This window comes from Tachypleus tridentatus, chromosome 7 (assembly GCF_004210375.1).
Source record: "Tachypleus tridentatus isolate NWPU-2018 chromosome 7, ASM421037v1, whole genome shotgun sequence".
NCBI lineage: Eukaryota > Metazoa > Arthropoda > Merostomata > Xiphosura > Limulidae > Tachypleus > Tachypleus tridentatus.
In genome coordinates this window covers 9556021-9697000 of record NC_134831.1, presented here as the reverse complement: position 1 = coordinate 9697000, position 140980 = coordinate 9556021, and the positions used below count along the sequence as shown (strand labels likewise).

General features: G+C 35.0%; 3 protein-coding genes and 1 long non-coding RNA gene across 15 annotated transcripts; 2 read left to right on the top strand and 2 right to left on the bottom strand.

Moving 5' to 3' along the window:
• Window positions 1-4522: 4522 nt before the first annotated feature.
• On the bottom strand, window positions 4523-47397 carry LOC143255070 (extended synaptotagmin-2-like). 3 transcript variants are annotated; one of them, XM_076510119.1, is made up of 22 exons: window positions 46554-46692; window positions 46137-46195; window positions 45705-45746; window positions 38272-38409; window positions 37878-37954; window positions 36473-36539; window positions 35778-35867; window positions 34453-34508; window positions 34074-34194; window positions 33397-33484; window positions 32827-32897; window positions 24180-24265; window positions 20295-20343; window positions 20072-20161; window positions 19583-19657; window positions 11601-11762; window positions 10537-10689; window positions 9856-10064; window positions 8856-8948; window positions 7878-8000; window positions 7012-7167; window positions 4523-5908 (listed from the first exon to the last, which is right to left on the bottom strand). In XM_076510119.1, exons 1-22 carry the CDS (start codon window positions 46555-46557, stop codon window positions 5866-5868), a joined length of 2052 nt encoding a protein of 683 aa, XP_076366234.1. In that variant the 5' UTR covers window positions 46558-46692; the 3' UTR covers window positions 4523-5865. The 3 variants fall into 3 exon arrangements, with proteins under 3 accessions (XP_076366234.1, XP_076366233.1, XP_076366236.1); XM_076510118.1 differs by lacking the exon at window positions 46137-46195 and having other exon boundaries at window positions 46554-47397; XM_076510121.1 differs by lacking the exons at window positions 37878-37954; window positions 38272-38409; window positions 45705-45746; window positions 46137-46195; window positions 46554-46692 and adding an exon at window positions 37328-37345.
• A 7677-nt stretch (window positions 47398-55074) lies between these two features.
• On the top strand, window positions 55075-116766 carry LOC143255071 (mothers against decapentaplegic homolog 4-like). Of its 10 annotated transcripts, none has more exons than XM_076510129.1 (13): window positions 55075-55225; window positions 63469-63783; window positions 65199-65373; window positions 83755-83796; window positions 89461-89649; window positions 90648-90809; window positions 91406-91513; window positions 97310-97414; window positions 100039-100101; window positions 105231-105414; window positions 113479-113647; window positions 114105-114225; window positions 116017-116766. In XM_076510129.1, the coding sequence occupies exons 2-13, from the start codon at window positions 63547-63549 to the stop codon at window positions 116238-116240; spliced, it is 1779 nt and encodes a 592-aa protein (XP_076366244.1). In that variant the 5' UTR covers window positions 55075-55225; window positions 63469-63546; the 3' UTR covers window positions 116241-116766. The 10 variants fall into 10 exon arrangements, with proteins under 10 accessions (XP_076366244.1, XP_076366241.1, XP_076366240.1 ...); XM_076510126.1 differs by having other exon boundaries at window positions 114105-114243; XM_076510125.1 differs by having other exon boundaries at window positions 89437-89649.
• A 1255-nt stretch (window positions 116767-118021) lies between these two features.
• Window positions 118022-118258, bottom strand: LOC143255073 (uncharacterized). The gene is made up of 2 exons (XR_013030434.1): window positions 118117-118258; window positions 118022-118075 (listed from the first exon to the last, which is right to left on the bottom strand). It is a non-coding gene; the product is annotated as an uncharacterized LOC143255073 (long non-coding RNA).
• An 8180-nt stretch (window positions 118259-126438) lies between these two features.
• Window positions 126439-132420, top strand: Srp19 (signal recognition particle 19). The gene is made up of 5 exons (XM_076510117.1): window positions 126439-126590; window positions 127394-127469; window positions 128226-128297; window positions 129726-129837; window positions 132153-132420. Exons 1-5 carry the CDS (start codon window positions 126541-126543, stop codon window positions 132287-132289), a joined length of 447 nt encoding a protein of 148 aa, XP_076366232.1. The 5' UTR covers window positions 126439-126540; the 3' UTR covers window positions 132290-132420.
• Window positions 132421-140980: the final 8560 nt, after the last annotated feature.

Sequence of the window (140980 nt, the reverse complement as noted above, 5' to 3'; positions counted from 1 at the left end):
ATTTATCAACTTACACAGTGCGTAAAAAGTACTTCTTTTTTATTAAATTACACTGTGTTTAAACTATATTTCTGATTTATTAACTTCCACTAAGTGTAAACAGTACTTCTTATTTATTAATTTACGCTGTGTTTACACAATACTTTTTATTTTTTAACTTACACTGTTTGTACACAATACTTTTTATTTATTATCTTCCACTGTGTTTAAGCAATACTTCTTATTGATTAACTTCCACTACGTGTAAACAATACCTTTTATTTTTTAACTTACACTGCACTTAAACAATACTTCATATTTATTAACTTATATTGTGCCTAAACGAAACTTCTTATTTGTTGATTTTTACTATGTGTAAACGGTACTTTTTAACTTGCACTGTTGTTTAAACAATATTTCGGATTTATTAACTTCCACTAAGTGTAAACAGTACTTCTTATTTATTAATTTATGCTGTGTTTATACAATACTTCTTATTTATTAACTTATGCTGTGTTTATACAATACTTATTTTTTAATTTTTACTATTTGTAAACAATACTTCTTATTTATTAACTTACACAGTGTGTACACAAAACTTCTTATCTTACACTGTGTTTAAACAATACTTGTTAATGATTAACTTCCACTATGTTCAAACAATACTTCTTACTTATTAACTTAGACTGTGTGTGAACAATACTTATTTATTAACTTTCACTATGTGTAAACCACACCTCTTATGTATTAACTTACGCTGTGTTTAAACAATGTTTCTTATTTATTAAGCTCCTCTGCATGTAAGCAATACTTCTTATTTATTAAATTTCACTATGTGTAAACCATACCTCTTATGTATTAACTCACGCTGTGTTTAAACAATGTTTCTTATTTATTAAGCTCCTCTGCATGAAAGCACTTCTTATTTATTAAATTTCACTGTGCTTAAACAATACTTCTTATTTATTAACTTTCACTGTGTTTAAACAGTAATTTTTATTTATTAACTTACACTGTGTTTAAACAATACTGATTATTTATTAACGAAAATAATTCTTAAATGATGTCTTTACCAATTAACATAGACTATCTCTTTGAAATAAAAGTTTTTATTTATTAACGTGGGTTTGTTTTTGGTTTTTGGAATTTCGCACAAAGCTACTCGAGAGCTATCTGTGCTAGCCGTCCCTAATTTAGCAGTGTAAGACTAGAGGGAAGGCAGCTAGTCATCACCACCCACCGCCAACTCTTGGGCTACTCTTTTACCAACGAATAGTGGGATTGACTGTCACGTAATAACGCCCCCACGGCTGGGAGGGCGAGCATGTTTAGCGCGACTCGAGCGCGAACCCGCGACCCTCAGATTACGAGTCGCACGCCTTACGCGCTTGGCCATGCCAGGCCCATTAACGTGGGCAGTGGTTAATATTTCTGCAGTAGATATGGTGGTGTATGGCGTGAACCAAATTCGTGCGAAAAAAAAGTCTACGCACATGAATGCGGTTCTTAGGTTTAATATATTATTTCAAAATTACAGACGACCAGATAAATTAACGTAACCTACGCAGATTTACTATGTAAAAATACGTTTACTAACGTACACAGTTTATAGATAATATTTTGTATTTTTTAAATTTATCACCTCTTTTATTTTATTTTTGAGTTGTTTTATTCTTTAAATTTTCATGTAAGTCAATTTATGTCGTTTTAAAATCTGATTATGTGCTCATTGGAATAAATACATGTGTGTATGTTCACGCAAATACACATTTAGTCAATAGCCTCTATATTATTCGTTTAAAATCTAACATTTAGAGAAATTGCTGGCAAGAGAGGATTTGATTCTCTCTAGTGCTCCACCATGTGCACTTCAATCAATAAGGGGTGTTAGAACTTGTTCTTCTAAAATCTAGAGCCATCAAAAGCCAAATCCCCAAAGCACTTCTATGATATTGATCAAGAGAGAACAGGCCTACCCAGCGTATACGTGGCGACATAACGTTGCTAACAGCTATTTCAACTACGTAGCTCAGCTACTTAAAATCTGTCACGGAAATTGAAGCGACACGAAAAAACATGTGAAAGTTCAGTTTGTCACGTGCCGTACTTTCACCAGTGCAACATAAGTACCAAATAAATCTAGCCTTATACTAGCATTTGATAAACCTAAACGTATTCAAGCAGCTAATACAATTACACGGACTAAAGTACCTTTTTTATAGACATAGGTATAATCAAGAAGTTAAGCCTGTAAAAAATAGCCAACTTACCTACTATTATGTATATTCAAATACTCACAGCAAAGAAGATTACTTACGTTTATATAATTTCTAGTACAGATGGCAGTATTCATGAAGTATATTTACATACTTTCAGTTGTGTGATGAAAACAGTTTACCACAGATATACAAATGTTGAATAACGAATGATTTACACAGAGTAAATTTTTGTTGACCAATGAGTTGTTTACACTACTAGTAAATAATCAATACACGGATACACTACTGTTATATCCGTGTTTTGATTAGTGGGACTTTGTGTACACTACCGTTATATCAGTTTTGATTTTTAGGATCTTTGTTTACACTACTGGTATGCGTGTGTTTTGTTTAGTGGGATCTTTGTTTACACTACTGGTATATCCATGTTTTCATTAGTGGGTGTTTGTTTACACTACTGGTATATCCATGCTTTCATTAGTGGGTGTTTGTTTACACTACTGGTATATCCATGCTTTCATTAGTGGGTGTTTGTTTACACTACTGGTATATCCATGCTTTCATTAGTGGGTGTTTGTTTACACTACAGGTATATCCATGCTTTCATTAGTGGGTGTTTGTTTACACTACTGGTATATCCAGGTTTTCATTAGTGGGTGTTTGTTTACACTACTGGTATATCCATGTTTTCATTAGTGGGATCTTTGTTTACACTACTGGTATGCGTGTGTTTTGTTTAGTGGGATCTTTGTTTACACTACTGGTATATCCATGTTTTCATTAGTGGGTGTTTGTTTACACTACTGGTATATCCATGCTTCATTAGTGGGTGTTTGTTTACACTACTGGTATATCCATGCTTCATTAGTGGGTGTTTGTTTACACTACTGGTATATCCATGCTTTCAGTAGTGGGTGTTTGTTTACACTACTGGTATATCCATGTTTTCATTAGTGGGTGTTTGTTTACACTACTGGTATATCCATGTTTTCATTAGTGGGATCTTTGTTTACACTACTGGTATATCCATGTTTTCATTAGTGGGTGTTTGTTTACACTACTGGTATATCCATGCTTTCATTAGTGGGTGTTTGTTTACACTACTGGTATATCCATGCTTTCATTAGTGGGTGTTTGTTTACACTACTGGTATATCCATGCTTTCAGTAGTGGGTGTTTGTTTGCACTACTGGTATATCCATGTTTTCATTAGTGGGTGTTTGTTTACACTACTGGTATATCCATGTTTTCATTAGTGGGTGTTTGTTTACACTACTGGTATATCCATGTTTTCATTAGTGGGTGTTTGTTTACACTACTGGTATATCCATGTTTTCATTAGTGGGTGTTTGTTTACACTATTATTATATCCATGTTTTCATTAGTGGGTGTTTGTTTACACTACTGGTATATCCATGTTTTCATTAGTGGGTGTTTGTTTACACTATTATTATATCAATGTTTTCATTAGTGGGATCTTTGTTTACTACTACACTGTCTTTAAAATATGGTTTGTATTTCATTAGTTTGTTCATTTTGAATATATTCAGATCACTTTTGTAATGTTGACGTGTTTGTGTTTTCTCTCAGTGGTACATTTTACCATTGGTGCAAGTACTGCGTTCGATTGTCATGTTTTCGTCTATGTAAATCAAGAACAAAAATAATAACAAAGAGTTGATAAATAATGACTAAAATTGAATTTCCTAAGGTTTGAAATATTCAATAGATTCTATTTCTAGTCATTCTCTCAGTATAATTCCAAAGGGATTCTATATATTAAACAACACAGTAATATAATAGTTTACATTAACGTAAACAATTTGTATGCATGGATAATACAAAAACGTATCTTAAATCTCGATTCGTATAGTGTAGATTTGATGTCTTCTAAGAAATAGATTTTATTCTATATATGCTTAGAAGTCTTTGATCAGTTCTGTATGGCTGTTACAACTGTTGTAATAAAAACAAAACAAAACAAATATTAGTTTCTGTCTTCACTTCCAAAAAGTTTACTCTAAGTTGGTACTGTTATGATTTTCTTCAAGCTAGTAGCAAGAAAGTGTTAGATTAAGCAGTGAGAGTCCTTGTAACGTGCAAGAGAAAACTGTACACAGACTGGTTGAATAAGCAATGATGGTCCTAGTCATGTACAACAGAAAATTGCACACACACACTTGTGTGAACAATGATAGTCCTTGTTATGTACTTGGAACAGATACTTGTTGAATTATAGAAACTACATTTTATTTTCGAAGAACACTACAAATTAATCTTTGAATAATAACCCATCTTCAGAAAAATAACTTTATGACAAAGTCTTGAAAGTTTCATAGATTATTTTATTTCAATAATATACAAGATAACTGTGACCGAGACAACTTTTGACTAGAAATAAATTCAGTCTACATATTTCAGTGAAAATTCTATAAGTAGTGCCATAACAAGCATGTTTCAACAGTTATGTAACCTATTCCTTCATATATAATATCACACAAAATATTTACAGCATGAACACAGTAGTAAAAAACATGTAATTATTTATTATTGATTCTTGAACTTTAAATATCACACAGCTGAATAAGAAGGTAATAGGACTTATTACTGAGTTTACTGTAGTGTACAGTATAGTCTGATTGTATTGAACTATGTGCATAGCACAGGACAGTGAGGGTTCTTTTACTACCCTCTAACACCATGTGTAGAACTTACACTAATTGTTCTTGAAGACACACTCGTGTATTTGGAGAGATTTGATCATACTTAAAATTTTTAATTAACAAGGAAAAAAACAAAAAACACATTTGTATATTTACTCCTGATAAGGTATAGAGGCAGCAAAACCATAATTAACTGAACAAAATAAACGTTAATATAAATTACATCATATTACTTTAACTTCTCATTGTTCCCACACTGTTAGCGACTATTTTCAGTGAAACAATCTTATTTAACAGGAAACAAGATATAAAACAAGGATAGAAACTACAACTAATGTAAACCAATAAATTCAGCACAAAAACAAACAACTTTCCAAAAAAATAATTTTTTAAATCAAAATTAAATGTAGCCTTCCATAGTACATTTTGACTAGAAAAATAAAAACACAAAGTTGTATAAGATTAAATGAACGTAATATTTTCTTTTACAACTTTTACTTACAACATATGTAACTTTAGTGCTCTCTAAAAACAAGTACAATAACAACATATCAGTCCACTAAGAACTGCTGACAAAGTGATGTCAGTCAGAGAGCACACTCTCAGGACTACATCCAACAGTTCTTAAACGTCGACTGTCTATTAACTACCAGTCAATGGACACTCTCAGGACTACGTCCAACAGTTCTTAAACGTCGACTGTCTATTAACTACCAGTCAATGGACACTCTCAGAACCATGCCTGACAGTTCTAAAACGTCGACTGTCTGTTAACTACCAGTCGATGAACACATATATATATATACGTTTATTTTACATGATACCTTGGAAACTACAACTATTCATACTACAGCTACCAGAGATATAATAATGGTTCTAGTTCCTTACAACAAGTCGTCATTTCAGCTATCTGGATCATATTGACATAAAAGGCACTGCACTGTCACTATAAGTAAAACAGAGCTATAACACATAAACAAAAGTGTTAAAGCTTTGATATATTTTTATTCTATACTAGTTTTCTCTTCCTCTGCTTCCAAATTATACCTGTAAAAAGTAAAACAGTAAGTATATACATTACTAGAAAACTAAACATACAAAGTAAAGGTTACAAAAAGCATTTATGTAGAACCACAAAAAAGTAATGTCCACTACAACTGAAACTATTTGTAAAGCAGCAGCACTTAAATAAAAAGTTTACACTATAGATAAACATCCAAATTAAATATCTATACAAAATTAGCAGATCTGCTACAAAAGCTAATTACTCCTAGTTCAAGGCCTTTGTAAGAGTATATTTTATCAAGACAGGTCAGCTATTCCCAGTAGATGTCCTTTCTCTTAATATTTATATTTTATCAAGACAGGCCAGCTACTGCTAGTACAAGTCCTCTGCATTTGTATTTATATTTTTACAAGACAGATCAGCTACTGCTGGTATAAGTCCTCTGCATTTGTATTTATATTTATACAAGATAGGTCAGCTACTACTAGTATAAGAAATCTTCCCAACAATCTTCCACTTACGATTTTATAACTTAAATTTTCTTGATGGCCATGATACTTACAGACTTAATAGTTGTTATGATGGTTCTTGTGTTGTATGTTTTACCTGTCCCTAGGGTGTATGTTATCTGGTACCTACAAACTCCTTTCTCCCATAACAATGGATGCTCCTTACATCCTAACAAACTACTACTGTCACAACAATGGATGATTTTTATGTTCTGACATGGCACATACTTTTAGTCCTGACTGTCAGTAAGGTTAAACTGTTTTGAATGTCCATGATGCTTCTATTTTTGACAGTGTTGATAAGGTCACGAATATATTCTGGATGCCCATGAGCCTTCTGGTCTTGATAATGTTAGTAGGTTTAAAGATGTATATTTACTGTGTTGTAATCATAAGGGCATAAATATCATACACTGACCTAAGAAATGACACAGAAAAGTGCTTCCACATGTGACACTTCTCTAAAGCAATATTTCAACATAGAGTGTGAAGTTAAATGTCACATTATGCAAGACATGGTTAAGTATTGATGTTGTCAAAACAATTTAATAAAACACTGAGTTACAATTGGTATACAAAAGTAAAGCACACTTTATTACAGAACTTGGGATACATAACAAAAAACATAACCATACCAGTCTGTGATGGCTTTATTCAAATTAAAGTGTAGTTCAATAGAATTTTGGCCTAGAACCCTTCCACGAGAAAACAGATGTCCTCCACCTCTAGTTTTCAGAGCTATTTTCAGTTTAAAGTTAGTGTGATCTGCAGCCATCATATCAAATTCAAGGCTAATAAAAAATAAACCAAAATCAATTAAACATTACTCACCTAAGAAAACTGTTATTTCTTACCTCAATCTATAAAAAAATCGTTAAGAAAGAACTTACTACGAGTTTCATGCAACTAAAACTGGAGACTTCAAATCTATGAAACTCTTGTAAATTACAAAAATACAAAATACATCAGAATTATTCTGCTACAAGTTAATAACCATAACCAACGATTCCAAGTCACTGTGATGCCCCATTATGGAAACAGGGCCGCTACATAATCACGTTACAAGCATAATTTCACTAATATCTCATGTTCCAGTGTCACCGATATCAAATATTATAAACAGTATCACTAGTATCTCATGTTACACAATTTTATCAATATTTCAATACTACCTAGTTTCTCTGATATTTCACATTAAAAATACAATTATATTGACATCTCTTGATATACAGCTTCACTGATATTGCATGCTACACAGATTCGCTGGTATTTCAGAAAGTGTAACTGAACATTTCAAGTATAATAACTTCACAATCTGCTTATGTTTTTCATTTAGACTTATAAAACATCTAAAGTCATTACCATCTGTTAACAAATATTTAAGTTTTTATTTCAAGTTTTAACAATAAAAATCTATTTTTCACATGTTACACATTTCAATTAATTTTCATCTTCTTTCTAAACTTTAAATTTTTACTTCCATACGTTTTCTCTTACTTACGTTTCATCAAAAACTAGACTAGTAGATCCTCTGAGAAAGTGAGTTTTCTGTTTTTGTTCTTGAAAAGATTCTGATTGAACGTAAACCTTCACATATAAATCTGCACCTTCACAGATCACACCACTAAAACAAGGACAGAGTTAACGTTGACATGTTTCTAATTTACAGATAACAGTTCCTTTACACTAACTAGTTCTTCTTATGATAGCTTCTGTATGGATAAATAGAATCTTCCTCTCAAGTTACTGTTCAAATTTGAGTACATACACTGATGTAACTAATCACTGATTATCAAACTATAATATTCTTATTACTCAAGGGGTTATCAGTGACAATAAACTTATCAACTCCTTCTACAACACCAAAAACTGCAGTCACCACGTGAAGTATTCAATAACCTTACATACAACCACTCAATACTTTACAATAATCTCTGTTAGACAATTTATACATTTCTTGAGTCTATAGCTGTTTGCACTTAGATGATAATGTTAAAAACCAGTCTTGCACATTAATCTAAAATGTGACTGTTTTTCTAAAATTATTTTCAAAACAATATTAAACAAGAAAACTAAACACTGGACAACAAAATAAAGAAACCATAGCACCAATTATCATGATGATACAAAATATTTGGAATTTTAAAAAGTTGAATGATGTACGAAAGCTCACATCATCACAAACTGTATTAACATGTGGAGAAGTGAAACTTTTTGTTAGAGCAGTTCAAATTTGAAGAATAAATTTTTATAAATAAGAACTTCCTTTATTCTACATAATGTACAATTTAGTAACTAACTATGGATGAGAGCCAGCTGACTTCACTTCTGATCATAAACAGTTCAGATTATGAAACTGACTGGTTTATTGGATTGTTTATCAATTTGTTCGTGTTGTGCGAGCTCTTAGAAATAAGTAACAAAACAACTAAGCTTTTATGAAACAAAAAAACAAAAACTGAACACCTGAAGTACTTACATAACTTTATGAACAACAACGATTAATTTATGGCGCTGTACACTATACCGCATTGTCAGCTGAGCAGACTGTTGAGTTGAGCTGCCTTGTTTACTATGAAAAATACAAAAAATAATAATAAAATCTTTATAAAATCACCTATACAGCATGGTGCTAATAATACACAAATACCAAAATAAACTAATAACAAGTTTTATAAGTGATCCATATAATCTTGTGTTAACAATCCATAAATATATGAAGTAACAACTAATTAAATAGTTTAGCATAGACAGTTCTCATGTAAGTTTTAAAAACGTACAAACAATTAGTATAATCTTTGGTTGCCAAGATTTTTTGATATTTTTTTACCACTGCAGTTTTTAGAAATGAGCTTACCTAAAATATTGTAACTCACACCACTTAACAACTAATGTATATGTTATTAGTTTGTTTGTTTTGGAATTTTGCACAAAGCTACTCGAGAGCTATCTGTGCTAGCCGTCCCTAATTTAGCAGTGTAAGACTAGAGGGAAGGCAGCTAGTCATCACCACCCACCACCAACTCTTGGGCTACTCTTTTACCAACGAATAGTGGGACTGACTGTCACATTATAATGCCCCCACGACTGAAAGGGCGAGCATGTTTGGCACGACCGGGATGCAAACCCGTGACCCTCAGATTACAAGTCGCACGCCTTAACAAGCTTAGCCATGCCGGGCCGTATATGTTATTAGAAAAACACACTCACCCCCTGAAATAACCTATACCATTCAGCTCACCATTTTGCTATTACTAGTGAATCTACAATGTCACATCTATTTTATTAACAAATTCTAACTACCAGTCTTCATATTATCACATGATGTGAAAGGTGTTTCAATTATTCCAAATATCTGTTAAATTTCTACTTCATTACAACTGATACACTACATCACTAAGAAACTTAAATTGTGGGTGTTTATACATTACTTTTAATGTGTCTATATTAGATTAGTTAGTTTCTATTTTTGTACTAACCTCTGAAAATCAAATTTGTTTCTTACAACCTCTGATGTACTGCTGGTTGTTGGATCACCAATGTTCATCCGTTTAGCTAATACAGATCCCACAGACTTTATTTTATCATCAGACACCTCTACAGCTTTCATGCCATCTACTGAATTAACATCCGTGTTGTTTATTGACACAGTACCTTCCTTGTTGAGTAGATCATTGTACTTAAGAAACTTTGAATGATAAGAAAAAAGAAATAAACCAAAGTTAAACAACTGATTCCCTATTAACAGATTTAACTTTATTTCTGACAAGCAGTGGACCTCTAGGTTATGAGGGAATATTATAAACAACACAAACAATTATTATTGAACATTTAGATTCAGTGGCTTTCATTATGATGAACATTAACAAACCAGAATTAACAAAAATATTGCAGTTCACCTTATGTATCGGATGCGTTTCTGATGAATATTGCAGTTCACCTAATTTTCATTGCTGTTCATGCAACATAACTATACCGAGTTCATTGTCACTGCACTACTGTTTATATAGCATAACCATACAAGATTTATCACTGCTGTTTATGTAGTGTAACTAATGTTGATCATGTGTTACAAAGCTACAGAGGACTTTATAAATAATATTAATCATATTTTATAAATCTATAGGAAAGGTCCTCTGTTAGATAAGACATTTACTCACCTTTAACTGCAGCATAAGGAATATCTTGGCTCCAGGTCCTGATCTCTGAAGTAAAAAGGGCTGATCTAATCGATGATCGGGTTCTTTTAATAGCTGTGAGACATGCAGAGAACAGTTTCCAAGACTTTTTTTTTTCGATTTTGCATCTCTGACCTATATAAAACACAACTTAATCACAAATGTAAACCAGTAATCACAAGACATAAAACAAAGATACTGTTTAAAAAGTAAATCTCAAAAAAGAATGTAGAAACACAATACTAAACTTCCTACATTCCCTGCATTATGCTGTGTATCACATTTCTTATGTAACTCAAAATAACACCAAAACATAATGAAAAATATTCTCCTACTCTGGTAAACGTCAGAGAATAATTTGGTCATAAATGATAAACTAATGAGCTTAGAGTATAGAAATGTTTAATATTCAAGCATAGAGGACGATTATACTACCAACACTATTAGGACATTAAATCCTGCAAAAGTTACTATAACATTTTACCAACAACAAATTTAGAACAGTGCATCCTCAAAAGGTTAGTACAGTGTTTTACAAACAGTGTTAGTATAAAGTTTGGCTGTAATAAAAATAGGTTCAAACATCACATTAATAACTCAACACAAGCTACATCAACTGCTACCGAAATATGGCATTAATCACAGTTTGGATTCTACTTTCAACCATTACTATCAACCATTATACAAATCTGAACATTAGTTACAGTCAGAATTCTATTTTCAATCCTTACTACCCACTGTTATCCAAACCTGGCATTAATAAGGATCTGCAATATATTTTTGACACCTAATACAAACAACATATAAGGGAATAAAACCAACCTCTCTTATAAAGCAGCTCCTCATTTCTGAAATTTTGAAGGTCTGATCATTCTTCCCTTTAAGTCACAAGTATCTTAATTCCAAATGCCCTTCTGATCTTGATACATTATGTACAGCAATACATCATGAGGTTCTTGTGTACATTTAAGATGGATGAGGCTGTGTCCAGCTGGATATATGCTACACCAATAACTCAGTTAATACAGTTTACTTAAATTGCATACCTCTATCTTAAGTTCATCTGTCTGTGGGTTTTGCAAGAGAAAGAAAAAGTTCTCCTCCCACACTGGATTATTGGTCTTGTGTCTGATAGAAGTACGTCCCAATTGAGCTGCAACTTTGAGGTCCACCTGAGGGCTTGATTCTCCAGCTGCACGGCTTACAACCTTGGTACAGACAGCAGCGATACAATAGAATACATCTTTAAGTTGTAAAGAAAATAAATACATATAACAGTCTTCATTTATATGCTAACATGTAAAAATAAATTTGTTAAATGAACCTAACAGTTCTCAAGCTAGTTGACTGTATACCATGATTTTTAAACTATGTTGTAAAACAACAGTTTAAACTTTATAGGGAATAATTAATAAAGATTAATATGTTTAAAAACTTGATTTCACAAAAAAATACCATGATAACCAATAGTTATAATTTTAGACTTCTAATCATTTTTCTTAATAGTAATTAAGTTTGTGAAACTATGAGGTTTTCATGACTTACAACTAGAGAAGCACCATTAGATGAGTTTCCTATTTTGACTACTGGCTATTACTATTACATTTCACTCAAATTTGGAAATTCCTTACAATACAGTTTTGGGCATCTGAGAATGACTAGATCCTACCATGTACAGGTTCCCTCAAGCTGACTGAAATGGTGATTTAAACAGTACTTCTGTTATCTTATCAATATATCCTTGTCTTACTAAGAGGACAAACAAAATATTAGTTTAATGAGACTTTCACAGAACTGTCTTTTTCTCTATGTTAGTATCTGAAGAAACTAGGTAAAAAAAAAATCAAAATGTTCACCATTCTAGTAATCAAGAGAAAACTATTTGGAAAAACAATAATTAAAAGTATATAACCTGTAAACAATTACTTATAAAATATGTAATATTATCTTGTTTAAATTAAAATACTTTACCTCCAATGTACTAATGACTGGTCAAAAGAAGAAAATAATAAAAAAAAAAAAAATCCAAAAGAAGCATCTACACTGGATGGCCACTTTCTGTAGTCTTTACAGCTTGGGTCTGACCTGAGCTGCAGATGCAAATTAAATGATCATATCACATGTCAGGTGATCCTTGCAGTACTGTGAGTGAGTGTAACAAGTACATGTGCAATCAATTTGAGAAATAAACAAAAGATATTTCAAGGTTCAAAAAGATATATGTTAGTAGATGCACATCTAGAAGATACCAAAGTAGCCAAGTAAGTTTCATTAGTAGGTAGCTCCAAGACACTGGCCATTAAAGTTTATTGACAGCAACAAGAGTAAAATGAAATATTTGATGCAAATAGAAGTGTGACTTTACCAACCTGTCATCAAACAACAGACATTAAGTGTAGGGCACTCCACACTCATCTACACCCATATCTTTCAAAGAATGTTACAACAAATTGATAGTGAAAGTAGGATATCATTGCATAATTCACTGGACACCTTTTTCAGAAGAAAAATAACTCTGAGTGGCCTTCACAGGGCAGAAAAAGAACTATTAAAGGGAAAACAACTATGAGTGGACCTAACAGGGCAGACACAGAACTAATAAAGGCCTTGCAAAGAGTGATGCAGTTCAGTGAATCATGCTTTACTTTTTTTTTCCACATCAAAGAAAACGTATTTGGAAAATGCCATAACAACACATTATTCTTATGTGGTCCCACCTGTCAAGGCTTCTGGTGATAGAGACATGGCTTGGAGCATGTTTTCTTGACATACCCTTTAGAAGACAGAATGAACATCACAAGTTCCTTTAATATAATTTCTCATCAAGGACATCCAGCAGTGCTTCTTGGGTACTCTGATAAGAATGGCTACTTCCACAATAACAATGTTTCAGTTCACCCAAATTATGCAGGTATGAGTTAAAGAATATGATTGAGACATTTGAAATTGCTCATGGCTGCCACAATCCCAAGATTTCAATCCCTCTGAAAATCTATGGGATGAACATGAAAAACATATCTCCCATCACAATCTTCTGCAAACTTCAAAACATGAATTGCATAAATAATAATGAATGAATGGGGTAAATCCATAAGGACACCTTGGAGCATCATGTATATTTTATACTAAATTATGTCCTGATGAAGCATGGTGACTGATCAAAACAAGCTATTACAAAACCCAAACAGAAGTATCCATTGACCACTGTAAGAGATATCTCAAAAGGATTTGTAGTTGAAAGAAAGAAGTTAAAGTATCCATCTCCAATTCTATTAGTGACTGATCAAACTTAAAAGCTGGGCAAATAATTCAGTTACCTATGAGCTTCTATTACATTAATTAGTGTCACCAAAGACATCTCTTTCAACACAAGCTCAATCAACTTGATTAACCATGTGACCTTTTTGTAGTTTTGATACTGTTAAACATCTAATAGAGCACACATATCTTTAGAACACTTATTAGTCTCACAATTAACATTATGAGTCTTTCACAAACAAAAATCAATTAGTTTTGGTGAAGCATTTTTAATAAACTAAAAAACACTTGTTCATGAATATATTAACTATTCTTATTAACATATGCAAAAGGTGATTTTCATGTTATGATTTAAGAATACTTTTCTTCATTTCAACTACATCCCAAGTACATTTCAAACTTTTTTTTTAGTAATACATTATATTTATCTCTTATTTTCTCTGTCCTAACTGTGTACAAGGTTGGACAATATGACTGACCTCATAACCACCAAACAAAATCAAAATAAACCCAAGTTACCTTTTTGCTTTCTAGAATGATTATAAATTGAAACATGAAACTAGAGATACTTAGAATAAACAAATGTAAACTTCTAACAGTATACATCTATTTATACTTCAATTTTATTGTTTTATTGCCCTATGAACTGTATCTACCTACTATTTGTTGATTGGTTGATAGATTTAGTGTTTTATGGCACAAAGCAGCTAGGCTATCTGTGCCAAACATCCAGTAAAAAGTTAAAATTAAAGTAAATTTAGTAAAATTCATAAAAGGAAATCAAGGTAAAACAAAACAAAGTTTAAAAAAAACATAAATAGCATAAAACCAATGTTTACATCTAGTCTACAACATCAAGAGAAAAACTACAGTAATACAAGTTGTAAAGGACTTTCTGTAGCATGAATGTAATTATCATAACTCACCAGGAAGACTAACAGGTAAAGTATAAAAATCACCCTCAGTTACCTGAAGTTGGCCTTTCCAGTCCTGGTTCTGAGTCATTTGATGTTACAGCCATTTTCAGAAAGTAAAGGAATAAAAGATTTAAAAGATGTGTAGCAAAATTTTAATAATAACTCACCAGGAATACTAACAGGTAGTTCAAACAGCTGTGTTAGTCACCTGAAGTTGGCCTTTCTAGTTCTTGTTTCGAGTTATTTCATGTTACAGCCATTTTCTAATTTCAAATCGAACAAGATGTACTTTGATTCTTAAAAGAGAATCACATTAAAAAAGGTCTAATGTATAAATTAAAAAAACTTAAATAGCATTATAAAGATTAATGGCCTTTAAAAAACTAAAAACTTCACCAAGATGGACAGTGTAACCATCACCAATAACACTGTCTAACATTATGGACAAACCTTGGAACAGAACATGTTTAACATGGTGCCATCATTGAGTCATAATGACGTTAAGAAAGTATGATGCGGCTTATTGTGATCCAAGTATTACACAGACTACACACTGGTGCATCAGTTCCAAGTAAAAGAAGATGATGAGTTGAAAAACTGTAACCAATGTGTAGTCTAGTTAGAACAGCTTCCTCTTTCCGATTCATATGGAAGCAAGACAGCCAAAGTCCAATATAGGGTTTTATTTGGAAAAGCTTGTTTTCACATTTCTCACTCCAAGTCCACTGACAAATGGCACGGAACCGAGCCTTGAATACAGGATCATAGTCCATGTATGGAAGAGGTACAATGGTGATAGTGTCAGAGCAGATAGATTCAGCAAGCTCATTCCCACAAATACTAGCATGGCTCGATATGCAGAAAAACTGGATAGAAGTAGACGTTAAAGAGAAATGGGCAAGTCCGTTTTGAATACCAGTGAGAACAGAGTGTGAACTAACGTGAAGCAATCCCAGGGCCAGAAGAGAAGTAATTGAGGCACTATAAATAGTGGAGTTTGAGTACTGCTTAACTTCTGTGTGATACAGGGCAACAGAAATGACATACAGTTCAGCAGTAAACACAGAAGCTGTAGAGGGGATTCTGAGTGCAACTACCAAACAACAACAAACCATGACAGAGCCCACACAGTCACATGGTTTTAAACCCTCTTTATAAATAGGAATGGAAGGATGATTTGAAAGATGTTCACAAAATAGTAGACAGTATTTTTTCCAGTCAGAAGTATCTGCTTTTCTCAGATGACTTAAAGATAGGTCATTTTTGAGGACTGTAAGAAGCCATGGTGGGATGGGCTGACCAGTGGATACACTAATGTTATCCAAGGAGAGACCTAATTCATCCAACTGCACCTGAATACAAAGGCCAAAAGGAGCAATGGCAGATCATCTGCTCTGAAAACGTATGGTCCACCGAGGAAGGAAAACACAACCCCATGTGTGATGATTTGGTATGGAACGAAGTTTTAAAGAATATAGTAGAGGCAGCTGCAAACGGCAGAGGTGCAAAGAGGGTTCAAGAGACTATGTATAAGCTCTGAACTGGGGAAGTACAAAAAGCCCAAGTGCAGAGCTGAAATACTTGATGATAAATGGAATCTAGCATCTTTAAGGCCAAGGGTCTGGCAGAGCCATAGACCAGTGATTCACAGTCGAGTTTCAATCGAATAAGAGCACGATATATCTTTAGCAAAGAACATTGATCCATTTCCCAAGTGGTGGAAGGGAGGACATGGAAGATGGGCAGTGCTCTTGTACATTTGACCAGTAGCTGCTTGATGTGTGGTATAAAGGTCAGCGTATGATCAAAGATAAGCCCAAAGAACATTGTCTCAGAGAACATAGGTAGCACAACTTCACCAATATGGAATTTAGGATCAGGGTGAATACCCTGTTGGTGGCAAAAGTGCATGCAAACGGTTTTAGAGAGAGAGAGAAGCTAAAGCCATTTGCTGTGGTCCACTTCAGTAAACGATTAAGGGCATTCTGTAGATGCTGCTCAATATACCTTATGTTTGATGACTGGCATGAGATGTGAAAGTCATCAACATAGAGCCTCTTTGCAACATCGAAAAAAACAGAAAAGTGTTGAAACCACATGAACTTGGAATCTCCTGTCCATTAAAAATATTTAATAAAAATGGGCAAGTGGCCACGTAACCTGCATAAATGAAGGTCTCACAAAATGCTATACCTCCATGTTGTATCATAAGCCTTCTCAATGTCAAAGAATATTGATACAAGATTTCTGAATGAAAGAGGAAGACATTTGTCCTAAAGGTTTGTCTGAAAAAGAATGTTGGATGAGAAAATTAGTTACAACAGGTATTACAGATGTTGAAGATTGCTTCTCCTAATCTTCAAGACATGGTTGTTTAACTATGGACTATTTTTTCACTATTTTATTTGGAGGATCCATAATAAAGAAAAAGGGAAATTTCAGTGCCCACTCACCCCACCCATCATGGAGCCCTTCGAGGGGATGCACTACAATGTCAAACAATGACACTGCAGCAATGCCAGGGTTTTTGTAAGCACTATACTCCAACACCAGCTTTAGATACAATGTCCACAACACCTGTTGAGAACATCCAACACTGGTACTTGGTTGACCCTAGCTCAAGTGAACTAACCGATTGACCCAAGGGGGGGAGCACCCCAAGGCTACCTATCTACAGGAATTCAAGGCCAAAGTGGTGTGTCAGGGTTGGACCCATGAACCACCAGGATCCTCTCCTCTTCTACACAGGTCACCACACACAGCACCTTTTACATTTTAGTTAGTTTTGTAACAATAAATAAAGAATAAACATGAAAAACAAGAAATAAATTACTCACTCAGGTCAAGGTCACTTACCCTACTTTTTTAAACTAATTATAGTGATGCACAAAATATCTTTTATATAAATAATGAACCATAAAACACAGGCTAATAACATCCAAAACAGATAGCTTCCCCTAACACACACACACACCCAAAATAAGACATCGGTGAAACTAAACACACAATTCAATGAGATGAAACTGTAATTTTAGCACAACATGCAATTTAATTAGTATAAATATATGTGTATCTATTGAAATAATTAAAATATAAAAAAGTAAATTTAAATTACTAAATAAGGATGATAAATTTGATGCAAATGTCAGTAGATGGTGTGATTGTAGTTGTATAAATAAGTTATATTTAACAAAATATTACACTCCTTAAAACAACAGACAAATGTATAAACATGTACAGAGTATGAAACTGTTTACCAATTTTATCTGTTCTGTTTTACTGATTTTAATATTGTGTTGCAAGTTACTGGTATTTTAATATTGTATAGCAAGTTATTAGTACTTTATTGTATTTTTCAAACTGTCTTATATTTAAAAATATGTAATAAATAATCTTTTTTTTTCAAATAATTGTGAGCTATTTTAAAACACATGTACCAAGGAATTTTAAAATAGTTATTTTTCCCATGGGAACAAAGCTCGTACTAACAGTGAAATTAACAATTCTCTGTTCAGTAAACAATGTTATACAATACATCACTTCATAGATACATACTTTGGTTTTCTATTGGTTATATATAATACAGAATTAACAATAAGAGAGAACTATTAACAAAAGCTTGATAAATTATAGTGGAACTCTATGGTATCCATACACTTATTTATAATTTTTTTATTATTTCAAATGTATATATGAATCAAAGAAATATTTCACTTTTTCCACATGCAAAGTCTGATAAGACTTAGCAATCTATGGCAATCAGCAAAATATAACAAAATCCATAACTAGAAGAGATAACTTGAATAGTACTTCATTATTTACTATTCTGTGTTTCAATAAATAAGTGTTTAAGATCTTATATGTAAATATTAATAATATGCAAAAACATACATGATGTATTATAACTAAAATGTGACAAAACACTAGAACACATCCAAGACAGGTCACTTTCTAAAGGTCAGTTTTATAATCTTGGATATAGAAGCATGTGTGTACATGCAGTGTCATTGTAACTGTTGTAATGAAAGGTCAGTATAATAAACATAGATAAATCTGTACTGTTATGACATTTGAGATATTTATACTAAACATCTGTTTACAAGATAACTGATAGTCATTTTAGAAAGAAAAAAAACATAATTTATATTTATTTCCTAATTTTTTTGTGGTGGTTAAAAGGTCAGTCAAATCGATTGAACCCATACCGAGGTTCGATAGGGAAAATAACACATCAAATATAAATTTTTTTTCTTAAAAAAACATTTGATAATTATCTGGAGATTATAAATTTTCTCACACATAAAATTACTTTTAATCTTAAAATGAAAATTACTCTGCATGTTTGATAGGTAACATGAGAAAACAAAAAAGGCATAAGAAAACAATACTTACAAACATTAAGACATAATAAAAAACGTGATATTTTGTGCACAAAAGTTTTGGAATGTTTACTGATTTGTCAAATTTAAAAGTAACAGCTTGAAAACTATAACAAGCACAAAATGATTATGGAGTTAGAACCAGAGACTGAGCCCATGCTCAGAAATTTAAGAGCATTTATCTCCCACTCCATTGGTGGATAGATCAAAATAAGTAATTATTACAAAAATAACAATGAACAGTATCTAATTCCCACTATATTATTGAATAAATTAAAAGAGGTAAATAATAAAATTTCAATAGAAATATCAAAGCTCAACACCGAGATAGAGACTGGTCCACCACAAATACTCAATATACTTTATCTTAGCCATCATGGGCTTGAACAGGAACAAAATAAATCGATTTTCTCTTATGATAAATCATCTTGACTGAAAGCTCAGTAAGCTGACCAAAGAAGTGCATGTACTTACAGGTAGATTAGTGGCAGAGTCCACAAACACCATCAACAATACAGATGAAACGTGTGGCTTATTCATCTTTATTACCTGTATATTAAAAACAAAGAGCAATATAAGACATCTCCATCGTAAACACATTTAGTAGAAGAACAATTAATCTAGACTATTCATCATCAGAAATGTATCCATCTTGAACATACTAGATATATACATACAAGTATATCACCCACGAGAAATAATGTACATTGTTTAAACTTTCTGTACATAAAGGGAACAACTCATAGCTTATTTGATCATTAAGCAAAAATAAATTGAAAAACACCAATTTCTTATGAAATGTGAGACCTACTTATTAATATTAAGATCAACTTACACGATTACCAGTTGAACAGTTTATTACTGATATTTAGGTCAACTTAGAGGATTACTACTTGGACACTTTATTACTAATGTAAAGCTCAACAGTGATGCAGCTAAATTCCAACATGCACAACAACTTACTGAAGTGATGTCTGAAAGGTCATCAGTAAATTTCAACCAAGTTATTTTCAAATGTATCTCTCCTCTTTTGGCTTCTTCCAAAATGTACCACTGTAAATGGAAACAAATGTCATTTGTTCATTCTGTTCACTACATATATTTAACACTCATAGTAAACAAACACATCATCCACTGTTACTTTTTTGTTTCATACATGCAAACTTGAGACACTGTGTGTACTTACTCCATCAACCTCTCCAGCTCTGATGATTGAAGAAATGTTTACAGAGATCCTTCAAAAGACAGAAAACATTTGATAACATTTAATCTGACATCAGTACCAATAACTCTGAAGTAACTAGAAACAAAAACATACTCAATAGTTAAAATAACAAATAACAACAAAAATAAAACCTACACAACTAAAAACTAAGTTGAAATAACTACAGACAAAACCAACACGTATGGATGTAAAGATAAAACTGACATAACCATTGTTACGTACAAAACCCCACTATGAACGTAAACAATAAAACTGACATAATTATTTATAAATACAAACTCAATATCTATGACTATAAACATTAAAACTGACATATCTATTCATGTGAACATAGTTCAGTTGAGACAGGTCTACAATGGATCCCCAATATCCTATCTGTCAAGGAACAACAATTAAATGGGCGTAAGATACAAACTGAGTGAGCATTACACAATCCACAGCCCCTCTGTTTAGCAAGTCTCAAACAGAGTAGGCAAAGTAACTGAAAGAAGTAAGATCTTGGAGAGGGGAGTGGGGGAAGAGCAGAACTAAAGGCAGATACATTCAGACAGAACCTGCAGAACCTCTGTGAAATATAGCCAAAAAGACATATGAACTAAACAAACTAATAAAACCTAGAAATCTGTAATCTATAAAATAAATAAAAATAACAAACAAAACATAGATATCATAGTGTCTACAAAGTACATAAAAATAACAACTTTGCTAAACTATGTTATTCAACCTAAAACATAAATGAATAAGCAATATGTAAAGTATGAAACCATGACAAGAACTTGAAAAATAACATATACCTAACCACAGAACTCTTAACTCCACATGAATCAAAGCTAGTTCTTTGCTAGTAGGCACTATTGACTCTGTATGAATGGGGACTTATAGCAGAAACATTACCTATTGTCACAAATTAAATGTTGAATACATAAGCACTTTAGAATTCAGAAAACAAAAATACTTCTTAAACAAACAGAAAAACTTGAAACTAATATAAATTTGTGATGAAATACAATACAAATTTTGTAATCACATGAAGGGTGATTAGAGTAGTAGAGGGAGCTAGCTGTACTAGTATAGAAGGCACAATATGACCAGTGGGGCGTTATGAGCAAAAGCCAATCTAGTTGCAATATGGCCTGCAAACAGTCCATTAAAGTAATAAAATGATACTGTTATCATTTTTAATGATATAAAAATATAAAACATAATAGAGCAAAAGCCAATCTAGGTGCAATACACATTTCTATTTGATGGTAAACGTCACATTACTTAGTGTTGCATCACCTCACTTATCAATCCCAGTGCCCTAAAGTAGTGTGTTTCTTCCCATGCATGTCCCTTGTTCCTCAGTGCGTATCAGTCAATGCTGCTGTTTACTTTATGTTCAAGTTCATAACTATTTGTAGTTATTATGTCAGGACAAGGGAAGAGAAAAGTTGACTCCAAATGCCTCAATTTTAAAAAACAATGGAGTGTGAACTACTTTGTTATTGAATCAAGTAACAAAGCATTATGCTTATTATGCAACGAAACTATCACAGTGCTAAAAGAATACAACATTCATACACATTACCAAACCAAGCACTCATTAATCTTTTCTCAGTTTACAAGAATGCTACATTCAGACAAATTCAAAATCTTGAAAAGCAACTTATCATCACAACAGTTTGTGGATAAGGAAGAAAGCCAAGAATGAAGCTGCAACAAGAGCAAGTTTCTGAATGGCACACCTGTTGCCAAGCGAGGAAAACCAGTTATTGATGGTGAACTAATTAAATTAAGTATAACTGAAGCAGCTGTATAAATGTGCTCAGAAAAAGCAGACTTATTTAAGACTATTAGCCTTTCAGCAATGTCAAGAATATTGGAAGCAATGTTGTGTCTCAGCTGAAAGACAAGGCCAAAGAATTCAAGTGCTTTTCCATTGTGCTTGACAAGTCAACAGATGCATCAGACACTTCACAGTTATTGTTGTTGTTTATTCATAGAATCAATATTAATTTTGAAGTGACTGAAGAATTAGTTTCTGTGCACAGTGTGCATGGAACAACAACAGGTGAGGACGTTTTCAAAGAGGTTAAAAAAATCACTAACTCAGTACAACTTGGAACGGAAATGGCTGAAATGTATTACAAAAGATGGTGGTAAAAATATATGTGGTGCAGGAAAAGGTTCATTTGGGCAAATTTACAAAACTACTGAAAGTGCAGGTAAGACCAAGCCTATGGTTCTTCACTCCATTATTAATCAGCAGGCACTGTGTGGAAAATAACTGGATCTGTTTGTGTCATGGAACTTGTAGTTTCAACAGTGGACTTCATTTGCTATCATGGACTCAACCATTGTCAATTCCAAGAGGTTTTGGGAGAAAATGGAAATAACATATCCCAACTTCCCCAACTGCACGACAGTTTGATGGCTAAGCTGGGGGAAGGTAATGTCACAATTTTTGAGATTAGAACTGAGATTGAAATTTTCCTAAATGAAAAGAACTGCCCTAAACCATTACTCACAAACAATGAATGGCTTTGGAGATCAGCTTTTTCTATAGAATTGACCATGTACATGAATGAATTCAGTCTTACATTACAAGGCAAAGCCATGCTTAACTGTGATATGTACACAGAGGTGAAAGCATTTTGGCCAAATATAATTCTTTTTGAATCCCAACTGATGAGGAGCTGCTTCACATACTTTCCATGTTGGGAAAAGTTCAAGCAAGAAGTAAGATCCCCATTCCCATGCAAGTTTCAACAAGATATCCTTTCTGACCTGAAACTACAGTTCAAGGAGCATTTGTCTTATCTTGATGCAAATGCAACAGAAATTAGGATATTCCAAAACTCGTTTGACTGTACTATTAATGAACTGTCACCTGAAGTTCAAATGGAAGTGACTGATCTACAATCCAACATGCTGAAGGACAAATACAGAGAAGAGAAACTGACAGAGTTCTATGAATACCTTCCAAGTGATCAATGTGTTAATTTAAAAAACATTCTTCACTGATTCCTTTCAGTTTTTGGCACTGCCTATTTCTGTGAAGACATTTTCAAAAGATGAAGTACGAGAAATCCAGTTACAGGTAAGCCTTATCTGATGAGATTTTGTAATCAATTTTGATGATAGAGTGCACTAACTTTGAAGCTGTAATTTTGTCACAAAAGCACCTCTCATTAATGATAAAAAAAAATTGTGCATCTTATTTTTAATGTGTGCCCTTATGAAAAATAAATAAGAAATGTTTTCTGAACATGTATATGTCCCTACTTAATTTTACCATGGCCCCTCTGACCCACAAAGCCTATAAAGATTTACCTCCCACCCCTTATCCAAAAAAGGTTTGAAGACCCCTGTATTATCTTAATAAATTTTATGCTACAATTTCCTTTTACCTCTTATATTCACATTTTTTAAACAAATCACACCTATGATTGCACTTATTTTCAATAATCCTAAACTAAATAATTAAATTACATTAACAATACAAATATATAAATTAATTAATCATCAGTTCTTTTACATCATCCATCTAAAATTAATGTACATCAGAAGAAACTCTATACCTATTTTATATACATGAGAACAAACTGTACACCAATGATACATCTCATACAAAAAATTTACAGAAACCTGTAAACTACTTTTAATCATAAACCAACCTTCTGAACTTATCCTGTAGTCTAATAAAACTATTTCTGCTGCCAAATTATTGACATTTACCTTTCAAAACATGTTCTTTGTTCTTGAACAGACAACAAAAAGTTAATAACTTTCACAACAAATTAAGCCTTTTTTCATATATATACACCAAAATAATTGCTTGAAACTCTATAAATAAAGCAAAACCTTCCAAGAAAATCATCTTTGGAATCCTTGTCTTCATCCATCACTTCGACATCTAACGTTAGTCCCTCAACTTGACTGACTACAGCCTAAACATAAAAATAAACATGTATGTTGTTATAACAATTCTCTTTAGTTTCTCAAGTAGGATATACAACAAAACACATGACTCATTGCTTGTGAAATAACAATCAGTCTTCATGTTATGCAACACGTTACTGTCAGTCTTAACGTTACACAACATGTTAAGCGACACGTTGGTTGGTTGGTTGGTTGGTTTGGTGTTTTATGGCACAAAGTAGCTAGGCTGTCTGCATCAAACATCTGGTAAAAAGTCAAAATTAAAGTAAATTTAGTAAAATTCATAAAAGGAAATTAAGGTAAAACAAAACAAGTTTTGAATTAAAAACATAAATAGCATTAAATCCAATTTTTATATCTAGTCTACAGCAGTAAGAGAAAAACTACAGTAATACAAGTTGTAAATGACTTTCTGTAACATAACTGTAATTATCATTTGCCAGGAAGGTCAACAGGTAAGTTTAAAAACCACTATTAGTCACCCAAAGTTAGCCTTTCTGGTACAGGTTCCGAGTTATTTGACGTCACAGCTGATTCCAGAAAGTCAAGTAATAAAAGTTTTAAAAGACTTGCAGCAAAATTTGAATAATAACTCACCAGGATGACTAACAGGTAGTTCAAACAGCAGTGTTAGTCACCTGAAGTTGGCCTTTTCAGTCCTCGTTTCGAGTTATTTGATGTTATAGCCATTTTCTGATTTCAAATCAAACGAGATGGACTATGATTCTTAAAAGGGAATCACATTAAAAAAGGTCTAATGCATAAATTAAAAACTTAAATAGCATTAAAAAGATGAATGGCCTTTAAAAAACTAAAAACATTACCAAGGTGGACAGTGTAACTATCACCAATAACACTGTCTAACATTATGGACAAACCTTGGGACAGAACATGTTTAAAATGGTGCTGTCGCTGAGAGTCGTAATGACAACAAGAAAGTAAAATATGGCTTATTGTGACCTGAGTGTTACACAGACAACACAGTAGTGCACCAGTTGCAGATAATAAAAGATGAGTTAAATAACTGTGACCAATGCATAGTATAGGTAGAACAACATCTGCTTTCCAATTCTTTTGGACACACAGAGAGATCCATCTGCACTCCCACTGTAGTAGTGGAATGAAACACAGAGGCATACATCTAAGATGAAGTGATGGACAGTAACTTTCGAGCCTCAGGGTAAGTAATGTTATGAATTATTTTCAAATGCTGCACCTCTTTTTCTCCCAACCATTTAGGGCAAGAACGAAAGTAGGACAGGTGAAAGCTATTACAATCGATGTAATGAGGGTCTGTTTCACACTCACAGGCATTGTGGTTATTGCCACCATAACAAGTACACATTAAGGAACCACGACATGATATCTTTGATTCTTTGAGTGACCAAACCGCTGAAACTAGAAACATCTGAGAGAGTTTGGAATGTCTGGCTGTACCTTACGATTGAGATAACCTGTTATGATGGTGGCAGGTGGATGTGGGGATGTAAATGTCAGTTTTGATTGATTTAGTGTTTTATGGCACAAACCAGCGAGGCTATCTGCGCCAAACATCCGGTTAAAATGTAAAAATAAAGTAAATGTAATAAAAGACATAAATGGAAATGAAGGTAAAACAAAAAAGTATAAAACCAATGTTGACACCTAGTCTACAATGTTAAGAGAGAAAGCAGAGTATAAGAAGTTGTAAGGTATTTACTCTAGCAAAAACGTAATGATCATAACCCGCCAGGAAGACTAACAGGTAAGTTCAAGAACCACCGTCAGTCACCTGAAGTTGGTCTTTCCAGTCCTGGTTCCGGGTTACGAGTCAATATGGCCAGTACTAAAAGGTAAAGTAGTAAAAGTGTGAAATGATATGCAGCAAAAGTATAATAACAACTCGCCAGAACGACTAACGAGTAGTTCAAACAGTAGCGTTAGTCACCTGAAGTTGGCCTTTCCAGTGCTGGTGTCGAGTTATTTAATGTTCTGGCCATTGTCCAATGTCAAATTGAAAGAGAGAGATTAAAACTGTAAAAAAGGAACCACAATTAAAAAGGTGTAATGAATAAATATGCAACACTTAAATGAGATTAAAAAGATTAATGGCCATTCAAAAATTAAAAACATTATCAAGGTGGACAGAGTCACCATCACCAATAACTCTGTCCAATGTTACAGACTGACCCTGGGAAAAAATATGTTTAATATATTGCCGTCGTTGAGAATTGTAACGATGGCAAGAAAGTAAAACGTGGCTGATAGTGATTTGAGTGTTACACATTGGTGCATCAGTTTGAGATAAAATAAAATGATGAGTTAAAAAACTGTGACCAATGCGTAGCCTAGTGAGAACAACTTCCTCCTTCCGAACTTTACGGAAGCTAGATGGCCAAAGTCCAATTTTGGGTTTGATTTGAAAAAGTTTGTTGTCACGTTGCTCACTCCAAGTGGACTGCCAGCTGGCACGGAGCCGAGCCTTGAAGACAACACCATAGTCCACGTACGGAATAGGCATAGGAGTGATGGTGCTGAAGCAGACATATTTAGCTGCCATGTCTGCAAGCTCGTTCCCGCGAATACCAACATGGCCTGGTATCCAGAAAAACTTGATTGAAGTAGCTGCTAATGAGAAATGGGCCAGTCAGTTTCGAATATCAGCGAGAATAGGATGTGAGCTAACGTGTAGCGATTCCAAGGCAAGTATAGAACTAAGCGAATCAGTATAAATAGTGCAGTTGGAGTACTGCTCAGCTGCAATATGATCCAGGGCAAGAGATATGGCATACAGTTCAGCAGTGAACACAAAAGCTGTAGAAGGGATTCTGCATGCAATTACTGATCCATAGCAAACCATAGCAGAGCCCACTGAATTACCTGATTTGGAACCATCTGTATAAATGGGAACTGAATGATTGTTTGAAAAATATTCATTGAATAAAAGATGGTACTTCCAATCTGGAGTATCTGCCTTTTTTAGGTGACTGAAAGAAAAGTCACATTTGGGGGCTGTAATAAGCCATGGTGGGATGGGCCGACCTGTGGAATCTGCAATGTTATCCAAGGACAGACCCAATTCATCCAATTGCCCCCAGATGCGAAGGCCAAACGGAGCAATGACAGATCGTCTGTTCTGAAAAAGTACTGTCCACCGAAAAAGGAAAACACATTCCCAGGTGGGATGTTTTGGTAAGGAACGAAGTTTCAAAGTATATTGTAAAGATAGCTGCAAATGGTGAAGGTGTAGAGAAGGTTCATGAGATTCAATGTATATGCTTTGAATTGGAGAGGTACGGAAAGCCCCAGTGCAGAGTCAAAGTCCTTGGTGATGAATGGGGTCCAGCATCTTTAAGGCCGAGGGTCTGGCAGAGCCATAGACCATTGATCCATAGTCGAGTTTAGATCGAATAAGAGCACGATATACCTTTAACATTGAACAGCGATCTGCCCCCCCAACTGGTAGAAGAGAGGACACGGAGGATGTTCAGTGCTCTTGTGCATTTGACCCGAAGCTGCTTTAAGTGTGGTATAAAGGTCAGTTTATGATCAAAAATAAGCCCCAAGAACTTGGTCTCCGGGACCACTGGCAGCAAAACTTCACTGATATGAAGTTCAGGATCAGGGTGAATACCCCGTTGATGGCAAAAGTGCATGCATATGGTTTTAGAGAGAGAGAAATTAAAGCCGTTCGCCAGAGTCCAGTTCTGTACACGATTGAGGGCAGTTTGTAGTTGCAGCTCAATATATCTCATGTATGACGACTGACATGAGATGTGAAAGTCGTCGACATACAGCCCATTCGCAACAGTGAGAGGGAGTTGTTCAGTGATGGCATTTATCTTTATACTGAAAAGTGTGACACTCAATACACAGCCTTGAGGGACTCCAAGTTCCTGTACAAAAGAACGGGAAAGTGTCGAACCCCCATGAACTTGGAATCTCCTATCCATTAAAAAATTTTTAATAAACATGGGTTGATGGCCACGTAATCCATATGTATGGAGGTCTCGCAAAACGCCATACCTCCATGTTGTGTCATAAGCCTTCTCTATGTCAAAGAATATTGATACAAGATGTTGGCGGTTGAGAAAGGCTTCTCTTATAGATGTTTCAAGACGAATTAGGTGGTCTGTGGTGGAGTGCTGTCGACGGAACCCACACTGGGTAGGCGAGAGGAAATTGTTTGATTCTAGGAACCAAACAAGACGAGCATTAACCATCCTTTCTATGGTCTTACAGAGACAGCTCGTCAAAGCAATTGGACGGTAGTTTGAAGGAATCTTGGGATCTTTCCCTGGCTTAGAGAAAGGTAAAATAATAGCCTGGCTCCAGGCATCAGGAAAAACATTCTCCTGTCAGATCCAGTTGAAGACAATGAGAAGGACATCAAGAGAAGCAGGAGATAGATGGTGCAGCATGTCATAATGAATATCATCAGGTCCAACAGACATACTGGCAGACCGATGAAGAGCCATTTTCAGTTCCACCAGGGTAAAGGGACAATTATAGTCGAAGAAACAGTTAGTGCAAAAGGAAAGAGGTGATTGCTCTGCTCGAGTCTTGATGGCCAGGAAGGTGGAGGAACAAGCAGAAGTGCTAGATACCCAGCAAAAGCTTTCACCTAGAGTGTCAGCAATGCTCCAGACATCAGTCACCTCCTGACCATCAGAGAGTAAGATCAAGAGGGGGACAGAATTGTAGTGCCCATTAACCTTTCGAATCCTGTCCCATATGATCTTGGAACTGGTGGTAAAAGATATGCTAGTTGTGAACTTAATCCAAGATTCCTTCTGGCTTTGACGTCTTACCCACCTAGCATGTGCACGGGCCCGTTGGAAAGCAACACGGTTTGAAAGTGTGGGATATCTACGAAAAGTATTCCAGGCCGTTTTTGAGCCTTCCGTGCTAAGTGGCAAGCAGGATTCCATCACGGATGAGGATATTGTGGAAAACGTGTCGAGGTTTTAGGAATACACTGAGCAGCTGCTTGTATAATACAGTCAGTTACCGCTGCTACATAGTCGTCTATTGATGGCTGATTTACGATGGCAGGATCAAGTGGACCAGTTTGCTTGATTTAGCTTCCACCGGGGCACGCGGGAAGGGTGGCATCGACCACGGCCAGTCTCTCTCAAAAGGATCAGAAAATGATCACTGCCTAGTGGATTACTATCAACCCTCCATGAAAAATGGGAGAATAATGAAGGGGAGCAAACCGAGAGATCAATAGCGGTAAAGGACTGACTAGGTGCATGAAAGTAAGTGGAAGAACCAGTATTGAAAAGAGAAAGATTGTGATCAGAGAGCATCCGCTGTACAGATCGACCCCTCCCATCAATAACAGCACTTCCCCAGAGGGGATGATGTCCATTAAAATCCCCAGGATAAGAAATGGAGATGGCAACTGTTCAACGAGAGCATCAAGGTCTGATTGATCATATGTCTCTCCAGAGGACAGGTACAGAGAACAAACAGTGATGGTATGACCCAAGGAAACACGGATGGCTACAGCCTCCAAGGGTGTGTTGAGTGACAAAGACAGGGTGGGCACGTGTTGATCAATCAACAGTGCCACCCCTCCATGTACTCGACCATCACACAACCTGTCATTTCTGTACAGAGAAAACTGCCGAAAGGAGACTGTATCAGCAGATTTGAGAAATGTTCCTTGTAAAGAAAGACAAACAGGATGGTAGGAAGCAATCAGCATTTTGATATCATCCAGATTAGAACGTAAACCTCGACAGTTTCATTGTATCAAGGTGGCCATTTTTAAGAACGGGTAGGTGAAGTGGCTGGGGAACCCTTCGATTTACGACCACGTATTTTTTCTTTACTGTCTTTAGTTGGAGGAGGTCTATCAACCTCCATGGATCCTGCTCTGGGTCGGGTGGGCAGGTTTTTGTTATTGGAAGGGGAATCCAGTGACTGAGGACGCGAACGAATAATTGTTTTGTCTCTTGTGGTGGGAGAAAAAGATGTATGAGAAGAAATGCCTGTATTTGAAACTGAAGAACGTGGATCTGAAGTGTGTTGGAAGGTATGGGAGGAACAGAGATGGGTGTGGAAGTCGATTCATCAACCTTTTTAACCACGGAGGTCAAAAGGCTTTTCATTTGTTTTGAAAACGATTCTCTTGGAGGCACAGAGAGATCTGTCTGCACTCCCACTGTAGTTGTGGAATGAAGTGCAGCAGCATATGTCCGAGATGGAGTTGTGGACAGCAATTTCCGAGCCTCAGGATAACTAATGTTATGTGTCATTTTCAAATGCTGCACCTCTTTTTCCTCCAACCATTTTGGGCAAGAATGAAAGTAAGAGGGGTGAGAACCATTGCAGTTTATGCAATGGTGGTTCATGTCACAGTCATAGGCATCGTGGTCCTTACTTCCACAACGAGCACATGTCAGGCAACCACGACAAGATGTCTTTGAGTGGCCGAATCTCTGACATTGGAAACATCGAAGAGGGTTTGGAATGTATGACCAAACCTTGCAAATGAGATAACCTGCCTTGATGGTGGCAGTTGCATGTGGTGAAGTAAATGTTAATACGTGGGTATTTGTTGGCAGTGTAACTCCATCTTTGCGAGTGGAGATGCGCCTCACTGCAGAAACTCCTTGAGTGGAGAGACCAGCGAGAATCTCTGACTCGGGAACGTTCTTCAAATCCCTTTCAACAATAACTCCTCATGAAGAATTCAAAGTAGCATGAGGTGTAACCTCAATAGGTATATCCCCAATTGCCTTTGAATTCAAGAGGAGTTCACTGTGTTGGGATGTGGATGTTTCAACCAATATGTCACCAGATCGAAGCTTCTTTACTGACTTTGGAGAGCCAGCAAGTCCCTCTAGTCCCTTCTGAATAAAAAAAAGGGGACATTTGCCCTAAAGGTTTTTCCAAAAGAGAATGTAATATAAGAAAATGAGGTACGTGAGTTACCGATGTTGAAGATTGCTGTTCAGAGTCTTCAAGACGTGGTCGCTTACCCATTGACTGTTTTTTCACAATTTTATTTAAATTTTTTGGAGGATCCATAGAAAAAAGGAAAAATTTTGGTACCCACTGACCCCACCCACCATGGAGCCCTACAAGGGGACGCACTACAAAGTCATGCAAGGACAATGCAGCAACGCCAGGGTTTCGTGAGCACTATACCCAGCATCAGGTACAATGTCCACAACACCCGTTGAGAACTTCCAACACTGGTACTTGGTGGACTCCAGCCAAAGTGGACCAGCCGATTGACCCAAGAGGGGCCACCCAAAGGCTGCCTGTCTACAGGAATTCAAGGCCAAAGTGGTGTGTTAGGGTTGGACCCCTCAACCACCAGGATCCTCTCCTCCCCTTCACGGGTCGCCATGCACGGCAAACACGTGGGTGGATGTTTAGATCCCAGAGAAGGTAACCAGACAGAACAGAACCTTCCCTGGGAGGTCCCCTCACCACGTACAGTAATCCACACCGAGGGGTAAATGTCAGAATGAAGATGTTGGTCGGTATCATAATTCCATCTTTGCAAGTGGAGATACGCCTCACTACGTGAATTCCTTGGGTGGAGAAACCAGTGAGAATCTTTGACTCATAGATTTTCTTTAAATCCATCTTAACAATAACTCCTCATTATGAATTCAAAGTTGCATGAGGCATAACTTCAATAGGTGTATCTCAAATTGCTTTTGAATACAAGAGGAATTCACTGTGTTGAGATGCAGATGTTTCCACCAACATGTCACCAGAGTGAAGCTTCTTTACTGACTTTGGAGAGCCAGCAAGTCCATTCTAAATGAAAAAGGGAGATATCTGCCCTAAAGGTTTGTCTGAAAGAAAATGTAGTATAAGAAAATGAGATAAAGGTGTTACATACATTGAAGATTGCTTATCAGACATGGTCGTGTACCTATGGACTGTTTTTTCACTGTTTTATGTAAGTTTTTATTTCAGTGTCCACTGACCCCACCCACCAAGGAGTCCTATGAGGGGACACACTACAATACCAAACAAGGACACTGCAGCAACGTCAGGGTTTCGTGAGCACTACACCCAAACACCAGGATCAGATACAATGTCTACAACACCTGTTGAAAACATCCAACACTGGTACTAGGTTGATCCTAGACCAAGTGAATCAGCCAACTGACCCTAGAAGGACAACCCCAATGCTGCCTGTCTGTAGGAATTCAAGGCCAAAGTTGTGTGTTAGGGTTGTGGACCCCCCCAACCACCAGGATCATCTCCTCCTCTTCACGAGTCACCATGCATGGCAAATAGGTGGGTGGATGTTTAAATCCCAGAGGATGTAAAGTGAAAGGATTGAACCTTCCTTGGGAGGTCCTGTCAGCATGTACAAAAATCCACACCAAGGGTATGTGACATTTTACTGGCAGTCTTCATGTTATGCGACGTTACACGTATTAAACATGCATCACTGTTTGTGACAAGGGATGTCGCATTCCTGCGTCTTAATACAGAAAAACTTGTTTCTGTGTTTTTTTAACATGCATTACTGTTTGTGACAAGGGATGTTGCATTCCTGTGTTTTAAACAATGATGTACAATAAAACATCTTGAAAGTAATAGTACCTACTTCACACTCATGATTCCACACTGGATTACTGCAGTTACTGATGACTGTTGTCTTGGACATGAAGTCTCCAACTACAAAAAATTATAAATAAGTCAGTATTGAGAAATATTGTTTGAAAATTAAAAAGATAATGTTCTTTTATATTTGTTCCAAAAACAATACATCCTTTTGTTATTTGATTTCCTAATAAATGTCCATAATGTTTTGCTACTTTTCCTTGAGTTTCTAGACCAGAAGTCCCTAAAGATTTAAATCAAAACCTTGGACTCTTTGACTGAGGATTCCGATACATTAATATTATACAGTGTTTAAACAATAGTAAATTTAATTACTGTTTGTTCTTTGACAAAATCTCAGACATAAAAATATGTTGCATGGTCGTATTTATTACCAAAATTAAATCCTTGCTGAAAATATTTCTTTACCAAATGTCAAAGCAACTTTAATGAAAATATTTATACTCATGCTAATAACATCTTGAAACGTTCATGGACCTCAGTTTGAGACCAATTTTGTTATAATAATTGACATATCACTTATTAAATATCAAATTAGGTACAAAAAACTTACCTGTAATAACAGCATAAGGATCAGATGCTGAGCAAATGTCGGCTTTCTCCAAGTTTCTTGCTTCTAACATTTCAATGTACAAAACACCCTGAAAATGTAATGTGAATTCAGTTTTAATATACTGAATATACAAATACTTCATATTTATAAAAATATTTTTTCATAACTTGAAAGGTCAAAATTTACATAGTTCAAAATACTTTAAAGAAAAATAAAAGAGCACCTGAAGGTTCTGAGAAATGATAGTTATAGACGTATTGCTATGACTAACACACACGCACAGCACTTTAGATACTGTAATGACTAACGTGCGCAGCACTTTAGATATTGCTATTAAATAACATACAAAATACTTTAGATACAAATATAATCCTACATTGTTTTTTGTACACATCTAGAGCAGGTATGAAGTTATTCATGTTGTTCACTATAGGTACACTTACAAATATAAACCTACACTTTCTTGTATACATTTATATACATCATATAATTGCATGGAAGGAGAATACAAAAATAGTACATTAATTTCTGAAATAAAATTATTAGCTATATCTTTTAAAATTTAAATGTTATAATATATAATAAAAGATTCAAAATCATTGAACTACTTCATAATTAATGTTCAAAACTAAAATTTATGAATGCAATGATTTAAGTTTATAAAACAAGAAACCTACTGCTGGTTGAAGAAGTTTAAGTAGGCGAACAGGAATATCATGTATAAGAGAGACAGTAAACTTGTTTGGAAGAACCATCAGAGCAGTGATCTGGTCAATAACATTTTTTCTTAGGATATCACTGTGAAAAATAAATGTTGAAATCTATACAAAGGGTTGTGAATTTATTTGTTTGAATTCTACACTTTTACAAACACCTTCCTTATATTGAAAAGGAAACTGAACTTCTGTATTATAACAAATGAAAGAAATGTTTAGAATAATGAAGAATATTAAACAATATGAAACAAAAATAAAAAGTTAAGGCAGTGCAACATAGAATCAAACAGAAAGAAAGCAGACCTGAAGTTCACAGTGAGTGAAAAGCAGTAAGACTCACCTGACAACAGGAAAATCCAAAATGTCTGCCAAGTTAGTCATGTTGAAATCAATAGCCTGTAAAACATGGCGACTAAAGATATAAAATGAGAGGTTAACATATCCCAGAAAACTGTATATAGAGATGCTGGAAATGATAGAGCAGTTAATGCTTGCAAAAGGTTTTACTGTTCAAATAAAGCATTCAAAAAATTTATAGAAACATGCATTCAAAACAAATAACTCGTTCAAAAATAATGGATTATGTGCTAACCACAGAGTTGAAACCTTGAACATTAGCTTTACCCAAGTTTTGTTCATGCAAATACTGACTGTGAACCTAAGAAAGTAAAGATATAACAACTTTAAAAGTATTGTGAAAGAAAGGGATCTTGGTGTAATAGTTAATCAGTCTCTAAACTCATCCAAACAGTGTGCTGTAGCTAGTGGTAGGACAAATGAGATTTAAGGCTGTATCTACAGAAATATTGAATACAAATCTAAAGAAGTTATAATTTCGTTGAATTCAGAGGGTGGACAAGAAAAAGTAGCACCTCCTTGAATATGTTGTTAATTTGTTATATTATCTTTTATTATGTAACAGAAAAATAAGTCAAACTACATGGTTTTAGTATTCACTCAATAACATCTATTTAAGTATGATCTCAAATCATAGTTTTAACATTGGTTGTTGTAAATACCTGAACTTTTCATGATTTTAGTTGCACGGTATCACACAGTGTTGCACACCTGCTGTAGTTTCTTAGATCTTATTATTCTAATTACCCTACAAAATGATCAAATGGAAAAGATATAGAGGAGGGTTACTAATGGTACCTGGAATTGAGAGTTTGTCATAAGAGGAGAGATTAAGATCCTTAAAATTGTTTTCTCTTGAATAAAAGATAAGTTAGAGGGGATCTGATTGATGTGTTTAAGATTGTTAATGTATCAACATTTTTCATACTTTACAGTGAGGATTATAGAACCAGGGAACACATAGATGTAGACAAGGTAGAAGCATCTTAACCTAAGACTTATTTTTCAATTAGGGTAGTTGGCCCACAGAACAGGTTATTTTCATATGTTGTGGAAGCAGTAAATATAACTGACATTAAATTAATAATAAGGATTGGCTTTAGATTATTATTTAATAACTTTAGTTTGGCTTATAGGATACTACAACTAAGATGGGCTAATTGGTCCTTTGTTGTCTGTAAACATTAGGTTATGTAATAATCAGAATAACTGTGATTAAAATAAGCCTTAAAAATTTCTTGACAGACAATAATCACATTATAACTAACTAGAATTGACAACATCTAGTTTAAATAAACTGGTACTTACTGGAGGCATAAGGAAGAAAACATTTACCCCACCAATCAGAGGAATCTGTTTCACTAGTGGTTTCATTTCTACACGCATCACTCCATGAAGCTGATAACAAAAAAACAGGTGGTTCTAACAGTTTACAAGTACATAAATAAAACAGTTGGTTCTGACAGTATGCTTAGTATCACTATACCAGGACAAGCAACTATATGATGCATGTCACTTCTGCCTACCTGGTATCACTATACCAAGACATGTAACTATATCACGTAAGTCACTTCCTTGTACCTGTGATTACTATATTTGCCGATATCTTGTGTAATTTTTGAGTATTATCCTGAAATGCATCTGTAAACAACACTTACAATTCTTTATGTAAAGGAAGTTGTTTTGTGAACCTGGGACAAGTCAAAAGATATATATTAGGTAGCATATTACACTGTTCAGAATTGCAACACATTGTGGGTTAAGATATAACAGATTCTTTTTATCTTAGTTCATATTGTAGGTAACACAATATATTATTCACCATTGGGAAATATTATGGACTGATATATAATTGATTGTTTTTATCCAGATTAGGTCTGAAGAACAAAGTACTTTTTCCAAGAAACATCCTGCTTATCACCACTTTAATCCATCTTTCTTGCTACCATGAAATTTCAGTTATAATCCTGAGGCATCTCTATTTTACACAAACAATTAGGTACCTGAACATCTTTAATTCCAGCCTTTAACCCTTTTGCTTTCACTGAAAACCTGCAGTCTCCAGAGTACCTGCAAAGAAAAAACTTCAGTTCTCTGTTAGTGTTTAGAAGAGGAAAACTCAAACATTAACACTATATGCCCTCAACAAATGCACAAATACATCTTACTGTTTCAGATTTGCATTTTAAAGGTACTGTGAATTCAGTACTCTTCATGATTTTTCCAGGTCCTATTGGACCATAAACTTACATCCCAACAAATTATGTTGCAAGTTTTGATATATTTATTTTTTTATTCTCAGTTTCCTGTTATTACAAGAGTACTGGTTTGATAATGTACACATCAGACATGTGAAAACAAAGTTTAATTCTACATTTCGGTACCACAGCAAGTAAGAAATTACATTAATTAACACAACAGTTAATGTCACACACTAGCAAAAATCTGTAGCCAGTATAAATGTATTTACTGAAGTTAAAGTTTCTTTCATTACAATCTTTTTTATTTCATAGACCTACAATATGGAGGCATTTGTAAAGCCTACCTCAATGGTGCTCCAGCATCCTTCACTGTTTATATAAGTGATGTCCCACTTGTCAGTGTAGTCGGTATTACTGGACAGCCATCCCTTTACTATTTATAAAAGAGATGCCCCACTTATCAGGGTAGTTGCTATTATTGGACAGTGATCTTGACTATTTATAAAAAATACCCCACTTTTCAAGAAGTCTACCTTCTTGAACATGTGGTCTTTTCTAAGTTTATTTCAGTCTATGAATGAATGTCTCATGCAGTGAATTTGTTCATCATTTGTCCTTACTAAGACCTTAAAGTAATTTAATATAAAACTATATTACCTTCACTTAGAGCATGTTCAAGTCCACTAGACTTATTGTTTCACAGACAGTGCCAGAAGTTCTCCAGTCTCAATGAACAACAGTTAATGCAGCATCTGTCATTGGACATAGATATCAAAGTCTCTTATGAATAATTATCTTCCATGTCCTCCCAGAACTAGTGAAAAGCTACTACAGAGTTTATTTTCAGAAGTTTTTTTTACTTTGTCAATGTTCTCTTTACTAATCTCTTCAAAGTCTCATGGAACATGAGTCATGCCTTTTGTAAATGACCAAATCCTGTTTGTTTCCCATCTTTTTTATATTTTAAACCACTAAGGGTATAAAATACTAATTATGTTATTTGTGATTATTAGTCTTGCAAACAAGGAAGATAACAATTGCATATTAAATAAAGTAAATCATTTTGAGAAGACCCATAAATTCAGCGACCAACATAGTAGTATTTTCACCCCAAAAGATGAAATTTGATGTCCACGAATATAAATGAGCTCGCACTATAATATACATATATATTAATTCATTGTTTATGGCATTGTAACGTACTTACAGTATTTCAACATCCATAATTATTTCATCTCGAGCAACATTTTCATGGTACACTTTGATTCCACCAACCCTAGGTGGCTGGAAGAGAGAGACAATAAATTTACATGAAGGAAGACAATATATGAATAGACCCCATGATAAAGTTGGTTATAAATTATCTTCTCTGACTTAATGTTATCCACATCTGCATTATGTAAACTATTGAAAAAAATCAAAGAGAATAATCCTTAAGTCACAGCACAATACAAAACTCTCAGTTTTGTTACAAACATCAGTTTAGAAAAGGGTATGCTACATTGTCATAACTTATGTTAGATAGTCACAAAATGTTTAAATATGTAGCTTAAAAACATATAATTATAAATAATCTGTGAGAATGATGTGAAGAAGCTTACCATGTCTCCAAGAAATATTTTTTCAAACTTGAAACTTCGAAGTGTAGTTGGTAAACTGGCTTTGACAGCAGGCTCTACTTTTTCTCTAAACAGGCCTTGCACATAATGACCAACATACGGCCACATCTGTTGTATGATCTAGAATTGACAAAATAAATGTCTCAGTGATGTCAAGAAAACCCACTTGTAGAGAAATATATATGTTTGTGAACCTGACAATGACCAAAGAAGGTTGAAACGTTGTTTGCTCCTTATCGTAAAATATTTTCTCAACCCAAACAAGCCATTTTTACATATATAAAATAAATGTCTTTACAAATAACTTTTAAACTAAAATATAATTCATTAACAGCATTTTTATAACAAGACATATGAACAAAAGTGAGAAGATTTAAATAAAGACACCGACACAGACATACAGGGGATACCAAAGAAAAGTGTTCCCCTTAAAAATGTTGTCAATTTGTTATATCTTTTATTAGATAATAGAAAAACAAGTAAAACTATATGTTTTTAAAATACACTCGATAAGATCTGTTCAATCCTAATTTTAACACTGGCTTTCATAAATACCCGAGCTTTTCATTATTTTAGTTACATATTCTCAAACAAAGTGTTGTACACCTGCTGCAGTTTCAGAGATCTTATTATTCTAATTAGCCTACAAAATGTTGCACTGCCAGACATTTCTAGGGATTGGTACAGTAAGACTACTCAGCTGTAGACCATTGTCTCTGCTAATCAACCCATAACCATGTGGAAAACATCAATGGAGAGTTGTAAATACAGGCATGGAAGAGAAGAAATAAGACTTTGTAGTTAGTCATTCAAGACATTTACCTTGATCATCCACAATCATTGAGAGAAAGCCAAATTTAGTGTGAGAAATGACTCCATTGTAAAATGGGAAATTCATCAAGGTGGGATAGTTCAATTACATGATGCCATTCCCTGGTTTTTTTGGGTACTGCAAACAGCATGGCGTAAAAGCTTAAAGAAGGACGGTTGATAGGCTCAATAACTCTCTATAATTGAAGAGTTTGTACAACTTCTTACAGAAATTAACTAGTAGGAAGATCCCAAAATTATGGAAAAGGTAAGAGTATTGAAACAAAGAGGGTGGAGAAAGGAATTGGATGAGAAGTGAAAAAAAAACTGATATATCCAATCACCAGTAGAAAATTTCCACAAGAGGAAAACAAAAGTGGTCACACAAGCCCATACACGACTGGAAACCACAGTGTAGTCATTGGTGTTACTGGCAACAGTGAGACCTGCATCAGTAAACACAACAAACCATGAAACCTCTAGTGACAGAAACAAGTAAAGTAGGGGAGATGTTTCAGACAAGGAACAGGGTATTGCAAGTACCCAGGATGAGACAAACAGGTAACTAAAGACAAACGGATCAAAATTTGCCTTACATATTCTATGCACGATTTCAAAGTTTCAGGAATAGTCCCAAAAACAGATGATTGGAGAAGTCGTTTACTAGTCCCAAATGTAAGTGGATCATAAAAGAACAAGAGCAAGGCAGAAGTCTTCCCAGATGATCTCAACAGCAAAGAAACCATATGTAAAGAGACAGGACCAAACAGAAAAATTGTTCCAAGGTAGTGGTAAGGATGGAGAAGATATCCCTCAGATGATCAGTAGAGTGCCTCAGAAAGAAAGTGCATGGAAGGCAGATACTCCATGAGAGTCATAAGGGTAAGATGAAGGCAGGAAACCAGGCCTGGAATAAACAGACAAGATCATCAGGGTCAACACTTCATACCGGCACTACTGATTCAAACCACTGAGAATCAAAAAAGTAATAATCTGCATGATGGTAAGTGAAGACAAACTGATCCATGGCCTGTAAAGAACATGACACACTAGCACCAGCTCACAACCGACAAAATGATCAGCATCAATTCCAAGATGTTATGTAACAAGGAAGGAATAAGAGTTTAAGAAATCATGGAAATATACTCTTCAAAAAAAGAAACGCAAAAGGGATATTTTTGTTATTTTAAAGAGAAATATATGTAATAACGTTACAAGCTCAGAGTATGTGATGTTACACGTGTTAAGGCACTGATTGTCAGACCAAAATGACAATAAAAGTTGTGCACTTTGAAAATGGAGGAAAACATCGGATTTTTCGCCAAACTGCATGCGTGTCCAATAAATTTGTTTGAGAGATCTGCCTGTTCTGCAAGTGCAACATGGGCAAAATCCCTATAAAAGTGACGGGTTCTCGGTTTCCATAGCTCAGTGTTAAGCCACCAACATGCAATACAGTTACACCAAGACTGACTGAAGCACAACGCAACAACGCCATTGGTCGCTTGGAAGCAGGCAAATCTCGATCAGATGTTGCCAGAGCTGTGAATGTCCACCCAAGCACCATCACAAGGCTATGGAATCGTCACCAACAACATGGATCAACTCGTGACCATCCATGATCTGGCAGACCTCATGTGACCACGCCCCGCACAAGATCGCTACATCCGATTACATCATCTTCAGGATAGGACCACCACTGTGACGTCTATTGCCTCAACCATACCAGGGCTGCGTAGAATTTCCGATCAGACCGTACGCAACCGTCTACGAGATTCTTAGGCCCCATGTGCAACCCATCATGGCGAACGTCAACGACGTTTTTCAACATGACAACGCCCATCCTCACAGCCCGATTCACCACTTTTTTCTTGAGACACCACAACATCAACGTTTTTCCCTGGCCCTCCAGATCACCAGATTTAAACCCCATCGAACATCTTTGGGACGAGTTGGACCGACGTCTGCGACGACGACAACCTCAACCACAGACACTACCTCAGCTTGCAGCAGCTTTGCAGGCTGAGTGGACAGCCATTCCACAGGATGTGATTCGTCATCTCATCGCTTCCATGGGCAGGAGATGCCAAGCAGTTATTGATGCTCACGGGAGGCATACTCGTTATTGACGTTGAGTGACGTTAAACGTCACCTAGTGAAGCGTGGACTTCGCCTTTGCAGACTTTGGATGTTCAGCAGTGAATGTGCAAAGTTTCACATGTTATACAGAACTACCTGGAATAAACTTGTTAACAATTTGTCTCATATTTTGCCTTTTGCATTTCTTTTTTTGAAGAGTATATATAAAATGGAATAAACTGAGAACTCATGTCTAAAAAGGCAGAATTAGGCCTAGCAGATTTTACAGGAAAATCATGAGAAGCACAGCACAATCAGAAGAGGAAGAAGGTTGTTACAAACAGGATCAGGAAAAAATCAAGCATTATCAAGAGAAGAAAGCCAACTCTAATAATGTTCAAACTCCCAATAAATTAAGATTAAAAATTTCTCAGTTAAATTACCCCAACCTAAAGCTTACACAGTTGTGTGCTGATAACAGGTTTAGAATCTCCAAAGCTGTAACACTAACTTCAGTCTTCATCATAAAATGATGAAAATTTGAAAATTATTCAAAGAAAAAAGGAATAATTAATCAGGTAAGTTATCACCAAAATATACAAGTACACTTTCTACTTCATATGATATCACTATAAAGAAAAATCTGCAATCACAACACATTCAAAACATGTTTTGACTATAACACTGCCTAATAAGAAGAAATAATTTAGAAGTAATCTGAGATATCATATGCATCAGAAGAATTGTTGCACTCCTACTGATTTGTATGTCAAATGCAGTTGAACCACGATAATTGTGAGGTATGTGTAAGTGCAATACTTGTGGCATGCAACAGTTAAAAGGCAATTACTGAACAAAAACACACATACACACACGTGTTAGAGATGGTAATGGATGATTAATCTCATTATGTATTTAGCAAACCGATGATGAAAACCACAGCTAAGGACCAACTGAACATGCTGGTTATTCTACGTATTTAGCAAACCAATGATGGAAAAAAAACAACAGCCAAGGGCCAACTGAACATCCTAGTTATCCTAACTATTTAGGATCATTCCATGTCAAATCATCCAGATTTTGGAAAATTTTCCAGGTGACCCCCTCAGAATGCCTTGAAAAAATTCACATGTGCTCATCTACCCATAGAATGAAAAACTGCCAAAGATTAGATCAATGTCTCTAATAGTTTCTGATTTACAGCCCTGTAAAATTTAACTAATTTTTTTTTCATTTTTGGCAAATTCATTTTCAGGCAACTTTGGCTGCTTAAAGCTGCAAGAGTAATGGTGGTAGAAGGCTGATATTTATTACACTGACTGAATTAATCTCACAGAATTCAAAAATGGTCTCAAACTAAGAGTTTATCTCTTTTAGGATTTTCATGTGAGGTTGTAAAATCACCTGAAAAGCCAAAATCGTAAAAAATTGGTTTATATAATAAGCCATAGCTCTAAGACTTAATATGATACAAAGCTGAATTTTGTTTTCAAATTTCCTATAGCATATCAGTTGATAAATCATCAATTGTTGCAAATAAAAGTCTTTTGGATCTCCTGTAAAAAAAATGTCCTGGGTGCAACTTTTTATGATTCAGCTAAAAATAGCCCTACTTCAGGCCACAGTTTGACTATGTCACCAGTTATTCAGCCTTTTCAGATTTTTACCATATACTTTTTACATCTCTGAATATGATCTACAAAAATAATCAGGATGGTGTTCAACCAACTTTTTGAGTTATAATTTTTTAAAGTATCCTCTGACCATAGTTTTTTTCTTAAAACAAAACTTCAATTCAGGTGTGTTACTGTGTGCATATCCTTACAATTTTGAAAAAAATTATGAATCCCATTGAAATATTCTAATCAGCCTTTACCATATATTCTTACATATCTGAACATCATCTTAAAAAAATCAAGGTTCTGGAAAATAATAAATTATCAAATTTTAAGTGTCTCTGATATGTACCATTGGGCAAAGGACCACATTCAGGGCATTCAGTTCTTTCTTGTCAATCAGGAATCAGTCCCACAGAATTGTGTAAAGTTTGATCTGCTTGAGTGCTGTGAAAAATGCAAAACTGTGGCAGGTATTAGGTCACATCATAGCTTTATTCTACCAACAAATTGTATATGAGAAGGCTATCAGATGATGATGTGTACACAGTTGTAACTGTTGGTAGTAGCAGTGAAAGTGATGCTGCAGCAGCTCAAATAGGGTCTAATGATAGCAATGACAATTATCAGCCAGGGAAGTATGTGGCATGCATATATGATCATGAATGGTATGTGGGAAACATAAAAGATAGATCAGATGAACATTCCGATGTGTTGGTGTCATTTGTGAAGAAATCAAGAAAGGAACTGTTCTCATGGCCTGCAAGGTCACGTAAAGATGAAAGCTAGATTCCTTTCCAACATATTCTTTGTCTGATAAGTGCACCTGCTGTCTGTACAAGGCAGTAGTGCTTGCTACTATGTTCCAAGTCAAAGTGATCTCAACATAATCAAACTCCAATTTCAGAAATTTATTCAAACTGTCTGAACACAGCAATTTTATTTGATGTTGTTAAGGCTAATTTATCGCCAAAGCAGTTTTTGAAACATTTCATTGTCACGATTATTGCAGTTTGGTGTGACAAACAATCTTAAACTCAGCCATATTTGCATAACTGTAATGCATACACAATATATTTGCATTGCTATGTGATCTAACTAGTTATGCCAATAAACTTGTTCAAAACTGAATTAATTTTTTCTTGTTTCTTAGAACTTCATTATTTAACATTGTGAAAGGCTGGTTAGAATATTTCAGTGGGATTCATAACATTCTGACAGGTATTTTTCAAAATTGTATGGATATATTTGCACACAGTAATACACCTGAATTAAAGGTTTTTTAAATAAAAAACATATGGTCAGAGGATACTTTAAAAAATTATAACTCAAAAAGTAGGTTAAACACCATCCTGATTTTTTTTGTAGATCATATTCAAAGATGTAAGAATATATGATAAAAATCTGAAAAGGCTGAATAACTGGTGACATGGTCAAACTGCGGCCTGAAGTAGGGCTATTTTTAGCTGAATCATAAAAAGTTGCATGCAGCTAAATTTTTTTTTACAGGAGATCTATGACTTTTAATTACAACAATTGCTGATTTATCAACTGATATGTTATAGGACATTTGAAAATAAAATTCAGCTTTGTATCATAATAAGTCTTAGAGCTATGGCTTATTATATAAACCAATGTTTTTTACGATTTTCGGTTTTCAGGTGATTTTACAACCTCACTATGAAAATCCTAAGAGAGATAAACTCTTGGTTTGAGACAATTTTTGAATTCTGCGAGATTAATTCAGTCAGTGTAGCAAATTTCAGCCTTCTACCACCATTACTCTTGCAGCTTTAAGCAGCCAAAGTTGCCCAAAAATGAATTTACCAAAAATAACAAAATATTAACTAAATTTTACAAGGCTGTAAATCAGAAACTGTTAGAGATATTAATCTAATCTTTGGCAGTTTTTCATTATATGGGAAGATAGGCATATGTGAATTTTTTCATGGCATTCTGTAAGGGTCACCTGTAGCCCCCTGGATGATTTGACTTGGAATGTCCCTTTAGCAAACCAATGATGAAAAAAAAAAAACATCAGCCAAAGGCCAACTGAACATGCTGGTTGTCTTAACTATTTACCAAACTAATGGTGATACAAATGCCAACCAAGGGCCAATTGAACACCATAGTTATCTTAATTATTTGCTAAGCCATTCATGAGATAAACATCAGCCAAGGAACAACTGAAAGTTCTATATTTCTTAACCTATTTACCAAATAATGTGGAAAACAGTCAGGGATGTTGACATTCTAGTCTTCTAAGCTACTTAAATCAGCAACAAACATAATAAAAAAGAGAAGTTCAATACTTTAGTCCTTTAAAGTATGTTTTAGAACATTTTGGTAAAATGTAATTGGAAATTTTCAATACTATGAAAGTTATCCTTGAGAAAGTACAGACAGATTTTCACTTTTCCTAAATGTTTGAGCTTCTGAGTAAATATTCACACAACCGAACAAGTTCCCATCACTTCCGACAATTTCATGGTGTAAAGTGTCATGGTACTTAATGAACTTGTACATCACGTTATCAAGAATAAATAGAAAAACAAATCAAACACTCTCACTAATAGGAGAAGGTATGCTTTCCTTATCTGGTTATCAGATGTAGTTACCTCTCAATAATCTACCAGTATACCTGTTCCACAACAACTTTCTGTTGGTTATCCTGAACTGAAAATACTTGCTTTGTTTGTTTTGAGATCAAAAGTTTAAAAGGCTATAGCTGAGCAAAATTCCACTGACAATGTGCTGACATAAATGTTAGAAGAGATAAAAGCAGCAAATACAGAACTGATAAGGTAATACACTCATATAAAAGATTCAGTGTTTCTGATAAAATAAACTGTTAAAAAAAAAAAAGTTATTTCAAAATATCTGTGTAAATAAACATGTCAGCATGATTACCTTGTTTATCCATTCGGCTCTCTCTGTATCAGGAAAGTAGACCTGTATATTAAAAAAAATGGCTTAACACCCGTACAGAAACAAGTAGTAACACCATAAAATAATAAACTTAAATTTTAAAATCTTCATTAGAAATATAATTATATTCAAATCCCATATAAATATAAAACATTTCAAAGGTTAACCAGTACTTTTGGTCTAGGAAGAAGGTTCTCAAACACAATTACATTTTTTAAAACCTTTTCCAGTTGTTAATCTACTTGTCTCCACAACCATTATGTTTAAATACTTACTTGGCTGCATGTTGAGTTTATTTACACTAGATAGTCTGTATAAAGATCATTAGAGCTACAAATCCTGGATTGATAAATAACAATATTCACATTAACTTCATATTTACAATTATAAAGATAATAAAATACTTTTTCTTACTGTTTCTTTAAGTATACTTAAAGTCAGACAGCCTGCATTATACACCAAACCTGACATGTCTAGAAAGTAACAAAGATTTGTGAAAAATAAACACATTCACACATTGTGTGTATAATGTTCAACATCCATTCTTCAACTGAAATTTTGATTACATTTGTTATTTCAATGAATTTCTATCGCATCTGTAAAACCCAAAGAAAAAATTTAAATTGTGTTTTAACTTATTTGATAAATATTTTTTCACTTCTCAACTGAAATTACTATTTATAATTGTAAATTTTAAGTTAAAAATAAAAATCGTTCAAATACAATTATAAAAAAAACTTAAAATCTTAATCAAGACTACTTAGTGAAATTAAACAAAATATGAACCCATCAAAATATATTTAAATAAAATTAAACAGTATGTCCACCTACCCATGTTGGTAGATCTCCAAGTTTTGCTGACACTGCTCGTTTTTCATTATTGGCTACACTACGAAGACAAGCTGTACGAATTATCTTATCACTCAAATAATTTTCACGTGCCATCCACAATAAAACACCAATTAACAACCAAGATGGGCTAAATCCAAATCTTCCTAAGATATATGCTCCTCCCAGTACAACAACATTTTGTAAAAACAGACCTAAAGTTGATTTTTTCTCGTGCAGTATCACAGGGGCATCTCTTACTGACATGTTGTTCATTTACTACTGACATCAGTTATTTTATAGTTATATACTTTTAATTTTAACAGCATCTTTAATAAAACTAGTCTAATAAGTAATATATTGTTATAAGCTTCAATTGGACTTATAAAAGTCTTACAAGCTTAATTTTGAGGATATTATACTGTTTTATTGACTGTTATTCATTGCACAAAAACCTTACTATTAATGCTACTACTAGTTTACTATTTTAGTTTAACTCTTATTTGGCACAGGACTACAGTTTAAACACTTAGTATTACTTCTTTAAAAACCTAAGATTCGTAAAAACTTAAATATTAAAGAAGAGGCTGTAGATTACAGCTACGACTTTGTGGTACAACGTTTTAAACCTGTCGTTTTGAAGTGATAAAAGCCTTAGTCACCACGATGAAAAAACGTGACCCACTTTTTATAGCATCAACACCACTGACAAATAATCTATACCGACTGTTTACTAAATTTAGTACACGAATCATACCGTTGCTACCACACCTGTAAGTAGCGTCACACTTTCCACCTCTATCTTATCTACACGTGAAATGCATGTTGTCACCCAATTTTTCAGTGCTCTTTATTAAACAGGAGAATGTAAATTATAGTAATAAAAAAAACAACATAATACCAGAAAAATCTTTAAGGCTTATACTATTATTTCGCTTCATGTTTAAAATACTTATACACAGTGAATCTTAAACCTTATTAAAAATATCGTTTTCAAAAAATACAGCTCCATTAACAATATTATGTTAAAAAAGACAAACAATATGTAATTCATACAATATGTAATTTTTGTGCCAAATTTTCACGAATTAATTTAGAAAATTATGTAGGAGTCTATCTGAGATAGTTTATATAGTTGAGCATAAATTTTGATGAAGTGGATCTGCATACTCTGTAGTGAGTAATTAATTTTGTAGTGTCTATAGTTTATACACCAAACATTTATATTCAATTACTTGACATATGCATATTTTCTAGATAGTCAGCTGAAGTGTGTTAGAGATTGGATTCGAACCACGTTTCTAACAAAAGAACAACATATATACATCCGTAAGAATAATGGAAAGATTTCAAAACTTAAAATTTGACGCCTTAGATAGCATAGCTATTCTTGAAATTTTTACTTGCTTTCAACATTATAATCTGTGATTTATTTCCCCGCGGTGAACACTGCAGAAAGCCCAAGGTTGTTTTTCTCTATACGATTATATGTTTTATTAGTTAATTCATTTGTTGTTAAACATAAAACTACACAGTGGTTTCTCAGTGTTTTGCCTACCACGAATATCTACGAGGTCTGTTCAAAAAATACGCGGACTGACGTCATAAAACAAAATTTACTTTATTTAGAAGTTACAGGTCTGGAACCCCTTCAAAGTACTCTCCTCCCCAATGCACACACTTATCCCAACGGTGTTTCCACTTGTTGAAACATTCCTGGTACGCTTCTGTTGTAATGTCCTCCAGCTCCTTCGTCGCATTTGCCTTAATCTCGGGAATCGTCTCAAATCTTCTTCCTTTCAAGGGTCTTTCGAGTTTGGGGAACAATAAAAAATCGCAAGGAGCAAGGTCAGGTGAGTAGGGGTGGTGGAGAAGAACAGTGATCGAGTGTTTGGCCAAAAACTCACGAGTTCTGAGGGCTGAATTTCGCAGCAACGCGGTGCATCTTCAATTTTTCGGTCAAAATCTCGTAACAAGATCCAACTGATATCCCACACTCTTTAGCAAGCTCCCTGACAGTCAGACGTCGATTTGCCCGCACCAGGGTGTTAATTTTGTCGACGTGTGGGTCGTCAGTTGACGTGGAAGGACGTCCAGGACGCTCATCATCTTCAATGGACTGTCGACCATCCTTAAAACGTTCATGCCACTTGAAACATGCCGTACGCTTCATAGCAACATCACCGTAAGCCGTGTTAAGCATAGCAAAGGTTTCAGTCGCAGATTTTCCAAGTTTAACACAAAATTTCACAGCAAGTCGTTGTTCCTTCAGGTTATTCATTCTGAAATCCGCCAAACGGAAAAATCGCACTTCACTTAAAACCGCGTAGCTAATACACAAATGAAGATATCTGCAATCGGGAAATGGCGTCGTAATCAGCTGATCTGTGCGAACCTGGCGACAACAAGCGGATTCCCCTGGAACCAACTGGAGCCGCGCAATTCAAACAGTCCGCGTATTTTTTGAACAGCCCTTGTACACTCGAATTTTATCATTTTACATCAGAGACTTTCCGTTGAGGTTTTTCAGTTGAAAACAGAAATTTCATTAAACATTTGAAAGCTTTAACTCACAAAGTTACTGCTAAATAAAGATGATCATATTAGTCAGCGTGATTACCCAAATAAACTGGTTTGTGTTTGCAAGCATAAATAATTTAACTTGATTTACCAAATATGGAAAAGTGTAATATTCTAAATAAATTTTAAACTAAATAGATACAACGGTGTCGTGATATATCAAAAAAGTCTTTAATTGATTATACAATATAATAATATCGTAGGCATCCTATTTCGTTTTTAGAAGTAAAAATAGAGTTAACTATTGTTTGAAAGTTTGTTGTTAAGCCTAAACAAAATCTGGTGTTGAGCTTTGGTTGCTTTTTTTTTAAAAAAAAAAGACATTAATGGACATTTTCTCTTTAAAAACTTTCAATATTTTATCTTTATAAACTAAGGATGAGAAACATCATTCTGTTGAATGTTTTTTGTTGCTCTGAAAATGATTAATGTATTCTCTTATAAAACCTGTTTCCTCCACGAATATTATTAGGTGGGTTCATATTACAACGGAAAGACTCGTGCTCAATAATTACACAATAAATTTTAATTTGGCGAAACTGACCGAGTTTAACCTAAAAGAATAAAAGTATAAACAGACTGAACACATGAGAGTATAAAATATTCATTCATATTTTGAAAACACAAAAACAACGTGCATACTTTCTTCAGAAGACTGAACTCGTCTTCTATTGCATTAATGAATCAGTCAACATGTAGCCTCTCGAGATAGCTTTCAATCGACAGACTCAATAGTGAAGTAGAACTATACATCTCAAAACGGCTGGTATGGGTATTAATACTTTTATTGATAATTGCAAGGAAAAACGTTTCGACATTCTTATGTCATCTTCATGTCAACATCTTCAAAAAGATCGTTGTTCTCTTCTTATCAATAAAAGTGTTAATACTCAAACCATCCGTCCTGAGATATACTTTTATTTCAAGTGGGTTTCTCGTCATTGTCAAATAGAACTATATTGATTCACTAGCCTCTATTTAACATGAAATATTGAAGCGTTTCCCAAATTATGTTCCGCGGAACACTGGTGTTCCTTTTGAAATTAACAGATTCTCAGTGAGAAAATCATGATTTTAAATTTTAATAAAATATTTAACACTTTTTGTACGATAATAATTTATTATAAAGTATTTAACTATGTATTAGTATCACATAATAACGGATTCGCATTGAAGAAAAATTACGGAAGATGCCGTATCTATTCTATATAATATTTTAGTAGAGAGGTTTGTGCCTAAAATATATTATAATCATAACAATGTAAAATTTCATTAGTATTTAATTTGATTAAATAAATAAATAATATACAAACCTAGCATCATATAAATATTCGCTGGCGCTATAAAATATGGGTATAGAGGGCGCTGCGCACGCAAAATACGTGTTTTGTTTGTTTTTGAATTTCGCACAAAGCTACTCGAGGACTGTCTGTGCTAGCCATCCCTAATTTAGTAGTGTAAGACTAGCGGGAAGGCAGCTAGTCATCACCACTCACCGCCAACTCTTGGGCTACTCTTTTACCAACGAATAGTGGGATTGACCGTCACATTATAACGCCCTCACGGTTGAAAGGGCGAGCATGTTTGGCGTGACGGGGATGCGAATCCGCGACCCTCAGATTACGAGTCTCATGCCCTAACACGCTTGGCCATGCTGGGCCCGTGTTTTGTGTCTTCAAATTTCGCGCAAAGCTACACGAGAGCTATCTGTCCTACACTTAACAGTGTAAGACTAGAGGTAAAGCAGCTAGTCATCACCACCCTCCACCAACTCGTGGACTACTATTTTACCAACGAATAGTGGGATTGATTGTAACATTATAACGTCCTCACATGGTTTGTGTAACGGGAATTTGAACCCACTACCCTCGGATTACGAGTCGAGTGCCGTGACCACCCGGTCATGCCGGGCCTCAAAATATAAAAACAGACGAGAGGCTGAATCTAATAATAGAATCCAGCGTTTAAGTATTGTTCCTGATATTGAGAGAATTTGTGATTTTAAATCGCAGAAACACCAATCCCTTTAAAACCTGATCTTTGTCACTCACAAATAAATAGTATTTAGACATTGAAGACGTTTTTTAACGAATATTTTAAAATGTGATTATTCTTTATTTATTTGTCGTTGAAAAATATCTATATCTCATTTCAAAACCAAACCCCCAAGAAATGTTATGAGTGTTTCGTAAGTATTTTCTGAATTGAAAGTGTTCCGTGGTCAAAAACGTTTGGGAAACGCTGATCTACTCAATAACAACGAATGAACAAAGGTAACTAAAATTAAAACAAATAAACTGCTTCTTGAACCACATATTTATATAAAGAATCCGACTTAACACAATTTGTTTTTCTAAATTCTGAAGTAGGAGATGTATGTTGTCCCATTCGCATGTTTCAGGCGGGATACAAACAATGTCTCATCAGCTTTGAAACAAAAGGACAATATTTCACCCAAATATTTGTTATGTAGTCTACATTTTTATTTATTTTTAAGACATCATAAAAGTTTGTTTGTTTCAAAGTGAAAACTTAATTATGTCAGGTAAATTAATTCAGAAGAGTGTTTGTTTCCAGGTGAGAATCTAATTTGTCTGTGTGTTTGTTTTCTTTTATAGCAAAGCCACGCCGGGCTATCTGCTGAACCCACAGAAAGGAATCGAACGCCCGATTTTAGAATTGTAAATCCGTAGACTTACCGCTATATTAGCGGGGGGGAGGAATATAATTTGATAGGTAATTTGGTAATTATAGCTTGTATTTTTCAAGATGAGAAATTACGCATTGTCGGAAAAATTCGGCACTTAGTTGCATAAAACTGTCGTCTGATTACAAAGAAATAGTTTTATTTGAATAACATAGTTGTCAAACACATTTTTCAGTCGAATACAAGACTAAAATTTTTTGAAAAAATGATTGGAAGATACAAAAAAACATACTTATAAAAATAATTTTGTTTGAACACAAAACAAAAATATGAGTATCCCGCTAGTACAGCGGTATGTCTACGGATTTACAACGTTAAAATCAGCGGTTCAATTCCCTCGGTGGGCTGAGCAGATATCCTATGTGGCTTTGCTATAAGAAAAACACAAAAATATGATGATTTAATTCACATAAAGTAAAACTAGAACAATTGAAATATCGTTAAAAAACACATTTAAGCTAATAATTAAACGTAAATTCGACAACGAACATTTCTAACTTTCCTACAAAAAATTACACGTCACATAGATGACGTAACCTTTTAATAAAGAACTGTGTTCAAGTACATGAAAAAATTAAAAAACTTTAACCATGATTTGAAATACAAGATGATAAATTGTATATATATTTTTGAAGTGCAGTAACCATAACATAAAACACTTTTAATGGATAATGTATAATAAGTTAAACGAACAATACAATATAACATAGAATGAAAAAATAAAAACGTGTTTTTTATAACAAAGTCACATCGGGCTATCTGCTGTGTCTACAAAGGGGAATCGAATACCTGATTTTAGCGTTGTAAATCCGGAGACTTGCTGTTGTCACAGCAGGGGCCTAAACCTAAGCAAAAACCTTTTGTACGTTAACATCAGTATTACGTTAAAATACCTATAGACAAATAATTAAAAAAATATTAAAACCCGTTAAATAATAAAATAATGCATATAAGGACACCATCCAATATAAAAAAATATACAAAATAATGCTTTAACATATAATGCAAATGTATTTACATGAATAAAATACCTTTTAGTAGTAAAAACACAATGATTAGGATATTAACTGAGATCAAACAGAAAACATATTTATGTGTGTACAAAAAACATTTAACACAGAGTACCAGCCCTATTTAGAAAGGGCAGTCTAATAGACTGTGCTTTACAGTAAAATAGTGTAAAACAATTTTTTCATTTACCATGATTTTAATATATAATAAACTACTCCTTTTAACATTATTATCTAAAAACAATACACTACATAATGAAATACGTTGCAACTTATAATGTATTAAAAGAAAATAAAAACATTTAATTGATTAAGTCGATAATTATCAGGTAGAATAGTTCTTAGTCACGAAATACACCAAGCCTAAATGATCAACCAGAAGATATATCGATACAAATAAAAAGAAGGATTAGTAAAAAATATACAGAATATTATTCAAAATTAAATAAGGAAGGAAATTTACAAAATACACATTGTAAATTAAATTAAAAGAATGTACAGAAAATAAGAAACTTACCTGCAGCTTTTCAAAGTTCTGTTAACTAATTAAAATTAAATTTACAATATGTATTTTGTAGCCTTTCAAGGTTCTGTTTTCTGACACCCTCTAGGGCCATGATTATTTTGTCTACCTACAAGATCTTAATTATGTTATAAAACCACTTAGTTTCAAGATGTCTTGATAGAAATGAGTATAAATCTTATAACCCGAGTGCTTTCTTCTTCAGGGTAAATTCTTATGAAGAAGAAAGGTTTCACATGATCTTAAGATCTTCCTTGGCTTTAAGTAGAATCTCTTATTATTAACCATCCATCTTAACTCAAAAGTATTACCTCCTACCACTGTCCATTTACTTTCCTATTATAAAGAATTCATGCATCATTCCAGTTGGTATTGCCTTTTAAGTGTTCAAATCTGCTATATATGGGGCACTTTTCTGCCATCAAAAAGGATTTTAATAAAAGTTTTACTCTCATCATTAATTGGAACTGCTCTTGGTGTCGTTTTGATGGTGAGACTTTGAAAGCTACTGAGATGCAGTTGCTCCTCCTGGTTATAACTGATAGAATTCCTGTTGTCAAAGTTGAGGACTCTCATCGAATCTATATTCCCAGAGTGGTGTTGGTGGAGAAGGAGAAAATCCTTAAGACACCTTATCTATGTTACCATTGAAATGATGTTGTCCATGGTGAAAGCATTGGGCTAGGTGGTAATCATGTACACAACAGCTGTAGTCAGCCAATAATTCGTCATATCCCTATCTTCTTAAGACTTGATCAACCCTCGAGAAGATCCAGACTCAAGACAGAATTTTTCAACTTAGAAATGTAGTGCACCCACCAGAGGTGAGAACACGTCTGGCATTATCACTTAATAGAAACGAACGCCCTCTAACGGAACATCTAACCACCAAACCCTGTTTCTTCTTCTTCAGCTCCAACTCTTCCTTTGGAGCTCTTTCAACATTGAAGGTATAATCACCAATAATAATGACACTTCTTTAACTAAGACGTCCATAAACGTAGCTTCCTTGAGATGTACCACTGCTGATGTAGGATGCACAGTGTGTTCTGTAATATGATGTGCCTTATATGATAACAGGCTTTGTAGGATAGTATTTGTTGAAATTTTAACTAATTTTGGATCAATCACAACCTAGTGATTGGTGTGGTTTGGACTGTAAATTCGAGAATTTATTGTTCACGGCTTCATTGTTGTAAAAACGCGTTTAACACTTCGTACAGTGGGTGCACTACAAGAGCGATGGTGAAAAATTAGCCAACATTTCTGCGAGGTTCTGTTCACCAGCTGTTTTCCTGTAGTTTATCAGTTCAAAATTAAAACGGGTATGCTAAGATAGCTTTTTGTATAGCTTTGTGCAAATATTCTAAAACAAACAATCAATTTATAGCTCGTAGAGTTGGAATTTCTAATAGTTTGCTCCTGCTTTGTTTCTCAAATGTGACGATGTTTCTGTCTTCACAAAAACTCGAAATGCTTTTCTATTGATGAAAAAAGCATAAGTAGCCCTTTAAAAATTTCAATTATTAACTGTCTACGCTGGCGAAACAAGATTTAATTGCTTTTAATTTATATTAAATGTTATTGTAAATGCACAAAAGTACAAAACTATCTAATAGTTTAATGATAAATAAAAATATTCTGGTTATTCTAAATCTTGTAAGTAACGGCACACTCTTTATGACATACAATGACGTATATTACAAATAAACAACGGGTAAATGAGTTGTACGCGCGCATGTTCGTAATGGAATGGTTTTGTTAGACGCGTTAGTGTTTTCAGTGAATTTGTTTGAAAACTTTGTTATAAAAAGCTCCTTAGTAGTTTCTCATATTTAAAGTCAAACTTGATAAGGTAAATAACTGTAATTTGTGAGATGTGCTTATATTGTGGTATTATATCAATTACTGAGATGTGATAAATTGATAGTTTTTCAGAAATGCATCTTTGTGTTTTATTTTTAGGCCTAAACGCACTAATAGCACTGGTGTAACGTAGGTTATTGAGGTTGAAATTGAAGCTAAACCTAACGTGTCTTGTTAAAGTTAGGCTTAGATTGTTTTTGGTACTAAAATTGTATTAGTCATTATTATAAAGTTACTTTAACGTTTAAAACCACATTCTCTTATATTTAGTTGCTTTATATGCCCAAAACATTAATCAATTCTTTGTGTAACTTGGTCACAAGTAATTTTTAATATGGCGGAGACGGCGAGTTGTGCAAAATGTAAGCAACCAAATTAACCATATAAAATTATTTTATAATCCAGTGATATTGGCAACCAATAAGAGAGGTGTATAGAAGATATATTGTTCTTCGTATTATTGTATACCACCTGTCTGAACATTGTTAGTGGATGTCAGACAAAGAACAAAAGTGGAAAACTTCACAACTATTAAACTGAGTCTAAAATACTTATGTTCATGGAGAGAAAATTCCATTTTTCATGCTTTTTATTGTTATACTAATACAAGTAATATTACTGGTATGACATATATTTGAAATTTAAAAATAACCACTTGGAAACAATTTTTTTACATTTCTTCATAAAGATATTTTGTAAACATGAAGTTTGAAATTTCTGTATATTGTATACCACTACAACTATTAGTAGTTCTTGTGAGGTTACCAGATAATCTGGAAAATGGAGTTTTTCCCAGTTCAGAGAAATCTAACTATCATGGGTTTGCTGTTTTTCAAACATTAAATGCCCTTACAACCATAAACAAAAATACTAGTCACTTGATGACTCTTTCAATACAGGCTCAGTTAATTTGACCAACCACTTGGCCTCTTTGTACTTCTTTAAAGTCTTTATAGGTTTTCTAACTTTCATTAAAATATGTACACCCTCAAAATATTTTGTAGTCTTTCAATATTATCATTAAAAGCCTCACAAAAAAGTCACGTTTTTAGTAAACTAATTTTAATAAACTAAAGATTATCTATTAATGTATTGAGTGTTTGTTTTCTGTAGTCCATTTAAGTAAATTTTAAAGTTAAGATTAAAAATAATTTTTGTTTTCTCAAAAATCAAATTTTATTTGTATAATTCTCGAAACTTCATAGAGACAATCTAATCTTTTAACCACACAAAACAGTCAAAATAAATCCAAATAACCTTTTTTCTTTTGAGAAGACTTCAAATAGGAGCATGTAACAGTATACACCTATATATAATTAAAATTTATAGTTTTATTGTCCTTTGAACCATGTCTGACTACCAACTAGGAACTCAAGTGACTGATATTGTAAATCGTGGAGAACCACAATTCACCTTACATTACCTAACTACATTACACACATGCTGCTTGTATGCTTGTCTCCAGTAACAATTTTATTGTATTTGTATTACTATTATTGTTTATTTTACCTAATCTAATCTTTGCTAACTTAGAGAAGTTCCCTATTTTTATATTTTATAATAATAAATAAACATGTAATGAAGTACTTATCCAATCTTCTGTTTTTGTTGCCATCAATTTTTGAGGGCATTGAAGTCTAATTTTTATACTAATAGCATTAATACATTATATAACTTTTACTTAATCTGATAGTACACTAGGGAACATAGACTAATAGCATGCAAAAAGTAGAATTTTCCCGACCTTTCACAGCTTTTCTGCTTTCTGACTATGCAACAAGAACTGTTACAAATTCATCCAAGCTAGTGATCAAGTTTGTTACCAGAAAGTTGCTTGTACTGTGAGTGAACTTTATTATTTGTTCAAAACAGCATTATGCCATGTATCATTTGATGGATTAAAACCTTGACTTTCTATAGGTTATATAGAATATATATTTAAGCATAAGACAGAACTGTTAATGTATCCTGAAAGAAAGGATGTCAAAGGTGGGTGTGGCAGGAAAAATCTGATATCCTGTTGATAGCTCTATAAGCAAACAAAACTGAAGGCTATAAAAATTATGGTTTGTCTGAGCAATAATAATTCTGTAGTGAGTAATTTATCTTTAATTTCTTACTCTTTCAAGGGTGGTAGAGAAAATGGAGAAGGCAAGATGCCTAGAGAAAATGTTGTGTGTCATACTAGGGGAAATTCAGGATAAGGAACTTAAATACACTTAAAATATGGATTGTTAGTTAAGATCTTATACTATACCCATAGGTATAACAAAGTAATTTAATAAATGTTTGAATAGAGGGCTATAAAACCTTTTGTCATGCATTTTACAAGATACCCAGGATGTAAGAGTTAACTGAAGCAGCCTTCTTTAAGTAAGAATGTGCAAGAAGATTTAAAAGCTTGTGATTTAATAAAATAATTACTTTGTGAGTGTACTTAGTAGTGTAATAATGTTTGTTCATACAGTTTTATCATTGTGGGTGTACTTAGTAGTGTAATTGTGTTTGTTCATACAGTTTTATCATTGTGAGTGTACTTAGTAGTGTAATAATGTTTGCTCATACAGTTTTATCATTGTGAGTATACTGAGTAGTGTAATAATGTTTGTTCATACATTTTTATCATTGTGAGTGTACTTAGTTGGGTAATAATGTTTGCTCATACAGATTTGTCAATGTGAGTATAAATGTTAACTTTAGTTTGTTTATAAGAAATGCAGTGTCATAGCTAATGGTTGTTTTATTGACATTTAAATGTTTGCAAATTAAACCATTTTTACCTCTATTACATCTATATTGTAAAGTGAAGTATATTCTGACAGAAATTAACATATAACAATGTTTAGGGACAAAAAGGACCTACTGGTCCATCTCAGCTGTTCTATCTTCTAAGACAGGGGTCACCAAACTTTTTTCACAGGGGAATGAGAAGCGTGGGCCACATGATCATTATGTTCAATACTCATAAGCTAGAATGAAAGCTCTCTGTAAAAGACTTAACACTAAATTTAGGATGCCACATCAGCCATGTGGGAGTAACATGCAATACACACATATAATAAAAAAGAAACAGAAATACAACCAACAATTTTATTTCCCAAAAGGTTATCAAAGAAGGTGACATTAGCAAAAACAATTGTAACATCACTCATAGTGAGTACATATCTGAATTTCACTAAGCTGCAAAAAAGTAAGTGAGATTTATGAAATTGGCATTTGGCTTTCAGAATATCTTCAGTGTTCGATTTTGAATTGCTGCATCCAATTATTAGAATTGCTTTCAAATGTTCATCAGTCAACCTTGATCGATGTACCAACTTCACATACTTCATTTTTGAAAATGCTTGTTCACAGACACAAGTTGTTCTAAACACTGATGTCATACCAGATGTGAACTGCTTCAGCTTTGGAAAATCATCTTCAGGTATGCAGCTGTAAAATTCAATAAGTTGCCCCTCTCTGTGTTTTGCTTCCAACAAGTCATTTCCTTGCAAATCGATGATCTCCAGCTGAAGTTCCACTAGCATGTCATCAGTGACACAATCAAAAGGATTCTGAAAAAGGAAAATGTCACTTTTGATTCTGTCGAGATCTGAAAATCTCTTTAAAAATGTTTATTTAAATCACCAATTTTTTTTTTTTGAAACTCCAGGTTGATATTTTTGTGATTCCAGCATGAAACTCATTAAAACACTGAAAATGAGAGAGGTTTACTCCTTCCAAATGTGCTTCAAACAATGACAGCTTTCATTGAAATCCTTTAATGATTCTATAGAGATCACAGACAAAGTTATTCTTCCCCTGAAGTTTCAAGTTCAATTCATTCATGTGGGATGTGATGTCAACCAAAAATGACAACTTTGACAACCAGGTTGAATCCAACAGAAGTGGATAAGCTCTATATGTTTCGATAAGAAATATATCTCTCTTCTCAGCTTATAAAAACGAGACAAGACTTTACCGCAGCTGAGCCACCTCACCACCGTGTGATAAGGCAAGTCACAGAAATCCGAATCAATTTCTTCAAGAAACGCCTTGAACTGGCAATGATTAAGTGCATGACCTCGAATGGGGCTCACTGCAGAAATGACTGGTTTCAGTACGTAAGAAATATCTAAGTCTTTTCCACAGAGTACTTGCTGATGTATGATGCAGTGTATGAATAGAGCGCTTGGAAGTTGAAGATCTTCCAATTGTTTCCTGATCAGCCTCACCAGACCCTTCTTTACTCCAGTCATGTTTTTTCCTCCATCAACTGTTACACCTTTAAGCTGATTCCACTGAAGGTTATAGTCTTGCAAAGTTTTATGCACTTCCATGAAAATATCTTTTCCAGTTGTTCTTCCGTGCATGCTGTAAACTGATGCCAACTCTTCCGTGATCTGAAAGTCCAAATTAGCTCCACGAATGAACACGAGAAGTTGTGATGTACTTGAGAGATCAGTAGACTCATCCAGTGCCAGAGAATACCATAGGAAGTTTCTAGCTTTTTGGCGTATCTGTAATGTGACGTTCTCTCCAAGTTCTTCTGCTTTCCGTACAACTGATGTTGCTGAAAGGCTGATACTTTCAAAGAATTTGGCTTTTTCAAGACACAACTCATTTACTGCTTCCATCATACACTCTTTAATGAAGTTGCTATCAATAAAAGGTTTTTCTCGCTCTGCTATCCTATGCACTATTTTGTAACTTGTACATGCGAGTGACAGATTCATTTTCAGCAAACTTTCTCGTGAAGAGATTCAAAAACACGTTTCATGGATTTAAATTTCTCAGAACTGAACTTTCCTGAAAATTTCAAATATGTTGATGGATGTTTTGTTTCATAGTGACACTGAAGACTGTACTCTTTCAAAACAGGAACACTTTCGGTGCATATCACACAAGTAGCTTTCTGGTTTTTTTGTTTTCGCAAAAAAGTACTTCCCATTCTTCATTGAAAGCACGACACTCAGAGTCCACTTTTCTTCTTTTAAAAGCAGTCATAACGATGGGTGAAAAAAAACGATATGAAAATGAAAAACACGGAACACTGTGAGAAAAGTATTGTACTTGTCCAAGAACGCACGAACAATATACATTGAAACGTACGTTTGCCACGACACTTACCTAAGAATGAGTTACGAAAAGTGCATAACCTGACTACTAAGAGAAATGAGCTTACTAAAACGGTAATCCTAGGTCGCTGAATTTACAAGACGAGTTGATAGGATGGGGGTTAAGTCTGTACTTGTTTTCGAAATCCTTATGCTTTCATAGATACGTGCCTCGATATAAAGAAATGGTCAGTAAGGACAAAAGAAGAATTTTCCTATTGATTAAATTTAAGGATCTTAATCTCTCCTCTTATGACAAACTCTTCATCCCAAATACCATTTTATTAATTCTCCTCTGAACCTTTTCCAACAATTCAATCCCATTCCTAAGGTAAGGAACCCAAGACTGAACACAGTACTTCAAATGTGTCCAAATCAGTCATCTACACAATGAAATTATAACGTCTTTTAGACTTGTATTCAATTTGTTTTGTATATACAACTTAAAATTCTATTTGACCTACCAGTAGCAACAGTATACTGCTCAGATGGCTTTAGAGACTGATTAACCATTACACAAAGATCCCTTTCTTTCATGATACTTTTAAGGTTATTCTCATCCAATTATATTTATAATTCAAATTATGATAACTCGTGCAGTATCATTTTTCATAATGAAATGTTAAATGTGACACTATTTCATGTTAGATGTGTGTGATGGCCAACTACAAAATCTTGTTTTTTTATGAACTGGGAACTCAGCTTACTGATACAAACAAGCTAGAATATAAAGTAAGTACCTTCTAACTTTTCTGTTTGTTGAGATATCATTCTTACTGAATGAAACTCGGCAGCTCTGCCCACCTTTTTCCACTTTTGGAATAATGTAACTCAAGACAGCTGGTATGGATATTAAAACATTTATTAAAATAGATAATACTTTTGGAAGCATTTTTTTATACACATGTACTTCTGTCTATTACATATGACTAACCAATCAAAAACTTAGAAAGACCCTCTAGTCACTTTCTCAGCCACTTTGTTCTTTTGAACCAAGATTTGTGGTAGATAATCATCTTTAGTCTACTCATAATTTTATATTATTTAGACACAATTACAGCTTAGTTATTACACTTCTTTTTTATGTCTACTGTCTGTGACAAGTGAATAACCAATATAAAGCCCAGAATGTCCCCTAGTGGATTTCTCAACCATTTTGAAATGTTATGGCATCAGTCTTGTTGTTTTGATAACAAGATTTAACACCAGTAAGGGAAGTCTTTAGTGAGTGTGAAATTTCATATTTTTTTAGATCCAAATACAACTTTGTTACTAAGCTTGATAAATTATATTGGAACTCTATGGTATACATACACTTATTTATGATTTTTTTATTATTTCAAATGTATATATGAATCAAAGAAATATTTCACTTCCACATGCAGAGTCTGATAGGGCTTAACAACCTTTGGCAATCAGCAAAGTATAACAAAATCTATAACTAGAAGAGATAACTTGAATAGTACTTCATTATTTACTATTCTGTGTTTCAAGAAATACATGTTTAAGATCTTATGTGTAAATATTAATAATATACATACATACATACATAATATATTATAACTAAAATGTGACAAAACACTAGAACACATCCAAGACAGGTCACTTTCTAAAGGCCAGTTTTATATTCTTGGATATAGTAGCATGTGTGCACATGCACTGTCATTGTAACTGTTGTAATGAAAGGTTAGTATAATAAACATAGATAAATCTGTACTGTTATGACATATGAGATATTTAGACCAAACATCTAAACAAGATATAATTGGTAGTCATTTTAGAATGAAAAAAACATAATTTATATTTATTTCCTAATTTTTTGTGGTTGTTAAGAGGTCAGTCAGACTGAATCCATACTGAGATTCAATAGGGAAAAATAACATAAAATATAAAGTTTTTTTCTGACATTGACATGGGAAAAATGTTACTTTAAAAACCTTAAGATATGATAAAAAAAATCTGGTATTTTGCATGTGAAAGCTTTGTAATGGTTACTGTTAATCTCCTATATTTCTTGAATATATGCTTTTACTGATGTAAAAATAATATAAAAACTATAACAAGTATAAAATGGGTACAAAGTCAGTCCCAGGAGCTGAGCCCATACTAAAAGTTAAAACAACACCAGTAATCACATTGTATATGGACTTAACTGAATCTAAATGTGTTGTTTCATTATTTTGACAATTAATTGTTATAGTAAATAAGTTGAACTTGTTTGGGATAAAGCTGTTACAGTAATATTTGTTTATATAAAATATATATATACGCGTATAGTTTGGTGTGTATTTTATTCATAAATCCAGTGACTGCTTTTACACTTGTAATATCATAATGAATATCTACTGACAGATAGTACTATCGTAATAGATTATTACTTGGTGGGAGTAGTAGTTCATCTTAGAGAAGTATAACTTATTTTTTTATAACTGAACAGGTATTTATATATTGTTATAAAAAATACCAAACAAGAAATGTAGTGAAATTCTAAAAGCAGTAAGACCCAGTGTCATGTTTTTTGCTGACTAGTAAAACTTCAGTATTATCCTTAAATACTTCATATTTATGACCATATATTAATGAGATACTCTTGATTTCTTTTGAACTGTTTACTTAGTATTATGGTGTAAGAAATTTGCACAATTTGCCTTTGGTCTGGACAAATATAATTCGTGTCTTCAGAGGTGAAGATAATTTATAATAATACAATATTTTACACATCGTTGAAGATAAGTTGAGATCTATCCAGTGATGAGCAATGAATAGTTCTGGCATATTTTGTTAAGAAGCTGTGTTATTAGCTTTCTGTACAGTTTGTGAAGAGATTAATTTGTGTCAACAATATTTATGTTTTTGTATACTTTAAAGAAAAACTAGAAAGTTGAATGATAAATGAGAATTTTTGAAAGTTAAGTCTTCAATTCTGTTATATAAAGTTATTCTGAATGTACATGTTTTATAGTTAAAGCTTGTGTGGAAAATTTTTTCAGAATAATTAGTCTTAATACATTATTTTATATGTTTAATGTATTTATTATAAATTAATTTTGAACTTAAGTATACAAGCAGACTTTTCAATTGTTGTATGTTCAGTTTGGTTAAGTGTTGAAATTTTAATTTTAAAAATATATCTTAGTGCAGAAAGTTAGCTGTGTTTGGGAGAACATCAAGAATACAAGAGTTTTGAAATATTTGAAGTAATGAAGCAAACAGAATGACAACCAACTCTCCAACTTCTGCTGATGCCTGCCTCAGTATTGTGCATAGTTTGATGTGTCACAGACAGGGAGGAGAATCAGAAAGCTTTGCCAAAAGAGCAATTGAAAGCTTGGTGAAAAAACTGAAAGAGAAGCGTGATGAACTCGATAGTTTAATTACTGCTATCACAACAAATGGAGCTCACCCCAGCAAGTGTGTTACCATACAGAGGACACTGGATGGTAGATTACAGGTAATATTTCAATGTTTAATAAGGCATGTGTCACCACACAAAGGATGCTGGATGATACAGCATTGTAATGAAGTACATTTGGCAGCCAATTGGGTGTGAATTGACTTGTCCAGTTAAAATATTAGTAACTGTTATTTGTTTTGGTTATTTGCTAGAATGATTTTTAACTTTGTTCAGAACATTATATTTCAAAGAAAGACAGAAACCTTTATCTGTTGTGATTAAACTTGAAGCTGGGAAAACTTGAAATATAATTAGGTGATCATAAATTATGATTTTATTGGTACTTGGGCCCAACTTGGCTAGGTGGTTAGGATTTTAACTTGCAATCTGAGAGTTGTTGGTTCTCGTCCCCATCACATCAAATGTGCTTGTTCTTTTAGTTGTGGGGGCATTATGAAGTGATGATCAATCTAGCTGTCTTGTGATAAAAGAGTAGCCCAAGAGTTGGCAGTGGGTAGTGATGACAAGGTGCCTTCCCTCCAGTCATACACTGCTAAATTAAAGATGGCTAGTGCAGATAGTCCTAGTGTAGCTTTACACAAAATTTAAAAAAAGTTATTGGTCCTTTCTGTGGTAATGCACTGTAATTTAAATTCCTTTTATTGTTTTCTTCATAACTTAGGTGTTAGTATTATTTTCAGAATATCTGATACAGTTGTTACTACATTTTTTTTTATAAAATATAATGAAGCATTATTTATTTAGTTTTGATGAGAATCACATTCTGTGTTGAAAGTGACTGGAAGTTTTGTAGTTTGCTTTTCTATTATCCTACATAAACCAAGCTTATGTCTACCCACCTAATTCTGTCCTAGTAAATATGTAGAGTATGTCTTTTTATCTTCACTCACGTGAGTTTACTGTGGTGATCCTATAGAACAAGTCCTAGTTTCGTGATTCATAAAATTCTATCCTGGTAATTACTTAAGAGTACTAGCGTATAGCCTGTCAAAAATAACCGGGCAAATACTACTACCTCCAGTGCAGAGTACACCCGAATCTCACATTTTGTGGCTAACTGAAATCAATATTTTCAAAATCAAGCTTCACCAACAAAGAGGCAGTCAAGGGTTGGCCAGTCAAAATTATGATAATTCATGAAATGAATTTATGATGCATTAATAGAGTAACACAGGCCACCAGTGGTTTTATTGTCTCAAAGATTTTACACATTTTGTGGTAATTTCTGTACAGTGAATTTGAAAATATCCATTTTTCTCCATCATATTCAGATTTTTCACAAAACATCACACATACTTTTACATAAATGAATCATTTTTATTGAACTTGGGGTTTATTATTTTCATATATGAAATTTTAATATAGTAGTTTATTGTAATCAGTTTTTTCTTCAGTTTAATATAGACCTTTATATGTGGGAAGTCTACAAACATTTTGTTTTCATCTCTCAGGTTGCTGGAAGGAAAGGGTTCCCACATGTTATATATGCCCGAATCTGGAGATGGCCTGACCTTCATAAAAATGAATTAAAGCATGTTAAATATTGTCAGTATGCTTTTGACCTAAAATGTGACAGTGTCTGTGTGAATCCTTATCATTATGAACGAGTGGTTTCACCAGGAATAGGTAGGTTATTACACCTTAAGCAGTTATTATAGAGTAATTAATAAGTTACATGTTGTTATCCTGAGTTTGTTTTGTATGTTGGTTATTTTAATAAACAGGTGTAGAAAATTTCATCAACCCTCTTGCCATAGGCAGGCCACAATGTGCATGTCATTTGTGTAGTTACATTCAAAATTTAATTAAAGTACTTTATTATTGTGGTATATGAATAAACTTGGCATCGAAACATAGTTATGTGACTATGTTTATGAAGTCTTCACTTTGTGAATACATTTTGTAGCATTAAGACTTTGTATAACTATAGTTAGCTAAAATACATGTATCAATTTCTACTTGTATATGAAATGTAAAACTTTTTATGATACTTGTTCAAATAGTTGAAACAATGTTAAGACCACGGTTGTTCATGTGTCACATAACTGAAAAGATTATAAATACTTCTTAAAGGTTTCTTGTGGAGTAAAGGAATTCAAAATACATAATACTTGGTGCTTAATAATACTGATTTTATTAGAATATATTGTATAAATTTTAAATGTTTTTTTGTGAAACATCAGAAGTTGCATGGAAAATACAAGTAAAAGAAATAATAATCAACATTTCAAATCATATAAGATCCCAGTTAGCAATAAATCCACTCTTGAATATGCTGTGTGCACTTTTTTCTTACTTCTCTCTGAAAAGGTATCTGAAATAAATGTAAAAATTGTGCAATAAGTGTAGAATGGTCTATAATGATGAGAGCAACTTTCAAAATTTCAAAAATTGTTATGGTCACAGAGAAATAATCAGAAATAACTGGCTCTTTCCAAGAAAATCAAAGGAAGGATTTAGAATGGTTTGATTTTAGTAAATGTTACTTATTTCACTTCCAAGGATGATGTTAATCACTTTCAATTTAGTTTATTGAGACTAAACATGTTTCTAGCTTTCTTGTTGTATGTCTTTATTCTCAATGTTGTAATGCAACATTCTCTTCAACACACATTTCTATAAGGTCTTTTTGCTTTTCTTCTTCTAAATCCTGTTTGGATTTCTGTTTCTGTGATAAGCTTGTTACTTTTGTTAGCACTTAAGCTGACAATTGCTTTGATTTTAGCAACTGAAATGTCCAGTTGCTCAACCTTATAATACTACTTGGGTTTGTCTTTGTCACTGTTGCTGTATATAGGGTGACTTTATCCACTAATTTGATCTCCAATTGTATCTGGTTTTCTCAAATCATTTGGAATTCATTTCAATTGACTTTTTCAGTTACTCAACTTGAATATTAAGGTGGTAGTACATGCTTTGTCTTGACATCCATTTGAACCTTTGGCTCCATGTACTATGTTTCACCTTTTACTTAAATTGCTGTTTCTTTAGTTGCTTATTTGTTGGATGTCATAGGCTGAAGATGTTTGTACCACATGTACACAGGACTCTATCACTCCACTTTTGTCATCACCACACCCAGTTTCCAGTCACTAGGGTTGCGGACAGTGATTTTCTTTCACTTTTGGAGAAGAGGGCAGAGTTGAAGGCCCTTCTTTCAAGGTCCTTGGATGTTCCCTGCAGTGTGGATTCCTGTAAGTGGTGAGGGGCTTCCCAGGGAAGGTTTTGTTCTTTCAATTTACCTCCTCTGGGATCTAAACATCAACCCACTGTTTGCTGTGCGTGGCAACCTGTAAAGGGGAGGACAGGATCCTGGCGGTTGATGGATCCAACCCTAACACGCCACTTTGGCCTTGAATTCCTGTAGATAGGTGGCCTTGGGGTGGCCTCCCCTTGGGTCAGTTGGCTGGTTCACTTGGACTAGGGTCAACCAAGTACCAGTGTTGGATGTTCTCAACAGGTGTTGTGGACATTGTATCTGATGCTGGTGTTTGGGTGTAGTGCTTGTTTCGTGAGCACTGACCTGGCATTGCTGCAGTGTCCTTGTTTGACATTGTAGTGTGTTTCCTTGTAGGGCTCCATTGTGGGTGAGAGCAATAGGCACTGAAATATTCTTTTTCATTGTGGATCCTTGAAATGAACACTTAAATAAAATAGTGAAAAAACAGTCCATAGGTAAACACCCACGTCTTGAAGATTCTGAGCAGCAATCTTCAACATCTGTAACACATGTTGTACTTCATTTTCTTATATTGCACTCACTTTCAGATAAACCTTTAGGGCATATGTCTCCATTTTTTATTCAGAAGGGAATAGAGGGACTTGCTGGCTCTCTAAAGTCAGTAAAAGAGCTTCAATCTGGTGACATATTGGTGGAAACATCGAAATCTCAACACAGAATTCCTCTTGCGTTCAAAGGCAATTGGGGACATATCTATTGAGGTTACACCTCATGCTACTTTGAATTCATCACGAGGAGTTTTTGTTGACATGGATTTGAAGAACATCCCTGAGTCAGAGATTCTCACTGGCTTCTCCACTCAAGGTGTTTCTGCAGTGATGTGTATCACCACTTGCAAAGATGGAATTACAATGCTGACCAGCATCCTCATTCTGACATTTACATCCCCACATCCACCTGCCACCATCAAGGCAGGTTATCTTAATTGCAGTGTACAGCCATACATTCCAAACCCTCTCTGATGTTTCCAGTGTCAGCGGTTTGATCACTCAAAGACGTCATGTCATGGTTCCTTGATGTGTGCTCGTTGCAGTGGCAAGGGCTATGATGCTTATGAGTGTGAAATGGACCCTCATTGCATCAATTGCAGTGGTTCTCACTTGTCCTGCTTTTGTTTTTGCTTTAAATGGTTGGAAGAAAAAGAGGTGCAGCATTTGAAAACTATTCATAACATTACTTATCTTGAGGCTTGAAAGTTGCTGTCCACCACTTCATGTTGGGTATACAGTCGTGAAAAGTTAGGACACCCTATGAAAGCATGTGTATTTTTGAAACACTTTTGGATATATAGATATTTAATCTCAATTTTAACAATGCTGAGGGTTTATAGGAATATAACTAAACAATTAAACCTGAAGAAAAGGCTTTTCAAGATCTTCTGTAAATGTAATTCTACAAAAATGCATATGCTAACTGAGGGAAAAGTTAGGACACTCCCACATTTATTCCCACTGAAAATGGTGCAACTCACACACAGGTGTATCACACCAGGTGTACATGATTAGAAGATCCTTACTCAGCATTTTGAATGAGGCTTGCCCTATTTAAACCTCAGACATTTAGTTTGGCGTGCTCCTGACTGTTGAAGTGAGAGTGAGCACCATGGTGAGAGCAAAAGAGCCATTTGAGGCCTTCAGAAAGAAAATTGTGGCAGCATATGAGTCTGATAAGGGATTTAAAAGATCCCAAAAGATTTTGAAATCAGCCATTCCACTGTCCGGAATGTAGTCAACAAGTGGAGGGCTTTCAAAACAACTGCCAACATGCCAAGGTCTGGTCGTTCAAGCAAGTTCACCCCCGAGAGCAGACCGCAAGATGCTAAAAGATGTCTCCAAACACCCTAACATGTCGTCACGGGACCTACAGCAGGCTCTGGCTACTGTTGATGTGAAAGTGTATGCCTCTGGAATCAGAAAGAGACTGTACAAGTTTAACTTGCATGGGAGGTGTGCAAGGAGGAAAACTTTTCTCTCTAAGAGAAACATCAAGGCCAGACTATAGTTTTCCAGAGAGAATGTAGACAAAGACCAGGACTTCTGGAATAATGTTCTTTGGACAGATGAATCCAAACTTGAATTATTTGGACACCAGAACAGAGGACGTGTTTGGAGTAAACCAAATACACTATTCCAGGAAAAGAACCTCATACCATCTGTGAGGCATGGAGGTGGAAGTGTCATGGTTTGGTGCTGCTTTGCTGCAGCAGGACCTTGACAGCTCACAATCATAGAATCCACTATGAATTATACTGTGTATCAGAGGGTGCTTGAGGATCACGTGAGACCATCTGTACGAAAATTAAAGCTGAAGTGGAACTGGACCCTGCAACACGAAAATGACACAAAACATACCAATAAATACACCAATGACTGGCTGAAAACTAAGATGTGGAGAGTCGTGGAATGGCTGAGTCAAAGCCCAGATCTTAATCTCATTGAGATGCTGTGTGGTGACTTGAAACGGGCTGTACATGCAAGAAACCCCTCAAATATCTCACAGCTGAAAGAATTCTGCATTGAGTAGTGGAGCAAACTTTCTTCAGACCAATGTCAGAGACTGGTAGATGGCTACAAGAAGTGTCTCACTGCAGTTATTTCAGCCAAAGGGGGTAACACAAGCTATTAGGGGTAGGGTGTCCTAACTTTTTCCTTAGTTAGAATATGCATTTTTGTAGAATTACATTTACAGAAGATCTTGAAAAGTCTTTTATTCAGTTTTAATTGTTTAGTTATATTCCTATAATCTCTCAGTATTGTTAAAATTGAGATTATATATCTATATATCCAAAAATGTCACAAAAATATACAGGCTTTCATAGGGTGTCCCAACTTTTTCACATGACTGTATGCTGCTGCATATTCTTTTACTGCTACAGTGGGAGTGCAGACAGATATCTGTATTTCCAAAAGAATTGTTCTCAAAACATGGTTAAAAAAGTTGATGAATCAACTTTGACATCCATCTTTGTCCCTTACATACATTCCAACAAATCCCAAGATCCACTTCCTTTGGTTTCAGGTAGAGGCATATCCTCAGATACAGTGATGGTATGACCCAAGGAAACACAGATGGCTACGGCCTCCAATGGTATATCAAGTGGCAAAGACAGGGTGGAAACATGCTGATCAACCAATAGTGCCACCCCTTCATGCACTTTTCCATCACACAGCCTGTCATTTCTGTACAAAGAAAACCATCAAAAGGTGACTGTGTCAGTAGCTTTTGGAAATATTTCTTGTAAGGAAATACATACTGGATGGAAGGAAGCAATAAGTGTTTTGATGTCATATCATCACTGTTTGTTCTCTCTGCCTGTTGCCTGGAGAGACATACGATCAATCAGACCTTGATGCTGTCAGTTGCTGGCTCCCTTTTTAATTCTGGGGGACTTTAATGGACATCATTTCCTCTGGGGAAGTGCTGATTTTGATAGGAGGTGTCGCTCATTAGAGCATATGCTCTCTGATCACAACGTTTCTCTTTTCTGGTTCTTCTACTTATTTTCATGCACCTAGTCAGTCCTTTACTGCTATTGATCTCTCACTTTGCTCCCCTTTATTATTCTCCCATTTTTCATGGAGGGTTGACAATAATCCATGAGGCAGTGATCCTTTTCCGATAATTTTGAGGGAGATTAGCCATGGTCGATGCCACCTGATCCACGAGCAAAGGTGAAAGCTGGATCAGACAAACTGGCCCTCTTTCACTGCTCTCGCAGAACTTGATCCTACCATCGTCTGTAAGCCATCAATAGACGACTGTGTGACAGCAGTAACTGACTGTATTTTACAAGCAGCTACTCAATGTATTCCTAAAACCTTGACACGTTTTCCATGATATCCTCGTCTGTGGTGGAATCTTGCCTGCCACGTGGCACAGAATGCTCAAAAACAGGCCTGGGATACTTTCAGTAGATATCCCACACTCATGAACTGCATTGCTTTCCAGCAGGCCCATTCACATGCTCGGTTGGTTAGACGTAAAAGCTAGAAAAAATCTTGGATTAAGTTCACAACCAGCATATCTTCTACCAGCAGTTCCAAAGTCATATGAAATAAGATTCGGAAGGTCAGTGGGCAGTATAATTCTGTCCCCTTCTTAATCTTGCTCTATGATGGCCAGGAAGTAGCTGATACCTGGATCATTGCTGATACTCTAGGTGAAAGCTTTTGCCAGGTATTTAGTATTTCTGCTTCTTCCTCCACCTTCTTAGCCATCAAGACTCGGGGAGATCGAACACCTCTTTCCTTTTAAGCTGATTATCTCTATGATATAATCTTCCCTTTACACTGGTGGAAATCAAACTGGCCCTTCATCGGTCTGACAGTACATCAGTTGGACCTGATGATGCACACTATGAAATGCTGTGCTATCTATCTCCTGCTTCTCTTGATATTCTTCTGATTGTTTTTAATTGGATCTAGTAGGAGGAGGTTCTTTCTGATGCCTGGCACCAAGCTATTGTTTTACCTTTCTCTAAACCTGGGAAGGATCCCAAGATTCCTTCAACCTACTGTCCAGTTGCTTTGACCTTAGAGACAATGTTTAATGCTCATATTGTTTGGTACCTCAAATCAAGCGACCTCCTTTCGCCCAACCTGAGTAAGCTCTAAAGACAGAGCTCCACTCTGGACCACCTGATTTGACTTGAAATGTCAATCAGAGAAGCCTTTCTCAAACGACAACATCTTCTGTCCATATTCTTTGACATTGAGAAGGGGGTTTGAATACAACATGGTATCTTGCGAGACTTCCATATATATGGGTTATGTAACCATTTGCCCATATTTATTTAAAAATTTTTAATGGATAGGAGATTCCAAGTTCATGTGGGTTCGACACTTTCACGTTCTTTTCTTCAGGAACTTGGAGTCCTTCAGGGCTGTGTTTTGAGTGTCACATTTTTCAGTATAAAGATTATTGCCATTGCTGAATAACTTCCTCTCAACATTGCAAACGGGCTCTATATCAACAACTTTCACATCTCATGTCAGTCATTGAACATGATGTATTTTGAGCAGCAGCTACAGAGTGCCTCAATTGTTTACTGAAGTGGACCACAGCAAACGGCTTTAACTTCTCTCTCTCTAAAACCATTTGCACACTTTTTTGCTGCCAACGGGGTATTCACCCTGATCCTGAACTCCATATTGGTGAAGTTGTGCTGCCTGTAGCCCCTGAGACAAAGTTCTTGGGACTTTTTTTTTGACAGTAAGTTGACCTTTATACCACACATCAAGCAGCTACAGGTGAAATGTACAAGAGCATTGAATATCCTCCTTGTCCTATCTTCCACCAGTTGGGGAGTGGCTCGATGTTTTTGCTAAAGATATATTGTGCTTTTATTCGATTGAAACTTGACTATGGATCGTTGATCTATGACTCTGCCAGGACATCGGGTTTAAAGGTGTTGGATCCCATTCATCATCAAGGACTTCAGCTCTGCACTGGGTCGTTCCATATTTCTTCAGTTCAAAGCTTATACGTAGAGTCTCATGAACCTTCTTTGTACCTCTGCTGTTTGCAACTGTCTTTGCTATATACTTCGAAACTTTGTTCCTCACCAAAGCATCTCACCTGAGATTGTGTGTTCCTTCATCGGTGGGTGGCCATACTTTTTCAGAACAGATGATCTGCTATTGCTCCGTTATCCAGGCACAGTTGGATGAATTGAGTCTGTCCTTGGATAACATTGCTGTATCCACTGGTCAGCCCATCCCACCATGGCTTCTTATTGTCCCCATTTGTGACCTATCTTCAAGTCATCTGAGAAAAGCAGACACTCTCTATTGTAAATACTGTCTGTTATTAGCTGAACATCTTTCGAACCATCCATCCATTCTTGTTGTGTGCAGGAATCCCCTCTACAGCTTCTGTGTTCACTGCTGAACTGTATGCCATTTCTCTTGCCCTGGATCACATAAAAGCTAAGCAGTATTCAAACTGCACTACTTATACTGACTTCCTTAGTTCTCTACTGACCCTCGGATCACTTCACATCAGTTCACTCTCTGTTCTTGCTGATATTCAAAACCAACTGGCCCATTTCTCTTTAACATCTACTTCTATCCAGTTTTTCTGGATATCGGGCCACGTTGGTATTCGCGGGAATGAGCTCGCTAACATCGCAGCTAAATCTATCTGCTCTGGCACTATCATCACTCTGCCTGTTTCATACATGGACTGTGATACTGTATCCATGTCAGCTGGCAGTCCACTTGGAATGAGCAAGGCAAAAACAAGCTTTTCCAAATAAAGCCCTATATTGGACTTTGGCTGTCCTGCTTCCATAAGGATCAGAGAGGAAGTTGTTCTAACTAGACAATGCATTGGTCACAGTGTTTTAGCTCATCATTTTCTTTTATATGGAACTGATGCACCAGTGTGTAGTCTATGTAACACTCAGGTCACAATGAGACCCATTTTACCTTCTTGCTGTCATTACAACTCTCAATGACAGCACCATTTTAAACATGTTCTGTTCCAAAGTTTGTCCATAATGTTAGACAGTGTTATTAGTGATGGTGACGCTGTCCACCTTGGTAATGTTTTTAGTTTTTTAAAGGCCATTCATCTTTTTAATGCTATTTAAGTTTTTTTTTTTAATTTATACATTAGACCTTTTTTAATGTGATTCTCTTTTAAGAATCAAAGTCTATCTGGTTCGATTTGAAATTAGAAAATGGCTGTAACGTCAAATAACTCGAAACCAGGAATGGAAAAGCTAACTTCAGGTGACTAACGTAGCTGTTTGAAGTACTTGTTGGTTATCCTGGCAAATGTTGCTACAAGTCTTTTAAAACTTTTATTACTTTACTTTTTGAAAATGGCTGTAACGTCAAGTAACTCTGAACCAGGAGTGGAAAGGCCAACTTCAGGTGTCTGATGGTGGTTTTCTACTTTACCTGTTAGTTTTCCTGGCGAGTTATGATTATTACAGTCACGTTACAGAAAGTCCTTCACAACTTGAATTACTATAGTTTTTTTCTTGACGTTGTAGACTAGATGTAAACATTGGTTTTATGTTTTTTTAAAACTTTGTTTTGTTTTACCTTAATTTACTTTTATAAATTTTACTAAATTTACTTTAATTTTAACTTTTCACCAGATGTTTGGTGTAGAAAGCCAACTGCTTTGTGCCATAAAACACCAAATCAACCAATCAACCAACCTTGGATGTTTTTCCTAGATGATGGAAAGAGCAGCATTAGCCTACTTGTAATACTGGTTTAGGTTTGATGCTATGTTATCCAGTTGTGGTGTACATCGCCATTCTTTTTTATCAATATCATTTCAATTCACTTTTCATCGAAGGCATTTCACTATCCTCTTGTTATTCCAAATACAGAGTGGCTTCATCCTGGGTTCTAGGTTCAGCACAGTGTTCCACATCGTCTCAGTAATTCTGTGGCAAGTAGAAGCTCCTTGCTCACTCAGTTGAGGAATGAAAATGAATGTTTCTAATTCCAAACTGGATGAGTTGTGTTCCTTTGGTTGAGTTATGCATACACAATACCATAATTTTGAGCCTATGTTGTTGCATTTTAGGCTTCTTCAGGTAGAGAAGCTTGTTTCAGTGTTGCTTACTTTTTTGTCGGGATTCTAGTGATTCCAAATGTATTGTGTTATGTCTACAGATCCAGTTGAAAATATATCTATATATAATGGTGTTATCCAATAACCCTAGCCACCGTTGTGGGATATAGGTACCAAGACCCCTTAATTCCAGCCCCAAGCAACTAGCTGGGGTTCCACAACTTGGGATTGAAACCTGTTCCTGGAATCCCATACTGAAAAGGTAGAGGGCCCAGTGAGGGCATTATCCATGTAAAAAGTATGTTTTGTAAGTTAATAGATTCCTATATTAAAATTGTATTTCCAATAGTATTTACCTCTGCTGACACTCCTTTTCTTCTCCACTATGACCATTACTGGAAAGGCAAACTTCAGGTGACTAACACTGCTGTTTGAACTACCTGTTAGTCATCCTGGCGAGTTGTTATTACACTTTTGCTGCATGTCATTTAACACTTTTATTGCTTTACTTTTTAGTACTGGCCATAATGACACATAACCCGGAACCTGGACTAGAAAAACCAACTTCAGGTGACTGACAGTGATTCTTGTACTTACCTGTTAGTCTTCCTGGCGGGTTATGATCATTACTATTCTGCTGAAGGAAGTCTTTTACAACTTTGTAGACTGAATGTCAACATTGGTTTTCGCCATTTTATGTTTTGTTTATACCTTTGTTTCCTTTTACAAATTTTACTACATTTACTTTACTTTTACCTTTTTACAGGACATTTGGCTGATTTTTATTATGATTTTGCTATATGTCTTTTAACACTTTTCTTGTTTTGCCTTTTGATAATGGCTGTTATGACAACATAACCCGGAACCAGGACTGGAAAGGCCAACTTCAAGTGACTGACGGTGGTTCTTGTACTTACCTGTTAGTCTTCCTGGCATGTTATGCTCATTACCATTTTGCTAGAGAAAGTCCTTTACAACTTCTCTTACTCTGCTTTCTCTCTTAACATTGTAGACTAGGTGTCAACTTTGATTTTATACTTTTTCTGTTTTTCAATGATGTTTTGTTTTACCTTCATTCCCTTTTATGTATTTTACTACATTTAATTTATTTTTACCTTTTTACTGGACGTTTGGCGCAGATAGCCTAGCTGCTTTGTGCCATAAAATATTAAATCAATCAATCAATTCTACGAACGGTGTTAGAGACTGGGATGGTGTCAGTCTTGAAAAAGTTATAAAATTATGAGAACAAGGTGCTTGTGTACGGTATCAGTTTAAGGGGCTGATTGACGTAGGTGGAGAATACGTCACTAAGGACAATTGAGTGAGTGTGAAAGACCAGAGCAAGCAAAAATAAATCAAAAGGTGGCCAAAAATTGAAACTCTGGCAGTCAGTTAATAGCTGAAACTGTCAGTGGAGGTGAGTGTTATTGGAAATACATTTTCAGTTTAGGAAAATGTCAAATTTCAATTTGCCAGGCACCATTCTTCATACAAGGACAAGGGAGTTGCTTTGTCCTTTCTGTTACTCTTGGTTCTCTGCTTCTTCATGATTTTCTTGCCGAGGTAAAGCATCTTTCTTCTCTATTAAATCATGAAGTGATTGTCATTTAAGGCTCTCTTCAAACATATTTTGAACATCTGTATTAGCTAACAGACCAAATTGTTCCTATCGTCTATTCATTGTGGATTTTCAAGCAAGATCAGCTATACTCACTGACTTAAGAGCTCCATTTCTTGCAAGATGACAAACACTTGTAAAGTTATCAGTATTGTTTTCCCAGGCTGAACATTTCTCCTTTGATTCCATCTTTGGAAAGTCACTGAGTGAGATATCAATATTGAAGATCACAGACATTTTCTTAAATTTATCAAGAATGGTCAGTGTATTACTGAAAAAACCTGTTTCATTATCTGAGCTGCCATCCAGTCCATCAGTGAACCTCTTTCATTTATCTCCACTAAGCACTGATCATCCATCTCTCTCTCTCTTTTTTTTTTTACTGGCTTTTGAATGTTTTGCACTACTTTACATCTACTTTGTGGGATAACATGACATTGTATTTCTGTACATATAACTGGAAGATTACAGTGTAAACATGTTGCAGCTTCCTTTCTTGCATACTTATGATGCACAAAAGTATAAACTGATTTTGAAATGGCTGTGTTTTATACAAAAGTCGTGTTATCTGATTTTTCATTATGTTTATCTGTGTAAAATATGATTCTGTAGTTTATATTTTTTGCAAAAGAACTAATTTTGGGTGATATATATGTAAAAATGGCTCGTTTGGGTTGAGAAAATTTTTTACGCAGAGGAGTGAACAACGTTTCGACCTTCTTCAGTCATTATCAGGTTCACAAAGAAAGAGAGAGGTAACTGACCGGAAGCTGACCACATGTTTGAAAGGGGTTGTGTAATGAGTGTCAGAATGTAGAGGGCATGCTTAGATGTTGGATTATATTTATTAATATAGGTATAAAGGTGTTCCTTTGTATTGGTTTATTTTGGGCTTAAGGTGTTGTATAAGTAAGGCTTCTTTAATTTTGCGTTTGTTTATGTTTGTTTCTTTATTTAGTATTTGAGTGTTTTCTATGGTTATGTTGTGTTTATTTGACTTGCAGTGTTCTAAAATGTGTCAAGATGACTTTTTATGTTCTTTAAATCTGGTTTCCATTTTTCTACTTGTTTCTCCAATATAGAAGTCGTGGCAGTTATCACATTGTATTTTATAAATAATGTTGGTGTGATGTTTGTCAGTGTAGTTTTTACATAGTATAGACTTCAGTTTTGTGCCTGGATTTTAAATAAATTTGGTATTAACTGGAATGTCTTATTTAGTTATTAGTTTTTGCCAAATGTTGGTTATTTTTCTGCTGATGTTGGGAATATATGGTATGCAGCAGTATATGGTTTCATGATTTTTTGATCCGTGAGATATATTTACTTTTGTTGGTTGATTTTGCTTTCTGTCTAGGTGTGTGCGTATAATGTTTTCTATGGTTTGTGGAGGAAACTTATTGATGTTGATGAAGTATTGTTTTGTTTTGTCTAATTCATTGTTAATTTTATCTAGTGAGCATAGTTTTATGGTTGTGTTTATTTGGTTTCTTAGTATGTTGAGTTTTTGTGTTGTTTCATGTGCCGAGTCCCAAGGAATGTGTACTCCAGTATGGGTGATGTTCCGGTGGATTTCTGTTTTAAATTGTGTATCGGTTCTTGTAATTTTGAGGTTAAGAAATGATATTTGATTGCTTCCTTCTTGTTCACATGTGAAGTTGATGTTGGGATGTATAGAATTAATGTGATTGAAAAATGAAGTGTGTATTCTGTAGATGTGAATCCTGCAATCGTGTTGTCTACATATCTGTACCAGTGTAGTGGTAGATGTAATGCTGTGTTAATTGCTTATGTTTCTACTTGTGTCATAAAAATATTGGCTAGAACTGGTGATACTGGATTGCCCATACTTAGGCCATTTGTTTGTTTATAGTTGTGGTTGTTGAACATGAAGTTTGTCTTCATCGTGGTGAGTTCTATGAGGGTTGCTGGGAATGTCTATAGATGGGTTAGGGTCTCGGATGTAGAGTTCTAAGGCTATTTTGCAGGCTTCAGTGGTTGGAATTTCTGTAAAGAGGGATATAACATTGAAACTGGCCATTAAGGCTTTATGATTAAGTTGATTTAGATTAGACATGAAATTCAAAGAGTCTTTGATGAATGAGCTGGCTGATGTTACATATTTGGAGAATGCCCATGCTATGTATTTACCAAGATTGTAATTAAACGATTCATATGTGGACATTATTGGTCGTGATGGACAATCTGGTTTGAGGTTTGAGGATGCCGTATATTTGTGGTGTGCTTGAGTCAGTTTTACGTTGGTAGGAATAAAGTGTTTGTGAAATTGTGTTGGCTTTTTGCATTTTTAGTAGTATTTTGTTTAGTTGTGTTTCATGTGTCTTTGTTAGATTTGTGTGTATTGGTTTAAATTTGTTAGTGTCTGATAGGATGTTCTTCATTTTTTGAATTATTCATTCGTATTCATTGTGACTATAGCTTTACCTTTAATTGCTTTTAGAATTTTTATGTTTTTGTCTCGTTTTAGGTTTTTAATGGAATTAATGTCTTTTTGTAATGGTTTTGTGAGAAAATTCTTTGAATAAATTGTTTAAGATGTTGTTTTTAGGTGTTTCTGGGAAATATAAATTTTTAATTTTACATGGGAAGTTTGGCTGTTGGATGTCAATAAAATTGTCCAAGTTGTCTTCCTTCTGTTGGTTGTTTTCTTGTTTTTGTTTTCTGTGGAAAGTATCACAAGTCTCCTGGCTAGATCTTCTAAACATGTTTTTATTTCTGAGGTTGGAATGTACCTAGGTGAAGTTGAGTCCTTTGTTAAGTAAATGTATCTCATCTGTGTTTAATTGTCGGTCGGATCTGTTAATTATGAGGTTAGTAAACGGTTTGTCATGTTGATGTCTTTTCTATAATATATAAAAAAAAAAAATAAATAATAATAATAATATAAAATTGTATATTCAACATCTAAGCCTGCCCTCTACATTTTGACACTCATTACACAACCCCTTTCAAACGTGGTCAGCTTCCGGTCAGTTACCTCTCTCTTTGTGAACCTGACGATGACCAAAGAAGGTCAAAACAATTTTCACTCCTCCACGTAAAAAATTTTCTCAACCCAAACGAGCCGTTTTTACATATGTATTTCTCTACAAGTGGGTTTTCTCGACATCACTGATAATTTTGGGTGAATTTTTGACTGACTGGGATGATAAATCTTTGACAATCTTCAATCTACCCTAGCGTAAGAATTGTGATGTTTTCATTCTGGGTCTTTGCTTTTCATTAATTTATTTACTGTCCAGCTAAATTAAAAAATTCAGCATAAATTACTCCTTTAATGTAGTTATTAGTGAGACAAAGCATAATTTGTGTAGCCTTTAGTCTTATTTGTGTACAGAGACATAAACTGAAAAATTACACCCACAAATCACATCCTTTTTTTCACAAAGTGCCAATAGTTTTCTTTTTGTTTAAAACTACATTATTTATAGGCAATACGAAGTCAGTTTTAATACATTAAATGATGTGTTGTTTTCTGTACAGAGAATTCTTTCTTCCAGTTCAAACTATTTTCTTGGGAAACATCAATGAGCTTACATGAATTTTTAACATATCTTATTGCATAGTAAGGAGCCAGGAAAATTATACTTATAAGGCTTGACTGCTTTCTATGTATTAATATTCTATATTCTTAAGTGCATTTTGTAATTAAGTAAATAGTTTTTTTGCAATTTTACCATTAGTATTAAAAAATATAGGGTTAAGTTTCATTGGCAGTTAACAGCAAAAAGAAAGAAAACCTATAATTTGGGTACTATATTTCTCATTTTTTTTATCTGTCTTTTATTTATTATTATAAAAGTTAGAGAAATGTAAGAATAAGAGACGTGTTAGATTAGAGAGAATGAAGAAAAAATAATTCTTCATTGAATGTGTTTGCCAGCATCTTGTTTATTATGTGATTCAATATAGTACAGCTGCACATTTGTTAAGTGATTCATAACTTGTGTGGCAGTATTATTATTTGCACAAAAAGGCAATAAAACATTAACATTTAAGTATAAACAGATGTATGTTGTTACAAGCTTTAAGCTATTTGGGATAAACAGATGTGGTTTCTTGTTACAATTTGCAGTCATTGTAGAAAATAAAAGGGAGTAATTTAGAATTATTTCCTATTTTCTATGTTGGTTACAATGTTGTTCATTTAACCAAATGCATATGTTGATAGGTTAGAGAAAATAACAGATAAAATATAAAGTTATACAAAAAAAATGTTTGAAATGTATTTGGGAGGTTTTTAGAGATTATGGAAACAAAATTCGGTTTTCAAATGAAACGTATTTTGGAAATCTCTTTGCAACAGAACGTATTAAAAGTTATTAGTAATAAAACTTTAAGGCCAGTTTTAGATCACTAATTTGGTCAGATTGACTGAGTGTGTTAATGGGAACTATGCTATGGTATGGTGATATCATAATGCATCAGTATACCACCACCAAAGGACGGTGACACAACCTCCATGTACAGTAGCTTGTTTGAGTTGAAGTTGTTGATTTTTGGGTTTGATAATGCAACATTGATTTTTGTTTTCTTTGTCTTATTTTTTTCAAAAGTTATTTTTCTTATTTTTTTAATTTTTATTATGAATTCTTGAGTTGTGGTGACTTAACTGCCTGCTGTATTTGGTGATTTTACAAGTCCTTTCTCTACTGTGGCTTCAGGAAGCTCATTGTTGATGAAGTTACTACTGTTGTACAGCATCTTGTGAGATCAGTTATGTGTTGATCCTTACATTCAGCAGTCATATCTTTCTCTTTATTTGAGGTTTTCCACGAAAAATAAATTAGTGGTTTTTCCCTCCATGTAGTTTTACTTTGGGTACCTTGCAAACAGGTGAGGGAAGACCTTAATTTTTCCTTTTGTTTCAGAACTTACTTTCTTGGGTATGTATCTTTCTTTTTTGTTTTGTCTGTGTCTTGTGATTCCTTTTTATCTTCACTCCCCGATTTTAATCCTTGATATTATATAGTATTTCCTCCCTTGTCTGACATTTGAGTTCATGCTGACTGCTTTCATAAACAGCTTTACATGCACTGTCCTCCTTACCTTCTGATTTTCAGTTTGTGAGTCTCTATTATTTGTTTGGTGAGGGATCCCCCTGTCTTTTGTTCTCTTGTGCCCTGTTTTCATGTATTGGGTTTTTTCTTTGCACTCTTTTACTCTACTCCTCTTCCTTGCACTTTTTTGTTTTATATATTAGGCATTTGTCATGCTCCAGAAAGGGTGTCAGGGGAGGTTCATTCTCTTCTTTTTATCATGCTTGCTGAGTTCTTAAGGGTACATGCCTTACTGATCTAGGTCTTCAGTGAATAAGAAGTATCTCTGACATCTTCAGAGATGCTTTTTATTTGCTGAAGACCTAAGACTGGGAAGCCTGGCACCACTCATCTTTATCCTCCCCGGTTTATTGCCTTTCTCAAACTTAACATTCAACTCTCAGTTTTTTTTAATGGATCAGTCTGCCCTTAACTTTCTGTTACACCTTTTAGTCCTTCCTCCTCTTCCTGTTTTACTAACTGCTTTCATGTATGTAACACCCCATTGGTGACTATCCTGTCAATTTGGGACCATTGTTTTCCTTTTTTTTCTTGGTTTGCAAACCTTGTCACAATTCTGTATTGACAAATGGGTTCTTCAGGTCATTACCCACAATTTTTCTCTACTTATCAACTCCCTCTCTTCTCTTAATGGATTTCTGGTCATTCCACAATTTCTGAAGGAGAATTTTTCTCCCTGATGGTCCCTTTCTTTTGGATTATTGATGACCAAGGTCAGTGTGTCAGATGCCTTCCTTCAAATCCCAATTCTTTCATCCTCCAGATGTTTTCTACAATTCCTACACTGGAATTGAATCTTTTAATTCTTTTAAAATAACATTTACCCCTGTATTTTCAAACAATTTAGTAGGATCCTCACTTGGCACTCTTATGGCCTGGGACTATTTGGATGACTGACCCCTTTTAACCTATTCTTTTCCAACTCCTCTTTTTCTACAGTAGACTGCTTCATTGGGGTGAGTTATCAAGATATTCGAGTACAGTCTGACAAATTTTGTTCCACTTAGCTCAGTCTCCTCATCTTCATCTGTGAAATATGGAGTGTCTGAGCACCAAAATTAGCATTTCTCATTCTGCATGAGAGGTTATTTTGTGTTTAGGGTCTCTTTCTTCTCAGGAATCTTTTTTTCACTTTGAGCATGAACACATGCCTCATCCAGTGGACCTGACAAGACCATTGGAGATTTTCTTAGGATTTGTTATCCTTGAATACGAAGTACCCCACTCCTGTACTTGAGAAATTGTCATGGTGACTAGGTAATGCTAATACTACTTTCTGCATTCCCTAATTTATTAACTGTGTTGAATTTATTTGTAAATGGTATTATTGTGATTAAAATGTTTTTGTTGTTGAACCTTGACTGTAGTGGCATGTTTATTTTATTGTCTCCCATTCCTTCATCATAGACTTTGCTCAATTCCTATTGATATGTAAGACCTTAATGTGTTTTTGCATATTTTTAGGTGTGTTCATTTACCAGTTCCTGGGCCCTGGGGTGGTGGACCATTGATAGTCTTTAATGGTTAGGTTTAACATAATACATTGAAAAAATGGATTGTGGTTGCTCTGCTACTGTAGTATAGGTCATCCCTTACACAGCTAATGTGTCCTCTGCTTGTAATCAGAGTTAGTGAGCACATGCTGTATGGCCTGATTGCATCCTGACTGGACTACTATATACTGAATTGCCAACTGCTTGTGTGTAGGTCTTGGTTGGTCCTGATCACAATCCATCCATCCCTACAACATTTTAGGCTCTTTTGTCTTTCCTTCCCTTCTCGGGCAAATAGCCTACTGTGATTGAGATGAGATGTGATCTTCCACAGACATTTCCCCTTGGAGCTCCTTTCATTGGGTGTCACACTTCACAAACTCTCTCTTCAGATGTTTTCTGAAAGGAACTTGTAGATGTAATTTTATGCTAACCCCTCCACCACTTCATTGTAGGGTTCTCGCATTTGTGTGTAAAGGTAAGATACCTCTGAAATTAATATTTTTCTAATCCAAAACTGTATTTCCACTCTTCTGGTGCACCTTTTTTTCATTGCCTAAGAATGAATTTCTCACAAGTGCAAGTATATATTTGGAGTTACAGTACATGGAAATTGTCACCATCCTATTGGTGAAGGGCTGTTGTCACATGATGACATCATCATAAACCAATGCAGCTCATGTTAAACACATGAAGTTAGGTTAGAATTGACTTGAGATTAGTTGCATGCAAATATCATAGTCAGATGCAGGAGGGAAACAGAATTTCTGTGTGAAGAGAGAATCTATTAGAATTACATATTCAATTATGAAAATGTTAACCTTAAAAGAAGGCTTGAAGTTATAAGTAGATAGAAAAACTGTTATTTTTTTCTGTTTTATTTAATATTTTCTTAGTTATTAATGTTTTTGTTACTTTTACAACATGAATTATTTTTCTTATTTAAGATCTTTCTATGAATCTGTATTACCTTTAGTATCTTATTTGAGTTTGTGGGTTGACAGAACTGCTATGATAATTTTGTTTTTTTACTAGATTTATCAGGCTTAACACTGCAGCATTCAGGTGAAACATCAGGTATGTTTTTATTAAGACAAGATATATTAAGGTAGAAGTAATGGTAAAACTCGTTTTATTGTTACTAATGCTTTACAGTCTGGTTGCATCATTTATGCCACTTCTGTATTTGTATTAAAAATTTAATAACTCAGAAAAGAAACATACATACTTCATATATAAAGCATGATAACCATAGAGCATTTAGGTGTTGTTTTGGTAAGTTTATAATAAAATAAGAGTCAATACATGACACGATTGTACTGTGATACAGCATTTCTTTGAAAGTTAGGTTTCACACACACTAATTCTGAAATATAACCACAGTCCCTAAAAAAACATTAGCACTTGTTCATTTTGTAAAATAATAGGCATAAAATTGTCATTGCTTATCCATTTTGTAAACTACAGTCACATCACTATGATAATGTTGCTATTATGCATTGTTAAATACTATCACAGGTTTAATTAATAACATTAGCACTACTTCATTTTGTAAAATAGTAGGCCTAACATTATCATCTTTATTTCACTTTGTAAGATTATAGGCCTAACAATGTCATCTCTAATTTGTAAAATAATAGGCCTAATAACATCACCTCAATTTCACTTTGTTGAAACAAATTTTACAGTATAAAATATATATAGTCAGTGTAAATCTGGATATTGATAACCAAAAACAAGTGGAAATAACTAGTATGAATCTAGGTATTGATAACAGACAAGTGGAAGTAACTAATTTGAATCAAGGTATTGATGACCTAAGACAAATGGTGATAACTAATTTAAATCTAGGTATTGATAGTGTAAGACAAGTGAAAGACAAGTGAAAATAACTAGTATGAATTTAGGTATTGATAATGCAAGAGAAGTAGAGATAACAAGTATGAGTTTAGGTATTGATAATGTAAGACAAGTGGAAATAACTAGTATGGATCTAGCTATTGATAACTTAAGAAAATTGGAAATAACTAGTATGAATATTGGTATTAACTTAAGACAAGTGTAGATAACTAGTATGAATGCCCCTTGATGTGGATTCCTATACGTGGTGAGAAGACCTCCCAGGGAAGTTTCTGTTCTTTCAGTTTACCTCCTCTGGGATCTAAACATTGACCCACTGTTTGCCGTGCGTGGCAACCTGTAAAGAGGAGGAGAGGATCCTGGTGGTTGATGGATCCAACCCTAACATGCCACTTTGGCCTTGAATTCCTGTAGATAGGTGGCCTTGGGGTGGTCCCCCCCTTGGGTCAATCGGTTGGTTCACTTGGGCTAGGGTCAACCAAGTACCAGTGTTGGATGTTCTCAACAGGTGTTGTGGACATTGTATCTGGTGCTGGTGTTTGGGTATAGTGCTCATGAAACCCTGGCGTTGCTGCAGTGTCCTTGTTTGACATTGTAGTACATTCCCTCATGGGGCTCCATTGTGGGTGAGGGCAATAGGCACTGAAATATTCTTTTTTATTTTGAATTATTGAAATAAACACTTAAATAAAATAGTGAAAAAACAGTCCATAAGTAAACACCCACATCTTGAAGATTCTGAGCAGCAATCTACAACATCTGTAACACATGTTGTACTTCATTTTCTTATGTTGCACTCACTTTCAGACAAACCTTTAGGGCATATGTCTCCCTTTTTCATTCAGAAGGGACTAGAGGGACTTGCTGGCTCTCCAAAGTCAGTAAAAACACTTTGTCTAGTGACATATTGGTGGAAACATCCATATTTCAACAGTTAACCCCTGTTGCATTCAAAGGCAATTGGGATATACCTATTGAGGTTACGCCTCATGCTACTTTGAATTCATCATGAGGAGTTAATGTTGAGAGGGATTTGAAGAACATCCCAGGGTCAGAGATTCTCGTTTGTTTCTCCACCCAAGGAGTTCCTGCAGTGAGGCATAGCTCCACTCGCAGAGATGGAATTATGGTGCCAATCAATGTCCTCATTCTGACATTTACATCACCACATCTGCTTGCCACCATCAAGGCAGGTTATCTTAATTGCAGAGTACAACCCTACATTCCAAACCCTCTACGATATTTCCAGTGTCAACGGTTCGGTCACTCGTAGACGTCATGTCATGGTTCCATGACGTGTGCTTGTTGCAGTGGCAAGGACCATGATGCCTATGAGTGTGATATGAACCCTCATTGCATCAGTTGCAATGGCTCTCACCTGTACTACTTTTGTTCTTGCCCTAAATAGTTGGAAGAAAAAGAGTTGCAGCATTTGAAAACAATTCATAACATTACCTATCCTGAGGCTCGAAAATTGCTTTCTACCACCTCATCTCGGATGTATGTTGCTGCACTTCATTTCACAACTAATGTGGGAGTAAAGACAGATCACTCTGTGCCTCCTAAAGAATCGTTTTCCAAACAAATGAAAAGTTTTTTGACCTCCGTTGTTAAGAAAGTTGATGAATCAACTTCAACACCTATCTCTGTCCTTGATATACATTCCACCAAACTCCAAGATCCACATCCTTGGTTCCAGGTACAGGCATTTCCTCCTATTCATCTTCTTCTCTCACCCCAAGATGCAAAACAATCATTCGTTCACGTTCTCAGTCTCTGGAATCCCCTTCCAACAGCAAAACCTGTCCACTCAACACAGGATAAGGATCCATGGAGGTCGATAGACCTCACTCGAATAAAGAAAGTAAGGAAAAAAGACATGGTCGTAAACAGAAGGGTTCTCCACCCAATTTGCCTACATGTAAATAAAAATGGCCACTCTGATACAATGGAACTTGTCGAGGTTTACTTTCTAATTTGGATGACATCAAAATACTGATTGCTTCCTACCATCCTATTTTATTTTCTTCCAGGGAACATTTCTGAAACCTGCCGATACAGTTATCTTTTTGCAGTTTTCTTTATACAGAAATGACAGGCTGTGTGATGGGTAAGTTCATAGAGGGGTGGCACTGTTGGTTGATCAGCATTAAGCAACAAATCCCAAGATCCACTTCCTTTGGTTTCAGGTACAGGCATATCCTCAGATAGTGATGGTATGACCCATGGAAACATGAATGGCTACGGCCTCCAAGGATATGTCAAATGGGAAAGACAGGGTTGGCACATGCTGATTAACCAACAGTGCTACCCCTTCATGTACTCATCCATCACACCGCCTGTCATTTCTGTACAAAGAAAACCACCGAAAGGTGATTAAATGTTAATACTAAATTTATTCAAAAACAAGGCACAAAACTAAGGTCTATACTATGTAAAAACTACACTGACAAAAACCACACCAACATTATTTATGAAATACAATGTGATAACTGCTACAAATTTTATGTTGGAGAAACAAGTAAAAAAATGGAAACCAGATTCAAAGAACACAAAAAGTTACCTTCACACATTTTTGAACACTGCAAATAAAACAAACACAACATAATTATAGAAAACACCAAAATACTAAATAAAGAAACAAACGCAAAATTAAAGAAGTCTTACTTATACAACAACTCAAGTGCAAAATAAATCAATACAAAGGAACACCTTTATGTCTATGTTAATAATTTTATATAATTAAACATTTAAGCACACCATCTACATTCATATACTAAGTTACACAACCCCTTCAAACATGTGGTCAGCTATCGGTCAGTTACCTCTTTTCTTTTCTTTTTGTGAACCTGATGATGACCGAAGAAGGTCAAAACATTGTTCGCTCCTCCACATAAAAAAATGTCTCAACCCAAATCAGCCGTTTTTACATATATATTTCTCTACAAGTGGGTTTTCTTGTCAACATCGAAAGATGACTGTATCAGCAGGTTTCAGAAATGTTTCTTGTAAGGAAAGACATACAGGATGGTAGGAAGCAATCAGTGTTTTGATGTCATACCATTACTGTTTGTTTTCTCTACATGTTGCTTAGAGAGACATATGATAAATCAGACTTTGATGCTGTCATTGAACAGTTGCCATCTCCCTTTTTAATCCTAGGGGACTTGAATGGACATCATCCCCTCTGGGTAAGTGCTGATATTGATAGGAGGGGCTGCTCTGTAGAGCATATGCTCTCTGATCACAACCTTTCTTTTTTTAATACTGGTTCTTTTACTTACTTCCATGTGCCTAGTCAGTTCTTTACTGCTACTGATCTCTCAGTTTTCTCCCCTTCATTGTTTTCCCATTTTTCATGGAGGGTTGACAATAATCCACAGGGCAGTGATCATTTTCCTATAATCTTGAGAGAGACTGGCCGTGATAAGTGCAGCTCGACCCAGTGCTCCGGTGATAGCTGGATCAGGCAAACTTGCCCTCTTTCACTGCTCTCGCAGAACTTGATCCTACCATGGTGGTTTTTGTACTTTACCTGTTAGTTTTCCTGGTGAGTTATGATTATTACACTCGCATTACAGAAAGTCCTTTACAATTTGAATTACTGTAGTTTTTCTCTTGATGTTGTAGACCAGATGTAAGCATTGGTAAACATTTTATGTTATTTGTTTTTGATTTTTTTAAACTTTTTATTGTTTTATCTTAATTTCCTTTTATGAATTTTACTAAATTTATTTTTATTTTTTTACTGGATGTTTGGCACTGATAGCCTAGCTGCTTTGTGCCATAAAACACTACATCAACCAACCAACTAACCAGTATGAATGCAGTTACTGATAACTAGTATGAATCTAGTTACTCATAATGTAAAACAAGTGGAGATAACTAGTATGAATCTAGGTTTTGATAATGTAAGAATTGGAAATCACTAGTATGAAACTTGGTATTCATCATGTAAAACAAGTGGAAATAACTAGTATTAATCTTGGTATTGATAATGTAAGACAAATGGAGATAACTAGTATGAAGCTAGGTTTTGATAATGTAAGAAGTGAAAATAACTAGTATGAAACTTGGTATTCATCATGTAAAACAAGTGGAAATAACTAGTATTAATCTAGGTATTTATAATGTAAGACAAATGGAGATAACTGGTATGAATCCAGATATTGATAACAGACAAGTGGAGATAACTAGTTTTTATCTAGGTACTGATAATGTAAGACAAGTGGAGATTTTTTGTTGAAACCTGGATACTATCAGGTTGAGGAATAATTCGTGAGCATTTTTAAATAAGTTCATACAAGCATTACATGCAAGACTATACAATACTTCAATGCATGAACACATTACACCCAAAACATTTATTATGATACTTTATTTCATGTAATACCTAGGTATATAGTATGCATTGTTTTAAACGAAATTGCAAGAAATTAAATGCGAAAAGCAGATAGTGTCGAAAATGCTCGATTTTGTCCACTTGACAGTCCATTTAATGAGCTGAAAATGAAAGCAAAAATTAAAGACATATGAAAATCAAACACACCATCTATTAGAGCAAAAGATTATCTACCAAATGACATGAAATATTTTGAGAAAGCATTTCATTTATGAATATATTTGTTTAACTTGAAAAAATGCTCACAAATTATTCCTCAATCCAATAGTTACATAAGAGGTAAGAAATGGGATTAGTAAGTATCATGTTAGAAAGTAACTGTACCATGTTTTCTATTACATTGTTAACATTTTACCCAGGCTTTGCCCGTTGGATTTTTCACTGGTCAGTTTTTCATTTATAAATGTAAGTCAATAGATTGGTTTTCTGTGACAAACTTTTGATCTGACAAGAAGAATCGTGTATGATCCCATATCAAGGCCAACAACAAACAGTCACTGTCTTTGGAGGAACAGAAAATCGACTAGTGAAAAATGAGTACGGAAAGCTGGAATGTGGACCGAGTGGGGTACCAACCCTTCAACATGCAGGGCCACAAACTGTACAACACCATCCACCACAATCGCAGGCTGATCCTTTTGGTAGAGCCAGTGTTCATCAAGCTGCTGGTCAGTTTTATTGTGTTTATTGCTTTTTTTTTTTCAGTCTGTATAGTTGTTTATTCTGTTTTATGTAATTTTGATTATTTTTTTTTTAAATCATGTCACTCACATTGGTTGGTACCAGTAGTGAATTATTTCTCTGTGAGAGAACTGTTGGTTGTCTTGGATACTTTAGTTGGTGATAGTCATTTAGTAAATATTTAATTTTAATAATTTTTCTTCATGATATCAGTCACCCATCTTGAGATACTATTGGTTGAGAGCAATATGTGGGGTATAGTAAGTTAACCTGAATTTTGATGTCCTTATTTTGGCAGAAAAGGATTCATTACTTCAGGTCAAATAATGAATATTAAATCATGTGGACTGTAAATCATTCATCTAAATACAACAAAGGAATTCTTATATAAATATGGCTGAAAAAGAGTAGTTTTATGACAATGTTCAGTTGAAGTACTTCAGATGCATGGTATGTGTATATCCATCTGGTAAGTTAAAGAGCAATTTTATGGCAATGTTCAGTTGAAGTACTTCAGATGTGTAGTATGTTTAAGATATTTTGATAGAAAGTGAAATGTAAGAAACCCTAAAGTTAATGCTTTATAAGTTTGAATTTAATTATTAAAATTATATTAATTCACGAATATGCAATTTCCACAATATTTTGATATACAATTTTAGGATGTAAATTTCACAGATAAACAAGGGATTAGTAAAGGTGTATTCACACGTGAGTATTATCTAAAACAAAACAGTACTAGACTTTGTGAATATACTTTCATTAATCCTTTGGTTATCTGTGAAATTTACATCATAAAATTGTGGAAGTTGCATCTTTGTGAATTAATATAATTTTAATAATTAAATCTAAACTTATAAAGCATTAACTTATAAGAGTTTCTTACATTTCACTTTCTGTTAAAATATCTTAACCATACCACACATCTGAATGATTATTTTGAACAGTGTTTATAATGTTTGTAATAATGTTTTCCGGTTGTTAGCTGGAGCTGCTTCTCCCAACAGCACCATACAGCACCCGCCTCAAACTGTGCCACCACCTTCTCAGCAGCAACAGCCTAGTGCTCCATCAACGCCTTGTGGACCCATCCCAACACAACCACAGAGTTATTACTCGCAAAATCAGGAAACACAGCCTCCAATTTGTACGTATAATAAAAAAGCACTTAAGTGTACATTAATTAGTTTACTTTTTACTGAGGAGTAAACTTATTGCATTGAGAAAATAAAGTATGAAGTTGAATGATGTTATCAGTGTGAAAAAAACCCAAAACAACTGAAGGCTTTAAAAAAATATATTTAAATAACAGCTTTAGTACTAAGTAGTGAAGTGATTGTTTTTTGGTCTCCTTTTAGGAAGAGAGAGAGAGAGAAAAACATTAGGCTGTAGCATATGGTGTGACTGTAACAACATAGTCCTGTATAATTTGATTGATTAATTTGTATAGTTTAAGACTCACTTTTGTTGAGTAAAATGTTAATAAAGTAATGTTTTTATTTATGTTACTTTATCTCATGGATGGTTCTTTTCCAGAAGTGTACTGTGATAGCAAACTTCAAATTACTAGAATAGGAATTTGTACAAGTTTGAAAAAATACTTCAAGAGCTTTTGTTATGAAATGTTGCTAAAGTTAAGATGAGACATTTTGTTTTAAAACATTACAAGTTAAACATAATTGTGTGTTTTACAGTGTTTCTTTCAGTAGTTGTGATTAATCTATTATTGTTTGTATTTCATAGTGGAGGTCTCCACGACAATGGCACCAATGTCTCCTCACATACAACATAATGGGATGAATGGCATTGCTCAAGCTCAGCCTCCTGTTTCACAGACGTTTAGTGTGAACAGTAAGTGGAAGATTAATTATCTTTTCAAACAGGCTTCCCTTGCATTCTTTAAATTGGGAAATCTCTATAGGATTCACAAGAAAAGATTTTCTAATAATTCTAAGAGTTCTGTAATGTTGCAACATTGTGTATCTTTGGTGGGTTATGTGATCTGTGCATCATCTTGATCTAATTAGAGTATCATACATTATGATTTATACCATCATTAAATGTTGGTGATTAACACTCCTACGAAAAGTGGGGCCTAATAGGCCCCAGAGCAACTTGAAAGGTTATTAATATTAGGCTAATAATTTTGTATTTAAATGAAATTTAAATGATATTTAATGAAATGAAATCAAATGAAATGGGAATTTCATTTAAATACAAATTTATTAGCCTAATATTTATAACCTTTCAAGTTGCTCTGGGGCCTATTAGGCCCCACTTTTCGTAGGAGTGTTAAACTATCACATTGTTATAGCAAAAGATCTTTATAACAAATATTTTTCAATGATTCACACTCTTAACCCTATACAAGCAAATCATTTATATTAATGGTGGGTGTTGGCATTCATGTGGAGGGGAATGTAGAAAGGTTATGGATTTTGAAGTGTTAACCTGCCAGTGTTATTTAATGGGTTTTGAATTGTGTTAACACACCAGTGTTATTTAAAGTATATTTTTTATTATTTTAAGTAGACATTTGCCACATACTCCATTGTTTAAATTTATATGAATCCAACTATTAATATTATCAAGTAGCTCAGAAGAGAGAAACAAACCAGTACTGGATTTTTGAGGGGCATTGCAGTAAGGTGTACCTGTTTACACTCTCGTTCCTAAGATGACCCCGGCAATGGTCAATTGCAAACCCTCTTTGTTCTGTACTTTATTTTCATTAAAGTTTTAATACTCATACCAGCCATCTTGAGAATACAGTTTTCCTTGCTCTTCAGTGCTGGTTCTGCCATCTATGGTTGGTATCTAAATCTTCTTCTAGTCTGTTTTCTGTATAAGACATCATCTGGGCATGTTAAATCTCAGTTGTAAAAGTGTCAGTTAATCCTTGTCAGAAGTGACAATATCAGTACTATGTTGTTCCAATCACTTTACATGTTTCATATATAGAGTAAACAAAATACATAAAACAATGTTCTCTGTAGATGGTTCTTGTTATTAGTAACTGCCATTTTATGAAGAGGTGCAATTTAGCAGCAGTCAGTAGTAATTTTTGGTAAGCCTTAGGATATTTGCTTCTTGAAAAAGAACTACATGTGATATGTGTGTCAGTTATTACTTTTCTATCGTATCTTAAATCATGTTATATTGTTTGCATGTTTGTATTAATCATTGATTAAATATTTATGCACTGTGCATGCTTGTGTTAATCGTTGATTAAATATTTATGCTGTGTGCATGTTTGTGTTAATCATTGATTAGAGATTTATATTTTGTGCATATTTGTGTTAATCATTGATTAGATTTATATTCTGTGCATGTTTGTGTTAATCATTGATTAGATGTTTATCTTGTGTGCATGTTTTTGTTAATCATTGATTAGATATGTTGTGTGCCTGTTTGTGTTAATCATTGATCAGATATTTATGTTGTGTTTATGTAAATCATTGATTAGATATGTTGTGTGCATGTTTGTGTTAATCATTTATCAGAATTTTGTTGTGTGTGTGTTTGTGATGGTCATTGATTAGATATTATATTTACAGGAAAGAAGTTGATTCAGAAATATTAGAGCTAAGATCTGCCAAGTGACAAATGCGTGGTCTTTACATGAATTAGGCTTAGCAATTTAAACGTAAAGTTTGTGATTTTTATATTCTTTTAAATTTAAATTGGCAGTTTTAAATTAAGTAAATAATGTTATTTTAAATTTGTTCATAATAAAAATATGATTCATTATTTTTCATAATCTTGTGTTTTTTGTATGTACTAGTACCTAGAAATGTTATATTCTTTTCATTCTTCCTATCTTTACTTTGTACTAAGACCCACACTTCTGTTGTTGTTTTTAATTAAAACAGTGTAACTGATATATAAAAAGTTTATTCTGATATTTTGTGAAGGGTTTAACAGTTGGTGTACTAGTGACAACAGTAAAACCAGTATGTCGGTTGTGAAACAGACTATATACATTTTCTCAGTAATACAGGGGAAGCTGTGACACTTTCACAGTTGGGTGTTTGTACAGTGAAAAGCTTTATTTTCAAATTCTGATAGAAACCTTTAATGTAATGAGAGGAATGTGGCCTGCACTAATCTTTAAGTGCTATAAAAGTGTTTAATGTAATGAGAGGAATGTGACCTGCACTAATCTTTAAGTGCTGTAAAGTGATTTTTAAAAACCTTTAATGAGAGGAATGTGACCTTGACTGATGTTTAAGTGCTGTAAAGTGATTGAGAAACCTTTAATATAATGAGGGAATGTGACCTGAACTAATCTTTAAGTACTGTAAAGTGATTTTCTTTGTAATTTATTGTGTATGTATCCTTTGCTGATCAGGATGTATAATGTAACTAGGGTCAGGCAGTGTTATTCAAACACCTGTACTGTAAATTATTACATACATTCTCTAGTAGTGGTAATTAAATTTTATAGGTGTAGTGAAATAATATACATGAGCTGAAATAAACTTGTTTGAAAGTTCCAAGCAGTGATATCCAAGTACCAAGAAACTTTCTATCACATCTACAGTAATGTGCCTACGCTGGACTGAATGAGTGCGACCTGCAACAAGTATGACAGTTTACAGTAGATGTATGAAGTTACTAATCTCACATGTGTTTTTTTTTGTACACAACAAACAAAAGTGGGGCTGCAATGAAACAAACTTGAAATAAAAATACATGTATAAAAGTGAAATCCTGTTTAAAAATAAAAAATACTTGTTTAGGTTTACTGAGAAATATTGTTTTCAATTTTGTACATTGAGTGTGTGATCATTAAAAAATTAAAGTAGCCAATATTTGCATTTCATAGACAATAATATATTTCATAGATTTTAAAATAATGTACTAAAAGTTATAAAGTAAAAAGTTCAAATCTGGAATAAATATAAATATTGTAATCACATCTTGTGAATACTGTTTTTTAATATAATTTTCTAGTATATTAAAGATTATAATATAAAAAAAAAAAAACAACTAAATTTATCAAGTGACAGGTTTTATGTTTCTTAAACTGTATGTTTATGAAGTTTGAATGAAATATATCAAAACTTTCATTGGCTATAGAAAGTTAGTAGCTGGTAGTTATTGGGTTAATGGTGAAAATATGGTAATTTGCTAAGACTTAATTTGCATATGTTGAAGGTATTTAGAATATCATATAAGAATTATTACGTAGTGTAAAAAATTGATATTTGGAAACTTTAAGTTGACAAAGAACAAAATCTAAAATCAGTTTGATCAGAGAGCGTTATATGATCACATTGCCAGAATAAGTTTGATCAGTGTGTGTGATATGTTCACAGAGCCAGAATAAGTTTGATCAGTGTGTGTGATATGTTCACAGAGCCAGAATAAGTTTGATCAGTGTGTGTTATATGTTCACAGAGCTAGAAGAAGTTTGATCAGAGAGTGTTATATGTTCACAGAGCCAGAATAAGTTTGATCAGAGAGTGTTATATGTTCACAGAGCTAGAAGAAGTTTGATCAGAGAGTGTTATATGTTCACAGAGCCAGAAGAAGTTTGATCAGAGTGTTATATGTTCACAGAGCTAGATGAAGTTTGATCAGAGAGTGTTATATGTTCACAGAGCCAGAATAAGTTTGATCAGAGAGGGCTATATGCTCACAGAGCTAGATGAAGTTTGATCAGAGTTATATGTTCACAGAGCTGGAAGAAGTTTGATCAGAGAGTGTTATATGTTCACAGAGCTAGAAGATCAGATAAAACATGCAGCTTGTGGTCTTTGTTCACCAGATTCATAAATACTTGTTTTGTTTTTCCATTAAGAAGATATCTTGTTTTCAACATAATTTAATATTCATTTAAAATGCTAATATTCCCCAATCTGAACATTTCTGTGATATAAGAGTATGAATATTTTGTATCAGAAAGTTGATAAATATCCTACCCAAAAATATTCACTTTCTGGATACATCACACTGGCATTGAAATACCAGACAATGTTAGAACATTGTTCCAATTCATATCATTTCACTGTGATTCAAAATTTGCTGTGGTTGTTGTGATTTCCTTATTGAAAATCTTTTTAACTTACATCTGTAGATAAGAATCTGAAATAAATAGCTTTATAGATTAGTTGTAGTTGGTAGCAGAACATCATTAATAACAAAAACATAAAAATTAACAGTAAGGATTTTTAAAAGTACATTAGAGTAAACAAAGTGTTAGGATTAGTACAGGACTCTTGAGGGACAATAAAGATAGCCATATGTGATGATTATGAAATGGCTCTGTTCTTAAATTACATTTTTCTTCAGTTTTTAATGATGAAAGCATAAATATCATTCATCATCTTGAACAACTGATAGAAGTTGAACAAGATATTTGAATAAATTCTGAGCTTTTTAAAATAAAATTGGGAGGTTTAAAGAATGATAACTCTGGCCAGATAACATTTCTCTGAGGGTTTTAAGGGAAGTCAAGGACCTTATTGTTTTTTGTAAATCACTGATTCATGAACAAGTACCCTCAGGTCTGAAATTAGCTAATGTCACTCTTACTTGATGGAAGAAAGTAGAAGGTTGTTATAAATGTTCAATCAACTATATTTCAGTGAGTTGAGCAAATAAACAGCATATTGGCTTTAATTATGATAAATACAAGATACTGCTTGTGGCTTATCATAATTTGAATTATAATTATATTTTGGATGTGTATAACTTCAACACCATCATAAAGGAAAGGGATTTTGGTATAATGGTTGACCAGTCTCTAAAGCTATCCGAGCAGCATGCTGTTGCTAATCATAGGGCAAATAGGATTTTAGATTGTATCTACAGAAATACGGAATATAAGTCTAAAGAGGTTATAATTGCATTGTGTAGGTTACTGGTTTGGACATATTTAGGGTATTGTTCTGTCTTGGGTTCCTAACTTCAGATATGACATTGAATTGTTGGAAAAGGTTTAGAGGAGGGTTACTAATGGTACCTGGAATGGAGAGTTTGTCATAAGAGGAGAGATTAAGATCCTTAAAATTATTTTTTGTTGAATAAAAGATAAGTTTGAGGGGATCTGACTGATGTGTTTAAGATTGTTAATGTTGATGTATCAACATTTTCTCATACTTTACAGTGAGGATTATAGAACCAGGAAACACACAGATGTAGTTAAGGTAGAAGCATCTTCAGCTAAGACTTATTCTTCTATTAGGGTGGTTGGCTAACAGAACAGGTTGCTTTCATATGTTGTGGAAGCAGTAAATATAAGTGACTTTAAAAGAAAGCTTGATAGATAAATGAATAATAAGGATTGGCTTTAAATTTTTTATTTAATGGCTTTAGTTTGACTTATAGGATAGTACAGCTGAGATTGGTCAATTGGTCCTTTGTTGTCCATAAATGTAATGTGTGTTACCTATAAGTAGGTAATTCAGACCACAAATTACTCATGATATTTCCAATAATTCACAGCAGTTTTCTTGTATGAAATGATTTAGTATGAATTTCTGAACATAATCATGGCAGGTAGTAATTATTGGCAGTGTTATATATATTAAAATGGTTTAGAATGAATTTTATAACTTACTAATGGCAGGCAGTAATTCTTGGAAGTGTTACCTATTTTGAAGTGGTTTAGTATGAATGTTTTAACTTTAATCATGGCAGGTAGTAATTCTTGGGGTGGAACAGGAAGTACTCTAACCTACACACAAACTATGGTACCACCTAGTCTACCTGAAAATACACTGAGAACTCAACATCCTGGATACTGTGAGTGAAATTCATTTTTTATCTCGAACTTCTACATATGTTTGAACAGATTATCTTTGTCAGGTTATCATACGTATTTTATCACAACTTGTAGATATTATTTGAACAGATTATCTATGTGTCAGGTTATATGTATTTTATCACAACTTTTAGATATGTTTGAACAGATTATCTTTGTGTCAGGTAAAAATACGTATTTTATCACAATTTTTAGATATGTTTGAACAGATTATCTTTGTGTCAGGTTATCATACTTATTTTATCAGAACTTCTAGATATGTTTGAACAGATTGTTTTTGTGTCAGGTTATTACCAAGCTATGTATTCAGATTGGTTTTGACTTTTCTAAGTTTTTCATGTGTAATTCATGCATTGTTAATTGTTTATTTTCTCTTACTTACAAAAACTATAACTTATTAGATGTATGTGGAATATTTTGTTTTTCCATATATAAAATATTGGTTAAGAAACAGATATAGTGAAAACTAACTACAGTTCTGTAATTGCATTAGTTGGCACTGTTGCAGTGATTTGTAGCAGTCTGATATGGTGAAGATGTATGTATAGCATAGCAATACACTAAAATATGTAGTGAATATGTACTGTACGAGGTGATGTATGAGAAGTGTTACAGCAAAATTTGTGAAAACCATGTATGTAAATATAGGTTAAAATAATATGTGACAGTTTAAACCTGACAGTATAACATTGTCTTTGTGTATATTGAACTGTTAAAACCTAAGAAGAAAATCATAACCACAGTATTAAATTATTTGATCTAGCAGTAATGTACAGTTTGATTTTTATATTGATCTCTGGATTGATGACAGTTGTTTTCAAACACTTGTGTGATGTCATCCTTGAAGTTATTTAATATTTTAATGATTTATTATTTTTTAAAACTTTACAACATTTTAGTGTTATCTGACAGTTCAATACCTTAATTATTCTTAGGTCAAATCAGGGATCAGATCAAACACGTATTGAGAGAACACTTTGAATGTGAAATCTAAATTTATTGGCACAAGTAGATAAGTAAGTTCTGTTCTTTCCCCTGGATGAGATATGCCAGTCCTTTACAGGTTAAACTTTCAGCTGGTATTCTTTATGTAATAGGATGGACAGAAAATATTGAGGTGAAGTTTCTTGCTTAAGGACATATCAGCATTTTGTAAGTGACCCTTGAACTAGCAATCATTCAAATACATGCTCTAACCATGAAGCCACCAAGATATTCTGGTTTTTAATTATTCCTTTTTAGTGTTATATGACACTTAGAAGTAAACTAACTATCTAAGGTATTTGCCATTTCTCTAGATGTAACACTCTTTAGTAATAGTTACATAGACAATACTGTGTAAAATACGTGAAAATAACATTTAAATCTGTACTGATGTTCATTGTTAGGCTGCATAGGACATGTGAATTATTGAAATTAACATCCATATGAATTTGTTATTGTTACCTTAGTGTAGATTTAAACTTTATTGTCAAACCACAAGTGTTATCTAATTTATGTTACATATAGGTTGAACAAACACCGAGTGGTACGTGTTACATATAGGTTGAACAAACACCGAGTGGTACGTGCTACATATAGGTTGAACAAACACAGAGTGGTACGTGCTACATATAGGTTGAACAAACACCGAGTGGTATGTGCTACATATAGGTTGAACAAACACCGAGTGGTACATGTTACATGTAAGCTGAGCAAACACCGAGTGGTACGTGTTACATGTAAGCTGAGCAAGCACCGAGTGGTACGTGTTACATGTAGGCTGAGCAAGCACCGAGTGGTACGTGTTACATGTAGGCTGAGCAAACACCGAGTGGTACGTGTTACAGGTAGGCTGAGCAAACACCGAGTGGTACGTGCTACATATAGGCTGAGCAAACACCGAGTGGTACGTGCTACATATAGGTTGAACAAACACAGAGTGGTACGTGTTACATGTAAGCTGAACAAACACCGAGTGGTACGTGTTACATGTAAGCTGAGCAAACACCGAGTGGTACGTGTTACATGTAAGCTGAGCAAGCACCGAGTGGTGCGCGGTTACATGTAGGCTGAGCAAAGTGGTGCGTTACAGGTAGGCTGAGCAAACACCGAGTGGTACGTGTTACATGTAGGCTGAGCAAACACCGAGTGGTACGTGTTACACGTAGGCTGAGCAAACACCGAGTGGTACGTGTTACACGTAGGCTGAGCAAACACCGAGTGGTACGTGTTACACGTAGGCTGAGCAAACACCGAGTGGTACGTGTTACATGTAGGCTGAGCAAACACGGAGTGGTACGTGTTACATGTAGGTTGGGCAAACACTGGAGTGATGCCTGGCTAAACATTTTAATGAATCATAATGTCATACATTTCAGTGTTTAATAAAAACTGTTTGTACACTACTGAAAAGTTTGAAGATACCATAACGAGTTCTTAACATTCATAAGAAAGAAGTATTTTACCTCGTCACTGATAAAAGTTGGACTAGTTGGTGTATTAAACTAGGATAATAATAGGCTTGTAGAATATTTTGTTTTCCTATCAAATTTTGAACCAGACAGTATGATGGGTTTCAGGTTTGATTGAATTTGAAGGCAACTGTTTTTGTTGTTTTTTTCAGGGCCACATCAGAATCAACTTCATCAAGACATGACCTTACAGGGAACTCTTTCCAGTCAACCAGGTGGGTTAAAAAACTTAAGATGAAATTACTTAATAATGTTGCATTGTTAAAAGATTTTTCTAAAATGTAAAATAATGATAATAAAAGAAATGTTGGGTTCTTTGTTTTTTACTGAATAAAAATCTTTATTTTGTCACATCCCTTATTTTAATAATGAGGTCCTTTATGGTTTCTTTATATTCCTTGATTAACCTCTTCACCAAGGGCTTGCTTTATTGTGTATGTCATGAGGTTTTTAGTGTCTTGTATTGTAAGTGTAATTAAACTACTTTTTATCTATGTTACACCTATTAGTATAGCATAAAATTGTAACTTAAATCCATAGTTTAGTAGTATTCAAGTTCTAGGTTCTTTTTATGATAGTATTGATAAAAATCCTAAATATCTTCTAATGTGAAAAGTGTGACATTTTTCTTTAGGCACCTTCTCTTTTCTAATTTAAAGTCATTCTAAAAAGGAAAAGGGTAATTTAGATTTATTTCAATAATTTGTTATGGTGGTTACAAGGTCAGTCAAATTGACTGAACCTATTTTAAGTTAGGGTAGAGAAAATAACAGAAAATATAAAAGTTTTACCAAAAACAAACATTTGAAAAGTATTTAGGATGATTTTAGAGATTACACAAGTAAAATTTGAGATTTGTGAGATTAATTTTCTTTATTTTAGCAATTTTCCAGTAAACATGTTTACTGAAAAATTGTCAAGTTTTGTAAAGTTATATTAAAAGTTAATGGTATGTAAACCATAACAACTTTAAATAAATAAACCATATGATCAGATAGTCAGTCAGTTTGACAACTCTTGGGATGACAGAGTTAAGTAGATGACACAGTGGAATGTACGAGATGAATATTAGTCTGATCTTTTGTAGGAGAGAACTAAATCGTGTCTCATGTAAGTAGAAAATATGAAGGAGTGTAATTAGAAAATCCCACAAATTGGTGATAGGTGGTGTTGACTGGCAGGCACAAATAAAACATGAATAGTTTTGAACTTCAACTAAACAAACACCTGTTGAGAAATGAAAGTCAGTTTGATGGATTGTTGTATTTCCTACATGTGAATTTCATCCACATTTTAGCAGAATATTAAGTCACATTTAAGGTTTGATGTTTTACACTGGTTATCAGGTAAGTAAATGTTCTGGTAGAACATAATCAATGACAGAATAATTACTGTGTTTGTTAGTTGGTGAATTCAGGTATCTGTAAGTTACCTATTGTAATTTCGTAGACCAGTTTGTAGTGTTATTGGTTCATATTTCATGATTGTTTAGATTCTATGAGTTCTTGTATGTCTGCTTTTTAACATTGTGTTGGAAGAAATGTGGACTTCACAAGAAGAATATCAAATACAGTAGATCCTGGTATTTAAGACCACCCCTTCTGCAGAGCAATAGTGGTCTTAAACAGCAGGTGGTCTGTTATTGCAGGAGCCCATTTTTTGCATGTTTTTTTTTATTTGTACATATTTTGAAGTTAACAAAGAAAACAAAGAAAGGCTTTTCATTTGTTTCTTATATTTTTTTCTTAGCAAAAAAAACAACAAAACAAAACAAACTAACAGCAATATGTACAAAAACAATTTTACAATACATGTAGACTCTATTAACTTTATTTACAGTTTGAAAAAGTCCTGAATGCACAACTGTTTTTTTCTGGTCTGCTGAGCCAACATGGTCACTGACTTCTGTCCACTCTGAACAATATTCAAAAGTTCTGTGTTGTTCTGGGCCACTGCGCACTTTCGAAGATACTCCAGGCATCTAGCCATCTCCTTGTTGTCTGGAACAAAGTCGTCTCCAGTTTCCTGGTTTTGTTGCTCCTCCTCTGGCTCCTGGTGCTCACCAGCAGCTGCTTCATCGAGCTCCTTCTGCCAGTTGTCTCCAAACTGGACAGTGCTGACTACGTCACTGTCGCAGTCGGTGAAATCCTCCCAGGATGTACCACCCAGGACATGCTCAAAGTCTGGATCTGCTGTGGGTAGCTCCAGTTGTGGTGTGTCCTCTGTGGCTGGAGCAAAAGCTACAAAACCACACTTCCGAAAACAGTTGACCACTGTCTCAGCGGTAACACAATCCCATGCTTGTTTACACCAGTACACCATGTCCAGAATGTTCACAGATCGCGCGATGTCTGTTGCAAGGTCTGTTTCATTCATTTGAACAGCACATGCCTCACAAGCCGCTTCCTGTAATGCCTTGAAAGCATGGATGATTCCTGCGTCGCATGACTGTAGCTTTGATGTCGTGTTCGGAGGCAGGAAATGCAGCTTGACATTTGACAGGATGATGGGGTGAGCGGGACAGTTGTCCACAAACATGAGGAATTTCCTCTTCTGCAGCTTCATTTTATTGTTGATAGTTGTGAGCCGATCCCTGAAGATAGTGCTGGTCATCCACGCCTTCTTATTGTGTTTATATATTACGGGAAGTGATGATGTTGACAGGCTGCCAAAACAGCGGGGTTTGGCAGATTTCCCGATCACTAATGGGGTCAGCTTCTCGCCGGAGGCACTGCATGCAGTAAAATGGTGAGCAGCTCCTTAGAATTTTGCCCCACTGCAAGTGTCCCCTTCTTGACAAGTGAATGGGTGGGTAGGGCTCTATAGAACAGCCCCGTCTCATCTGCGTTGAAGATATCCTTCAACTCGTAGCCCTCGGTAATAGCTGCCAGGCACTTGTTCCAGTCATCGACTGCTGCAGGATTCACGTCTGCTGCTTCTCCATTCAACACTTTCATGGACAGATTGTTGCATTTTTGAAAGCCTCTAGCCAGCCTGTAATATAGAAAACAAAACACGCGTTAAAATTTGCAAAAGTAACTTAAACTTATTCAAGTCAAGTAAAACAAAAGTGAATGCATATTAAAACATTTTGGGTTATCAAGCTGGAAATTTATAGGCCTAAATAATTACCATTGGAGGCAGTGAAGTCATCCAGATTCATTTCTGTGGCTTTCATCAGTGCATATTCCTTCAAGGCTACGCCAGTAACAGGGTGGTTTTTGGCACGTGTGGCACAAAACCAGTCCCACACTCTTTCGTTCAGCTCCGTGTAGACTGTTTTCCATGCTTTCTGATATTTTTGGCCAGTGTTAGCACCATTTTGCCACAGTGACATTATTTTTTCTTTGTCATTTACTATGCTCTGTATTTGTGTCTTTCCAATGTTCATGGATTCTGCAATTTTTCTGCAGCTTTTGCCGCCTTCAAACAACTTTACAACTTTCACACGATCTTCTAGTGAAAGCACTTTGCGTTTTCGACAATCAGCCATGACTTCAGAATGAAGATAAAGATGTTTTGAATATGTGTAGAGCAAAAGAATCAAATTGAAACTGATTTTTAATAAATATATGCCTCCTATTTATACCTTAACCGAACTGATCATTTTTGGTATGATTTGGTCTACTAATCTACTAATTGGATGCGACATGTTTGTTCAGCAATTATCAATGAAAAGCTGGCGTGTGATGTGGTTTTGTTTGTTTAGCAACATTTTACATCAGTACATTGGACAAAACTGTCAATCATCAGACGTGAGGTATTATGAAATGACCGTTAAGACCAGCATTTAAGCAACCAAACAACCGGTTTTTGATCACACACGGGCGGTCTCTGGTCTCGTCCAGCGGGTTGTCGGTCACTATGGGGAAAATAACATTAAAAGCCATCCATTGGCAGAAATATGGTCGGAAACACCGGGTGGTCGGCGACAGCGGGGGTCGTCCAAACCAGGATCTACTGTAATATCTGTGCTAAGAACTGACAATTTCTTCCTTATTTATCTTACACTCTTTCATTAATAGTGACAGAGGAGATTAAACATTTATCTTTTGTGTTACTTGAAGATAACTTGTATAGTGAAACTGAAACTTTCTATAAAAATAAAAATTGTAGGTTATTAACTTTCTCAACACAAGCTTGGTCAATTTGACTGATAATGTAGCCTCTTTGTACTTGTTTAAATTAAAATCATTATAGATTTACTACTTCTAACTTTCAGAGTGTGTATGTCTTCACAAATATTTGGTAGTCTTCCAGTTAATATTACAAGTCTTTCACATATAAAAAAAACATATTTTTAAGTACGTGTTTTTAATAAACTAAAATAGAGATCTGTTGATTCAATATATCAAGTATATGTTTTGTTAAGATTAAGAATATTCTTCTGACAAATGTTGTGTGTCCTTTGTGTAATCCCTAAAGTCTCCTAAATAACCTTCAAATGTTTTTTTTTTGGTAAAACTTTATATTCCATTTGTTAGTTTTTCAACCACAGCTCTATAAAAGTGTCAGTCTATTTGACCAATCTTATAACTTCCAAAAAAAAATCAAAATAAATCTTAAATGACTTCAGATTGTAACAGGAAACTGCATTTGTTTATTCTAAGTATCTTTAAGCTTCTAACAGTATACATTTATGTATAATTAAATTTTATTGTTTTATTGTCTTTTGAAGTTATTGCCATTGTAAATTGTAAATCAGTTGGAGAACATGCAGTTCACGGTACACTATTAAATTATCATTCCCATGTGCATGGCTTGTGAAACATTTTTATATTATTATTATTTTATCTTAACTAACAGAAAAAGTATTTTATAATACTAAATAAACAATAAACAACTAATAAAGTACTTACCCAGTTTTGTTTTTCTTGCTGTTTTTTTATACTAATGGTAGTAATGCTCTAGATAGTTTCTATTTAATGAAGTAATGCACCAAAGAACACAGACTAATAAAATAAAAAAGTAGTCTGTTCCCTGACTCTCACAATTTTTTTATATTTCTAACTGTACAACAAGAGCAATTACAAATTCATCCAAACTAGTTATGTTACCCATGGGAACGAAGTTTACGCTAACAAAATAAGTACAAAGAGGTCATGTGGTCAGTCAGATTGACTGAACCTGTGTTGAAAAAGTTAAAACGTTTGCATCAGTGTGCATATTAAAGTTTAACATCATTTTATTATCAATCTTAGATTTACAAGCTGAGGTTCCTTTGTGATAAGTAAACTGATATCTTGTTTGTGATTGAACTATTTTAGTGATATACCACACTGGTTAGTGCTATTAATCTTTGTGTATATTATTAGCACCTGTTGATCATTGTGTATATTATTAGCACCTGAGTACTGGTGTTCCATAGCCTACTTTGAGCTAGACCAACAAGTTGGTGAGACTTTCAAAGTTTCCTCCTCCTATAGTAGTGTAATTATTGATGGCTATGTGGATCCCTCTGGTGGAAATCGCTATTGTCTGGGGGCTCTTTCAAATGTACATAGGACAGAGCAGAGTGAGAGGGCACGGTGAGTACTGTACCTTTTCACATCTAAAGTTTATTTTACAACAAATATTTCAAGAGAAGCTGTTGCTCAGTGTCCAGTAATTTCCAGTTTTTAATGTTTCCTATACCATACAGATTAATTGCTTCACTCTTAGTGTCTTCAAAAATAGTTCTGTTTGTAATATAGTGTTTTCATTAGTTGATTCACTCTTAGTGTCTTCAAAAATAGTTCTGTTTGTAATATAGTGTTTTCATTACGTTTAAACTTTCTAGCATATAAGATTAGTTAATGTAGGCATAAGCTAGTATTATGAACTTTCTGATTGTGTGTGGGTAATAAATATAGGACGGCATACTTCTGTAGTTGAACATTGGCAGGTTAACTTGCTATGAGGTCAGTCAGTTACAACCTCATAACCATTTTGTACTCACAACAGTTTTATTCTCTGACTTACAATACTGTGTGTGGGTTCACAAAATTGGACAGTCTTAGTACACAAAAAACACATTTGTATATGAAGTATTTTTACTAAAGATTTGTTCATTAATATATATATATATAATATATTTTTTTTTATTTTGAGAGCAAAAGGATTTCCACAAAGATTAAAAGTATTTTACTTCATTAGAAAAAACTTGAATTTCATTTGTCATTTCTAGAACCTTCTCAATAAATTTCAAAGGTTTGTTTGTGGTAACAATTATTTTACCTGTTTTTTTCTGGCCTAACTGTGTATAAAGTTGTTTAGCTTCACTAAACTTGAAACCACGAACAAAAATCTAAAGTGCCCATTTTTCATTTTTAGAATCATTACAGATTGTAATCGGCTGGTCCACTTGGGCTAGAGTCAACCAAGTACCAGTGTTATAAAATTGTAAAAAAACAGTCAATGGGTAGCGACCACGCCTTGAATACTCAGAACAGCAATCTTCAACATCAGTAACACATGTACCTCATTTTCTTATATTACATTCTCTTTCGGAAAAACCTTTAGGGCAAATGTCCCCTTTTTTTATTCAAAAGGGACTAGAGGGACTTGCTGGCTCTCCAAAATCAGTAAAGAAACTTGATCTGGTGACATATTAGTTGAAACATCCACATCCCAACACAGTGAACTCCTGTTGAAATCAAAGGCAATTGGGGATATACCTATTGAGGTTACACCCCATGCTGCCTTGAATTCTTCACGAGGAGTTATTGTTGAAAGGGATTTGAAGAACGTCCCAGTCAGAGATTCTCGCTGGTCTCTCCACTCAAGGAGTTTCTGCAGTGAGGCATCTCCACTCGCAAAGATGGAATTACACTGCCAACAAATACCCTCGTTTTAACATTTACTTCACCACGTGCACCTGCCACTATCAAGGCAGGTTATCTCATTTGCAGGGTTCGGCCATACATACCAAACCCTCTTCGATGTTTCCAATGTCAGAGATTCGGCCACTCAAAGACATCTTGTCGTGGTTCCCTGACATGTGCTCGTTGTGGAGGCAAGGACCACGATGCCTATGACTGTGACATGAACCCACATTGCGTAAACTGCAATGGTTCTCACCCCTCATACTTTCATTCTTGCCCAAAATGGTTGGAGGAAAAAGAGGTGCAGCGTTTGAAAACGACACATAACATTAGTTATCCTGAGGCTCGGAAATTGCTGTCCACAACTCCATCTCGGACATATGCTGCTGCACTTCATTCCACAACTACAGTGGGAGTGCAGACAGATCTCTCTGTGCCTCCAAAAGAATCGTTTTCAAAACAAATGAAAAGCCTTTTGACCTCCGTGGTTAAAAAGGTTGATGAATCAACTACCACACCTATCTCTGTCCCTCCCATACCTTCCAACACACCTCAAGATCCACGTCCTTCAGTTTCAAATACAGGCATTTCTTCTGATACATCTTTTTCTCCCACCACAAGAGACAACACAATTATTCGTTCGTCCTCAGTCACTAGATTCCCCTTCCAATAACAAAAACCTGCCCACCCGACACAGAGCAGGATCCATGGAGGTTGATAGACCTCCTCCAACTAAAGACAGTAAAGAAAAAAAGGCGTGGTCGTAAACCGAAGGGTTCTCCAGCCACTTCACCTACCCGTTCTTAAAATGGCCACCTTGATACAATGGAACTGTCGAGGTTTACGTTCTAATCTGGATGATATCAAAACGCTGATTGCTTCCTACCATCCTGTTTGTCTTTCTTTACAAGAAACATTTCTCAAAACTGCTGATACTGTCTCCATTCGGCAGTTTTCTCTGTACAGAAATGACAGGTTGTGTGATGGTCGAGTACATGGAGGGGTGGCACTGTTGGTTGATCAACACGTGCCCACCCTGTCTTTGTCACTCAACACACCCTTGGAGGCTGTAGCCATCCGTATTTCCTTGGGTCATACCATCACTGTTTGTTCTCTGTACCTGTCCCCTGGAAAGACTTATGATCAATCAGATCTGGATGCTCTCGTTGAACAATTGCCATCTCCGTTTCTAATCCTAGGGTTTTTAATGGACATCATCCCCTCTGGGAAGTGCTATTATTGATGGGAGGGGCGATCTGTAGAGCGGATGCTCTCTGATCACAATCTTTCTCTTTTCAATACTGGTTCTTCCACTTACTTTCATGCACCTAGTCAGTCCTTTACCGCTATTGATCTCTCAGTTTGCTCCCCTTCATTATTTTCCCATTTTTCATGGAGGGTTGACAGTAATCCACTAGGCAGTGATCATTTTCCAATCCTTATAAGAGAGACTGGCCGTGGTCGATGCCACCCTACCAGCGTGCCCGGTGGAAGCTGGATCAGGCAGACTGGTCCACTTTCACTGCTCTCGCAGAACTTGATCCTGCCATCGTAAATCAGCCATCAATAGACTACTGTGTAGCAGCGGTAACTGACTGTATTACACATGCAGCTGCTCAGTGTATTCCTAAAACCTCGACACGTTTTCCACGATATCCTCGTCCGTGGTGGAATCCTGCTTGCCACTTAGCACGGAAGGCTCAAAAGCGGGCCTGGGATACTTTTCGTAGATATCCCACACTTTCAAACCGGTTGCTTTCCAACGGGCCGTGCACATGCTAGGTGGGTAAGACGTCACAGCCAGAAGGAATCTTGGATTAAGTTCACAACCAGTATATCTTCTACCACCAGTTCCAAGATCATATGGGACAGGATTGAAAGGTTAATGGACACTACAATTCTATCCCCCTCGATCTTACTCTCTGATGGTCAGGAGGTGACTGATGTTGGAACATCGCTAACACTCTAGGTGAAAGCTTTTGCGGGTATCTAGCACTTCTGCTTGTTCCTCCACCTTCCTGGCCATCAAGACTCGGGCGGAGCGATCACCTCTTTCCTTTCGAACTAACTGTTTCTTTGACTATAATCGTCCTTTTACCCTGGTGGAACTAAAAATGGCCCTTCATCGGTCTGCCAGTACGTCTGTTGGACCTGATGATATTCATTATGACATGCTGCACCATTTATCTCCTGCTTCTCTTAATGTCCTTCTGATTGTTTTCAACCGGATCTGGCAGAAGAATGTTTTTCCTGATGCTTGGCCAGGCTATTATTTTACCTTTCTCTAAGCCAGGGAAAGATCCCAAGATTCCTTCAAACTACCGTCCAATTGCTTTGACAAGCTGTCTCTGTAAGACATTAGAAAGGATGGTTAATGCTCGTCTTGAATCAAACAACCTCCTCTCGCCCACCCAGTGTGGGTTCCGTCGACAGCACTCCACCACAGACCACCTAATTGCCTTGAAACATCTATCAGAGAAGCTTTTCTCAACCGCCAACATCTTGTATCAATATTCTTTGACATAGAGAAGGCTTACGACACAACATGGAGGTATGGCGTTTTCTTGAGACCTCCATACATATGGGTTACGTGGCCATCTACCCATGTTTATTAAAAATTTTTTAATGGACAGGAGATTCCAGGTTCGTGTGGGTTCGACACTTTCCGTTCTTTTGTACAGGAACTTGGAGTCCCTCAAGGATGTGTATTGAGTGTTACACTCTTCAGTATAAAGATAAATGCCATCACTGAACAACTCCCTCTCACTGTTGCGAATGGGCTGTATGTCGATGACTTTCACATCTCATGTCAGTCGTCAAACATGAGATATATTGAGCGGCAACTACAAACCGCCTCAATTGTGTAATGGAAGTGGACTATGGCGAATGGCTTTAATTTCTCTCTCTCCAAAACTGTGTGCATGCACTTTTGCCGTCGACGGGTATTCACCCTGATCCTGAACTTCATATCGGTGGAGTTTTGCTGCCAGTTGTCCCGAGACCAAGTTCTTGGGGCTTATCTTTGATCGTAAACTGACCTTTATACCACACTTAAAGCAGCTTGGTCAAATGCACAAGAGCACTGAACATCCTCCGTGTTCTCTCTTCTACCAGTTGGGGGCAGATCGCTGTTCAATGTTAAAGGTATATCGTGCTCTTATTAGATCGAAACTTCGATTATGGATCAATGGTCTATGGCTCTGCCAGACCCTCAGCCTTAAAGATGCTGGACCCGTTCATCACCAAGGACTTGACTCTGCACTGGGGCTTTCCGTACCTCTCCAGTTCAAAGTATATACATTGAATCTCATGAACCTTCTCTACACCTTCGCCGTTTGCAACTATCTTTACAATATACTTGAAACTTCATTCCTTACCAAAGCATCCCACCTGGAAATGTGTTTTCCTTCCTCGGTGGGCAGTACTTTTCAGAACAGACGATCTGTCATTGCTCCGTTTGGCCTTAGCATCCGGAAGCAATTGGATGAATTGGGTCTGTCCTTGGATAACATTGCATGTTCCACAGGTCGGCCCATCCCACCATGGCTTATTACAGCCCCCAAATGTGACCTTTCTTTCAGTCACCTAAAAGGCAGATACTCCAGATTGGAAGTACCGTCTTTTATTCAATGAATATCTTTCAAACAATCATTCAGTTCCTATTTATACAGATGGTTCCAAATCAGGTAATTCAGTGGGCTCTGCTATGGTTTGCTATGGATCAGTAGTTGCACGCAGAATCCCTTCTACAGCTTCTGTGTTCACTGCTGAACTGTATGCCATATCTCTTGCCCTGGATCATATTGCAGCTGAGCAGTACTCCAACTGCACTATTTATACTGATTCGCTTAGTTCTATACTTGCCTTGGAATCGCTACACGTTGGCTCACATCCTATTCTCGCTGATATTCGTAACCGACTGGCCCGTTTCTCATTAGCAGCTACTTCAATCCAGTTTTTCTGGATACCAGGCCATGTTGGTATTCTGGAACGAGCTTGCAGACATGGCAGCTAAATATGTCTGCTTCAGCACCATCACTCCTATGCCTATTCCGTACATGGACTATGGCGTGAAACTGCATTTGTTTATCCTAAATAGTTCTAAACTTGTAACGTTATACATCTATTTATACTTAAATTGTATTCTTATTATAAATTATAACTCATTTGTTACACTACTGAGTTACATTATGCACAAGCTGTTTTATTGTTTACCTAGTGAATATTTATGATTATTCATTTTATCTAATCTAACTTTATACTAACCTTAAAAGTTTTCTATTTTTGTGTTTTATTTTTAAATTACTAAATAGATAATACAAATGAAAAGCAAGAAATGTAGTATTTATTCTGGTGTTTTTTTTAAACTGTCAATAACACAATTTACTTTTTGTACTAATAGCAGAACTGCACTGAAAACATTTATATTTAACTAAGTAATACACTAAAGCACAAAGAATAATAACATGCAAAACTCAGACATATCTAAACTATCACAATTTTCGTGACTTTCAATCTATGTGACAGGAGCCATTATACATTTATCAAGAGTTAGTCTGTGTGTTTGTCATAGGAATGAAATTTGTGCTGAAAGAGACATTAAGAATTCTATGTTCAGAAAAAATTTAGATAAAAACTTGGTGCTCTGTTTGTTGTAAGTAATACAGTATTGAACATCAGACAGAACTACTGTGAATTTCTTGAAAGTGAGGATGTTACAGTTGGGAATGGCAAGAGAGGTCTGATTTTCAATTTTTTGGTGACTCTGTAACCAGATAAGATAGAAGGCTATGAAAGTTATGTTTGCCTAAGTGATGACAACATTATAAAGAGTAATTTATCAGGTCATCCCATAAGTAATGTCCAAAAATGTAATGCAGAAAATGCATTGTCATTTCTGTCTTTGTAGAAGGCTTTAATGACTGAAATATGTAATAGGATGTGTTTGAAAATATTCAGACAAATAAAAGAAACTAACCCAACTTCACTTTTTCAGATCATTAATCAAATTAACCCTTATGAAGATGGATGTGTCTGAGGAACACATTAGGTATGTAATGCTTTATGAGTTAAAAAAGGCAATAGTGCAGCAGAAACAACACAAAACATTCAAGGTGTTTATGGTGCAATCTCTCTCAGTGAAAGAAAATGTTGAAGGTTGTTTGAGAAGCTCAGATCAGATAACTACTACAGCTTAAGAGATGTGCTACATTCAGGTCATCCTGTTGAATTTAATGATGACTTGCTGCTGGCTGGACTTGATGAAAATTGTACTGTAACAGTTGAAGAACTAGCACAGAAGTTTAATTCAACCCACTTAGCTGTTCACTGTTATCTGCGACAGCTTGGAAAGGTGTCAAAACTTGTAAAATGGGCCCCCCATGATTTGACAAAAGCCAACCTTAGAACAAGAGTGGACATTTGTACATCTGCACTCTCGTGAACGTAACTCAATTTTTTTGGACAGGCTAGTGACTGGAGATGAAAAATGGATGTATTATAAGAATGTTAAGCTCTGCAGACAATAGCTTAGTGCAGGTAAACTGGCTAAAGCACAGCCCAAAATGGACCTCTGCCCTACAAAAGTCTTGTTAAACGTTTGGTGGAGTATTGTTGGTACAATCCATTTTGAGTTGCTGCCACTCAATGTAATGATTACATCAGACTTCCATTGTCAAGAGTTGGAGTGCTTGGATATTGCACTGATAGAAAAGAGGCCTGTTTTGATCAATTGTAAAGGTGTGTTACATGAGGATAATGCACAGCCCCATACAGCAAGGATCACATGTGCAAAGATTAAAGAGCTATACTGGGAAAAATGTACACATCCTCATTATTCTTCAGACCTTACCCCATCTGATTTTCATCTATTCCATAGTTTGCAGAACTATCTTGATGGAAAAGAGCTTGGAACACATGAAGATGTCAAAACTACATTCTACATTCTTTTCCTCCAAATCCCAAGAATTTTATAGAAGTGACATTCAGAAGCTTGCAAATCATTGGCAGGAAGTAATTAATAATAATGGAAAATACATTACTGATTAAATAACATTGAAAATGTTTGAAATCCTTTCTCTCTTTCTGAACCTAAAATTGGACATTACTTAAGGGATGACCTGATATATTAAATTTCATATTTCTTTAAGGGGTGGTAAATAAGTTACAGGAATGAAAGCCCAGAAAGAAAATGTAGCAATACTCACACTAGGGGAATGTTCTGAACTTTTTGTTCTATTTCCTGATAAAATTAAGAAATTAAAAATTATATACTCTTAAACTGTAGGTTATAAGCTACATTTTAATGCTAACAGAAATTGTTATGCCATGAAAAGAAAGTAGTCTAACTAAATTTTGGACATAATTCATGGAAACCTCATGATGTGTGGAAAAGGGAGAGGAGATGTATAAAAGAACTATTTAAAATGAATGTATTTTAAAAACATGAAAGAAAATGTCACCAGACATTTCATGAGTTTTATTCAGGAAGTTTTAAAACCATGTTATACTGCATACACATGAATGTAATTAGTTGTAATAATGTTTTGTAGTTGTTGTAACTTATTCCTTTATCAGTTGTTCTAAAGATATAGAAAAACTTGTACAAATATATTTTCATTAGAATGAATTCAGTGATAATGTTTGCTAAATTGTTTGTCATGTGAAATAGAAGACTAAATCCTCTACTTTAGTAAATAAAAATATTTTTGACTGTGCTTCTAATTGTTGTTGTTTGGAATAGACAGTTGGAATGAGATTCAGTCATCATCCATTAATATTCTACATTAGGTTACACATTGGGAAAGGAGTTCAGCTTGACCTCAGAGGTGAAGGAGATGTGTGGTTGAGGTGCTTGAGTGATCACAGTGTTTTTGTCCAAAGCTATTACCTTGACAGAGAGGCTGGACGAGCCCCAGGAGATGCTGTGCATAAAATCTATCCAAGTGCTTATATTAAGGTATGGTGAAATTTATTCTACAACTTCTTGCCTTATTGGGAAATATATATTAAAAAAAATTAATTAGAAATATCCATTAATTATGTAAACCAGGAAAAGATGGGTGTATTTAATTTCTTAAAGTACCCAGGTATTAACCGTTTTGTGATGGGTCACAGGTCAATGGCCATGCCATTACATTTATTGACTTGTGTTCAAAATTTTATTGAACTACTATTTTATGAATTTGTCAGCAAGTTTGGTATCAGGTTTATCAGAAGTGATAATTAATTACAGATCTGTGGTATGATTTAAAACTACTTGATTAATAGAAGATAAGGTTTATCAGAAGTTGTCATTAACCACAGATCTGTTGTATGATTTAGAACTACTAGAGTAATAGATGATAAGGTTTGCTAGAATTCTTGTGTATTTTTACTTGATTTTCATTATATTAAAGTGTTCATTTCCTCAACAGGTGTTTGATTTACGACAGTGCCACCGACAGATGCAGCAACAGGCGGCTACAGCCCAAGCAGCAGCTGCTGCACAGGCAGCAGCAGTGGCGGGTCACATTCCTGGTCCAGCAGCAGTAGGAGGTATTGCTCCAGCCATTAGTGAGTTTTTCAGGATTGTTTTTTATGCACACACTTTTCCTTGCCCACCTGCTTGCCTTACTCAAGTACTTACATAACAGCCATGGATCTGCTGATTTTAAATACCTGAGAAGGAATTTTAATATTTCAGTTCAACCTGTAACTTAACTTACTAACTTACTTTTATTTCTTTAAACTTGGCTTCTGTTGGCTTTTCTGTTATGAGTCTTGTGACAGATTTCTTCTTTGTGCAGAAGGAGGAAACCTCGTGTCTTTTTGTCTCTGTTCATGAGATATTGGAAGTTACACTTTGGTGTCAAACAGTAGGTGAAGGGAAGGTTGTAAGTGTGATGCTGAAAGACGTGAATGTACTCTTGCTAATGACTAATGGCTCCTACTTTTTAATGTCTTTTTTATTCAAAATGTGATTATTGTTTTTATGTTTTATTATGATACTAAGAGTGACTTACATCTTAGCGTACTTGATTAATCGTAGTCTGTGTATTAGCAAGTTCTCTTTTATAAAGAGCTTCTTTCTACCATTGGTCCTTGCTAGCATCTTAAAATATTTGACAGCTGTTTCACAGTCACTAAGGGCATGTTTTCATACCCTTGATCTTGTTGTGGGTTTCAAATGTTATGTACTTCCATGTGGATTAACAGTTTCTTTTATTGGACCCAGTAGCAGTAACAAATAAATTTTAAACCACATTTCATAACTAATTCTGGAATGTGATCCCTAGAGTGAAAAAAATATTGCAGGCAACAACTATATTTAAAAGCAAATCTTAACTGTATTCAATGCTGTATGCAACAACTTTGTTATTAATTGATTTTTTTTATATTTACCCACATGTGGCTAAGTAATAACATGATGTTTAGGGACTACATGTATGCATGGGCTACTGAAATGTTGCTTGTTCAAATAGGTGTGTGTGTATCACCTGATGGGATAGTGGTAGGTTTACAGACTTGCAATGCTATAATCTGGGGGTTCAAATCCCTGTGGTGAACATAGCATATAGTCTGTGGCTTTGCTGTAAACCACACATACTCAAATAGTTATGAAGTATTCTATCAATGACATAAATATGAAACTAATGTTTACAAAATAATTTCTTGGTGTCATTGAATTATCTTACAAAGTCTCATGAGTACCAGATGTTTTTTATTCACAATAGAACAAAATATAAAAACATCTGATACAAATACAAGCCAGTAAACATGGAATACTCCACACAGAAGGTGGCCATCACTGTTATAAACTGGTGTGTTTACCTATGTTTGTTGTTCTAATTCTCAAGAAATTGAGAAATGTCACTAGAGTTTTCAAAACATAACTATCTTAAGAAAGGAATTTTAAAGGATGTAAGTTGCTTTTAGTATTTTAAACTTACTTGTATATTAATGTAGTTATCCATTTTTTAAAAGATTGTTATATATTTAAGAATTATCAGTTATTGAAGAATTGGTGAAGTTTATAGTTGTAGAAAATTATCAGGAGTTAATTTATAAAAATTCCAGATATTTAATGTCTAACAGTTGATAATAAAATAGTGGTTCTTCTTAAGAACATGTTTGTTTTTTTAACTAGTTAGAGAATAAATCAAGATACGTTGTTAGTGGGGTGATGAAAAACTGTTTTATTTCTCTGTGACTGTAATAGTTTTTAAGTCATAAACTCCTAGTAATTATTACGTAGGTGTTTAAAAAGTTCTGATGAAGAGATTACATAGTGACAAAATGAAGCATGTTGGATGTGACCAGATTCAGGTTTGTTTTAAACATTTCCAGGTCCCATGTTAGGTTTGTCAGCAGCTGCAAGCATAGGAGTAGATGATCTTCGTCGTTTGTGCATATTGAGACTGAGTTTTGTCAAGGGTTGGGGTCCAGATTATCCTCGACAGAGTATCAAAGAGACTCCGTGTTGGATTGAAATTCACCTTCACAGAGCTCTGCAGCTATTAGACGAGGTTCTTCACACGATGCCCATACACGATCCTCGTCCCCATGACTGAAACCAAAGTTGTTCTTTAAAACCATATTTTTCTTTACTTTTAGTTGGATATTACGATACACAATACTTCTCTTTTAGCATTTAGTTTTGAATACATCATTATGACTAATACATTTTTCATGATGTATAAACACTACTAGACTGTTTAATGCTGTGACAGCATAGAAAATATTATAGAAATGTAATACTCTAATTGAAGTAAATAGTTCAATAGATTAACAGAGCCAAGCTGTTAAACAGAAAGTCATGAAAACTATCATAAACTATATTGGTTTTACATAATACTGAATGTAACAGGACAGACAAACCATTAAACTTTACAGAATGACTTTAGTGTACCTTATAGAGGTTTAAAATATATTTAAACCAACCTTAGTGTTTTGTTGCCACATGTGTCATGTAATGCTGTTATTTTTTTGTTAACTGATTTGTGGGTGGTATGAAGTTAAATTATTTCTAAATTAAAAACAGATTCTTTTTAAGATTGTATTATGCCATATATATAAACATACTTTCTTACATGTCAACATTGTAATGTTCTTAAAATTATACTTAATTTGTTTTTCTTTCTTTCCATAAGTGTGATAAGTTGAGAAAGCCTCTTCTGTATATTGAATTAATAAGAAAAGTACACATACCTTATGACTGATGGTTAAAAATGTCTATCCCTTGAAGTGTGTGTTAGTTCTACATGTTTGACACCATCCAGAACAAGTCGAGGCTGAAATGTCTTCATATGAAAATTCAAACAAATGTACATGCTACTTTTGTCGACAAGAAACAATCAGTTTAAAAAAAGTAACTGTCAGATTACAAGTAGTTTACAGTTTAAAGGGATTTAAAGAACTGAGAAATTTGATTTTTTGATATAGATGATAGTATTGTCCTGTGCAGAGTGAATTAATCTTTCAGTACCAACATTAGATTCTATCACTGTACTGTTGTATCAGTGAAAGAATGAGAAGTGCCTTACAGTATCTCTTCCTGTCCATAAAGCCCTACTAGTTCATGGAATGTGTGACTTTGAAGATGAGTGATATCTAGTGCTATTTAATTAGTTCAACGTGAAAGAAACAATTTATTGAAAATATGGTTATGCTGAGAAGTGGATGAAATTTTGGGCATGTGCTCTAAAGGTGTCATGCTGAGATGTGTGTGCTGTCATGTTGAAATGTGGCTCAGAGTAACTGATGCATGTGGTGTCATGTTGATATGTGGCTCAAAGTAACTGATGTGTGTGTTGTTATGTTGAAATGTGGATGAAAGCAACTTAGATGTGTGTGGTGTCATGCTGAAATGTGGATCAAAGTAACTGATGGGTGTGGTGTCATGTTCAGATGTGGATCAAAGTAACTGATGTGTGAGGTGTCATGTTCAGATGTGGATCAAAGTAACTGATGTGTGAGGTGTCATGTTCAGATGTGGATCAAAGTAACTGTGTGTGGTGTCATGTTCAGATGTGGATCAAAGTAACTGTGTGTGGTGTCATGTTCAGATGTGGATCAAAGTAACTGATGTGTGTGGTGTCATGTTGAGATGTGGATCAAAGTAACTGATGTGTGTGGTGTCATGTTCAGATGTGGATCAAAGTAACTGATGTGTGTGGTGTCATGTTCAGATGTGGATCAAAGTAACTGATGTGTGTGGTGTCATGTTCAGATGTGGATCAAAGTAACTGATGTGTGTGGTGTCATGTTCAGATGTGGATCAAAGTAACTGATGTGTGTGGTGTCATGTTCAGATGTGGATCAAAGTAACTGATGTGTGTGGTGTCATGTTCAGATGTGGATCAAAGTAACTGTGTGTGGTGTCATGTTCAGATGTAGATCAAAATAACTGTGTGGTGTCATGTTGAGATGTGGATCAAAGTAACTAACATGTGTGGTGTCATGTTGAGATGTGGATCAAAGTAACTAACATGTGTGGTGTCATGTTGAGATGTGGATCAAAGTAACTAACGTGTGGTGTCATGTTGAGATGTGGATCAAAGTAACTGTGTGTAGTGTCATGTTGACATGTGGATCGAAGTAACTGACGTGTGTGATGTCGTATTGAGATGCAAGTCAAAGTAACTGACGTGTGTGATGTCGTATTGAGATGCAAGTCAAAGTAATTTGGATGTGTTTTAACTGCAGAGGTTTATGTAACACAAAACTGTTACATTGGATCTAAGGAATAAGTACTGTCTTGGTCAGTAAATTGGTAAACTCTTGCTTTGTGAAAGAAAGCTGACTTGGAAAATCATTTACTGTTAGATTTCAAATCTGTTCTAAAATACTACTTAGGATATGTGTAATTGTATGTAGGTGGAACATCTACATTAAGTTCTGTATTGTTACTATGTTTAGGGTATAATGTGGACCTCCTGGTTTTTGGTTATCACTACTCATTCAGGAGTTAGTATATTGTGTTAGTTTCCTTAGGAAATTTAGATGTTTTACATAAAGTTTAGAGGAGGTTTTGAGTATTGAAAATCAAGTTTGTGTTGTCATTGTTATAAAACTGCTGTTGTTATGGTGCAGTTATTTTTATTAGGACTAATTATACAGTTCTGTGTCTACACTGTTAGTATTGCTAGACCTGTGCAAGCAGCCTAGATTTTTCTTCTTTTAAAAATGTAGAAAGTAAAAACAGTATTCATGTTGAGGAATTAGTTATAAAATTCTAGTTAGTTGCATACTATGCTTGTTCCTGGTTTAACTGTGTTAGTTCAAGCTAGCCAAAAATGTTACAAGGATATGTGTGGATGTTTATATGATGGTGTCCCAATCTATAATGACAGTAATTAGTTACACTGAGTTTAGTGTGAATCTGTATCTTATGGTTTCCACAGATGTAATTTCTATAATCCATTTTTCAGCTTGATCCAATAGTGAAATAAAAGTTGTACTTTCTCATTGATAAATGTTCCTCCACTAAAACAGTCACTCATCAAGAAGTGTTGGGGTCTACATGTAGAATTAAAACATTCACTCATCAAGAAGTGTTGTGGTCTACATGTAGAATTAAAACATTCACTCATCAAGAAGTGTTGTGGTCTACATGTAGAATTAAAATGGTCACTCATCAAGAAGTGTTGGGGTCTATATGTAGAACTAAAATGGTCACTCATCAAGAAGTGTTGGGGTCTACATGTAGAACTAAAACAGTCACTCATCAAGAAGTTTTGGTGTCTACATGTAGAACTAAAACAGTCACTCATCAAGAAGTGTTGGGGTCTACATGTAGAACTAAAACAGTCACTCATCAAGAAGTGTTGGGGTCTACATGCAGAACTAAAATGGTCACTCATCAAGAAGTGTTGGGGTCTACATGTAGAACTAAAACAGTCACTCATCAAGAATTGTTCGGGTCTAGATGTAAAACTAGATGGTTTGTAGCATGTTCAGAATGTTACTGTCTATATCCTATCTAGTACTTTGTTCAGTATGTCTGATGTGTGGAGCATAGCTGGTATCTTGTTCAGGATGTCTACTGTACATGTCATGGTTTATAACATGCTCAGAAGTTGCCCACCCTGATCTATAGAGTAACATTATTTTTCATAGTGGCCACAACTGTGGCTATTGAAAACAAAGTTGGCCACACTATTAAAAAAACAATTGATAAATGTTAATTTAATAAAAATTATTGCATTTTAACTAACCTTCAATGTAAAAAATTGATGGGGATTTCATCAAGTTTCGTGAAATTTGGCTTAATATCTGAGCTTAATGATTAAAACCAAAATATATTTAAACATTTAAAAGTTGCACAATAAAAAAAGTGTTTGCAAGCGCATGCAAAACAACGCATAGTCGATAACAAACTTCTAAACTGGACTGGCATTATAAAATGGGTGGAGTCTGTGGCAGTGATAAAGCGCGCGACATTAGCGATGACGTGAGGCAGTGCTGTTGCTGATTACCAAATTTGCGATAAAAACTAAATGGTGGAAAAAGTTTATTTCTAAACTCGAACTTGTCACAGTTGTGTTATCCATTGGCCTCATGTGGTTAAGGGCCATAGACTTGTCCACCCCTAGTAATGATCCTGGTTAGGACCTTGTTCAGTATATCTGATGTGTGGAGCAAAGCTGGTATCTTGTTGACGATGTCTACTGTACGCATCGTGGCTGGTACTATACTATATTCGGTATACAGCGTGATAGCTACCGTATTCACCATGTGTACGGTGTGGGTCATGTTCGTGTATCCACTTTGTAAAGCTTGATTGATATCTTCTGTGTAGAATATGATTGGTATTATGTTTAGGATATCTGACATCGTTATATTTATATGGCACTCAGATAGCATCATTTAATTTGTTCTCACTTGGCGACCCCCCCCCCCTCCCTCACAGTGAGATGGCTTTTTTTTGGGTGCAGAAGTGATCTCCGAACTATAGAGAGAGCTGTTTCTGTACATCTGCTTGGGTGTGAGATTACGTGCACAGAAAGTTATTAGTTGGACCATTTCACAAGCTTACGATCACCCTTACCGGTTTTTGCATGAAATAAATATTATTTGAAGTCACTATTTTACTGTCATGTTATATTCTGATAATATCTGTATCGTACTATGGAAGGCTGTAACAACTAACCAATATTTAAATATTTGTTTAGGTACCTTTCGAAATCTTTTCACTGTAACTTTCGTTCTTCAGCCATGTTCTCTTACAAGATAATTTGGTAAATAAACTTTAAAGCATAATCTACGCAACTAAATACAGGCATAACTTCAATTACAATGTTTCAGTGTAAACTATTGAGACGTACACCAAGTCATGAAAAAGTTTTTACGAAGCCACTTGGTTGATCAAGATAACTGCAGGACACACTGTGTGCTACTACCAGGAGTAATATTATAGTGATTTTCACACTTTCTATAGATAGAACTGTGGTGATCTAGACTAAGATATTTTTAGTGTATGTTCTCTACTGGGCATTTCCTTGATACCAAATATCGATCTATTAATACACGACATAAAAATTCCAATTTTGATTGGATTTTTTTCTTCGCAACGAAAGTACGGAAATTTTATGTGCCAGAACAACAGACTTCAATTGATTTGTGTTTGTTTTTCAAATTTGGTACACTGATGGATCTTACCAGCCTACAATTAGTGGTCACATTTGGTTTAAATATGTGTAACGTTATTCAACAACAACCACTGAATTTTGAGGAAACATTTTGCGCACACCTATGTGCGTGTGTTCTGTTATAGTAAAGCCACATCGGGCTATCTCCTGAGTCCATCGAAGGGAATCGAACCTCTGATTTTAGCGTTGTAAATCTCTAGACTTACCCGCTGTACCAGCGGGGAACTCGTTTTTGTCATTCAGATTAAAAATGGCTGATATACAGCAGCAAACTATAGGGTGAAAGGACGTACATACACATAAGTATTGATTAGGCCAAGCAAAACTAGTTAGCAGATTCTAACTCAAAATTTTGAGAAGACTCGTACAGGTGGACGGTTATTATTAATTATTCATTGTCAACTTTTCAGCAAAAATTTACTACATTTTATGAAATCATTCTAATTGAAGAGAGTTGAGCGTTATGTGATACTAACTTAAGCGGTAAGCATAAATCATAATTGCATAGGGTGATGACAAGAAACTGTTAATATAAATTCCATAGCGTTGATTTAATGGAAGCTGTTAACTGTTTTAGAGAGGAAAGCTATCACCATATATTTTTTATTATGGTTAATTCTGTAAAGTAAAGGTCTGTTACGAATAATAATATGGTTATGACACGAAGGCTAGTGCGGATTAGTATCGAGTGTCACTTTTTTACTTTCTATAATGTATTAGTGTGTGTTGGGAAAATATCACGCTATGTAGTAGAAGAAAAACAACATACTTTTGAAAAAAGAAAAAACTGAGTATGGAAATTAAAGGAAATGAAGTCAGAATTGGAGCCCGAACTGGTAATAACACTAATAATAATTTTACAGCTGAGGCTGCATATTTTGTTTTACCCACGATCAAGCCCCAGTTTTGTTTTTATTCCCTTAAGTTGCATGCTCAATACTTTTACGACCCCATCTAATATGTATTTTATTAAATACACAGCAAGTATAACTTTTACACTACATAACCTGACTCGTCATTGATTATCATATTTATATCGTTACCTCACTTCAGTTTCATCGATTACTCCCTACACAAATTCGTAAAACTTGCTGTAGTTTTAATTAACTTTTTATCAATTTAGTTTCACCACAGAAGAAATGAAAGCATTCGTTTTTGACAGACAATGGAAAACAAATCACAAAATCTAAAATGCATAAACGGCGTGTATTAATACAAAAATTACTCAACATAGTTAAAGTATTATTGAATATGTTCTGTGTTTAGACGTGTTCTTAACTAACTGTTTTGTAACAAATATTTATTTTTTTAAATAACGTTGGCTACAACTACGTTCGCTGGTAAGCCTAACTTCTCAAATATATATATATAAAGATCCGTGATGACGAGGAAACCCACTTGTAGAGAAAACGGTTGGTATGGATAGAGAAAGCACTATGTAGAGGAGCGAACAACGTTTCGACCTACTTCAGTCATCGTCAGGTTTTAGTTAATGCACAAACATTATCCAAAATTTACAGAAAAAAACTACTTAACACGAAATACAAAGAACTATATGACTTATAGAAACAAAAAATGAACCTAGACCATCAAATGATATGCTGCATTAAACCAGAGATTTACGGACTTATACAACGAAACATCAACCAATTCAACATTAGGAACGACAGGAAAAAAAAATCAAAAACAAGATAAATTAAGATGCAAACAACCGAAAAGACAACAACACGACAAACCATTGATTAACCTCATAATTAACAGATCCTACCGACAATTAAACACAGACGAGATACATCTACTTAAAAAAAGACCCAATTTCGCAATTGCACCAAGGTACATTCCAACCTTAGAAAATAAAGCATGTTTAAAATAAACGTCCACAAAAAACAACCAACAGAAAGAAGACAACTTCAACACTTCTATTGACATCCAACAGCCAAACTTCCCAGAAAAAAAAAAAAAATTTCCAGAAACACCAAAAAACAACATCTTAAACGATTTTTTCAAAGAATCTTCTCACAAAACCATCAATATAATTTCACAAAACAAAGCTAAAAAACAATATTAGTAAAAGAGACATTAATTCCATTAAAATCCTAAAACAAGACAAAAACATAAAAATTCTAAAAGCAGATAAAGGAAACGATCTAGTCATAATGAACACGAATGAATAATCCAAATAATGAAGAACATTATCAGACACAAACAAATTTAAACCAAAATACTACTAAAAATGAAAAAGCCAACACAATTTCAAAAACACTTTATTCCTACCTGCGCAAAACCGACTCACGCACATCATGAATATACGGCATCTCCAAACCTCATGAACCAGATTGTCCATAACGACCATTAATGTCCACATAAGAATAGTTTAATTACAATCTTGGTAAATATATAGCATGGGCATTCTCCAAATATGTAACATCAGTCAGCTCATTCATCAAAGACTATTAATTTCAAGTCTAATCTTAATCAATTTAATCATAAAGTCTAAATGGCCAGATTCGATGTTATATCCCTCTTTACAGAAGTTCCAACCGCTGAAGCCTGCAAGATAGCCTTAGAACTCTACATCCGAAACCCTAACCCATCAATAGACATTCCCAGCAATCCTCATAGAATTCACCACAATGAAGACAAGCTTCATGTTCAACAACCACAATTATATACAAACAAATGGGCAATCCAGTATCACCAGTTCTAGCCAATATTTTTATGACACAAGTTGAAACGCAAGCAATTAACACAGCATTACATCCACCACTATACTGGTACAGATATGTAGACGACACGATTGCGGGATTCACATCTACAGAATACACACTTCATTTTTTCAATCACATTAATTCTATACATCCTAACATCAACTTCACATGTGAACAAGAAGGAAGCAATCAAATATCATTTCCTAACCTCAAAATTACAAGAACCGATACACAATTTAAAACAGAAATCCACCGGAACATCACCCATACTGGAGTACACATTCCTTGGGACTCGGCGCATGAAACAACACAAAAACTCAACATACTAAGAAACCACGTAAACACAACCATAAAACTATGCTCACTAGATAAAATTAACGATGAATTAGACAAAATAAAACAACACTTCATTAACATCAACAAGTTTCCTCCACAAACCGAAGAAAACATTATACGCATACACCTGGACAAAAAGCAAAATCAACTAACAAAAGTAAATATATTCCCGACATCAGCAGAAAAATAACCAACATTTGGCAAAAACTAGTACCAAAATTGTCATTCCAGTTAATACCAAATTTATTCAAAAATCAGGCACAAAACTGAGGTCTATACTGTGTGAAAACTACACTGACAAACACCATACCAACATTATTTATAAAATACAATGTGATAACTGCCACAACTTCTATACTGAAGAAACAAGTAGAAAAATGTGGAAACCAGATTTAAAGAACACAAAAAATCACTTTCACGCATTTTCTAACACTGCAAATCAAATAAACACAACATAACCATAGAAAACACTCAAATACTAAATAAAGAAACAAACGCAAAATTAAAGAAACCTTACCTATATAACAACTCAAACCCAAAATAAACCAATACAAAGGAACACCTTTATACCTATATTAATAAATATAATCCAACATCTAAGCACGCCTTCTACATTCCTACACTCAATTACACAGTTACCTCTTTATATATAATGGTTACAAAAATTTGTAAGCCAAACTTACCGAATTTGTTCGCTTATCTATCAATAATATAAAGATGCTAACTGTCTCGCTGTTTAGCTTTCTAACTGACGCTGAACTTAATAACGCAGTAATTTAGTGACCCTACTATTTAAATGCAATACAGTTTATTACGCGATAAAGATGGCTTTAGATTCTAAGAGACCTTAAATATATTTAAAATATCTTGCAGACTGTTAGGAAGTTCAGACACAAATAACATTGATATTATTTCCATAACATTGACTAAAATTAATCTGTAATTGTTTGACATAAGTCTAATTAAATTGGAATCTAGTGTTACCAGATTTTGGACAAAGTCTGAAATCACAGCCAAATATTCTTGTTCACCGGATGAAAATATTTATGAGAAAATTCAAACTAAAGAGTTGAAGCTTACATGCTTTACCAAAGTTCTGACAACAAAACTCTGTATAACGTTTCTACTTTTGAGAATACGAGTTGAAAAGGTAAATGATATATTTGAGTATTTATTACTTTGAAGCTAAATGCGTAATAATAGAGCACTGGTTTAGATCTTCGACAATTCCTGAGCCAATTTTACTTAAGTGTAACTACTCTTTTGGTGCAGATTAAGCAGTTAGATCTACAACCCTAAAATAATACTTTGACCTCAATTTCACCTTCGTAACTGAAATAGAAGGTAGTAACCACCCCTTGTTTTGCAGTTGCTTTTAGACTTTCACCTTCTACTTTACAATTTTTCATGTTAAAGCCACTGACTACAAGATTTTACATTTAATGTGGAGTAAACTTTATATTAACGAAACCATTATGAACTCGTGAAAATAAATAAAGGGACAGACTCAAAACAGAAAATTAAAAAATATTAATTTGCGTATTTATTGAATTTGTATCATTATTTTTTAACTTTTGTAATTCTTAGATATTTAAGATCTAGAGCAGGAGAATATAAGCACTGAAAATGGTTTTTAATTGTGTAATCACACCAAGGGTTTATCCTCACAGCCACTATGACTGTATAAATTAAGCGCAACGTACATTTTGATAATTTTCTAAATGCTGGACATTCTGATTTCATTTAAACTGTCCACATTTAGCTATGGAATTAGACTGATAACGTGTTTAAAATACAATTTGTTTCACAACTTGATTTAAATTTCCTCCAAGAAAAGACAAAGAAAATAACCAGAAGATTGGAGATATATTTAGTGTTGTACTTTAGCCAACTTAATTAGTGACAGTAACTGTGCTTACTCATTATGATTATACTATTGCCAAGTATACTTTTAATTAAAGGACTACTGTGGAAATACTACAAAACATATTTGTTCAATTTTTCATAATTGCTTTTGGCAGAAAGAATCTATGCAATTTCAAATTTATAATATGCGTTTTATGCTGTTCGCATTATAGTATTTTTTATTTAAGTGCTTTTTGTTTCAATATTTGCACAAGTCGGTACAAATAAATTTAAACACCAGATGTCACGTTAGAACATACACATTGTTTGACATGGCTGTGTCGTCGTGGAGTCCTGACAAGAAATATTCTGATAAAGAGAGGTAATTGTATATTTCTCTGTTAGTGTAATATAAAAGTTGACTACTGTAAATTGTTGAAGACAAATGAAATTACTAATTAGTGTAGTTTATACATATTCTGTAAATACTTTTCATTTTTGTTAATTTAATGTATTGTAACTACTGGTACAACTAACACTTGACGTAGTAATACTAATAGTTTTAGTATTACTGTTGTACTGTGGTTCTACTAATAGTAATATTATGTATTACCTCGATTAGTAGGATTATTAGTAAGGTCGTTGGATCTGCCTTTTAGTTTTCAACCGTATAATTTAATAAGTACTAAAACACAAAACTTAATAAGTGATAAGCTCCAATACCATTTTTGAAGTTCTTAATAATAGTAATTTTCAGTAACATTAAAAGTAAACCTCCTTAAAAACTTATTGTTTCTAATTTGCAAGTAACTTTAATATTATATTTTAGTGCCCATTATTGTTTTATACCAGAGTGTACAGTACAGTTTTTACCTAAAACTTGAACATGTACCCATACCCTGGGCAAGATATATCCTGTTTAATTTATTCAAATTTACTGTTCTAAACTTTTACTGATCCAGCCTGTAAGTAAACGTATCACATTTGTTCACTAGAGTATAATCAGGCTGTTGTAGAATTGGTGCAAATAATGCATTTTGGTTGAGTTTCCGTAATGTGCAGTGTGGTAAAGAGCCTTAATGATATCATCTTCCTATTTTTGTGTTTAAAGAATGATGAAAGTGTATTTTTGAAAAAAAGCCATAGCAAGAAAATATTGATGTGGTTCTTCTTATTTTAATTTAGGTGGGTTTGTGTCTATCCTGCATACATAAATAGTAAGAAAACAATATTTGAAGGACGTAGGTTGCCTAAAACAAAGGTAAAACAATGCTAATGTTACCCTTGCTTTACACCAAAAGCAGTGCCCACACTAAGCTAGTGTAGTCACTGTGATAGGTCTGTGTGTTTGATTTAAGTATGTTAGTGTAGTCACTATGATAGGTCTGTGTGTTTGATTTAAGTATATTAGTGTAGTCACTATGATAGGTCTGTGTGTTTGATTTAAGTATGTTAGTGTACTCACTATGATAGGTCTGTGTGTTTGATTTAAGTATGTTAGTGTAGTCACTATGATAGGTCTGTGTGTTTGATTTAAGTATGTTAGTGTAGTCACTATGATAGGTCTGTGTGTTTGATTTAAGTATGTTAGTGTAGTCACTGTGGCAGGTCTGTGTGTTTGATTTAAGTATGTTAGTGTAGTCACTATTGCAGGTCTGTGTGTTTGATTTAAGTATGTTAGTGTAGTCACTATGGCAGATCTGTGTGTTTGATTTAAGTATGTTAGTGTAGTCACTATGGCAGGTCTGTGTGTTTGATTTAAGTATGTTAGTGTAGTCATTATGGCAGGTCTGTGTGAAGAATGGGATAATGATTGGATAAAGTTATTATTAATGCAGATATTAGTGATAAAACAATGTTTGTGGTAGGATACACATACAAATATGACATTGCTTTTATATATCCCAATTTTAAAATTTTAATGATTATCCAAAGCTGCCAAATGAATTTTAAATTTGTTGATTTACTTTTTGATTAATTTTGTTGTGTAATGAGTGCAAATGTTTTTGATTTGAAGTGTGTGGAGAACCCAACTTACCAGGAAATAAGAGATGTTCTAGACTCTGCAGGATTTAAAGTTGGTGTAGAGGTAAGATGATTCCTTCACTATTACATGTACAGGTAAGACAGTTCCTTCACTTTTACATGTAAAAATAATGCTACATTAGTAGCAGTGGTTAAGACTTCTCTCCAGACACTTGGCTTTTGTGTATACAAGGTCGATGTCATGCTCATTATAAAGTAGTTTTAACTTTTCATATATTATAACATGAAAGAGGTTTGTGCCATCTCTTGTTCTATAATTTATATTATCCTTTGTCCTGGATCTGAAATGTCAAGAATGAATCTTTCCAAAGTCTAATTGTACTGTATGAGCCTAGGTTTGCCTGTCTTTTTCATATTATACTGTATGAGCCAAATTTATCTATCTTCTTTATATTGTACTGTATGAACCGAAGTTTGTCTATGTTCTTTATATTGTACTGTATGAGCCAAATTTATCTGTCTTCTTTATATTGTACTGTATGAACCGAAGTTTGTCTATGTTCTTTATATTGTACTGTATGAGCCTAGGTTTGTGTACCTTCATCTTTATATTGTACTGTATTAACCCAGGTTTGTCTACCTTCTTTATATTCTACTGTATTAACCCAGGTTTGTCTGTCTTCTTTGTATTGTACTGTGTGAGCCCAGGTTTGTCCGTCTTCTTTGTATTGTACTGTGTGAACCCAGGTTTGTCTGTCTTCTTTGTATTGTACTGTGTGAACCCAGGTTTGTCTGTCTTCTTTGCATTATACTGTGTGAACCCAGGTTTGTCTGTCTTCTTTGCATTATACTGTGTGAACCCAGGTTTGTCTGTCTTCTTTGCATTATACCCAGGTTTGTCTGTCTTCTTTGCATTGTAATGTGTGAACCCAGGTTTGTCTGTCTTCTTTGCATTGTACTGTGTGAACCCAGGTTTGTTCGTCTTCTTTGTATTGTACTGTGTGAAACTAGGTTTCTCTTGCTATTTCTTCACTTTCAGTTGTCAATTATCTTAAAACAATCCTTGGTCCAATACCTTCACAACACAAGTTTTCTATCTGTCTTGCATTTCTGGGAGCACAGGTTTCACATTTTGTTTATTCTTTAGCAAGTTGTGGATAATTATTCCATGGCTAAAGTAAGAGACTTTCTGTTCCACTTCTTTTGTGACACACACTCACTATGATGTCTTTTACATTGTGGCTCCGAGATGATTTCTCTTTCCTTTCTGTCATCTTCACAATTAAAGAAACATACAAGTTGTTTGGTAAATGACTGTTGCAGAAATGTTAATATATTTCAATATTATCTTAATAAGTAAAATAAACTGTTGTGACAGATACCTTGTAACTTTGTGGAAACTTGTGTCCTATTGTCACTACATTTTCTAACATTTAAGATTCAATTTGCTAGTTTCAAAGTGGAAGCAAACACTGAAACCAAAGTTTGAAATTTATTTAAAAAACACTTTGATTTATGTTTATAATAATAGAACAAACTTTACCCAAGAGAAACCAATAAAGATGAATTGATCTACAAAGGAAGAATAAGATTCCAGTTGAAGAAAGATGATGGAAGTCCAGTGAGCATAAAATTTCCCACTCGTAAGTTTGTTTCACTAACCTAAATTTGCTGTAAGTACAGATGTTTTTATCACTATAACAGTAAGTTTGTTTTAAGTACATGTGTTTGTTATCACTGTAACAATAAGTTTGTTTTAAGTACATGTGTCTGTTATCACTGTAACAGTAAGTTTGTTTTAAGTACATGTGTCTGTTATCACTGTAACAGTAAGTTTGTTTTAAGTACATGTGTCTGTTATCACTGTAACAGTAAGTTTGTTTTAAGTACATGTGTCTGTTATCACTGTAACAGTAAGTTTGTTTTAAGTACATGTGTCTGTTATCACTGTAACAGTAAGTTTGTTTTAAGTACATGTGTCTGTTATCACTGTAACAGTAAGTTTGTTTTAAGTACATGTGTCTGTTATCACTGTAACAGTAAGTTTGTTTTAAGTACATGTGTCTGTTATCACTGTAACAGTAAGTTTGTTTTAAGTACATGTGTCTGTTATCACTGTAACAGTAAGTTTGTTTTAAGTACATGTGTCTGTTATCACTGTAACAGTAAGTTTGTTTTAAGTACATGTGTCTGTTATCACTGTAACAGTAAGTTTGTTTTAAGTACATGTGTCTGTTATCACTGTAACAGTAAGTTTGTTTTAAGTACATGTGTCTGTTATCACTGTAACAGTAAGTTTGTTTTAAGTACATGTGTCTGTTATCACTGTAACAGTAAGTTTGTTTTAAGTACATGTGTCTGTTATCATTGTAACAGTAAGTTTGTTTTAAGTACATGTGTTTGTTATCACTGTAACAGTAAGTTTGTTGTAAGTACAGGTGTTTGTTATCAGTATAACAACAAGCTTATTGCAAGTACAGATGTTTGTTATCAGTATAACAATAAGTTTGTTGTAAGTGCAGGTGTTTACCATTTTTTCTTCATAATAAGGTAATACAAGTCATTTGGTATCATATTTCACAGGAAGGTAGTACAAGTCATTTGGTATCATATTTCACAGGAAGGTAGTACAAGTCATTTGGTATCATATTTCACAGGAAGGTAGTACAAGTCATTTGGTATCATATTTCACAGGAAGGAGTACAAGTCATTTGGTATATTTCACAGGAAGGTAGTACAAGTCATTTGGTATCATATTTCACAGGAAGGTAGTACAAGTCTTTTGGTATCATATTTCACAGGAAGGTAGCACAAGTCATTTGGTATCATATTTCACAGGAAGGTAGTACAAGTCATTTGGTATATTTCACAGGAAGGTAGTACAAGTCATTTGGTATCATATTTCACAGGAAGGTAGTACAAGTCATTTGGTATCATATTTCACAGGAAGGAGTACAAGTCATTTGGTATATTTCACAGGAAGGTAGCACAAGTCATTTGGTATCATATTTCACAGGAAGGTAGTACAAGTCTTTTGGTATCATATTTCACAGGAAGGTAGCACAAGTCATTTGGTATCATATTTCACAGGAAGGTAGCACAAGTCTTTTGGTATAATTTTTCACAGGAAGGTAGTACAAGTATTTTGGTATAATTTTTCACAGGAAGGTAGTACAAGTCTTTTGGTATAATGTTTCACAGGAAGGTGACACAAGTCTTTTGGCATGGTGTTTCACAGGAAGGTGACACAAGTCTTTTGGTATAATGTTTCACAGGAAGGTGACACAAGTCTTTTGGCATGGTGTTTCGCAGGAAGGTGACACAAGTCTTTTGGCATGGTGTTTCGCAGGAAGGTGACACAAGTCTCTTGGCATAATATTCAACCTGAACATAATACATAACATTACCAAATACATGCAATATTCTTATATGCTGAAATTAATTTTAGTTCATTCTGTGGAAGTTTTCCCAACAACAATTGTATTATTTCAAGTGTATTTTGAAGTTATTAGAGTAATATTTAGAAAGTTTGAGCTATCTTTGTATTAATTTTGCAAACCAACAATGAATTTATATTAATTCAGTCTGTGTTTCATACCTAAAGTAAACCTGTGCTAGTAAACTCTGTTAATTTTTTTACCTAAGGTAAATCTGTATTAATTCACTCTGTGTTAATTTTTTTTACCTAAGGTAAATCTGTATTAATTCACTCTGTGTTAATTTTTTTTACCTAAGGTATGTCTGTATTAATTCACTCTGTGTTAATTTTTCTTACCTAAGGTTAATCTGTATTAATTCACTGTGTTAATTTTTCTTACCTGAGGTAAATCTGTATTAATTCACTCTGTGTTAATTTTTCTTACCTGAGGTAAATCTGTATTAATTCACTCTGTGTTAATTTTTCTTACCTGAGGTAAATCTGTATTAATTCACTCTGTGTTAATTTTTCTTACCTAAGGTAAATCTGTATTAGTTTATTTGTGTGAGATGATTCCCAAACTGAAATCTCGAACCCAGAAGCAAAGTGTTGGAGACCAGTCTCACAGCATGCAGGGTGGTGGGAAGAAAGGAAAAGGCAAGAAAGGAAAGAGATAATGAGTGATATAGCCTACTCTTTGTTAAACTGTTGCATGTCACCTTTAAGTAAAGCAGTCCTTGATGTAAAAATGATTATTCAAAACTAAATAAAACTATTAGCACCTGTGCTTTTTCATTGCCTTATAAAACTGTGTCCTGCTGTGTTTATTATAAATCTTATGTTCCACTAATGTTTTATAAAACTGTCTCACTCATGTTTTTATAACATCGTCATAATATGTACAAACTTATAATGGTTATGGTAGCAGTATATACAAGTTTTGATGATGGCTAACTTAATGGTCTATATAAGTTTTGATGATGGCTAACTTAATGTTCTGTACAAGTTTTTGTTGGTTATGGCACTATTACCTACTCAGTTTTGTTGTTTATGGTGCTGTTATATACCCGTTTTTGCTTGTGGTGCTATTATATACACGTTTAGTTGTTTATGGTGCTATTATACACACGTTTTAGTAGTTTATGGTACTGTTATATACACGTTTAGTTGTTTATGGCAGTATTATACACACGTTTAGTTGTTTATGACAGCATTATATACAAGTTTTGTTGTTTCGTGACAGCATTACATTACAAGTTTTGTTGGTCGTGACAGCATTACGTACAAGTTTTTGTTGGTCGTGACAGCATTACGCACAAGTTTTTGTTGGTCGTGACAGCATTACGCACAAGTTTTTGTTGGTCGTGACAGCATTACGCACAAGTTTTTGTTGGTCGTGACAGCATTACGCACAAGTTTTTGTTGGTTATGGCAGTATTGTATACAAGTGTTGGGTTGTGGTATTGTAAGTTATGTATTATGTAATATATATTATGTATTATATACAAGTTTCATCAGATGTTCTTTCAGTCTTATACACACTTTAAGTGATTTTGTTTCATTTTTCAGTTTGGATAATTTTTCTCACATTTTCAATTTTTCCACTATCCATTTGTCTGACCTTGCCATTGACAATTGCAGTTTAAATTGATAATTTAATTTTTTCACCATCTTTTACCTTTTTAAAGTTTTTACATCTGCTAATAAAGTTAATTTTGCCGGTTCGCAATGGATGGCGTTACAACTTGTTGTATTTCATGAATCGTTTAGTTTGAATTTTCCTTTGAAAACCGCGTAGTGTACTAGGATCAAACATGCAGTAAGTTATTTTTTTCAGTGATGGAATAAATGATACAACATTGCTTTTTTCTTTTTGTAAACACGTTGTGATTAAAGTGTTAAATTTAAATTTGACTCAACTATCAACATATGTTCCCATTTCCACCTGTATTGTTTTGTATGTACCGGTATGTGTTTATTCATAAGGTCGAACAAACTGCGTTAACAAATCTTAGTCCCTACGACAAGGGTTAAACATTGAAATATACTCTTCAAAAAAAGAAACGCAAAAGGCAAAATATGAGACAAATTGTTAACAAGTTTATTCCGGGTAGTTCTGTATGACATGTGTGAAACTTTGCACATTCACTGCTGAACATCCCAAGTCTGCAAAGGCGAAGTCCACGCTCACTAGGTGAAGTTTAACGTCACTCAACGTCAATAACGAGTATGCCTCCCGTGAGCATCAATAACTGCTTGGCATCTCCTGCTCATGGAAGCGATGAGATAACGAATCACATCCTGTGGAATGGCTGTCCACTCAGCCTGCAAAGCTGCTGCAAGCTGAGGTAGAGTCTGAGGTTGAGGTTGTTGCCGTCGCAGACGTCGGTCCAACTCGTCCCAAAGATATTCGATGGGGTTTAAATCTGGTGATCTGGAGGGCCAGGGAAGAACGTTGATGTTGTGGTGTCTCAAGAAGACAGTGGTGAGTCGGGCTGTGTGAGGACGGGCGTTGTCATGTTGAAAAACGTCGTCGACGTTCACCATGATGGGTTGCACATGGGACCCAAGAATCTCGTCGACGTATCGTTGAGCCGTAAGATGCCCTCGAATGTGCAAAAGGTCTATTCTGGCATTGTAGGCGATGGCAGCCCACATCATGACGCTGCCACCACCAAATCTGTCAACATCCTGCACACAGTTTGCTGCAAAACGTTCATCTCGGCGACGGTAAACACGGGTTCTTCCATCCTGCCTACGAAGCATAAAACGTGATTCGTCGCTGAACCAAACATGCCTCCATCGTCGATGAGGCCGTGCCCGAGTCCACTGCATCCGTGCTTGACGATGTTGCTGGGTGAGGATGACGCCTCTGACTGGACTTCGAGGTCGGATTCCTGCATCTCGTAGACGGTTGCGTACGGTCTGATCGGAAATCCTACGCAGCCCTGGTATGGTTGAGGCAGTAGACGTCTCAGTGGTGGTCCTATCCCGAAGGTGACGTAACCGGATGTAGCGATCTTGTGCGGGCATGGTCACACGAGGTCTGCCAGATCGTGGACGGTCACGAGTTGATCCATGTTATTGGTGACGATTCCATAGCTTTGTGATGGTGCTTGGGTGGACATTCACAGCTTTGGCAACATCTGATCGAGATTCGCCTGCTTCCAAGCGACCAATGGCGTTGTTGCGTTGTGCTTCAGTCAGTCTTGGCGTAACTGTATTGCGTGTCGGTGGCTTAACACTGAGCTATGGAAACCGAGAACCCGTCACTTTTATAGGGATTTTGTACATGTTGCACTTGCAGAACATGCAGATCTCTCAAACAATTTTATTGGACACAAATGCATTTTGGCGAAAAATCTGATGTTTTCCTCCGTTTTCAAAGTGCACAACTTTTATTGTCATTTTGGTCTGACAATCAGTGCTTTAACACGTGTAACATCACATACTCTGAGCTTGTAACGTTATTACATATATTTTTCTTTAAAATAAAAAAAAATCCCTTTTGCGTTTCTTGTTTTGAAGAGTATATAACAGCAGGTGAAGTTGAAAAGATTTGCTAATATTTCACGTACAATAGACACTGATTATCTAACAATGTAAGTTTATATTAAGTAAAGCATTAGGTAACTTGTATACATGTCATGGGAAAACTCATTGTTCAAACGAACGACTGTAAACTGCCAATTTTTTAAGGTTGACTAAATTGTACAACTCTGGTGTTTCTACACAAAATCCCTAATCACTTATTAACGTGTAGGTAACTAGAGAATATTAATAAAACTCGTCACTTGATGACGTGTTGGACAACATGGAATATTAATAAAACTCGTCACTTGATAACCTGTAAGACAACATGGAGCATTAGTAAAACTCGTCACTTGATAACGTGTAGGTAAACATTAAACATAAACATTAAAGAAATATCTTTTTTCAAGTTACATTAAATTCTGTTACAGGTGAACGTATTCACTTCTCAGTCAACTTTCTTGGTCGTTCACAGTCTAGCGTTACGAATGTAATGATATAGTTAGTTACTCAAGTCTGTAGACGTCGACTCGATTTGAACTTTTAAACAATCATTAAACGTCTTCTCAACTCAAGGTAGAAAATAAAGATGTTTAAGTCTTAACCTTCCCACATCGATGAAGAAAACTTGATTATAAGTGTACAACGCTTCGTGAAGGTTTTTTTTTTTAGTTTCGCGCAAAGCTACACGAGGGCTATCTGCGCTAGCCGTCCCTAATTTAGCAGTGAAGGACAAGAGGGAAGAAAGCTAGTCATCGCCACCCACCGCCATCTTTTGGGCTACTTTTTTACCAACGAATAGTGGGATTGGCAATTACATTATAACGCCCCCACGGATGAAAGGGCGGACATGTTTGGTGCAACGGGAATTCGAACTCGCGACACTCAAGTTACGAGTCGAACGCCTTAACCCATCTGGCCAATGCCGGGCCTCTTCTAAACTCTTTTTGACATCAAAGACCTTGGGGGACATACCCATTGAAGTTACTTTTTATTTCACTTTGAATACTTCCAGAGGAGTCATAGTTGAAAGAGATTTAAGGACTGTCCCCGAATCGGAGATCCTCGTAGGTCTCACCAGCCAAGGTGTTACAGCAGTACGCCAAATCTTCACTCGAAAAGATGGAATTCTGGAACCAACAAATATTCTAATACTAACATTTACTGTATCACGTCCTCCCACCACAATAAAAGCAGGATATCCGAATTGTAAGGTGCGATCTTATATTCCAAATCCTGTACGATGTTTCCATTATCAGCGATTTGGTCATTCAAAACAATCTTGCCGTGGTTCCTTGACCTGTGCCCGTTGAGGTGGTAAAGACCATAATGCCACTGAATGCCAACTTGAACCACATTGTATAAACTGTAATGGTACGCATCCTTCTTATTTTACCTCTTGCCCTAAATGGGTAGAAGAAAAAGGAGTCCAAACAGACCATACCCTATCCCCTACACAATCTTCACCAGCAAATCTTAATGAAACACTTCCCAAAATCAACGCAGTTCACGAATCAGTGTCTCCTTCCATCTCTGTCCTGACCACACCTTCCAGTCATTGCCGAACTTCACCCTCTTCAAGTCAAGATGTTTCCATGGGGTCTCCCTCTCTTGATACCGCAAAATTTATACAAACCACTCGTCCACGCCCTCAATCATTAGTACGTGTACCGATAAATTCAGACCCGACCATTTGAGCTAAAGCAGGATCCACAGAGGGCTATAGACCCACATCCAATAAAGAAAAAAAACGCGGTCGTAAGCAGAAAGATTCTTTACCGTCTTCACCTCTGAAATAATTACACATTGCCACACTAATCCAATGGAACTGTCGAGGTTTTCAATCAAAAGTGACTGACATCAAAGATCTGATTGACTTTTATCATCCCATATATTTTTCTTTGCAGGAAACATTTTTACAGCCTACAAATACAGTTACTATCGGACACTATTCATTATACCGGAACGACAAACTATGTGTAGGACGGGAACATGGGGGAGTTGCATTGCTGGTTGATCAGAATGCGCCCACTCGGTCCCTGACATTGACAACACCCTTGGAGGCAGTAGCCATCTGTGTCTCCATGGGTTGTACCATCACTATTTGCTCTCTATACCTTACACCTGAAACGCATTATAATCAATCAGACCTCGATACCCTCATTGAGCAACTCCCAACCCCTTTTTAATCTTGCGAGATTTCAATGGGCATAATCCCCTCTGGGGTGGCTCCCGTATTGATATGAGAGGGCGCGCCATATAGCATATGATCCTGAATCACAACCTAGCTCTATTCAATACAGGCTCTCACACATATTTTCATGCATCTAGTCAGTCATTTGCAGCTATAGATATTTCTGTCTGTTCCCCTTCGTTACTCACTCACTTTTCCTGGGAGGTTGACATCAATACACAGGGTAGTGATAATTTTCACATCATCTTACGAGAGACTGGCCGTGATCAGTACCACCAGACATGTGTACCTCGGTGGAAGTTCACTACTTCCTCGGAACGTGATCCTGCCATCTTATGCAAATCATCCATAGATGATTCTATAACAACAGTTACCAACAGTATTACACAAACTGCTACTCGATGCGTCCCTAAAACCTCGACATGTTCCCCACGACATCCCCGCTCTTAGTGAAATTCTGCCTGTTCTATAACACGAAAAACTCAGAAACGTGCTTAGGATAAATTTCGAAGATACCCAACGCTCTCAAACCGCATTGCATTTCAGCAAGCCCGTGCACACGCTCGTCAAGTTAGACGTCAAAGCCAGAAGGAATAACAGATTAAATACACCTCCAGCATTTCTTCAACCACCAGCACAAAAGTTATATGAGATAAGATCCGGAGGGTGAGTGGAAGATATACTTTTGCCCCCCTCTCTATCTTAATATCTGATGGCCACGAAGTTGCAGATGCTCAGAGCATTGCCAATACTCTTGGAAACTTCTTCTCTCGTGTATCTAGCTCTTCAAACTTATCCCCTTCCTTTCTAACCATTAAAACACAAGTTGAACATCTGCCTCTTTCCTTTTCAACTGATCATTCCTATGACTATAGTCGCCCTCTTACACTGATGGAACTCAAACTTGCAATACATCAGTTGGACTTGATAATATACATTACGAGATGTTATGCCACCTTTCCCAGAACTCTCTTACTATTCTCCTAGCTGTCTTTAATTGGATATGGCAGAAAAATGTCTATCCAGATGCTTGGCGACAAACTATCATACTTCCTATTCTGAAACCTGGGAAGGATCCAACAATTCCTTCAAATTACCGTCCCATTGCTTTGACAAATTGTCTCAGTAAGATCTTAGAGAGGATAATCAACGCCCGCCTCGTTTGGTTTCTTGAATCAAACAACCTCCTCTCACCTACTCAGTGTAGGTTCCGAAGACAACGCTCTACGATAGACCACTTAATTTGTCTTGAAACATCAGTTAGAGAAGCCTTTTTGAAGCCACAACATCTTGTTTTTAATTTTTTTATTTAGAGAAAGCTTATGATACAACATGGAGATATGGCATCTTGCAAAACCTTCAGTCATATGAATTGTGTGGCAATTTGCCACTTTTTATTCAGCATTTTTTAATGAACCACTGTTTCCAGGTCTGTGAGGGCTCAACACTTTTCTGTTTTTTTCCCACAGGAGCTTGGAGGCCCTCAAGGCTGTGTTTTGAGTGTCACACTTTTCATTATAAAGGTTAATGCCATCAGTGATCAGCTACCCCCTACAGTTGCAAATAGTCTTTTTGTTGATGACTTTGACATCTCATGTCAGTAATCAAACATGAGGTTTATTGAACGGCAGCTACAAACAGCAATCAATCAGATACTCAAGTGGACTACAAAAAATGGTTTTAAACTTTTTACTCTCTAAAACCGTTTGTATACATTTCTGCTGCAAACGGGGAATCCACCCAGATCAAGAACTTTGTCTTGATGATGTTGTACTTCTTGTCGTCCCTGAGGCAAAGTTCTCAGGTCTTATATTTGATTGTAAATTAAATTTTATATCGTACATCAAGCAACTTCGTATCAAATGTCTACAAGCATTGAACATTCTCCGTTTCCTCTCTTCTACTTCTTGGGAAGCAGATCAATACTCCATGCTCAAAATTTATCGTGCCCTCGTCCAATCCAAACTTGACTGTAGACCTGTGGTTTATGGTTCTTCCAGAACATCAGCACTGAAAATGTTGGATCCTGTCCATCTCCTGGGGCTTTGGCTTTGCATTAGAGCTTTTCGTACTTCTCCCGTGCAAAGTCTGTATGTGGAATCTCAAACACCCCCTCTATATATTCGCCGTTTGCAACTGTCTCTAATGTATGCTTCCAAACTTCGATCCTTACCACAGCATCCTACCTGGAGTTGTGTTTTCCAACCACAATAGACCACACTTTTTAATAATAGAAAATTTGCCATTGTTCCTTTTAGTCTCCGTATCCTGGCACAATTAAAAGAATTGGATTTCTCCTTGAATAACATTGCAGTTTCTTCAAATCAGTCTATTCCACCTTGGCAAATTACTGTCCCTAATTGTAACCTATCTTTGAGTCATCTGAGGAAAGCAGATACATCCAATTGGAAATATTGCTCTTTCTTCGCTGAACATCTTTAATATGATCCATCCATTCCTATGTATACAGATGGTTCCAAGTCGGGTGACTCAGTGAGCTCTGCTATGGTTTGTGACAGTTCGATTGTGGCACACAGACTCCCCCCTACAGTTTCTGTTTTCACTGCCGAATTGCATGTCATCTCTCTTGCCCTAAATCATATTGAATGAATGCAATATACAAACTGTACAATATATACGGATTCACTCAGCTGTCTATTGGCCCTGGAATCATTCCATGATAGTCACCACCCTCTTCTCATCAATATCGAAGACAAACTGGCCCATCTTTCTCTCTCATCTGTCTCCGTCCAATTCTTTTGGATACCAGGTCATGTTGGTATTTGTGGGAATGAGCTGGCTGACAGAGCAGCAAAGTCTGTCTGTTCTGGATCTATCATCCCAGTAACCATTCCATACATAGACTATGGTCCAGTTATCAAATCCAGACTGTACACCAGATGGCAGGGAACCTGGAATGAGCAACACAATAACAAGCTTTTTCAAATCAAACCTTCTCTTTGTCCTTGGCCCTCTTGCTTCTGTAAGGATCGTAGAGAGGAGGTTGTTTTGGCAAGGCTATACATTGGTCACAGTTTTTTAACCCACCACTTTCTTTTGTCTGGAACTGCTGTACCAACGTGTGGTCTATGTGGCACTCAGATCACACTCATCCACATTTTATTATCATGCCGTCGTTACAACCTAGAACGACGACACCATTTTAACGATATTTGTAAGGAGGGTTTGCCCTTGACTTTGGCCCATGTTATAAATGATACTGCCCATCTCATTCATGTTTTTACATTTTTAAGAGCCATTGGTCTTTTACACTTAATTTAAGGTTTTTATTGAATTATATAGTGTTTTAGCATGATTTCTTTTACACATTTTAATGTTTTAACACGATTTCTTTCACACATTTCAATTTTTATTTTGACTTGAACTCAGGACTGGAAAGGCCAACTCCAGGTGACTGTCAGCAAAGGTGTACTTCTTGCTTCAGTCTTCCTGGCAGTTCCTAATTTTACATATTTTACTTTTTATCTTAATTGCCCTATACCTATACTGTACCACATCTTGTCTGGCACAGATAGCCTTGTAGCTTTGTGTCAATAAACATTAAATACCTACCTACCTACCTTCTGGTTCTGGTTGCTGATTTTGGTACTGAGTGAGGGTTTTGGTATTAAGGTTGTGTATT

Excerpts from the sequence above, each read along its gene's own strand:
- LOC143255070 (XM_076510118.1), bottom strand. The coding sequence starts at position 46,826 with ATGAACAACATGTCAGTAAGAGATGCCCCTGTGATACTGCACGAGAAA. Across the intron at positions 8,949-9,855 it reads AACAAATTTGATTTTCAGAG|TAAACAAGGCAGCTCAACTC; the intron begins GTTAGTACAAAA and ends TATTTTTCATAG. Across the intron at positions 7,168-7,877 it reads AGTCTAGTTTTTGATGAAAC|CCTTGAATTTGATATGATGG; the intron begins GTAAGTAAGAGA and ends ATTTTTTATTAG.
- LOC143255071 (XM_076510122.1), top strand. The coding sequence starts at position 63,547 with ATGACAACCAACTCTCCAACTTCTGCTGATGCCTGCCTCAGTATTGTG. Across the intron at positions 89,650-90,647 it reads CAGTGTTCATCAAGCTGCTG|CTGGAGCTGCTTCTCCCAAC; the intron begins GTCAGTTTTATT and ends TCCGGTTGTTAG. Across the intron at positions 91,514-97,309 it reads ACAGACGTTTAGTGTGAACA|GTAGTAATTCTTGGGGTGGA; the intron begins GTAAGTGGAAGA and ends TAATCATGGCAG.
- Srp19 (XM_076510117.1), top strand. The coding sequence starts at position 126,541 with ATGGCTGTGTCGTCGTGGAGTCCTGACAAGAAATATTCTGATAAAGAG. Across the intron at positions 127,470-128,225 it reads GTAGGTTGCCTAAAACAAAG|TGTGTGGAGAACCCAACTTA; the intron begins GTAAAACAATGC and ends TTTGATTTGAAG. Across the intron at positions 129,838-132,152 it reads GAGCATAAAATTTCCCACTC|GTAAATCTGTATTAGTTTAT; the intron begins GTAAGTTTGTTT and ends TTCTTACCTAAG.